Source organism: Phascolarctos cinereus, unplaced genomic scaffold, assembly GCF_003287225.1.
Source record: "Phascolarctos cinereus isolate Bilbo 61053 unplaced genomic scaffold, phaCin_HiC Scaffold_726;HRSCAF=1367, whole genome shotgun sequence".
NCBI classification, from domain to species: domain Eukaryota; kingdom Metazoa; phylum Chordata; class Mammalia; order Diprotodontia; family Phascolarctidae; genus Phascolarctos; species Phascolarctos cinereus.
Genome location: NW_027556098.1, coordinates 336,913,213 through 337,057,391, shown reverse-complemented (window position 1 = coordinate 337,057,391; position 144,179 = coordinate 336,913,213). Strand labels below are relative to the sequence as shown.

Sequence of the window (144,179 nt, the reverse complement as noted above, 5' to 3'; positions counted from 1 at the left end):
TCTTAAGGAATCTAAGCATTTATATAGCTAATGCAAGTGGGCCGGATCTTAAGAATCTGAACTCCTGGCTAGACTCTTAAAGAATCTGAGCCCCTTAACGGAGACAAGATGAATCTTACATACCAAAAGACTGTAGGAGGAATCCTGGAGTGGCCAAGTAGTCTGGGGTGCCTGGAGGAGGGGTCTAAAGAGGGGATGGCAGTGGCTGGTAAGCTGGGGTGAGCAGAATGCCAGGGACCTGGACCATGTGGCCAAGGGAGAATAGAGTCTAGATAGGATTAAGGGTGGGAAGCGACCAGGGGCAATCAGGAGGTAACAACGAAACTGGGAGATTTGGTGTAGCCACAATGAAAGGCCAGTTGAATGGATTACAGCTCAGGCAAATGCCAGAGATTTGGGAAAAATCCAAGGATTTTCTTTTTTTTGGGTCCAGATCCCAAAGAGATGGTCTTTTCCTTTTAGGGGTTCAGATCCATCCCCATTATTCCCCCCTCAAATAAATGGGACCCAAATTATTTTGGGGTAAGAGGATGAAGGTCTTGGCTTCTGAAAACTGCTTCCTCCTGGCAATGGGCGTAGAGCTGTCCCTGCCTTGAGGGGGTCCCAAAGAGGAGGTTGACTGGAACCGAGCACAGGCTGTATCCAGGAGATGATGGGGGGACATTGGCTGGTACCTGCTGTTTGCTAGCAACTGTAGGTGAATAGCCCGTAGTCTGGAAGACACAAATCTGACAGAAAAGACTACAGGGCCCAGATATAGGGAGAAGTAAAAATGTAAGAGTCCCATTGAAATAATTTACCTTTGACCTACAGAGTTATCTGATCTTGTTGAATTATTATGCATAAGAAAGATATCTTTATTATGCATCTCAAATGTAGTTTCCAAGCTTCATTATTTACGGTATATACAAGTCTCTAAGTATATGATGAACAACTGTTTTTCTAGGCATGTAAATCTTGAATATCATGGAAAAACAACCCATACCCTCTTCCAGTCTTGGTAAGACTTCTCTTAAAGCATCTGTCTTGAACCACTTTCTGTTGCTTTACAGAACTCTCTCTGGTCAATCCAGAGTATGCTTCCCTAGACAAGCGTACTCACAAGTGCTCTTATTGTTCCTACAGCAGCTTTCTCCTCCTCTGAAATAAGTCTTCTCTACCAACTTGCTTCTAAAATACATCATCAAATAACTTTTTCTCCTTCTCCTTCCTGGGTCCTGTGTGGGACAGCGACCCCAACCCAAATTAAACTCAGAGACTTCTCAAGGTGGAAAGCAAAGGTTACCTTTATTGCAGTCTCACGAGATGGCTGTCTGCTCCTTCAATACACGTGGAGAGAGAGAGAGAGACAGAGTAACAGGGGCCACCTTATGAAAGAAAGCCTCCACCCACCACACAAACAAGTTTCCACCTACCACTATCCCTTACCCCCTTAACTGGGGGTGGGCTTACATTCTAAGCTAAAAGTTTCTTCCTATCCTCTTAACCAGGAGGTGAGGCTTACATTCCAGGCCGGAAATTCAAAGACAAGGAAAGAGGCTGGAAGCTCAGGTTGGGGGTGGGGCAGGACTTATTCTTTCTGTTAAGAGCTTAAAAACAGGGTCTATAGTGGGGGAGGATTTTGAAAGTAATAATCAAGAATTATTTGACCCTTTGAGGAGCCTTCACTTCTGAGAGTTCATTTCTCACACTACCTTCTGAACTCATTACCTTAATTACACTGAGAAGTCTTCACTGGGACATCCCATTCAGTCCCAAGCAATTGTTTTCAAGTTCTATGTGACATTTAAAAATCAAAACTATGGGGGACAAGATTGCAGTACAACTTACTGATAGTTCAAGGCCATAAAACTCTATATGAATGTAAGCTAATTCAGTTCAGAATAAAAGGTACAAATAACCCAAAGAACAATGGAAAGGCCAATGGTAAGCATAAGTAGCCTGAAGCATTACACCAATGATGACTGATAATTAAGAAATGCCTTAAAAGGCACCATCTAGACTATGTATAACTAAAAGAGAAAACAGGTCTTCCATGAACTGAGAATGAGAGATAATAGCTGGGCAGCCTGAGTGTTGCTTTGGTGCCCCCACAATAGTAAAAGAACTATACAGTAAAATTTTTAATTGACTTTAACTCAAGTCAAATCTGAAAGTATTTATTAAGGCCTTACTCACTATGTGCTGGGTACTGTTCTGGAGATTCATATAGCATAGTGCCTGGCACATAATAGGTCCTTAATAAATGTTTAATTGATTTGTTCATTGAAAATATAAGCAAAAAGAAAGATAGTCCCTGCCCTCAAGGAGCTTAGATTCTTAAAGGGGATAATAACATTTAAAAGGGAAGTTGAAAAGAAAGGGCAGGGGCAGCTAGGTGGAGCAGCAGATAGAGTACTGGCCCTGGAGTTCAAATCTGACCTCAGGCACATAATACTTACCAGCTGTGTGACTCTGGGCAAGTCACTTAACCCCACTGCCTAGCAAAAAAAAAAAAAGGGCATTGGGAAGTGAGAGGGGAAAGGAGACATCCCAGCAGGGTCATGGTGGCTAAGTCTGCAGAATGAGTGATAGCTTGTCTAAGAACTCTGGGAGAATGGGAGAAAGGGCCCATGGGAATGGCGGCAGGAGGAAGTTGAAGCATGATGGCTACTTTGTGAGTACTTCATGAGAAATTTATAGGAAAGCCTGGATCAGAATCACATAAGATAAGAAGGCTTGGAAGGCTTTAGATATGCATCTATTGAGAACACCCACAGCTCCATCAAAGTAAAAAGCATTTGGAGTGCTTGATTCCAATATAAAAATAACAGGGGGCAATGGACATTCTTTTAGATTTGTAATTAGAGCACTTGGGTTCAAATCCTGATTCTGCCACTTCCTGCCTGTGTCACCTTGGTGAAGTCACTAGACCTCTCTAGGCATCACTTTCCTCATCTGTACAGTCTTGGGCCAGATGACCTCTAAGGTCCCTTCCAGTTCTAAATCCATGATCCTATGACTTGGTCAGACCACATTTGGGATTTTATATTCCATTCTGGGCACCACACTTTAGGAAGGATGTTGACAAGCAAAAGAACACCTGAGAAAACAAGGATATTGAAGGGCATTAAATTCATCTATCTGAGGATCAGCTGAAGAAACTGGGCATGCTTATCCTAAAAGAACATGGAAGGAATACGGTGGCTGTTTTTAAGTACTTGAAATCTTATTACGTAGGAGGATTTGACTTGTTTTATTTGGTCCCAGAAACAGAAGGGGGAGCAAGCAGTAGATGGTATTAGAGGTGAAGTCAAGCTTAATGTCAAGAAAAATTTCTTAACAATTAAAGCTATTTCAAAATGCAATGGCCTGCCTCAGAAGATAATGGGTTGTTCCTTGCTGGAAGTCATCAATGGCTATTCATCGGGTATGCAATAGAAACTGGATATGTATTTTGGAGTTCAAAGCCTGACTCAGACACTTATTAACTGTGTGATCCTGGATGAGTTAGTTAATTTCTGTTAGCCTCAGTTTCTTCATATGTAAAAAGGAGATAATAATAGGGCCTACTTCACAGGGTTGTTGTGAGGACCAAATGAGACAATATATTTAAAGTGCTTTGCAGAGCTTAAAGCATCATATAAAAATTAGAAATCATTATCATCTTTTTCGTTGTAAGGAAAATTTTTTTCAGGTATGGGTTGGGCTACATATCCTCTGAGGTCTCTTTCAACTTTACAATTCAATGACTCTGTGAGTTTCCAATCATGTTCTAGAAGATAATTATATTGCAGTAAATTTTTGCATAATCTAGTTATATTTGTCCAGAAAGTTTTCTGCTTTGTCAATGTTCTAAGTCAAAGTTCTAAGGACTATGTGACATCATCACCAAACAGTCATTAACTAGACAATGGTACTTTTAAAAGGTGCCAGCAATTAGTGTAGTCTTGCTAGGCATGCCAAGTCATTAACTGGGGGAACCCTGGCAATCATCTGAGAAAGTCAGACTGCCAATTTATAGGCAGCAGTTCCATTCATTAAGGATTGTCCACGATAACAGCTCCTATAACTCATTCTATGGACAGTAAGGTTTTCTTCTAGTGTCCTGGGCTATGTGTGGCCTGCTTCTGGTAGTAGGTAGAGATATTGGTCCCCTTCTTGACTATTTTCTTCCCTTCACAGTCTCATGGTACCTAAATTTTCTCTCTGTCATGTAGAATATAAGCTTCTTGCAAGTAGGGATTGTTTTCTTCTTTGTTTTTGTAACCCCAATGCCTAGCACGATGCCCAGCACATAGCAAGTATTTAATAAATGCTTGATGATTGATGGATTGGGTCTCTGTGTCCTCTATAGGGACTTAAGCCTGTGGTCATGAATGTCTTCTCCCAAAGCAACAAGGCTCTTCAAAGAGAGTCACAGATGAGTACATCAAAGCAAAGTGGGGCTGGAATATGCCCAGTGCCATTATAGCGGGTTTGAGCTTTAAGAAGGACGAGAGTATCAGTCATTTCCCCATCAATTCACAGCACCCTGCTTCACTTCCATTCAGCCTTTTGTAGCTCAAACCGTCTCTTTGGTCTCAACTTCCATTTCATGCTGGATTTTTGATGTTCCCAAGAAACTCTGGTTCCTGATATTGTCTGCCTCTGGTCTACGCTTTAATTCAGGTTATGACTTAGATCCCATCCTTCTTTCCTTGTGAGGGTGGGGTTATTTGTTTTTGTTTTGCACAAGCCAAGTGATTGCTTCGATCAAAGGCATTTCTTGGCTTCCTGCAAGGGAGTTAGTATTTATAAGTATAGAATACTTAAGTACAGAATTCTTTTAGTATTAAGAGTAAGTATAGAATTATTAGGGTTCCCTAGGCTAGTGGCTTTCCCTGCAGGGGTCCCATTTGTCTGTCACTATTGAGAGTAAGTCAATCTACAATAGATTGTAAGTCAATCTACACGGAAACGTTGATGGGACTAATTAGCAAATGCTACCCTCTCTCTACAGGCTTGTGCTTGAAACAGTTGTTTCTAATTGGACATGACACTCGTACTGAGGTTAAAGAAAGGTTCATTAATACTTATCATAGCTCAACATAGGTAGCTAAGCCCATATTTTCCCAAGATGGCACACAAAAGCTTTGTGTAAGTGGTTCACTGTCTTCATTGCTCTCCCAGCTATACTCCTTTGGATTTCTCCATCCTGACCTCAGGAACCTCATCATCCTACAAGATTACATTAGACTTGGTACTCAAGTCTTATCAGTACCCTCTGCTATGGGACCCTTCTGATTGTAAGTCAGAGCAAAGAGCTCCTCCCCAAGCTTCCCTTTAATGAAGGCATCCAGGCCAGCCATCTCTTCATTTCCTGTCCAGCTGCACTCATTTGAACTTCTCTTTCCTGTCCCTCTGCTAGCTCCCCTCCCCACCTAGCTTTTCAGCCTCCTTTGTGGATTGTCTTCCCCCATTAGACTGTAAGGTCCTTGAAGGCAGGGACTGTCTTTTTAGTATTTGCATCCCAAGTACTTAGCAGAGTGCCTGGCATATAGCAGGTGCTTAATAAATGTTTATTGATTGACTGACAGAGAGAAAGATGGATAAACAACAGATCTAGGAATCCAGCTTGCAGCAGTGGGCCCATGCAAATGCAAAGACTGTAGTCCTATCTCCTATACCTGCCTCACTGATTGTTTCCTATGGAGCCCTCAACTATCACTTTGGCTATATTTTTCAGTTTTATTATAAGATAGCACAGGAATTCTTTGAGCAGTGTGAGTTGGCTTTTGACATTTAGAACCATACATTTGTGACAGACCAGGCTTTAGAAATGTATATAATTCTTTTTCTCAGTGATTTAGCATTAAATTAATCTATCATTCAATGTCAGGGTTCCTAAGCTGGGATCCATGAATTTAAAAAAATATATGTATATATTTTTAACTGTATTTCAAGATAATTGATTTCCTTTGTTAACCTACGTATTTTATTTTATGCATTTAAAAGCATTGCTCTGAGAAGTGGCCCACAGGATTCACCAGACTGCTAAAGGGATCCATGACACATGCAAAAAGGTTAAGAACCCCTGCTTTAATGGGATCATAGATTTAGAGGCTGAAGGACCTTAGAGGCTTTCTAGTGAAATGCCCTTGTTTTACAGATGAGGAAACTGAGGTATGAGGATGTTGTGACCTGCCCAAGGCCACTTAGGTAGTAAGTGGCAGAGCCAGTATTTGAACTCAGGTCGTCTGTCTCTAAAGCTGTCACTTTTTTCACCATATCACAATACTTCCAGAGGAAGCAGATTGTATCTTATAAATGCAGGCTATTATTGTTAGCTTCTTACAGAGTTTAGAGCAGAGCTCCTTGCCATGTCCTATGACCCATACTGGTAGGAAGATTCAGCGGTTAGGTTGGATCTCTTTCCATAGGAACATCCAATATTGAACTGTATTTTTGAATTCTTGGAGATTCACTTGGTTGTGGACTAGGGTAAGAGCAAGACCTATTCAAGGTCATTGGGAAAGCTTAAGTGAGGAGCTCTAAGACTTCTGAGCTGATGACCTCATTCTGTAAGGAGATTGGGATGTTAAGGGCCTAGAACAGGGGTGGGAAACCTGCGGCCCCGGCCCTCTAGGTCCTCAAGTGTGGCCCTTTGACTGAATCCAAATTAGACTGAATCCAGAATTCTGTGAAGTTTGGATTCAGTCAAAGGGCCAGACTTGAGGACTTAGAGGGCCACAGGTTCCCCACCCCTGGCCTAAAAGGAAGATATGCTTTCAGGCACGGTTATTTCTATCCTTGAAGAAGAGTGGTGGGTTGAGGGAAGCCTCAGTCACCTATAGAGTTAGAACAGCGAAATCATGGATGGGGTTCTCCCATCTCCTAGGTAGGCAGCACCTAGGACAGCAGTAAAAGTAACTATATCTGATGACAGTGAGAGTCATGGCTTGGCAAGAGAGCCTAGTGAACCTACCAGTCTTCTCCATACTGTCTGAGTCACAAGAGCCAAAGACCATATCTTTACCTATTTTTTTCCTCAGAGAAAGTGGGAGGGAACTATAACTTTCCTACAACAGCAGCAACCCATCCATAGTACTCAGTCCAATCTTTTTTTTTTTTTTTTGAGGCTGGGCCTCCCTATATCACTCAGGCTGGAAATTCAATAGCAACTCATGGACCCAACTCCACTGCAGATTGTTGTGGAAGCTTTGACCTGCTCCATTTCTGATCTGAGCTGAAGTATCCCTCTTTAGGCAAGTTGGTAGCCTCCTGCTCTTGAGGGGCTCACCATGCTGGTGCTGGATTTAGTGTGGATACCTGATCAGCTTAAATGAATTGAAACTCAGAACTCCTTAACTCAAGCAATTCACTAGCCTCATCTTCTCCTAGTAGCAGGAATTATAGGTTTGCATCACCTGGATGGGCTTTTTTTTTCTTTCTTTCTTTTTAATACATTTTAATTAATATCTTTTGTTTTTATATCAACTACATTTCCCGCTATTCATTTGGAATTTCCTCAGAATCCTTTCTCCCACAGAATCATCCTTTATAACAAAGAATAAAAAAAGGGAGAAAAACAGTTCTGTAAAACTAACCAACATATCAACAAAGCCTGACATATCTAGTGGTATACACCCATAGCTCCCCACCTCTGCAAGGAAGTAGGATGAGTTGCCTTCTCATAGTTCTTCTTGGGTAGTGTAGTGGTTAGCACACTGGACTTGGTGCCAGAAGACCTGAATCTAAATCCTGCCTCAGACATACACTAGCTGCATAACCCTGGGCAGGTCATAACCTCTCTCAGCCTCAGGCTCATCAGCTAAAAAATAGGGATAATAATAGTGTCTGCATGATAGGGTTGTTGTGAGGATCAAATGAGCTAATATATGTCATGCATTTTGCAATCTTTTTTTGGGGGGGGCTAGGCAATGGGGTTAATTGACTTGCCCAGGGTCACGCAGCTAGTAAGTGTTATGTGTCTGAGGCCGGATTTGAACTCAGGTCCTCCTGAATCCAGGGTCAGTGCTCTATCCCCTATGCCACCTAGCTGCCCCCATTTTGGCATCTTTAAACCACTTTATAAATGCCAGCTATTATAATTTTGCAGCTTTCAGTTTCGATTGTTTTGCTGTTCTTTCCATTTGCTTTGTTGTGGTCATTATGTATGTCAGTTTCCTGATTCTGCTCATCTGCTCATCACTTCATAATAATAATAGCAGCTGACATTTATATAGCATTTACATACCAGGCACCATGCTAAGCGCTTCACAATTATCATCTCATTTGATCTTCACAACAACTCTGGGAGATAGACACTATTATTACTGCATTTTACAGATAAGGAAACTGAGGCTCAGAGAGGTTAAGTAATAATGGCTAACAATTATATAGCACCTACTATATGCCAACATTGTGCCAGGTGCTTTACAAATATTATTTCATTTGATCCTCACAACAATCCTGGGGCATAGATGCTATTTTATCTCCATTTTACAGATGAGAAAACTGAGGCAAACAGAGTTCAAGTGACGTGTGTGTGGGGGTGTCACACTCTAGTCAGTGTCTGAGGCCACATTTGAACTCAGGCCTTCCTGACCCCAGGTCCGGCGCTCTGTGCACTATGGTGCCACCTAGCTCCCATTTCATTTAAGTCTTCTGCTTCTCTGTATTTGTTACAGTCATAATTTCTCACGGCACAGTAATTTTCCATTACATTCATATACCACATTTTTTTCAGTTACTCACCAATTAGTAGGCCCACATATTTTCAATTGACCAGGCATAAATTTCCTTCATGATTAGGAAACTGGAAGGGGCTGTATTGTATAATTTCCTTGATGAAAGAGTATACAATTTATCTTATACGCAGTGAACATTTTGAGTTAGAGCTCCATTCCAGTTGGATACCTACCCAAAGCACTGGATACCACAGCTTCAATGTTGAGTATTAAGCCGGGTGAGAGAACCTGGCTTTGTTAGCTGAATGACTGTTGCACCAGAAAAGGGGCAGAGCACTGAGCCAAAGGGCCTGAGGGGTTGGGTCACTGATGGCCAAGCATGGAGGCCACAAATGTAGGTCTGGGAGTGGGATGTGGTTGCCACCGTTTGCAGCCTGGAGGGCTCTCACCACTCTGGGAATAGATGTGGATGGAAATAACAGAACAGTTCTGATGAGCCATGGCCTTAGGAAGTATATTTCTGCTGTCGCTCTAGGTGAGATCAACCTTGGTGTATAAAGATTAGAGTTTTGATATTGCTTTAGTGAGGACTGCAGATCTTTCCCTTCCCAGGATGTTATAGTGCCAAGCTACTTATTACATGCCCATACTTCTCCTTGTTCAGAGGCTTTTACCTTTTTTTTTTTTTTAATGTCATGGACCCCATGGTTAGTCTGGTGATGCCTATCGACCCTTTCTCAGAATGTTCTTTGTCTATATTCATAACTGAAGAAAATACTAAATTTCAATTAGAGGTTAGTGAAAATAAAGATGCATTTTTTTTCCTCATCCAACTTCATGGATCCCCTGAAATCTGGTCCTTGGAGCTTTAAGTTAAGAGCCTCTGATCTAGAATGTTTGGAAAAGAAGCCCCAGGCAATTTAAATAATTCTGCTCATCTATCCCAAGAGCAATCAAAGGATTGAGAGATAATTAGGAAGAGATCAGAGTGGTCTCCCAACCCTTTAGAGAGCAGGGGAAGTGCTGGCATTGGGTGGGAGGTGCACTGACCAGGCACCAAGGAGATCAATGTCAAATGTCAAATGTCCTAAGTCAACATGATCCAGCAAAAAACTAGTGAGAGAGGGCCACTTGTAAGGTACAAGTGGAGGCTGTTCCTCTAAATCCTTGGGAAAATTCATATGTGAAGCTGGGGGTCATGGAAACTGTAGTACAAGAGAAGGCTGTTACAAAAAAAAGGCACCCCAGAATTTGTTTTTAGCTGTGACACAGATGCACCAGGGAGTCTAAGAAACAAAGAGCTGGTCTCCTGGGAAAGGGAATGAGTTTTATCCACTGGGATCTGAGGAGAAGTACTAGAAGCAGAGGCAGTATATGACATAAGATTGCAAAAGGACTTGAGAAACAGCAACCAGCAAAGTCTGCTGAGACCTAGAGGAGGTGAGGACTGTAAACTGGGCAGTCCAAGGTGACCTAAAGGATCAATGACCAGTGATCTCTGAGAGAACTTCAGGAGGTGTGAGCTCCTGGAGGAACAAAGCTGGGCAGACAGTTGGAGGAGACATAGATGAGGAGGACCAACTCCTGGCCATTCCCTGATGGAAACCTATGGGGCAGCATTGTTGCCACCTCTGGGGGAATCATTCCCTAGTGGGGATTGTCATTTTCTATATATTCTAATAGGAACCCTAATTGTTTAAACAAACCTATTCATGCTTTGAGCCTTGTAGGTCAATATGTTTAGAGGAAAGTGGTGATATCCTAGGATGGAGGGCAGGGAAAATGAAGTTTCCCTATCTAGATGGAGCCAACAAGCCACCTTAGCATAGTGGAAAAAAGACTGTTTTTGTTTTGTTTTTAATTAGCGGGCCTCAGGTCAGATTCTGCCACTTACTGAAGCAAGAGTTTTAGAACAGATGATCTCTAAGATAGCTTCAGTTCCTTTGTTTTTTACCTATAATATTGAGCAAGTGCCTTAATCTCTCTGGACCTCAGTTTCCTCATCTTCAAAATGAGAGAATTGGGCTAAATAATTCCTAATGTTTTCCCCTGTTCTAAATTCTACGTACTAGTCAGAGAAGTTAGTGGTCACCCAAGATATACCTGGGTCCTTTGTGTCAGAGGAATCCAAATATCATTGATTTGGAGCTAGAAGGGACCTCAGAGGCCATCCTGGGAGTCATACACCAGGTTCACATTGGTGTGTCTAGAGCGGCTGTTGATACTGGTGTGGAAAGGACAGGTGTTGACAGGGACTTGGGTGTAAGTCTGGAGACGTGATATAAAAGAAACACTATGTTAATTAATGGGTATAAGATCAAGTGAGTGATGGGAGGAGTGGCCAGGAGGTGTGTTGGTGGTGTTTGGACGATGTTTACTCTGGGGCTTCCCCTTTATCACCATTGTGATGTGTGGGAAATGTTTATGGGCTTTGGTCCTAGTCAGGTTCCATGACTTTGCTCCTTTAGTATCCAAACACAGCACTTACCTATGTGGGAGTAGTACTGATAAGTCCCGCAGTTGTGGTCCTTTGCCAACTGTTACAGCATAAATTATTCTGTGAGGTAGAGAAGTATCCACTTCTGCAGGCCTCTCTGTCTTTCTTGGAGTTTATCCTGAGCGCACAAGGACAGAAAGAGGAATCTGAGCTACCGGCATTCCAACATTTCCTGGAAACAACAAAATGTTGCTGATAATTGATCTCATTGTATTAGTGCCTTGTTGATGCTTTTGTTTTTGCGTCAAAAATATACCCCTCCCACCCAGCGAGCACCTCCCCTGCAACAAGGAAAAACTATTTGGTAAACCAACTGACCCAGTTATTGTGTATGACAGCTTGCGCAACATTCTGCCTTCTCAGTGCATCAATTCTCCTTACCGCCTCTTCTCCAGGGGCAAGACTGATCTTTGTGATCACGCAGCTCCTTTTCACTCGCATGATGGTGAATCATTGCTGCACATCATTCTGGCTCTGCTCACTTTACTCAGCATCAGTTTTTTATTTTGTTTTGTTTTGATTTTTTTTCGGTATTCATTTTAAAAAGTCTTCCCATGTTTCTTAAGTCTCCATAATCATGTTTTCTTATCTCACAATATGGAATGGAGATAGGGATGAGGACTAGATCTTCAATTTTGTGGAATTGAGAACTTCCAATGTGAAGAAATTCTATCAGTGCAGGCCATTATCTTTTCTGCAACTGAATAGTCTGAGAGAATTGTCTAACTTACTGAAGGTTAGTTAAACGACTTGCCTAGGGTCATGTAGCTGGTATGAGTCAGGGCTAGAACTTGAATCAGGTCCTCCTGGCTTCAAGGCCAGATTCCTGATAAATGGTGTAGTAGTTAGAGCACTGGGCCTGGAGTCAGTTCAAATCCAGCCTTAGAAACTGACTAGCTGTGTGACTCCAGGCAATTCACTTAACCTCTGTTTACCTCAGTTTCCTCAACTGTAAAATGGGGATAAGAACAGCATCTACCTCCCAGGGTGGTTGTGAGGCTCAAATGAAACATTTGTAAAAGTGCTTAGCAGAATGCCTGGCCCACTGTGATTACTAAATCTTAATGAATTAATGAATCATTTTGTTCCTTTCCCTTTTCCTTCTATGTACTACTACATCATATTGCTTCTCATCTCACTATATTATTCTATTACAACAACAACAAATTTTTACCCACAATTTATCCTATTGTATTCTAAATTAATAGAGCCTCTCACCTGGTTGCTAAAGGGCAGAAGAGGAGGAGAGGAAAAGTTGAGGAATTTGCAATCAGAGGCTCTGGCTTTGAATCCTGGCACTGCTACTTGCTGCATGTGTAACCTTGGGGGCAAGTTACATTCCCTGTCACTGCCTCAGTTTTCCTATCTGTAAAAGGAGGAAATTGGATTGTGTGATCTATAAGATTCCTTCCAGTTCTAAATCCTATGACAAACGATCCTCTTTCAAACGGCCCAGTTTCTGAATTCACCTCCTTGGATTTCTACTACCTTAACAGAACCTCAGATCGACACTGCTCAGGGATGGTCTGAGTCAAATGAGATTGGAGCTACTGCTCATCTCAGGCTGCTTGTTACAGTGACCTGAAATCTGGTCACTATAAGTTCCTGGATTACTTCTCCTACTTACAGATCACCAGAACAAACAGGACTAGTACCAGGTCCCTTGCTCTTCTGGAACACAGACAGATGGAATAAAGCCACATTTACCAAATGGCTTCCTCCCTGGAATCATCAGTCTTACATGTAAGACCAAACAGGGATAGAAATCAAAGATGACCGTGTGGGCAGAGATTCCTCTTATTCCATGACTCTGACTCATTTGGCTACGGAGATAACCCATCTTCCTGGGGCTCATTTTGGATTCTGCAGAACTAAGATGGCTGGTCTCAATAGCACTAGTATCTTAGTCTTAGAAAAATTGGCCCTCACTCTCTGGTTCCAGGAAGAATTAGAAGAGTTGATCCTCAGTAAGCAGCTGAATACCTTCTATACCTGTATGCTTGCTGCATTGCTCTCCATTCCTTTTCCTTATTGAGTCAGCCCAGTAGCAGGGTTGTAGGACACATGGGCTCTGCTGCTGAATTTAGCGCATGGAGATAAAGCTGCTTTCTTTGAGCCCATTTCACTCAGCAACAACACCTTCCATGACCATGGCATGATTCTTTTAACCTGTCACCCCATCTCTGCCAGGAAGCATCCCCCTCCATACTCTGCTTTAGAGTCTGTTACTATCCATTTGATCAGGCTTACAACTGAGAAGTATCTCTGCCTGTGCTGCACCAGATGCAATCCCAGGAACTCTGTGGCTGCTACTCTTCCAGAGCCGCAGACACAAGCGTGTGAGGACTAGCCTTTTCCCGGATCCAAACACCCGCCTTCTAGTTGCAAGGGAGACAGAGAGAGGTGCTGTGATTGTCTCTCACGCAATTACAAGGGCTATCATTAGACCCACAGGCACTAAATCTCCAAAAGCTACCAAGCATATGATTTCTAACAACTGGAAATAGCAAGAGAAATAAATTATACAGTGAGAGACTTGGACCTATTAGCAGTAATGGTGGTTCTAGAAATTTGGAACCACTTTCTAGAGAAGTTCTTGTGACCTATACTGACCATCAAAAACTGTTTCCAAGAAAAGCAGGTTTATTGGACTACCATGCTTATTGGGCCCTCTTTGCTTCTGGCTTTGAGGTACATTATATACTTTATCTTAGTATAGATAGATCTGGGGACTTCAGAAACCATCTAGTCCAACCTCACCCCTTTTACAAATAGGGAAATTGAGGCCCAAGGAGGTTAAGAGACTTGCCCAAGGCCACCTAGGCAGTAAGCATCAGAGTGGGATTTGACCCCAGTTTCTCTCACTCCAGGAATAATGCTTTTCCCCACTGTAGCCCTCCCATTCTAGTTCTAAAACACATTGTTGTATGCTCTGCCACTGCTTAGAACTAATGATGCCAAAGCCCTCTTTGCCCGTCAATTTCCACCATTTTCCAGTGGGGTTTTTCCCTTTGGAGAAAATGACAAGTGGTGCTTCCTTCCTCAGTTCATAAAGAAAGCCTTAAGGCACTGTTGGTTGGACATCTTGGCTTCTGAGGTTTGAAGATGCTCATTTGGCATCCCTACTGGCAGCAGATGACGTGCCAATCTGCCAAAGAATCCATCACTAGCCTTGGGAGCCATTTCTGTTACTCCCTGTTTCAAGCTAGGCCTAGACTTTGCAAAAATGTTCCTCTTTTCTGAAGGTTTGTGGTCATTATATTATTATCCTCTAAGTTTACAGTAATAGGGATAGGAGAAAAGGACTAGATCTGTGATTCTACTGGCAAAGGGAACTTCCAGGTGAGGAAACTCCAGGGTCTTCCCTGCAATCTAAGATTTGGCGTCAAGCTCTGAATAGGCAGCAAGTTGTCATGATGGATAAAGCACTGGGCTTGGAATCAGGAAGACCTGACACTTACTAGCTGCGTGACCCTGGGCAAGTCACTTAGCCTCTATTTGCCTCAGTGTCTCATCTATAAAATGAAGACACACTGGAAAAGGAAATAGCAAACTACTCTGGCATCTTTACCAAGAAAAATCTGTAAATAAAAAGTCCATGCGGTTACATAGAATCGGACATGACTAAATGACTGAACAACAAAGAGCTCTGAGATGTTGGTTAAGTGACTTGTCCAGGGTCATACAGTTAGCACATATCAGAGGCAAGACTTGAATCTAGGTCTTCCTGCTCTGGCCATTGGGCTAGAGCTGCCTCTCCATTATGGGAACAGTGGGTCATTTATCCAGTTGTGTTCTTTGGGCCAGTGCCTTCAGTTGATATCAGCTCTGTCATTATTTCCTCAATGAGGTAGTTGAGTTACATGGGCTTTCAGCCCAGATTGTTTTTGATTTAGGACCTACTGTTGATTGGATTTTGGCACAGGCTGCATCTGTTACTAGGCAACCCGTTACTGTTGACCATGCCACACTTTCCACAGGTGAATGTGTAAGTAGAGTAGATCAATCAAGATTGTAGGCTCTTACATAGGATTAAGAGCTGAGAGGGACCTTCGAGATGATGTCATCCAATTCTCTCATTTTGTAGTTCTGTTGTTTCAGTCGTGTCCAACTCTTCGTGACCCCATTTGGGGTGTTCTTGGCAAAGATACTGGAGTGGTTTGCCATTTCCTTTTCCAGCTCGTTTTACAGATGAAGAACTGAGGGCAAACAGGGTCAAGTGACTTGCTCAGGGTCACATAGCTAGTACGTGTCTGAGGCTGGATTTGAACTCAGGTCTTCCTGATTCTAAGCCCAGTGCTTTATCCACTGTGCCACCTAGCTGCCCTCTCATTTTACAGATATGGAAACTGAGGCCCAGAAAGAGATGTGACCAAAGTCACACAGATAATAAATAAGCAGGACCAGGACTTGAACCCTCCATGCACCAGGACTTGAATCTTTCCTTTACACACACTGTCTACATTCCTAAACATCTCACCTGCAACAAGACTGAACTCTCTATTTGCCCATGGCAGAATTTGCTAAGCATGCTCGTATCTACTCAAGTAGGTCCACCTTTTCAGGAGGCTTGCAGCTACAGCCTATGGCCATACACAAGGGACACACTGGATTTTCACCATTCACCTGCATTCACTACCTGGAACAAACACCTTTGTTCTGTGTTTAGCAAGATCAAATGGAACCTTAACCATGCCAGTGAGAGAGTACGTGGCATCAGGTTAACAATTGGTGTATAACAGTGTCCCCATTTAAAATATGATACATCTCCTCCATATGGTAAATTCATTGAGAACAGGGGCTGTGTCTAATTTCCATCTTTGTGTCTCTAGCACCGGTATAAAACCTGACAAATCCTTAATGAATGCAGATTGAAGTGAATTATTGAAGACCATGTATGACTACTAGACCCTAGTCACCTAATAAGACAGTAATTGTTCCACCTCCAACATAGTTACTTGGGCACAGGAGCAGGATGGGACCATTTTACCTTGAACAGAATTTCATAATCACCCAGTATGGGTACTAGAAGGGTCCTTAGATACCATCTATTTCAACTTTCTCATTTTTCAAATGAAAAAGCTAAAGCCCGTGGGTTCATAGAGATTATCATGTCTATGCAGATGACTCTCAGATCTACATATCTAGCCCTGGTCTTTCTGATGAACTCAAGTCCTACAACATCCCTTGCTAATCGGGTGTTTCCAATTTGATGTGGGTATCTCAAACTCAAAATGTCCCTAAAACTCACACCTTTGGTCACAGAAAAATAGGTATACTAATGTGCTGTGGTGCAGTTGTGAACTTGTTCCAAACATGCTGGAGAACAATTTGAACTATGCCCAAAGAGCTATAAAACTGTGCATACCCTTTGATCCAGGAATACCACTTCTAGGTCTGTATACCAAAGAGATCAAAGAAAAAAGAAAAGGACCTATTTGTACAAAAATAGTTCTAGTAGCTCTTTTTGTGGTTGCTAAGAACTGGAAATTGAGGGGATGCCCATCAATTAGGGAATGGCTGAACAATTTGTAGTATGTGATTGTGATGGAATACTCTTGTGCTGTAAGAAATGTCGAAGGGTATGACTTCAGAAAAATCTGGAAGACTTATATAAACTGATGAAGAATGAAGTGAACAGAACCTAGAGATCATTGTGTACAGTAACAGAAATATTGTAACAATGATCTACTATGAAAGACTTAGCTACACTGATCAATACAATGATCTAAGACAATGCTGAAAGATTCATGATGAAAAATACTATCCACCTCCAGAGAAAGAACTGACGAACTCTGAGTGTAAATTGAATTATACTTTTTAAACTTTCTTTATTTTTCTTGCTTTTATTTATTTATTTGCAGCATGGCTTATATGGAAATATGTTTTGCATGACTTCATATGTATAATTGATATCATATTGCTTTCTTTCTCAATGGGTAGAAGAGGGATAGGATCGAGAGAGAGAATTTGGAACTCAAAATTTTTAAAAATTTTGACTACTATGGAAGTGTTTTGCATGACTACGCATGTATAACCTGTATCGAGTTGCTTGCTTTCTCACTGAGGGAAAGAGAAAGGGAGAGAATGAGGAACCCAAGGTTTTAAAAACAAATGTTAAACATTGTTTCTATGTGCAACTGGGAAATAAGATATACAGGCAACGGGGTATAGAAATCTATACTGCCCTACAGGAAAATAGAAGGGGAAGGGGATAATAGAAGGGGGGTGATAAAAGGGAGGGCAGATTAGGGGTAAGGGTATTCAGAATGCACACGGTCTTGGAGTGGGAGGAGGGGTGAGATGGAGAGAAAATTTGGAACTCAAAATCTTGTGGAAGTGAATGTTGAAAACTAAAGATATATAAATTAATTTTAAAAAATTGAATGTTAAAAATAAATAAATGAAAATTGATTACAACTTACACCTCTTATGAACTTCCCCTTTTGCTGTTGAGAGCACCATCATCCTTCTAGGCACCCAGTTCCTACAACTCTATTTAGACTCGATTCCCCACTATCCCTCACCCCATATAACCAAATCAGTTGTCAAAGCTTTTTGACTCTACCTCCATGATATTTCTGTCTCTCTCCCTTAGCCACCACCCTAGCACAGGCCCTTATCACCTCTCATCAGAACTTTGTAATAGCTGCCTGACTGGTCTCTCTGCCTCAAAGTTTTTCCCCTCTCCAATTCATATTCAACACAGCTGCCAAAGGATTATATTAAAAGTACAGGTCCAACTGTGTCAATCCCCGTTCAATAAATTCCAACAGCTCCCTATTAACTTTAGGATCAAATTCAAACTTTTCTGTTTGGCATCTAAAGCCCTTCATAACCTGATTCCAACCTACCTTTCCAATCTTATTATGCATTGTGTGTGTGCCTGTGTGTACTTGCTGGCCAGTAGGAGAGGGGTAGGTGAGTTTATCCTTAATCAATTGTTTCCTCTCCAGTCCAGTTGATGAAATTATTGAATATAAAAGGCAGATGACAGAAACAGCACGATATTGAGGTCTTAAAGTGCAGAGAAGTTTTTAGATTAGAGATTCTTAACCTTTTGTAACCTGGACCCCTTTGGCAGTCTGATGAAGCCTATGGACCCTTTCTCAGAATCAGGCTTTAAATGTATAAAGTACATGGGATTACAAAGGAAAAGTTGGAATATAGTTATATAGTTTGTTATATATAGGAATATAGTTATATAGTTTATAGACCCAGGTTAAAAAAAACTCTGGTCTATATTTCATTACCCCTTTACAAGGTAAGAAGAAATTTTTCAGTCAGGCTTGATGGAATTGAAAGGTAGCAAGCCCATTGACTCTGGTAGAAGGATTGACTGCTTTCTTGGTTCCCCTTTAAAAAGCAGGATATACTCTCTGGGGCAGCGGTTCTCACGCTTTTTTATACCATGGACACCTTTGACAATCTGGTGAAACTTACAGGCCTCTTCTTAAGAATAATGTTTGTCAATACAAAAATAAAATACATAGAATTGCAAAGAAAACTAATTATATATGTGTTTGTTTTTTAAAACATTTGTGATCTCCAGGTTAAGAATTCCTGAGTTAAGGACTGAGTGAGCAAGAGCTGTCTCTGAGGGATAGAATAACCTTTTTGAGTAGGGAAGAGAAGCAGCCCTGGTATCAGAGTTGTGCTACAAAGAAAGAATACCGGAAGTCCAGCTGGGTGAGCTGCCCAGCAGAGTAGGAGCCGCATGAGGATTTCACCAGAATGGAAAGACATCAGGACCTTGCAGGGCCTGAGGTTTGAGTTGCCTTGACCACATATATTCCCTAAATGTGCCTCTTTACTCTAAGTTTGTACTCACTCTTCCCACTGGCACTGTGTGATTGTGGGATGGTCTCAAAGCTATGGGAACAATGTTTCATTAATATTGTTCTAATGATGCTATCTCAGCGGTAGCATTTGTGTTCTGGCCTTCTTTCCCAGAACCACAATATAACATATTCCCTTCACAGCTCTACAGTTCCCAGAGAGCTGGAGCGTGTGTTTTCTTTCTATTGCTATCAGCTTCAGACTCCACCAGTGATGTTTTCCTCCTCCCTTTGTTATGGCCTGTGCATAACATCCCAGTTCCATTTAACCACTTAACATAAATTAGCTTTTACAAAGGAATCTCTACTTCAAAGATATAGCAAGAATAAGAAATGATGATCAGGATGCTCTCAGAAAAACCTGGAAAGACTTACACGAACCGATGCAAAGTGAAATGAGAAGAACCAGGAGAACACTGTACACAGTAACAGCAATATTGTATGATGATCTACTGTGAATGACTTAGCTATTCTCAGCAATACAACGATCCAAGACAATTCTGAAGGACTTATAATTAATGTCCATCTCCAGAGAAAGAACTGGTGGAGCCTAAATGCAGATTGAAGACACTTTTTCTTTATTTTCTTTATCTTCATTGGGGCTTTTTGGTCTGTGTTTTCTTTCACAGCATGACTTACATGGAGATGTGTTTTGCATGACTACACATGTATAACCAATGTCAAATTGCTTACCTTCTTAATGGGAGTGGGAGTAGAGAAAAGGAGAGAATTTGGAACTCAAAATTTGAAAAAAGAAAGTTAAAATTGTCTTTATGTGTAATTGGGAAAAATAAAATAAATAAAAAGATATAACAAGAACAAAAGATATACATTTCCCACATATATTTGGGGGAGGGGGAAGGACAGGGAGGTGTGATACTCTCTTCTATACCACCCTAGTCTCAATGAAAAGAAGAGGAGGCTGAAAATTGAGCTCAGTCCGCACATAGCATTGATCCCACCACATTCACTTCCAGATGTAGCAGGACTACTGGATGAACGTGCATCTTAGCTGCTGCTGGCCTGGGTCTCAAGAGTCTGACCAGAACATCTCTCCTTGCTTCTTGGAGCATCAATGCTGCAAAACCCATGGACTCTGAGGGTTGCCAAGGCATGTGCCACACCTTTTGAAACAAACAAGATCTTAGAAGTTCTACTCTCTTCACCTAGAATAGAAAATAACAAAGATTGAAGCCGAGGGCTGAGGCCCCTTTCATGTAGCTGCAAGTGGCAGTATGGAGAGCAGGAAGAAAAAGGGAACACGCATTTATTAAGCACTAGCATGTTCTAGGCGCTGCACTAAATGCCTTTCACAAATATTATCTCATTTGATCTTCACAACAACCCTGAGAGGTAGCTGCTATTGTGACCCTAATTTTATAGGAGGAAATTCAGGCAGACAGAGGCTAGTAAATGTATGAAGATGGATTTGAACTCAGGTCTTCCTGACTTCAGCCCCAATGCTCTATCTATCCACTGCGTCACTAAGACACCTCACAGGGCCATGTGGCCTCAGAGGGGAGAAAGCTTCGCATCATTTCCCTCACTGTCTCATACCAGATGCCACGAGTGAAAAAGTGCCCAAAGGAGGCTATTGGATATCTGAAGGTGACAGGACTTTTTGAATGCCACTACAGCCAGTCAATGAACCTCCTATTCAATAGGTGATGAACCAACCAGAGCTAGTTATCCAATGTCCATGCATGCTCCACAGTCTCAGGCAGTTTTCCCATACACAAGCTCCCAGCTTCTCCACATGGAGAATTGCATCAACTAAACAAATTGATGGGGGTCTATGCATGTGCCAGGTCCCAGTTACATTAGTGAATGCCTTTCTGTCTGTGTTGCAATAGCAATAATACAGTCATTTCAGTCATGTCTAACCTTTTGTGTTCCCATTTAGGGTTTTCTTGGTAAAGATACTGGAGCGGTTTACCATTTCCTTCTCCAGCTCATTTTACAGATGAGGAAACTGAGGCAAACAGGGTGAAGTAACTTGCCCAGGATCATACAGCTAGTAAGTGTCTCAAGCTGATTTGAACTCAGGAAGATGAGTCTTCCTCATTCCAGGCCAGCACTCTATCCACTGCACCATCTAGTTGTCCCCCAAATTTTGTCTACTGCTAACTATTAAAAAATAAGCACACTGATAATCATTAGATTATGGGCAGCTAGATGGTGCAGTGGATAGAGCACTAAGCTTGGAATCAGAAGACTCATCTTCCTGAATTCAAATCCAGTCTGACAGACTTACTATCTGCATGACCCTGGGCAAGTCACTTAACCTTCAGTTCCTCATCTGTAACATGAATTGGAGAAGGAAATGGCAAACCACTCCCATATCTTTACCAAGAAAATCCCAAATGGGGTCACAAAAAATCGGACATGACTGAAATGATTCAACAACAACAATAATCATTAGACCATGCCCCTTGAGGGCAAGCACTGTCTTTTGCCTCTTTTTGTATTCTTAGCACAATGCCTGGCACATAGTAGGTGCTTAATACATGTTTATTGATTGATTGATTGATTGATAAGGGTTTGCAAGATAAATATTTTAGGAGTAGAAACTCATAGAATGCCTTATACTCATAGCTGTCCTACTGTAAGGAACTCAACCTGAGTTAGGGGGTATTCAAGAGGTGGTGCTATATACATCATTCTTCTTCACATACTCTATGGTTCCAGCCAAAATGACCTTCTTACTCTTCCTCAGACATTACACTCTAGCTCCCATGCCTTCAAAACTCAACTCAAATACCCTCTAGGCAACAAAGTGGTGCAGTGAATACAGCACTGAGCCTCAGGAAGACCCGACTTCAAATCTAGACTCACACACTTGCTAGCTTTGTGATTCTAGGCAAGTCTCTTAACCTCTGTCTGCCTCAATTTCCTCATCTGTAAAATGGAAATACTAATAACACCTACTTCCCTCAGTGTGAGGATAAAATATTTGTAATATGCTTTGCTATGCTTAAAGTACTATATAAAAACTAGCTATAATAATAATTATTCTCTCCTACATGTGGCATTTCCTGAGCCCCCCCAGTTACTAGTGCTTCCCCTTGCCCCAGATTACCTTGTATCTACCTTGCATTTGTGAACATGTTCTTTCTCCAGTCATAGCATAAATTTCTTGAAAGCAAGGGCTGTTTCATTTTTTTCTTTGTGTCATCAGCGCCTAGCACAAACCACTCAGCACATATTAGCCACCTAATAAATGCTTGTTGGTTTACTGATAGTGTCAGAGACAAGACTAGACCACAAGTCTCTTGATTTCCAGTTTAATATTTGCCTACTGCAGTATCTTGCTCTTTGCATGATAAATTCTTTCCTGTCACATTTTTTTCTATAGTTTAAGACAATGATCAGCATCCATCCTTCTATACAACCCTACTAAAGGTGGCCTCACCCTTAGATGAGGCAATAAAGTGTTTCTCTGCTGCCTGCCTCCCTCCCTTTCTTGCCCTCTGCCTTCTCAGTAGATGGAGGATAGTGGAGTACTAGGTTAGGGATACTTTGGATTTGCCAAATGAACAGGTGACAGTACTAATCCTTGACCTGGAATAGCTACAGACCCTCAGACAAATGCTGAGAAGGAATCTGATAAATGCCCCTGCTTCGTTGCCTAATTCGACCAGCATTATCCAGACAGAACGTCTGACTCATATGGAATAGGGGGAGAAGTCAGAAGAAGAGGGTAACTGCTGATGCTCCAAGAATGACATTACCTCCTGGTGCTTGTTCTGGGCTTCTATAATCTCTCTCTCTCTCTCTCTCTTTTTTTTTTTTTGGTTAAGGCAATTGGGGTTAAGTGACTTGCCCAGGGTCACACAGCTAGCATCAAGTGTTTGGTCTGAGGCCGCATTTGAACTCAGGTCTTCCTGATTTCAGGGCCAGTGCTCTAGCCACTGTGCCGCCTAGCTGCCCCCCCTGTGCTTCTATGATCTTGTACAGATGATAGGCAGCTGAGTGGTACAGTGGGGAGAATGCTGGACGTGGAGTCAGGATTGTTGTTGTTGCTCGGTAGCGTTTGACTCTGCTCGCCTCCCTTTGGGTTTTTCTTGGCAAAGATGTGGGAGTGGCTTGCTATTTCCTTCTCCAGCTCATTTTACAGATGAAGAAATGGAGGCAAACAGGGTTAAGTGACTTGCCCAGAGTCACACAGTTAGGAAATGCTCTAGGAAGCCCAGTGCTTTATATACTTCACTACCTAGCCGCCCCAGAGTTAGGATTACTTGAGTTCAAATCCGGTTTCAGACACCTGCTAGTGGTGTGACCCTGAGCAAGTTACTTAACCTCTGTAGGGCTTAGTTTCCTCATCTGCAAAATGGAAATAATGATAGTATCTCCCTCCCAGGGTTGTTGTAAGGATAAAATGAGATAATAGTTGTGAAACACTTTGAAAACCCTAAATCTCTATAAATTCTAGTTGTTGTTATTATTATTATTATTATTATTATTATTATAGAGACAGCTGGTGGCACAGTGTTTAAACCTTTGGGTCTGGAATCAGGAAGACCTGAGTTCAAATCCAGCCTCAGAAACTTACTAGTTGAGAGTCCCTGGGAAGTCACTTAACCTTGGTTTGCCTCAGTTTCCTCAATTGTAAAATGGGGATGATAATAGCACCTCTCTTGTAGGGTTATTGTAAGAATAAAATGAGATAATGTTTGTAATAAGCACTTAACTTAGTATCCAACACATAGTATAAGCATTTACATAGCACCTACTATGTAATAGTAAATGCTTATTCTCTCCCTCCCCTAAAACTGTCAGTCATCTAAGTAGATCCAAGAGGAAGCTGCTAGCCCATGGTTGAAATTCTGTAAAGACTACCAGCAAGGTCCTGACTCTCCCACAGAAAGGACAATGTGTGCAAAAATGTCAAATACACAGTGTCTTTGGCCACTTCGCATGTTCAGACCCCTTCTGTCCCACTTGGACATATCATTTAGGTCTGCCTTCCCTAAGCTCTAGGTTAGAGTAGGGGTGTCAAACTCAAGGAAAAGAAAAGAGAAAAATGAAAAAAAGAAAAAGAAAAAACTTAAGGAAAAATGAGGGCCACTAATCTGTGCATATTGATTTAGTCAGAAAATTTAATGTTGTCCATGTTTTATTTATTTTGTTAAGAATTTCCCAATTACTTTTTAATACTATTAGGGGAGAAGGGATGTTTAGGAGTGTTGTGGATTTGGAACAATGCCCAAAGGGCTACAAAAATGTGCATACCTTTTGATCCAGCAATAGCACTTCTAGGGCTATATCCCAAAGAGATCAAACAAATGGGAAAAGGACCCACATGTACAAAAATATTTATAGCAGCTCTTTTTGTGGTGGCAAAGAATTGGAAGTTGAGAGGATGCCCATCAACTGGGGAATGGCTGAGCAAGTTGTGGTATATGAATGTAATGGAATACTATTGTGCTGTAAGAAATGATGAACAGGCTGACTTCAGAAAAACCTGGGAAGACTTATATGGTCTGATGCTGAGTGAAGTGAGCAGAACCAAGAGGACTTTGTACACAATAACAGCCATGTTATGCGATGACTAATATTGTTAAACTGAGCCCTTCTCAGCATTACAAGGATCTAACATATCTCCAGAGGCCTCGGGATGGAAAATGCTGTCCACATCCAAAGAAAGAACTATGGAAGTCGAATCGCTATCACTTATTTTTACCTTCTGTTGAGTTTTGTTTCATCTTTCTGATGGTTCCTCCTATTGGTTTTAATTTTTACTTACAACTTCACTAATGTGAAAATATGTTTAATGGGAATGTAAATGTAAAGCCTATATCAGATTATGCACCGTTTTGGGGAGGGTGGTGGGGAGGAAGGGGGGAGAAAAATTTTCAACTCTAAAGCATATGGAAGTGATTGTTGATAAATCAAAATAAATTAATAAAATTTTTTTTAAAAAGTGTTGAGGGCCTCTATGCCCCCTGCTGGCCAGTCCCAGCTTTGACACCTCTGGCCAGACCCTTCCTATCCCATCAAAGCTCGCCAAAACTTTGACCCTTCTTTCAGTTCTGGCTTTTGAAACTAGTTAATATGATAAGTGAATTATATTAAGGTGGTAATGATTTAGCTAATGTGTTACTCTCCCCAGGTAATAACATTTGCATTAGAACAGGTGTGTCCCAGAAACTTAATGCCTTAACTCAAAGCATTTGTTCTAAATCTGTAATCTTCAGGTACCTTGACAAGGCAGTGTATGGTGGAGGAGAGAATCATGTTGGGGGTGAGAGTGGGCGGGGGGGGGGGGGGGGGGGGGAGGAAGTGGTATGCATCACATCACATATAGGCCTGGTCCTGAATGCTAGGAACCATCAGACTCATAAGATCATAAATGAATAGGTGGAAGACACATCAGGGGACACCTGCTCAAATTCCACTATCTTACAAATGAAAAAACTGAGGCCCAGAGAAATTGTGGCTTGCCCAAGGTCAAAAGGGTGAATTTGAACCCTTGCCTTCTGACTCTAGGGTTCTCTTAACTGTATCAGGTTGCTAGTACTATTTAATTCTGCCTCTAGCATCAAACTGACTCAAGGTTATTTTCCCTGGTTAAAGTGTAAACCTGCTCCCTCTGTGACACAGAAAATCATTCTGACCTTGAAACACTGGCCTAATATAGCCTTTTATTTGCATGACCCAATCAATTAATTAGCAAGCATTTTTGGGCTTTTACTACTTTCCAGGTACTGTACAAAGACAAAAGTGAAATTGACCCTGCCCTCAAGAAGCTTACATTCTAATTAGAAAGCAATGCGTACTCCCCCATACTCAAGTATTTGTAGCATATATCCTATACAAAATGAATTCAAGGTAGTTTGGGGAGGGTGCAGTAGCACCTAGGGAGACCAAGAAAGAATTCATGAAGAAAGTGGTTCTTGAGTTGGGCTTTAAGGGAAAATAAGTCCAGAGGCAGAGGTTAGGAGGCAGTGCGTCACTGGCAGGGATACAACAAAGTGCAGAAGTGTGGAGATAGGAGATGGAGTGTCTTCATCAATCAGTGGGCAGGAGCAGTGAGTAAACCAGTAGGGCTGGATCACAGAGTGTGAGGAGGTAAATAAAGTATAAGAAGATTGCAAAGGTAGGAAGGGGCCAGTTTGTAAGGAGATTTAAAAGTCACGCAGAGGAGTCTCTTTAGACTGCCACCATGCTTTGCCTACCTTCTAACTCCTTGCTTAGGGAGCCCCTACTCCAATTGCTGGGTTCCTTTGGAAGCCTCTGCTTTGAAAAAAGGCCCACTTCAATTACACGTCAGGGTTCCTGCCTGCCTCCCCCTACCACCCACTTTTCAGCTCTTTTTCATGTGTTCTTGTCCCCCATTAGAAGGTAAGCTCCTTGAGGTCAGGCATAGTCTTTATTGCTTGTATTTGTATCCCCAGTGCTTAGCACAGTACCTGGCAAAAAGGAACTATCAAATAAATGTTTGTTGACTATATTTGATCCTTGAGGCAATGCAACCATTGGAGGTGTTGAGTAGTTGAGTTGATCAGACCTTGCCTTTAAGAAAATCATATTGGCAGCTATGTGAAGGATGGATCAGAGCAGGGAGAGGCCTGAGGCAGGGAGAACGGTGATTTTTTTTCCCTAATATTAGATATCTGGTGACACTACGGAAAAGAATATGAATACAAATAAGGAAATTGAAAAAAAAAGCCCTTGATATTTAATTCGGTGTGTTAACCAATACCACAGAATGCAAGAGACCTAAAGAAAACAGGATTTTGTGAAGATTTGGGTACGTTTCTGTCAGAGTGGCAACTTGCCAAAGGAATCCTTTCAATTTCATTAAACCAGCATTTACTAGGTACCTACTCTGAGAAAGATACTATGCTAGGTGTTAGTATTCCTAAACTCCAAGATGTGGCATCTAAATTCAACACTCAAAGTCCTGCTACCATGTGGCATCTAAGAGATCTGGAGAGCCACCAGTATCTTTAAAATCTAGTGATTAAAATGCAATTGGAGCTGCTACTGCTTTGTTGAGAAGCATCAAGGAGGTTCTGCCAGGCCTTCCTTAAGAAATGCATTTGGGATTCTTTACACAGTACATTACCCTGGTAGGCCTATTCCGCACAAGCTGAATCCTGGAAATTGGTCTGCTTGGTAGTCTAGCAAATAAGGCATTACACATTTGTCTGGTTGAGAAGAGATAAAAGCATGAATCAGCCAGGGTGAAATGTGACCAGTTTGGCAAGGGATTTCCAATAAAAATAAAAGGCCTTACATAGCTGAGCAAGCAGCTTGCAGCACTACGGGGAGACAAGTACACTTGGGGATTTGGAATGAAGAAATGTAATGACGGGTGCCAAGTCTCCAAAATGGCCGTTCATCTTACAGGAAACCTAACAGCTTAAGATATTCAGACTCATTTTGGCCACTGGTGTCTTTCATTTGCACAAAGGGAATAACTCATGAATAGGCTTGAAGACCAGACCTGGATGAAACCCAACGTGTCTGAGAATAACATGTTACCCAAGAAGAGGCAAAGACCAGGGTTCCATGTAGAATCTGCAAAGACAGAGAATCTATTGTTTTGTGCTGACAAGTGCCAAGAAACCTCTTTTAACCCCGTTGCAAATGCTCATCCCCCAAATGTGAAGTAAGGAACTTCATCAAATGATTTCATTGGTGAAACCTCCAGTCCAGGGCCAGATCTAGGCAACCTGAATCAGAAAATATTTGAAAATTTAAATGGCAAAAAAGGGAGAAATGAAAAGATAGAGGCTATTCTCAAGAATCTAGAGGAATTAAGAAGTGGAAAGTTGAGACAATGTCTCTTCTTCTGGGGCTTCTTTACTAATCTCTCTCACTTCAGACACAATTAATCCTGTGTATATACCTTGTGTTCATGGAATCTGCTCTGGATTTCAACCAACATCCTGAAATGAGGCTGAATCCCGAGGAGGCAGGTTTTTCTAAACTGTTCTGTGTTGTTTGTCCCAATGCATTTTCATTTTCTTCTCAAGCAGAGGAATCCTCTCCACTCCAGGTGCCATCTAAATCCAAGGTATTAGCCTTCTTGATGTCTTGGACCTCTATAGTGGCCACTTGAATCTGGCTCCATGCCAAAATGTATCTCCGCCAGAATGGTCTAGTAGGACAGCAGCACCTGATGATCTCAGTCTCATCACCATAGTTATCATCAACAAACCAGGCTTGCAATGATCATTAAGGGGAAGCATGGTGTGTAAATAGAGTGCTGCTGGGCATGAAGTCAGGAAGGCCTGGGTTGAAACCCCTCCTCCTCTGCTCATAAATCTATGGGACCACTGGCAAGTCACAACCTCTCTGAACTTCAGTTTCCTTACCGGTAAAATGGGCACAATAATAACACCTGTACCAGCAACCGCACAAGGTTATTTCGAGGTACAAATAGGATATGTAAAGCATCTAGAAATCTGAAAGTTAGATATATATGTAAATGGAAGTTATTGTTATGACTAATCTAGGTCCTGGGATAGTAAGATGTGGTATACCCTAATGGAGATCACAATTTCATTCTGAAAAAAATGGATAGAACAAAAAGATAATACAATCTAGTAACCAGATTACTAGTAACTAATAACAAATCCTCTTAATAAAAGGCTTTCTTCTGTGAAGTTTGGATTCAGTCAAAGGGCCACACTTGAGGACCTAGAGGACCACATGTGGCCTCAAGGCTACAGGTTCCCCACCCCTGAGTCTATGTTAACTGCCAACTTAAGGGACAGAGATGGTAAGCATTACAGGAATTTAGAGTAGTGAAAATGATCATTAAAGGCTAAGGCAGTGAGAGAAGGCTTTGAGTGAGAGGTGAGTCTTGAAGAAAGGACAGGATTTAGACTAGGAAGATGTGGGAACATATTTCTGGTAAAGGAAACTAAGAATGGATCGGGCATGTTTAGGAAACAGTGAATAGAGAAGTTTATCTGAAGCCAAAACTTAGCACTCATTTAGGTTAAAAAAGCAAACAAATAAACACTAAAAACCATAAGAATGCACCTTTCTTTAATATAAGCAGTAGTTACTTAAAATCGAGAGTTAACATTATTTGTAATGGAAAAATCCAGAAATAGAAAAGGCCAGCCCAACATATACTAGCTCAAAAGTTATGCTTCTCAGAACTTTTATCTTCTGCACATGAGCAGACCCTCCTTGAGACAGAAATTATTTATGATATAATATATTTCTTAATATATTTTTATATATTCATATAGATGATATATTATATATCTATGTAGATAATACATGCCTGTCTTATTACATATATTATATTTTTTAAGAAATACATAAGAATAGATATAATCCTGTCCCAGCCTGTGAGAGAAATCTAGATCTGCCCTGTTAACAGCGTGGTGGTATAGTGCAGAGAGGGCTGGGCTTTGAGTAAGCACCTGCCTCCCAGGGTTGGGTGAGGATTGAATGAGATACTACTTGTAAAGCACTTAGCACAGTACCTGGCACACAGCAGGCACTTACTAAGTGTTTATTGTCTTTCCCTTCCCCTTCTCCTTCTGTAGGAACCTTGGTGTACTCTACTCATTAGATGCCAATCTCTTAGTTGCCTATAGATCTCCTTTTCTATTTTCAGTCATGGTTATTTATGGCTCCCAATGACATTTTCCTTTGATGTCTCACCATGCTGTGGAGGGCACCCTGGGCCGACAAGACCTCTGACAGATCCAACTAAGGTGGAAGGATTTGAAATACATAAATATATGTGTGTATGTATGTGTACATATGTACGTGTGAATATACATGCATATGTATGTACTATGCACTTCTGTGTATGACTTTATTAAGAAATATATATAATCTCTGTCTCAAGGGGGGGTCTGCTTATGTGTAGAAGATAAAAGCTCTGAGAAGCATAACTTCTGAGCTAGTATATGTTGGGCTGGCCTTTTCTATTTCTGGATTTTTCCCATTACAAATAATGTTAACTCTTGATGTTAAATAACTATTGCTTGTATTAAAGAAAAGTACATTCTTATGGTTTTTAGTGTTTGCTTTTTTAACCTAACTGAGTGCTAAGTTCTGGCTTCAGCTAAACTTCTTAACATACATATATATGACATATATATATATTCTTATACTATCTATTTATCTATTTCTTAATATATTCTTAATTATATATGTGTATATATACATTACATACATGCACGCACACACACACACACACACACACACACACACATAATCCTTAGCACTACTGCTTGGTCTTTCTCTCTGGAAGACATGTAGACTAAACACATGTAGATTAGAACTATCCTTTGGGGAACTAGATAGTATTCTGTCTTCCAGTGTAAGTACCCCTCAGACTTAGCTGAAGCTTACTTTTCATACCTCCACTTACTATCTGCATAACCTTAAATACTTTAATTCTCTCAGCCTCCGTTACTTCATCTGCCAAATGGGAGGGTTGGATGAGATAATCTCTACACTCCCGTTCAGCTCTAACATTCTATGTAAGAATTTATGACCTTCCATGTAATTCCTGTTTCCAGAACTTTCTGGTTTTTAGTTCATTAGTAGAGCTAATATAATACTTTCCAGAGGGATGCTCTCAGCAAACCTCAGGCTCCTTCACAATTTCTCTAAAGAATGGCTTTCTAGACTCTAGGTGCCACAATAGTAAAAGGAGTATGCGGCCCACTAAGTGAAAATATCTCAAATGATTTCTCCCAACAAAAGTAGGGATGAAGCACAGTGGGAGCCCTTGGCAACCAGAGAGCTGCATTAGGGACCTGAACATTGTAGGAGAAGTAAAGTTGGAAAAAAGTCATTAAGTTGCAGGATGACTCTGAAGATAAACTTTGTCTACTTCACAATTTTATCTACAGCAAATCTGTGAGTACAAATGAGAGAAGCATAATGTTCCAATGTAGGAGGCAAAAATCTCACTCTACTGTGCTTGGTGAGAACACACCCTGGAGCATTGCATTTAGTTCTGGGCGTAACATTTTAAGAAGGACATTGAGGAAATGGAAAGAGGCCAGATGGGGCCAATGAGGATCAAAAGAACCTCAAGATCATGACACACAAGGAGTTACAGGGAGGGAACTGGGGATGTTTAGCCTGGAGAAAAGAAGTCTTAAGTGGGCCATGACAGTAATCTTCAATTATTATTGTTATTAGAAGGGCTGCCACTTGGAAGGCTAGTTTTTGCATAGCCTCAGAAATTAGAATGAGGGGGCAGCTAGGTGGTGCAGTGGATAAAGAACTGGCGCTGGAGTCAGGAGGACTTGAGTTCAAATCCTTCCTCAGACACTTGACACTTACTAGCTGTGTGACCCTGGGCAAGTCACTTAACCCCATCACCTAGCAAAAACAAAAAACAAACAAACTAACAAACAAAAGAAATTAGAATGAGAAGCAATGGACAGAAGATATAAAATTAGGGCTATCTGAAAAATGGAATGGGCTACCTCAAAAGGTAATGGGTACTCCCAGACCTGAAGTCTTTAAGTGAAGGCTGGATGGGTGCTTGTTGGGACGTTGTAGGACGGATTTTCTGAAATTGGACTAGACAACTTTTGAGGTCCCATCCAACTCTCAGATTAGGTGGTTCATCTGGGAATGAATACCTGGAACCTTCTCACAATTGCTTGAAGTCAGGATCCTGCAATATCCATGCATCTGACATGGAGGCTGATGTATTCATGGATCCCATTTAAAAGGAATAGGATAAAATCACAGAAACAATCAAAATTTCATTAAAGAGAAAGATGAGAATGAAACAATACACCCAAATTTGTGAGATGCAGCCAAAGTGGTAATCAGGAGGAAACATATATCTCTAAACACTTACATCAATAAAATAGAGAAAGAGTAGATCAATGAACTGAGCAGCAATGAAAAAAAAAGAACAAATTAAAAATCCCCAATTAAGCACCAATTGGGAAATCCTGAGAATCAAAGGAGAGATTAATAAAATTGAAAGTAAGAAAACCATTGAACTTTTAAATAAAATTGGGAGCTGGCTTTATGAAAAAACCAATAAAATGGATAAACCATTGGTTAATTTGATTTCACAAAAGGAAGAAGAAAATCAAATTACTATTATCAAGAATGAAAAGGGTGAATTCACCACCAAAGGAAAGGAAATAAAAGCAACTATTAGGAGCTATTTTGCCCAATTATATGCCAATAAATCTGACAATTTAAGTGAAATGTATGAATATTTACAAAAGATATAAGTTGCCCAGATTAACAGATGAGGAAATAGAAATATCTTCATCTTAGAAAAAGAAATTGAATAAGCCATCAATGAACTCCCTAAGAAAAAATCCCCAGGGCCAGATGGATTCACAAGTTAATTCTACCAAATATTTAATGAACAATTAATTCCATTACTATATAAACTATTTGGAAAAACAGACAAAGAAAAGGAGTCCTATCAAATTTCTTTTACAACACAAAAGCAATAGAATGTCCATAGGTTTATTGTGACCAAAGAATTCTCCACCTTTTGGCCGACTTCTGGCTGTTGAGCCTCTCCATTTATAGTTGGGTTGGCCACTAGACAATAGGTTTATTCTGTTGCCTGGACAATACCTGAAAGACTTTGAGTATAGCAGTAGTAGTAGGAGGAGTTTGAGATCTGGAATAGTTAGGCCTCCTTCCTTTCTGATTTTTGCTATTATTTATCTTGAGATCCTCAGCATTTCTGTTCTATATAAAGCCTTCCCTGATCCTTGCTTCTCAAATTACCTTGTAATTACTTTATATTTATATTTTCTCTTTATATTTATTCTGTACATATATATCTTCATGCCTGTGTAGCTGTATCACTCTATTATATGTACATATATTAATAAATTCTGTGCAACTGCATCACTCTATTATACATATTAACAAATTCCTTGCAAGTAGGGAGTTTCATTCTTTGCACTCACATCCTCAAAGCCTTCTACAATGCCTGTCAAAGTAAGTGCTTAACAAATGTTTGTTGAATGATTGATGGGTCATTAATTCACCCTTGATTAATTCAATGAATTCAGAATTTTAGAGTTGAAAATTACTTCAGAGGCCTGAATGAGAATTCTCTCTCCTCCGCCTGACAAATAGTCATTCAGCTTTTGCTTGGAGACTTCCAGTGAGTGAGTCCCCCACTACCTTCTGATTCTATTACTGGATAGCTCTTATTGTTAGGACGTTTTTCCTTACATCAAATCTAATTTTGCCTCTTTCCAACTCCTACCTATTACTCCAATTTTGCCCTCTGTGACCAAATAGAACAAATATAATCTCTCACATTACAGCTTTTCAACTACTTAAAGTCAGTGATCACGTCATCCTTTCCCCCTACTCTACATCGCCCCCCTCCTTAACACTCTCTGCTTATTGACATCCTTCCTAAAATGTGGTACCCAGAACTAAATCCATTACTATGTGTGTGGTCTGACCAAAGCAGAGTATTCTTGGATACAGTGCCTCTCTTAATGTAGTCTGAGGCTGCCTTAGCTTTTTTGGCTACCATACCCTGTTATTGACTCATTGAATTTGTACTCCATGTTCACCCACAACAATTTGATTTCTCTCCTGAAGGTGAGGGGGTGACTTCCAGTCAACACTAGATGCTTTATCCCTATTGGGACCCCTAAATGAAACCAGATCTTCTCTCTGAGACAGAAAATTTTATTTTCTTTTTCCCTTTTCTCTATTGGGTTGAGGTTGGCCTTTGCAAGCACCAAGACCACCACTAACCTATAAGAATTATGTAGAATCAGGCCTATCTGTTAAATTGCACAATGAATTTGTGGGTAAGTAATCCCCAGACCCATAAGCTAAGGTAATCATGGAGATTCATAAAAGAATATTAATTTCCACATTGTTTAAGAACTTGTGGACTTTAATGAGACTATATAGTTACAAGGAATTGGGGAAGAAACTCATGGGGACAATGCTTGAGCCTCATCAAGTCACTAGAAAATGATGTAGAATTGGAACTATGGACTATATTCCACTTATATAGCACTTACTGTGTGCCAGGCACTGCGCTAAGTACGTTAAAACTTATCGCATTTGATCTTTACAACAGTCTTAGGTGATAGTACTATTATTATCCCCATTTTGTGGATGAGGAAACTGAGGCAAACAGAGATTAAGTGACTTGCCCAAGGGTCACACAGGTAGGCAATGTCTGAGGCCACTTTGAATTCATAGCTTCCTAATTTCAGGCCCAGTCTTCTGTGCCCTATGGTGCCACCTAGCTGCCCTTCGGAGTAAGTCTGAATTAGTAAGGTTTTATCATAGTTCTTTCTAGCACTTACCCTAAGCCTCAGTTTCTCTTCTTGTCAAATGAGGCTAATGCTGTCAACTATCTTTCTTATGGTTTGAGGGTTTGTGAGTTTTTAATGGTGCTTAGAGAATTTCAGGTACAAAATGAGGTTTTTATTTCAGAAGGCGTGGTTATTTATACAGGTAGCTCTTTTCCACATTACAGAAATTTGAAGAGCATAAGGGGTTCAATCTAACCTGATTTGTGAAAAAATCACTTATTAAAGACTGAGAGTGTAGGGAGTCCAGGTCAAGTGCTTCACTTATACAATGGAGCTAATGACTTTAATTAACATTAAGTGATCCTGTATGGTGTTTTTTTTGCACACAGGGAGATAGAACTCTGATGGAGGGTCTCACAATCTAATTAGGACAGATGGATGAGTGAGATGAGAAAACTCATTAGCTTGTGAAACTTCCACTATAAAACAGCCTCAACTGGATTTAAATGACATAATTGGATTTGAAAAATTAAAAGCTGCCAAAATTAACTTGTTCGGGGGCTTTATGATCAATTTGAAAGTTAGGGCTGGTTCCCTAAGGGTCTATAAGCAATTTGCCAGGGACAAAGCAGTTAGTTGAAGGTATAGCGGCTAGTCCCTAGTTTTGGGCTTAACACTATGTGGTCACCGAACCCAGTGTTAGCTTTCCTTGGATTTTGTGGGGTTTTATGAGGGATATACTCTGTAAGGTCTAAGGCCTGTATTTCCTAAAGAAGAAAGGAAATAAATAAAAATTGCCATTTGGGCAGTTTGGGGGGGGGGCAGGAGAGAAGAGTGAGGAGTGAGGAGTGAAAGGCAGCATCTTTCTAGGTTCCAAAGCACCAAATCAACTATTGAATTAGAAGAGGCTACTCTGTTTTCCTTCCTATCATCTGCCATTGGAAAGCTGATACTAGTTTCCATTATCCCTCTGTCCTGCCTTAGATTTATTTTTTAAATAAGACAGGAGACAAAACTTCAAGAAATGAAGAAGCTTAAAGGCGTTTTGTGGACTAATGTTTTTTTAAATTCATGATGAATGCTAAAGAGTTCCAGTGGAAAGGGGCAGCTGTGGGGTAGGAAAAAGCATACTTTCTTTGGATTTGGAGGCTAACCTGTTCTGTCACTTGCCAGGTGGGACTATGAACAATTCATTCCACCTCTAAGGGCCTCAGTTTTTCCATCTGTGATAAGTCCCGTCTGCCTCACTGGGTTGTTGGGGATCAAATGAAATCACATGAATAAAACACCACATAAGTATAAGCTATTATTTTTTTCTGTTTATTTTTTTTTATTCTGAACTCAACAAACACCAAATGAATTAAGCATTTCCCTGTACCATGTGGAATAGAGGAATGCACACAAATCACTTGCTTTTCTTTTTTACATGTATAAATAATTCAACATGTAACTTTCAAAGTTGTCCTGTTTGCCTGTGGTTCCTTATGGCATTCCCTCTGTTCTCTTCTCATTTGGTGAGGAAGGAGTTGGAATCCTATGCCTAGACTCTCTCCCTCCCCCTCCTCTCCCCTCCCCACCCCACCTGCTAAAGAAAGAAGAGCAAAACTCTTGTAACAGATATAATAATCAAGCCAAACAAATTCCTAAGAATGCCTGTCTCATTCCGCATCTTAAATCTGGGATTCACATATTGGGAGTTGGGTAGAAAGCTTCTTCAATGGTCCTCTGGACTTGTTGACCTTTGCCATGCTCAAGTTCTTAAGTCTTTCAAAGTCCTTGTTTGCCTTTACAATGTATATTTTATTAGTTGTTCTGCTTCTGCTCACTACACTCTGTATCAGTTCATGCAACCCATCCCAAGTTTTTCCAAAACCATCCCAATTCATTCTTTCTCATGGCACAATAATATTCTAGTACATCCATACAACATAATTCGTGCCATAATTAGGGAACTGCAGAGTTCAGAATTCCAGATACATTGTTAGTGAAACAAAAACTCTAGCAGGCCCTAGAAAAAAATGGCACCAGTGATCATTCTTGAGGCTCTTTTATCCCTCTTTATTCCGACTTAGTTTCCCAAAAGGGAGGGCATGTGGTTGGCATCTATTCTTGTTAGTAGTTCCTTAGCCTTTTACAGTTTGCTCATGAAATCTGGTACAGTGAAAATGATTCTAGATTTGAAGTCAGAAGACTTGGGTTCAGGTCCCCTCCTCCAACACTTACTATCCACATGGCTTTGGACAGGTCACTTATCTCTCTGACCATCAGGTTTCTCAACTGTATAATGAAAGGTTGAACTAGATGATGCCTAAGGTTCTTTCTAGCTCTCAGCCTATGGGACCCTCCTCTCCTGAGGGCCCTGCTGGAACGAGGCTAGCTTATCTCATAAAATGATGTGTTAAGATGTTAAAAAGTAATGATGGCTAAAAGTTAGCCTTCCTCCCTGCTATGGTTTTTCTTGCAGATCTATCCCAGACACTTCTGGAAGTCAATCTTATCAGGTTTTTTTTGTTGGTTTGTTTACTTTCATGCTTTATTAAAAGTATGACAGTGGACTAAAGACAAGTATCTGTAAGCAGGTCTATAAAGAATTACATCTGAGGACAGATCAGAACTTTGTTCATCTACTGCAATATAAATCCTTTATGAACAAATGCCAGTGGTGTGAAATTTGAGTAAGGAAATCAAATTGGATTTCATTCCCTTCCCAGTATGTAATCATATTGTTACTGCCACTACACTTATTCAGCCCTAATCTGAGCCCCACTCTTTGCCCCAAACTCCCCTACCCACTTAAATGTAAAGTGGGAACATTTCCTTGAAGTCTGATGTCCTTCAGTGAAATCTGCTTTATTTGACATAAGGCATTTGGGACAGTCATTTTTTTTTTCATGGATTCCTGCCTTTTGGAAGGCAAGCAACTATTTATTCTTAAATTCACTTTTGCAATAATGCCCTAAAATATCAAACTCCTCCTGGGCACTTAGGCAGTCAGCAATTTTCTAGGTTATTAATGTCCAAGAAGATCAGTCCCTTTAAATGCATCTTCAGGTACACATACTTGCATGACATCATCCATTGCTGCATAACATGCTCAAAGACCCCCAGTGGCTCATGATTGCCTACTGGCTAAATTCAAGGTCCAGCACTGTCTGATCTTAACCTAAGTTTCTAACCTCATTTCTTAGTACTCCCCAACACAAATTTTCTGCTTCTTCCAGCCTTGTCTATTCAATGAGTGCACTGCTGCCATGTTTTTTGCTTCCTTGTTCCATCCCTCCTCTCTGCTTATAGCAAGGCTTAGGGAGGAAGGTGTCTCTGTCTTCAAGTATTTGAAACATTTATAGGATCACAGCTCTAGAGTCAGAAGGGATCTTAGAGGTCATTTAATCTACACCTCTCATTTTGCAGATGAGGAAGACAAAGTCCAGAGATGTTAAGCAATTTACCCAAAGTCACAGAGGGAATGACTGGCAGAGCTGGGATTTTAATCCAGTTACAAAATTAATGATTTTCCCTCCACTGTATTTTGCTGGTCATTATAAGCAAGATATTTATTCTGCTTGACTTTAAATACCAGAAGTGAGAACAATGGGTGGAAAAGAGACAGATTTTGGCTCAGCATGAGGGTGACAATACTGGCCCATGAAAGCCCAGTCCTAGGGGCACGTGCAAATGTTGGAGTCTGTTAAGTCTTTCCCTGGAAGTTTGTCCCTATGTGGAATGGAGAGGCCTGGCTGTCTACTTCAGAGAAGAACAAAACAATCTTAGAGGGACAGCTCAAATTCTATCTTTACTCCCTGGCTACATTCAAGTGACTATAACTGCTGTAAGCCACCAGGTGAGGAAAGTGCTAGGGAAAACCTGTTCTCCCAACCAGGGTCAAAATGAAATCATGAATGTGTGATCTTAACTGTTGCTTCTCTCTCTCTTGTCTTTATTCTTTCCTGGATGTGGCTTCAAAACACAGGGACTGGGGGGCAGCTAGGTGGAACAGTGGATAGAGCACTGGCCCTAGAGTCAGGAGGACTGAGTTCAAATCCGGCCTCAGACACATAAACACTTACTAGCTGTGTGACCCTGGGCAAGTCACTTAACTCCAATTGCCTCATTTAAAAACAAAACAAAACAAACAAACAGAAAAAACCAACAACAACTAGGAACTGAGCCACCAGAGGTCCAGGAATTTAAGTCCATGCCAGAGTTTTCCAACAGCAGAATCAAGTGAGCCAGCAAGGGCATGAGAAGTGACCTGCTTGACCCATCCCAGAAGCAAGCTGACTGAGACTGTGCCCTAGGAACTGGGATCACAGAGAAGAGAGTGAGCCCCATCCTACTTCTCCCACTTTGTACTTTTGTTCTTGGTAAATTCGTGGTTTATTAAATCCAACTGATGTTAAGTTGGTAAAATGACACCAGGATGTTATTCAATAGTATCAAGGATATTGATGAGAGATTAACTGGCGTGATGATACTGAAAAGACTCACCTTCCTGAGTTCAAATCCAGCCTCAGACACTTACTAGTTGTGTGACCCTGGGCAAGTCACTTAACCCTGTCTGCCTTAGTTTCCTCATCTGTAAAACAAGCTGGAGAAGGAAATGGCAAATCACTCCAGTGCCTTTGTCAAGAAAACCCCAAATGGGGTCACAAAGAATTAGACACAACTGAAAAAGACTAAACAACAAAACTGATATTGGGACACAGCAGAATGGGAGCTCTAATGAACAACATTAGAGAAAACCCTCACAACCCTTCAGGAGATACCCTTAGAACCCTGAGAGGTAATTAGCTTTGCAAGGCTAGCATAATTCATCACTAGGGGTGGGAGTTGAGATAAAGACCTCTCAGAGTTTATAAAGACTACATAAGGAAAAATTTCTAAATAATTATAATGGTCTAACACTACAATAAATTGCCCTAGTAGGCACTGAGTTCTCAGCTCCCTCAGCTGATCTGCAACTGACTATAGGCTCTTCAAGGGGAGCCTGGGCCACCAATTGTCAGCCCCATTATTGAGCATGTTTCAGGTAGGGGTTGGACTAGATGATCTCTAACATCCTTCCAAATCCTTCCTAAATGAAACCTTATTAACATGCTAATACAGTAATCTCTTCCTCCTCTGAAATCTTAGAATCTGTGGCATTTTTTAGCACTTAATCATAAGCTGTTGTGCATTGTTACTTAACTTTCCATGTGTATTTATCTTGTCTCCCCACATATACTTTAAGCTCCCAAAGGTAGGGATTTAGTCTTAAGCTCTGTATAGTCCCACAGAACCTAGCACAATTCTTGCACAGAGGTGTTCAATAAATACGTCAGATGAATTTGTTTAATTTGATGAACCAATGGAGTACATTTGCACTTTAACAAGGCCTTTAATGTCTCAGTAACCATAATAATAGATGATTTTTTTGTAGCTTCTAAGTCAACCCAAAGTTGGGAAGTAATGAAAATTTAAAGCACTGAGCAGTCAGGTGGGAGAGATATATTTGGGCAGATATCCCTAAAGATAGCCATTTTCATTTGTGCCTATTCTGCATACTTATAGGATCAGTCCTGGCTGGCTCCCCAAAGAATCACAGAATTTTAGAGTCAGAGTTGGAGAGGACCCCAGCAGCCATCTAATCTAATCTAACCTAAAAAGAAATCCTCACTATAACACATCCAACAAGCTTCTTTTTGAAGACTTCCAAGGAAGATAATTTACTAGACCCAAGGCAGTTCATTTCACTTTGGGTAGAATTATTAGGAATTGGGAAATTTTTCCTGATATTAAGCATAGATCTGCTTGTTTGTTTGTTTGTTTTTAACATCTCCCCATTATTTCTAAGTCTTCCAAAGAATACAAACCTGCTTTCTTTTTCATAGCAGCCCTTCAAATACTTGACATACTTTCCCTCCCATGTTCTTTTCTCCAGACTGAACATCTTCAGTTCCTTCAAATGATCTTCAAATGACATAAACTCTAGACTCCAGTCCATCTTGGTTGCCGGCCTCTGGACATTCCCCAGCTTAGTACTTTCCGGCTTAAACTATGGTACCCAGAATTGAAACTAATACTCTACATATGGTCTTACCAACTAGATTACAGAGTAACCTCTTTATTTCAGGAAACTGTGCCTACTTTAATATTTGTTGTTGTTTAGTTGTATCTGATTCTTTGTGACCCCATTATCTTTTTGGGGTTTGCATATAACTCTGCTAACTCATATTAAGTTTACAATCCACTAAACCCATGCTTTTTTTTTTTTCAAAGCGCTGTTAAACCATTCTTCCCCTCTCCCATACTTGTGAAGTTGATTTTTTGAGCCCAGGTAATTAATTTCTCACAATGCCCCAGAAAGCTCTTCATCCCAAAAGATCACTCCAGCCCTGAAATTTACATCTCAGAAGTGTCCTCCACATAAGGATATGCTGGTAAATGTTTAACAATCCCCTCTCAAAAGAAATGCAGAAGACACACTTTTAAATTTAATCCAAATTGTTAACGTTCTCCATCACTTTCTTAATCTTAGACAATCAACAAAACAGTCAACCAAGACCTAATTTGTTGCATTTGCCAATTTCCAAGGTGTAAATGCTCACAATGAAAATTTAACAATTGACTTTCAGTTGTTAAGAGCTGGCTCCAACACATCCCTGCCTCTGTCCCTGAAGCATCTTCCTCTGAGGGGATAGTCTTCTCAGAGCTCCATTTAAGAAGGGCATGACCTCTCTGGACAGGCTGACTAGCTATATGCTTTATTTCTCACTAGGCTGCACTCTGTTCTTCTCAACCGTATCTTTGGGACTGATGCTTTCATTCCTCTGTCTCTCCCCTTCCTTAAGTCTTTTTCTGTTAGAATGTAAGCTCTTTGAGGGTAGAGATTGTCTTTCATTTTGTTTGTACTTGCATTTCCAGGATGTACCTTGGTGCCTGGCACACAACAGGCAGTTAACAAAGCTTTCAAATATTTTAAAAAATATTTTACTTTTTCCAATTACATATAAAAATGATTTTAGCGTTCTTTTTTTTTTAAATTTTGAGTCTCAAATTTTCTCTTTCCCTCCCTATCCTCTAGTTCTTCTGGTTCAGCTCGTTTTCCTTTTCATCACTTCATGTAAGTCTTTCCAGGTTTTTCTGAAAGCATTCTGCTCATCATTTCTGATAGCATAATAGTATTCCATCACAATCATATCACAACTTGTTCAGCCATTCCCTAATTGATGGGCATCCCCTCAATTCCCAATTCTTTGCCACCACAAAAAGAGCTGCTGTAAATATTTTTGCACACAAAAGTCTTTTTTCCTTTTTCTTTGATCTCTCTGAGGTACAGACCTAGTAGTTCTATTGCTGGGTCTAAGGGTATGCACAGTTTTATTGCCCTTTGGGCATAGTTCCAAATTGTTCTCCAGAATGGTTGGATCAGTTCACAACCCTGCCAATACAGCATTAGCGTCCCAGTTTTCCCAGATCTCCTCATTTGTCATTTTCCTTGTCTGTCATATTAGCCCACCTGGTAGTGAAGTGGTACCTCAGAGTTGTTTTCATTTGCATTTCTTTAATCAATAGTGATTTAGAGCATTTTTTCACATGACTATAGATAGCTTTGATTTCTTCATCTGAAAACTGCCTTTTCATGGCCTTTGAACATTTATCAATTGGGGAATGACTTGTATTCTTATAAATTTGACTTAGTTCTCTATATATGTGAGAAATGAGGCCTCTACCAGAGAAATTTGCTGTAAATTTTTTCCTTAGTTTTCTGTCTTCCTTCTAATCTTGGGAGAATTGGTATTGTTTGTGTAAAATCTTTTTTAATTTAACATAATCAAAATTATCCATTTTATATACCATAATGCTGTCTATCTCTTGTTTGGTCATAAATTCTTCTCTTATCTATAGATCCAACAAGTAAACTATTACATGTTCCCTTAATTTGCTTATGGTATCATTTTTTTCTTAATGCTTTGCTTTTTTTTTTTGTTTAGTATTTTATTTTTCTTCAATTACAGGTAAAGCCAACTTTTAGGGACAGCTAGGTGGTGCAGTGGATAGAGCACCGTCCCTGGAGTCAGGAGGACCTGAGTTCAAATCCGGCCTCAGACACATGATACTTCCTAGCTGTGTGACTCTGGGCAAGTCACTTAACCCCAATTGCCTCACTAAAAAAAAAAAAAAAGACAACTTTTAACATTTGTTTTTAAAACTGAGTTCCAAATTCTCTCCCTTCCTCCTCCTCCCCGACATTGAGCAATAGTATTTCATCACAATCACATAGCACAATTTGTTTAGCCATTCCCTAATTGTCATCCCCTCATTTTCCAATTCTTTGACACCAGAAAAGAGCAGCTATAATTTTTTTGTACATATAAGTCCTTTTCCTTTTTGTTTTTTATCTCTTTTTGGATACAGACCTAGTAGTGGTATTGCTAGGTCAAAGGGTATGCATAGTTTTATAGCCCTTTGGGCATAGTTCCAAATTGCTCTAAAGAATGGTTGAATCAGTTCATAACTCCACCAACAATTCATTAATGTCTCATTTTTCCACATGGCCTCCAACATTTGTCATTTTCCTTTTCTATCCCATTAGCCTAATAGGTATCAGGTACTATTTCAGAATTGTTTTAATTTGCATCTCTCCAATCAATAGCGATTTAGAGTATTTTTTTCATATGCTATAGATAGCTTTGATTATTTCACCTGAAAACTGTCATATCTCTTGATCATTTATCAAGTGGGGAATGGTTCTTTTTTTTCTTTTTAGAAATTTGACTCAGTTCTCTATATATTTGATAAATGAAGCCTTTAATCAGAGACTTGCTTCGAGATTTTTTTCAAGTTACAATTGCTGAATGCATTTCCCTTCATTCTATTCCCCTACACTGTTTATTCTATTCTCTCTCTCCTTTCACCCTGTCCTTCCTCAAAAGCATTTTGCTTCTGACTACCCCCTCCCCTACTTTGCCTTCCCCTTACATCACCTCCCCCCACCTTCTCTTATTCCCTTCCCCTCCTGCTTTCCTGTAGGGTAAGATAGAATTCTATAGCCAATTGAGTGTATATGTTATTTTCTCTTTGAGTCAATTCTGATGAGAGTAAGGTTCACTCACTCCCCTCCACCTCTCCCAACTTCCCCTCCACTGTAAAAGCTTTTTTTTTGCCTCTTTTATGTGAGATAATTTACCCCATTTTATCCTTTCCTTTCCCTTTTCCCCAGTGGATTCCTCTTTCTCACCCCTTTAATTGTATTTTTTTAAGATATCATCCCTTCATATTCAACTCCCTACCTATGCCCTCTGCCTAACTCTTTGTAACTGCCCTAATAATGAGAAAATTTTTATGAGTTACAAATATCATCTTCCCATGTAGGAATGTAAACAGTTTAACCTTACTAAGTCCCTTATGATTTTCCTTTCCTATTTGTCTTTTTATGCTTCTCTTGATTCTTGTATTTGCAAATCAAATTTTCTATTTAGCTCTGGTCTTTTCATCAAGAATGCTTGAAGGTCCCCTATCTCATTGAATTTCCATTTTTCTTCTGAAGGATTATACTCAGTTTTGCTGAGTAAGTGATTCGTGGTTGTAATCCTAGCTCCTTTGCCCTCTGGAATATCATATTCTAAGCCTTCTGCTCTTTTAACATAGAAGCTGCTAAATCTGGTGTCATCCTGACCGTGGCTCCATGATACTTGAATTGTTTCTTTCTGGATGCTTGCAATATTCTCTCCTTAATCTGGGAGCTCTGGAATTTGGCTATAATATTCCTGGGAGTTTTCATTTGGGGGTATCTTTCAGGAGGTTATCAATGGATTCTTTCAATTTCTATTTTATCCTACGGTTCTAGACTATCAGGGTAGTTTTTCTTGATAATTTCTTTTTTTTCCTTGTGAGGCAATTAGGGTTAAGTGACTTGCCCAGGGTCACATAGCTAGTAAGTGTCAACTGTCTGGTCTGAGACTGGATTTGAACTCAGGACCTCCTGACTCTGGGCTGGTGCTCTATCCACTTTGCTACCTAGCTGCCCCTTCTTAATCACTTCTTTTTTTTTTTAAATTTTATTAATTTATTTTGATTTATCAACAATCATTTCCATATGCTTTTGAGCTTAAAATTTTTCTCCCCCTTCCTCCCCACCACCCTCCCCAAGATGGTGCACAATCTGATATAGGCTATACATTTACATTCCTATTAAACATATTTTCACATTAGTGAACTTGTAAGTGAAAATTAAAACCAGTAGGAGAAACCATCAGAAAGAGGAAACAAAACTCAACAGAAGAGAGGAAAAAAAAAAGATAGCGATCCAACTTTCACAGTTATGATTACTATCTGTGTTTTTTCTCCATCCTTTCCCCCCCTGTTTATGCTTTTCTTTCTCCTTTCTCCTTTTCTCTCCTCACTAGGGTTTTGCTCTTGACCACTGCCTCCTTCAGTCTCTCGTCCCTTCTATTATCATTTTCCCTTTTTCCCCCCTTTGCCCTTACTGCTTCTTCCCTCCCTTCTATCCCCCTTCTCTTTTCCTTCCCTCCTTCCCTCCCACTGCCTATAAGGCAAGTTAGATTTCTATACCCAACTGACTATGTTATTCCCTTCTTGAGCTAAATCTGATGAGAGTAAGGTTCAAACAATGCTCACCCCCCTCCCTTATTTCCCTCTGCTGCAATAGGATTTTCTGTCTTTTCCTGTAATGTAATTTACCCTTGTCTGCCTCCTCCGTTCTCAATATATTTTCTAAGATCAGACTAATCCACTTACTTGGATCCATTTAATCTACTTGATTAGATTTTTTTTATCATTACATCAAAATCAACTAATATCCACCCCCTTTATGTATACTCCTTTAACGTGGTGTAATAACAATACAGTTCTCAGGGGTTGCAAGTGTCATATTCCCTTGTAGGGGTTTAAACAGCCTCCCCCCCCTTATTAACAACATTTTGTATCTTTCTGTCCCATTTACCTTTTTATGTCTTTCTTGAATCTTGTACTTGAAGATCAAATTTTTTTGTGAGTTCTGGTCTTTTTATCAGGAAGGTTTGGAAGTCCCCTATTTTGCTGAATATCCATCTCCTTCCTTGAAAAATCATACTCATTTTTGCAGGGTAGTTGATCCTTGGCTGCAATCCAAGCTCCTTTGCCTCATGGAATATCATGCTCCATGCCCTGAGGTCTTTTAACGTAGAAGCTGCAAGGTCCTGTGTAATCCTGACTGTGGTTCCATGATATTTCAATTGTTTGTTTCTGGCTGCTTGCAGTACCTTCTCTTTCATCTGGTAATTTTGGAATTTTGCTATTATATTCCTTGGCTTTGGGATCTCTTTCAGGTGGTGAGAAGTGTATTCTTTTTATCGTTACCTTACCTTCTGGTTGTAGGACTTCTGGGCAGTTTTCCTTTATGATTTCCTGAAAGATACTGTCCAGGCTCTTTTTTTCATCATGATTTTCAGATAGTCCAGTGATTTTTAAATTATCTCTCCTGGACTGATTTTCCAGGTTGGTTGTTTTACCAATGAGGTACTTTATGTTTTCATCTATTTTTTCATTTCTTTGTTTCTGTTTGACTGATTCTTGCTCTCTCATAGAGTCATTAGTTTCCATTTGTCCAATTCTAGTTTTTAACAGATTGTTTTCTTCTGTTAGTTTTTGTACTTACTTCTTCAGTTGGCCAATTGTATTTTTAAGGGATTTGTTTTCTTCAGTGTATTTTTTTTTCGAATTGGCCAATTGTATTTTTAAAGGACTCTTCTACCTCTCTCATTAGACTTTTAAAATCCTTCTTGAGCTCTTCTAAGAAGGCTTTTTGGGCTTCCGACCAATTCATATTCCCTTTTGATGTTGCAGATGTGGGTTTGTTGACAATGTTGTCCTCTTCAGAATTTCTGTCTTGATCTTCACTCCTCTCATAATATGAATCTATGGCACATTTCTTTTTACCCATGGTTTCTTTATTCCCTGGCCTTTAAAGAGATTGAGTTCTCCTGCTGGGAAACAGAGGGCACTGACCCACGCTTCTTGTGTTGGGATCCTAGGTCTTGGTCACTGGCTTTGTGTGCTGGGGCCTCTTATGTTGGCAATTGGAGGCTGTAGGGTTTTGGCAGCTTACTTCATGTTGAGCTGGAATCAGAAAGGCTGGAACTTTCAGGCAATTCTAGGTTGACTGCTTTTCCTTTCCTTTAGCTTTCTTCAGCTCCTTTTAGCTGCAGGGTGTTTATCTGCCTGGGGCCCCTTGCAATGCTGCCTTCCTCATTTTTGCTAATGCACTGCACAGATTCCTTTGCAGTAGAGGGCCAAGGCAGCTGGTGGTTTTCTGAACTGGTTTCCACCAGTTCCCCCCCCATCACTGAGGCACTTGGAGGTCCAGGTGTTGGTGTTTGCCTGCTCTGCCACCGGGGCTTCAGGATCTCTTCCTAGTTGACAGTTGGAGGCTGTAGGGTTCTGACAGCTTACCTGGTGTTGGGTTGGAATCAGCAAGGCTGGGACTTTAGGAAGACTCTAGGTTGCTTTCTTCAGCTTCTTTCAGATGAATGCTGCAGTGTGCTTATCTTCCTGAGGACCTTTGTAGTGCTGCTTCCCTTATTTTTGCTGAGGCACTGGGAGACCTCTTTGCTGGGCTGTTGAACTGCTGTAACCCATCTTTCTTCTGGTTCAGCTGTTCCAGGGTTTCTTTGTTTTTTTTCTGGGGTGATATTTTCTGGGTTTTCAGAGGTTGATAGAGGAGCCACCATCTTGGCTTCCAGAAGCAGAAGTCTCTTCCTTAATCATTTCTTGAAAGATGACGTCTAGTCTCTTTTTTTGATCGTGGCTATCAGGCAGTTCAATAATTTTAAAATTAACCTCTCCTGGATCTATTTTCAAGGTCAGTTGTTTTCTCCAATGAATTATGTTACATTGCCTTCTATTTTTTCATTCTTTTGGTTTTATTCCATTGTTTCTTGATTTCTCATAAAGTCATTAACTTCCATTTGCTCAATTCTAATTTTTAAGGAATTCTTTTCTTCAGTGAGCTTTTGTACATCTTTTTCCATTTTGCCAATTCTGGTTTTTAAGGAGTTTTTTTCTTCAGTGAATTTTTGTGCCTTTTTTTCCATTTGGCCAATTCTGCTTTTCGAGGCATTCTTCTCCTCATTTGCTTTTTGTACCTCTTTTACTATTTGCCCTAGTCTGTTTTTTTAAATATAAATTTATTTATTTTTAGTTTTTAATATTTACTTCCACAAGATTTTGAGTTCCAAATTTTCACCCATTTCCCCCCACCCCAAGATGGCATGCATTCTGAATATCCCTTCTCCTAGTCTGTCCTTTCTTCTATCTCTCCCCCCTTCTCTTATCCCTCTCCCCTTCTATTTTCCTGTAGGGCAGGATAGACTTCTGCACCCCATTTCCTGTATTTCTTATTTCCCAGTAGCATGTGAAAACATTTTTTTAAAAACATATGTTTTTAAAACTTTAGGTTTCAAATTTTCTCCCTCCTTCCCTTCCTCCCCACCCACTCTCATTGAAAAGGCAAGCAACTCAATATAGGTTGTACATGTGCAGTTATGCAAAACACCTCCATAGCAGACATGTTGTGAAAAACTAACTCTATTTCCCTTAATCTATCCTGCCCTCTCATTTATTCTATTCTTTCTTTTCATCCTGTCCCTCCTCAGAAGTATTTGCTTCTGATTACCCCCTTTCCCAATCTGCCCTCCTCTCTATCATCCCCCTGTTCTCTTGTCCCCTTCTCCCCCTATTTTCCCATAGGGTAAGACAGATTTCCACACCTAATTGAATGTGTATGTTATTCCCTCCTTAAGCCAAATCCTATGAGAATAAGATTCACTCATTCCCTCTCACCTTCCCCTGTTTCCCCTCCACTTTAAGAGCCTTTTCTTTTCTGTTTTTTTTGTGAGATAATTTATCCCATTCTACCTCTCCCTTTCTTCTTCTCTGAGCATAATCCTCTCTCATCCCTTAATTTTATTCTCCAGATATGACCCCTTAATCTTCAACTCACCCTGTGCCCTCTATCTATCTATCTATCTATCTATCTATCTATCTATCTATCTATCAATACATACATACAATTTTTTTTCCTCCAACTACCCTAATACTGACAAAGGTCTCATGAGGTATAAATATTATCTTTCCATGCAGGAATGTAAACAGTTCAATCTTAATAAGTCTCTTATGATTTCTCTTTCTTGTTTACCTCTTCATGTTCCACTTGAGTCCTGTATTTGAAAGCCAAATTTTCTATTCAGCTCTGATCTTTTCATCAAGAATGCTTGAAAGTCCTCTATTTCACTGAATGACCACTTTTTTCCCCCTGAAGGATTATACTCAGTTTTGCTGGGCAGGTGATTCTTGGTTGTAATCCTATCTCCTTTGCTCTCTGGAATATTATATTCCATGACCTGTGGTCCTTTAATGAAGAAGCTGCTAAATCTTGTGTCATCCTGATTGTATTTCCACAGTATTTGAATTGTTTCCTTCTGGCAGCTTGTAATATTTTCTCCTTGACCTGGGAACTCTGAAATTTGGCTATAATATTCCTAGGAGTTGTCCTTTGGGGATCTCTTTCAGGAAGAGATCTGTGGATTCTTTCCATTTCTATTTTGCTCTCTGGTTCTACTATATCAGGCCAGTTTTCCTTGATAATTTCCTGAAAGATGATGTCTAGGCTCTTTTTTTTGATCATGGCTTTCAGATAGTCCAATACTTTTTAAATTCTCTCTCCTGGATCTATTTTCCAGGTCAGTTGTTTTTCCAATGAGATATTTCACATTATCTTCTATTTTTTCATTCTTTTGGATTTGTTGTATAGTGTCTTGATTTCTCATAAAGTCACTAGCTTCCAGTTGCTCTATTCTAATTTTTAAGGAAGTATTTTCCTCAGTAAGCTTTTGGACTTCCTTTTCCATTTGGCCAATTTTTCTTTTTAGGGCATTTTCCTCCTCATTGGCTTTTTGGACCTCTTTTGCCATTTGGTTAGGCTATTTTTTAAGATGTTATTTTCTTCAATATTTTTTTAGGTCTCCTTTAGCAAGCTGTTGACTTGTTTGTCATGATTTTCTTGCATCACTCTCATTTCTCTTCCCAGTTTTTCCCCTCTACTTCCCTTACTTGCTTCTCAAAATCCCTTTTGAACCCTTCCAAGGCCTGAGACTGATTCATATTTTTCTTGGAGGCTTTGGATGTAGGAGCTGTGACTTTGTTGTCTTCTTCTGGTTGTATATTTTGATCTTCTTTTCCACCAAAGTAAGATAATATAGTCTGACTCTTTTTGAGCTGCTTGCTCATGATCCTGGCCAATTACTTGAGTTTTAAACTCTTTGTCAAGGTACGAATCTGCTTCCAATGTGGAGAATGTACTGTCCCAAGCTTCAGGGGTTTGTATAGCTATTTTCAGAGATATTTGTAGGGACCTGTAAATTTTCAGTTCTTCCAAGGTGGTATGATAAGGGGTGAGGTGTTTACTCCTTTCCTGGCCTGTGACCACAAGTACTCCTTTCTGTCCTGTAACTGTGAGGAGGGGTTCCTCTCTATAGCCACTACAAGCTCCACCACACCAGCGCTCCTCCTCATCCCAGGACCGCTGCCCAGAACTGTGACCCAGATCCAAACACGGGCAAAGCAAGAGATCCCTGCAATCCCTCTCTGATCAGCCACTGAATTCCGCCTCAGTCTATGGGCTGGAAGCTTGGGAAGCAGCTGCCCCCCCATGGCCACACTCTTGGGGAATGGAGCTGAGACCCCACCTTCCTGTCTCGGCACCGCAGAAAACAGACTTTTCCCACTGACCTTCTAAGTTGTCTTTGGCATTGGTGGATTGAGGAGTCTGGAGACCTCCACAGCTGCCGGAGATTCGGTCCTCTGAGGCCTGCTGCAGGTTCACTGAGGCCTGCGCACTCATGCCACGCTGAGCTTCCAGCCCGGAGTGATACACCTTTCTGATCAACCATCCAGGTTGTCTTGGGGTGGAAATTTGTTTCACTCTGTCTTTTTGTGGGTTCCACTGCTTTAGAATTTGTTTAGAGCCATTTTTTATGAGTAATTGATGGGGTTTGGGGGAGAGCTCAAGCAAGTCACTGCTTTCACTCCACCATCTTGGCTCCGCCCCCAGGGCTCTGCTTCTCAGAATGGAAGACACATTGTCCCAAGCTACCAGGGTTTTGTGCAGTTGTTTTCAAAGATACTTCTAGGAACCTGTGAGTTTTCAGTTTTTCCAAGGTGGTATGATCTAAGGAGAGGTGTTTACCTGTTTATCTAACCAGGTTCTGACCTGGAACTGTTACGAGGGTCCCTGCTCTACTGTGGCCACAAGTTCTGGTGTGCTAGAGCTCTTCCTCACCCTGGGACTACCACTCAGGACTCTGACCCAGATCTGAGTATGGGCAAAGCAACAGAGTCCTGCCCCCAGTGCCAGCAGAGACCCCTATAACCTCGTTCTGATCAGTTGTTTGACACCCCTCCATCCCTTTTATAGTCTATGGGCTGAGAGCTCTGGAAGCAGCTGCTGCCACTGATGACTCAGTTCCAAAGGCCTGCTCCTGGTTTGCTGGGTCCTAGTCTGGGCTGGCACAACTTATGCTGGACTACACTCCATTCTCACTCTGGTGTGACAGACCTTTCCTGTCAGCCTTCTAAGTTGTCTTTGGCTAGAAAATGATTTCGTCTCATCCTTTTGTGGTTCTGCCACTCCAGGAATTGTTTTATGACATTATTTAAAGGTGTTTAAATGAGTTTTGGGTAGGGCTCAGGCAAGTTGCTGCCTTTTCTCTGCCATATTAGTTCTGCCCCCGGTATCATTGTACCCATTTTGACTTTATCTTGGTATATGGTGTGAAATGTTGGTCTATGCTTTGTTTCTGCCAAACTACCTACCAGCTTTCCCAGCAGTTTTTGTCAAATAGTGATTTCTTGTCCCAAAAGCTGGAACCTTTGGATTTATCAAACACTAAATCACTATGGTCATTATCTACTGTGTATTGTGTACTTAATCTATTCCACTGATCCACCACTCTATTTCTTAGGCAGTACCAGATCATTTTGATATTTACTGCTTTGTAATACTGTTTGACATCTGGTAAGGCTGAGCCACCTTCCTTCACATTTTTTTCATTGATCCCCTTGATATTCATGATCTTTCATTCTTCCAGATGAATTTTATTATGAATTTTTCTAGTTCTAAAAAATAATTTGATTGGTATGGTACTGAATAAGTAAATTAATTTAGGTAGAAGTATCATTTTTATTATATTGACTTGGCCTGCCCATAAGCAAATTATATTTCTCCAATAGCTTAGATCTGACTTTATCTGTGTAAAAAATGTTTTGTAATTGTGTTCATATAGTTTCTGGGTTTGTCTCATTTTCCTTTGTTTAGGGATAATTTTAGAGTCAGACCCAGATTCATTTCCCTTTCCAGACTACTCTTTTATTTCACAATTTTTCCTCCTTACTAATTTATTTTACCAATTTGTTTAACTTATTCAATATCACCTACCATTCCTTACTTATCTTGCTTTTTAAACTTCCTCCTTCTTGAGTTTTTCTCTTTAATCTGTGGCTTCAGGTCCTTATTTATTAATTTCCCTATCGATCCTCATTGATCCTGCTCCTTTTCCTTCAACCTTCTTTACTACATTCCTGAAGTAGGAGCTGGATCTAGAGATTGTTCCCCTTCAAATTTTTTCTCAACTTCCCCCAATTTTTCCTCCCAAAATTCACAGGCTGAAACTCCTCCAAATCACCAATACCAATTTCCTTCTTATCTAAGTCATTAAGGCACTGACGTCAAAATGGAAAATGGTTTATACTTATGATCATAAGATATTAGACCTAGAGGCAGAAGGAACCTTAGATGTCGTTTAATCCAATCCTCCATTTTACAGATAAGGAAAACTGAGGTGTAGTGAGATTTAGTAACTTGCCAAAGGTCAAGCTGCTAAGTAGCAGAGTAGGGATTCTAATGCATGTTTCTGACTACAAATCTATCATCCTTTCTATTGAACCATGAAAACACTCAGCTACCCAAGTGAGAATGTAGATTCTTAATGACCACTACCATTTTTAAGGCACGGTTAACAACAATTTTTGGCTAATAATTAAAAATAGTCTGTTATACAAACTTGGTCCTGAAGAAAGGCTGAGAAAATGCATTTTCCTCCTTTTTTGTAGAGAAGGGAGAACTATGAATATGAAATATCCCAGTTGATGTGTTGGTTGGTTTTGCCAAACTTTTTTCCCCTTTCTCTTAAAAAGAATACATGGGGGGGGGCAGTTAGGTGGCACAGTGGATAGAGCACTGGCCCTGGATTCATGAGGACCTGAGTTCAAATCCGACCTCAGACACATAACACTGACTAGCTGTGTGACCCTGGGCAAGTCACTTAACCCCATTGCCTAGAAAAAGAAAAAAAAAAGAATTCGTGGATTATTACAATAGCCTCCTTACTGGTTTCCTTGCCTCAATTATTTTCTCTCTCCAATCTATCTGACTACAGATGCCAATGTGACTTCCTAAAGTACAGATGTAAATATGTAATTTCCCTACTCAATAAACTCCAGTGGCCCCTAGGGATCTCTAGGATAAAATAGAAACTCCTTATTTGGTTTTTGTTGTTGAGTTATTTCAGTTGTACCTGACTCTCTGTGACCCCATTTGGGGGTTTTCTTGGTAAAGATACTCTTGGCAAAGATACTGCCATTTCCTTCCCCAACTCATTTTACAGGTGAGGAACTGTCACACAGCTAGCAAATGTCTGAGGCTGGATTTGAATGTTGATGAGTCTTCCTGATTCCAAAGTCATTGCTCTATCCACTTAGCTACCTGTTTGACTTTTAAAGACCTTCATAACCTGGTCTCCAAATACTTTTCCAACCTTATTATATATTCCTCCCCTTCTTGCACTCTATGATTCAGTCAAACTGGCCTTCTTACTGCTCTTCACACACAGTACTCCATCTCCGGTCTTTGTTCTTTTGTCCTGGTAGTCCCTCCTTCTGCCTTGAATATACCCCCTTTTCACCTCTCCCACTTAGACCATGGCACCTCCCTCCCTTCACTCCCCCCCTCCACCTCAATAAACTCCAGTGGTTGCCTTTGGTTTCCCAAGATCAAATACAAAATCCTCTGTCATTCACAACCTAGTCCCTTCCTACTTTTCTAGTTTTCATAGACCTTACTTACTGACAGGTACTTTTCAATCCAGTATCATTGACCTCCTGGCTGTTCTTCAAACTTCATCTCTAGGCTCTGGTTATTTTCTCTGGCTGTCCTCCATACCTGGAATGCTCTCCCTCCTCAACTACACCTACTGATTTTCCTGGCTTCCTTTAAGCCTCAACTAATCCCATCTTTTTTTTTTATTCTATTTTAAAAATTAATTTAAAAACTTAAATACAAAATGAGAAAAGAAAAAAAAAGAACATTCCCATAGACATAGCAGAACACAGAGGATTCAATATAAAACAATAAATTTATATTTCAAACCACTTACACTTTTTTGAAAACCTATGTAATAAACATTACACATTGTTTTCAAAGCTACCCAGCTTTTCTGTGCCTCCTTCTAACTTTTCTTTCGTTCTCTGCTGTGCACTTTCTATTTTTTTTCTCTCTCCCTCCCCACCCTGGCCTAGAGAAGGCTACAATTAAACATTAATATATACACATATACATACATACACATATATATGTCTGTGTATGTATCTATACACACACACACACATATATCTATGTACATACCTATATATATAATACACACATATACAATATATGTAAAACCATGCTATACATATTTCTATGTCACTTCTTTCTCTGGAGGTAGATAGCATCTTCCTTCATGGGTCAAAGTCTTTCCAAGTTTTTCTAAAATCAACCGGCTCATCATTTCTTATATCACAGTGATATTCCATCACAATCCTCTACCTCAACTTGTTTAGTCATTCCCCAATTGAAGGGCATCTATCATCTTAGCTAATATAGTAGATGTAAGGTGATATCTCAAAGTTGTTTTAATTTGCATTTCTCTAATCAATAATGATTCAGAGAATTTTTTTTCCATATGACTATAGTTTTGATGGTGGAATGACTTGTAGTCTTATAAATTTGATAGAGTTCTTTATATATTTGAGAAATGAGACCTTTATCTGAGAGATTGTCTATGAAAGTTTTCCCTCAATATTCTGGTTTCCTTCTAATTTTGACTACGTTGATAATTGAAATTACCCATTTTACACCTCAAATTCTCTCTCTCTCTTGTTTCTTCATATACTATTCTCCTATCCATGGGTCTGATAGGTAACATCTTCCATGTTCTAATTTTCTTGTGATAGCTCCCTTTATATCTAGGTTATCTATCCATTTTGATCTTATCTTGGTACACAGTTTAAGATACTGGTCTATGCTCAATTTCTCCCAGATTTCTTTCCAACTCTCCCAATAATCTTTACCACATAATGAATTCTTATCCCCAAAACTTAAATCTTTACATTTGTCAAACACAACCTGTGAATTGTACGTCTACTCTTAGCCAATACCAGATAATTTTGATATCTACTGCCTTATAATATAGTTTAAGGTCTGTTACTATTGAATCTATTTTCCTTTACATTTTTCATTAGTTTCTTTGAAATTCTTGACCTTTTATTCTTCCAAATAAATTTTGTTATTATTTTTTCTAAGTAAAATATTTTTAGTAAATTAATTGGGATGGCATTGAATAAATAGACTAATTAGGTAAAATTGTCATTTTTTAAAATTATATTGGCTTTGCCTACCAATGAACAATTACTATTTCTCCAATTATTTAAATGTGACTTTATTTGTCTAAAGTGTTTTATAATTATGTTCGTGTAGCTCCTCTGTTTTGATAGGTATACTATCAAGTATTTTATACTGTCTACAGTTGTTTTAAATGGTCTAAAACAATATTAAACAACACTGGTGACAATTAGCTCCATTTCTCTGTTTTTCTTTTCTTTTTTCTTTTTGGCTAGGCAATGGGGTTAAGTGACTTGCCCAGGATCACAAAGCTAGTCAGGTCCTCCTGACTCCAGGGCCAGTGCTCTATCTACTGCGCCACTTAGCTGCCCCCCTGTTTTTCTTTTCATTAAATCTATTTTAGCTTTAATTTTGCTTGCAATCATGATTGCTACCCCTGCTTTTTTAACATCAGCTGAAGCATAATAAATTCTACTCCAGCCCTTTATTTTAACTATGTGTGTATCTCTCATTCTTATTATGTTTCTCATAAGTAACATATTGTCAAATTCACTTTTTAATACATTCTGTTATCCACTTTATGGGTAAATTCACACTCAAAGTTATAATTACTCCTTGTTTATTTCCCTTCATCCTATTTTTCCTCACTATCCTTCTCATCCTATTTACCCTGTCCCTCCTCATGCATCTAATTTACTTCTACCCACTACCTTGTCCTCCTATTCTTAATCTATTTACTCCTCTAAGAGTCCCTCCCTTATCTTCTCACCCACCTCTTACTTTTTAATCTATACACCCTTTTCCTCCCTTATCCTATCCTATCACCCTCTTATTTTTTTCTTAATTTGGAAGACTTTTATACCCTGCTGGATGTATATGTTCTTCCCTCTTTAACCTATTTCAGATGAGAGTGAGGTTCAAGCACTACCAGCCCTCCCCTCCCCCCTTGCTTCTTCTGTATCATTTCTTCCTTTGACACCTCATTTGTATGAGATAAGTGCTCCTTTTTACCTCTCTCTACCCAGTTTTATTTTTTAGAATCATCCCTCAGTTCAATCCAAGTCTTTCTTTCAAACCACTCAAGTAACGATGACAGTCATAAGAGTACTGACAACATTTTCACACAAAAGAAGTAAACAGTTTAACCTTACTGAGGCCCTTATAATTGGTCTTTAATATTTACTTTATATTTCCTTGGGATCTTATATGTCGAACTTTCCATAAAGTTCTGGTCTTTTAGTCACAAATACCTGAAAGTCTTTCTGGGATCTCTCTCCAATGGTGATGGATGGATTTTTTTCTATTTAGCAATTTTCCTTAATAATTTCTTGTAATAATGTATTCTTTTTTTTAATCGTAAGTTTCAGATAGATCAACAATCCTTATATTGTCTCTCCTCAATCTGATCTCCAGATCAGTTGTTTTTCTCATGAGATATTTCATATTCTCTTCTATGTTTTCATTCTTTTGATTATATTACTTCTTGATGTCTTATAGTGTTATTTGCTTCCCCTTGTTTTCATTTTTATAAATTTGACACACTTCTCTATATGTCTGAGAAATGAGGCTTTTATCACAGAAACTCACTTCAAAATTTTTTTCACAGTTACTATTGCTAACTGTATTTCCTTCCATCCTATTCCTCCACTGCTAGTTTTCAAAGAGTTGTTTTCTTAAGTTTTTGGATCTCATTTTCCAGTTGGTTGACTTTCTTTTCATTATTTTCTTGGATTGCTCTTATTTTTTCTCCTAATTTTTCCTCAATCTCTTTTTTGATTTTTGAAGTCCATTTTAAATTCTTCCAAGAACTCTTTTTGGGCTTGTGACCATTGGGTGTTTCTCTTTCAAAAAGGAGTGGTTTCTTAAATTTCACTATCTTACTCTGAATATGAACCCAGATCTTCTTTATCTCCAAAGTAGGTGTGGTTGAGTTCTTTTTCCTTTGCTTATTCATTTTTATTTTTATTTTATTTTTAGCAGCTTATTATTATAATCAGGTTCTAGTCCCAAGATGTGGGGAATGGTGAACTAGGTGTCAGGTCCTTCTTACTGTTATTTTCTGAGCTCCGTTCAGGGCCCAAACTAGGGCATTCCTCTTTACTCCTAAGCCATGGCTAGGTGCCCCCAGCCACGCTGACCAGTAAACGCTCTTGCTACCTGCAGTCCTTCCCAGTGGCCGCAAACTTCAGCTCTCTTTTCTGCCCTGGAACAGAAACCAGGGACTGTTCCCCAGCAAGTGCCATAGCCAGTAGGGTCCTCTGCTACCGGACATGTGCTTGCTCCCTCTTGCCCGCAGCGGCAGCCCAGGAACAATGTCTGATCAGCACAGCTGGGCCTCGCGTCCAGCAACAGCAGAGGGTCTTTTAATCTTACCCTACTTCCGACCCCCAAGCTGAGCGTGAGGTGAAAGCTTCTGAGGCCTGAGCCGGCTACGCCCTAGGGTTTGCGGTTTGGTGATTCCCTGGAGTCGGCCTGGAGGTGCTCACGCTTCACTTTCCTAAAGTCTTCTCCAGTTATCTTAGGAGGACAGCTGTTTTACACCAACTTTTATTTCTGCTGCACTATGGTCACTTTGAGGTAATGTTCTGTTATGTGGGGTTGTTTTTTTTTCTTTGGAGGAAATTTGTGGAGCCTGGAGTTTTCTGACCTACTCTGCCATCTTCCCAGAATCCTCTGATAAAAAAAATCCCACCTTTTACAGGAAGCCTTCCTCAACGAGTCTTCCTTCTAATGCTTTCTCTGTTAATTCTTTCCTATTAATTCTCCATATAGCCTGTTTATGTGTTTGTTTGTCAGCTTCCCCATCAGATGTGACTATCTTTCGGACAGTGCCTGGCATACAGTATGCACTTAACCTTTATTGACTGATTAGAATCCCTTGTTGCCTTTCTGCCTCTTACCTGAAGCCTCTCCTGAACACACCTAGCTTCTAGCATCCTCCCCTAAAACACTCGGTCGGTGTATTTTAATGCTTATATATGGCATTGTCTCCCCAACAGAGTATCAGTTTCTTGAGAACAAGAACTAGTTTCACGTCTATCTTTTCATCTTTTCTCACACGGAGACTGTCATAATCTGTGTGCTTTAGGCCAAGTATTCATATTGAGGTAGTATGGCATGGTGGGTAGAAAGCTGACCGAGGGGGCAGCTAGGTGGCGCAGTGGATAGGCCTGAAGTCTGGAAGACCTGAGTTCAAATGTGGCCCGAACACTTGACACTTACTAGCTGTGTGACCCTGGGCAAGTCACTTAACCCCAATTGCCTTAAAAAAACAAAAACAAAAACAAAAACAAAGAAAGCTGACCAAGAAAGCCAGGAAGATCTTGGTTCACAGTCCTAACTCTGACACATACTGGGCGGGTGACCCTGGGCAAGTCACTTTATCTCAAAGTGCTCTAGGCAACGAGGACTGTAAATTGCCTGGAAGGTGCAGGTTGGGGAGACTGAATTTAAAATGCTCACAATAGACCGCCCAAATACTGTATTCACTAGGCAAAGCTGGGCCACACTCTGTTGTCTCATTACACATTACCAATTCAAAATCACTACTTACTAAGCAAGAGTAGAAAGCTACCCCCGACTATTCTGTTTCAGTCAAATAGCAGGCAGGACGGTGTAGTGATTACGATATGCTGATTCTGTCTGTCACACAGAAGCTGTGTGACCCTGGACAGAACACTCGCCCTCACCCTCCTCATCTGTAAAATCGGAGGAGTGGACTGGAGGGCCTCTAAGGTCCCTTTCAACCCCAGACTTATGACCCTGTGATTTACATCAGTGGAGGGGAGTTTCCACACTGGGAGTGGTTTCCATGCCACGGAAGTCATAGGCCTACATTTAAAAAAAAAAAGATTGACTCGGTTAGTAAAGACTTTGTGACGCACCAGGAAAACACAGTATTTGCGCTCTTTTTCCGTTCCCGTTTTCCTCCAATGTCTCCCTTTTCAGATTAGATTTAAGGCTCCTGCACGAGAAAATGCAAGTCCCCGCTTCCCCAGGAGGTGGCACAGGCGTAGGCGCCGGCGCCTGCAGTGGCTCCTCCGCACCGCCAGCGGCCGCTGTCGGCGCGGCGGGTGCTCCCCTCTCCCTTAACTGCGCACTAGATCTTGTCGCACTGCTGCGGTTGACGCATTCATCTGCCTGCAGGCAGTGGGAAGGCGTGCGCTGTCTGCTCTCTCGCCCTCAACGATGGCTGCGTCCTCGTCTGCGGAGAAGGAAAAGGAGCGACCGGGATCGGTCAGCATCGCCAACGTGCCCGGCAACAGCACGCGGGAGAAGCTGCTGTCTGTGCTGGAGGACCTGGAGGTGCTGTCGAGGTACGGCTGCCGCGGGGCCTGGCCGCGATGGGGCAGAGCCGGGCGGGCTGGGACACTGGAGGCACCGCGGGGGACGCCCCCGGCTCTCTCTCCTCCCGGGGCTCGGAGTCCGCCGGCGGGCAGGCGGATCCCCGACTCCCGGCGCGCTCTGGGGCCCCTCCGCGCTGCGGCTGCGGCTCCCGGCCCCCGGGACGGTTAGGGGTGATGGGCCGAGGATCGGCCGGCGGGGAAGGAAGGCTGCGCAGCTGTCCGTGTCTAGCCGCCGCCTGCCTGGGGGAGCCCCACTCTGAGCCTCAGTTTCCTTCTCTGTAAAATGAGGGCATTGGGCTAGATGACGTCTGATGTTTTCTTCCGGCGCTTGCTGTTTGCTGGCAGCTGCGTAGTAGCGGCTGCGTGTTTGGTAATTGAATAAAAATGACCTCGTTGTCAATTTATTTAAGCAAAACTTGTTCTGGGGGGCAGGGTGGTGCCCCTGGAAAAGAGTGCGTACTTGAAGGCAGGAGTGGGTGAAGTTTTGGACCTGTACTCAGGAAGAACTGAGTTCGAATCCAGCCTCACCCATTTAAACTGTGTCATTTAAACAAGGCATTTATACTGCTTCAGTTTCCTCATCTGTAAAAATGGGGATAGTAACACCTTTCTCCCCAGGTATTATTATGAACCAAATGATTAAGAATAATCAAATGAAAACCAAATGAGATAACAGCCCAGGCTACAGGTGAGGAAAGCCTGAACCTGGGCTGGGGGTTTTATGGATGGAGAGGAGAACAGTATGAAAGATGTCAGTCAGTGGAGGTGGAATTAACTAGAATTAGAATCTGATTGGATGGTTGGGGAGGCGGGGGAGGTTCAGGAAGAGTGAAGAGTTTAACATCTACCCTGGACTGCGCACTTAAATAATTGGAAGGATGATGGAATCCTTGATAGAAATAAAAAAAAATTTAAGAGGGCTGGTGGGCTTAAGGAATAACATAATGAGGCCTCTTTTGGATTAATCAGGTTTAAGGTGCCTATATGAAGTGCAGGTGGAGCAGTCTAGCAGACGATTGTGATGCTGGATTAGAGCTCAGGAGGGAAATGAGAGCTACATATGTAAATTTAGGCTTCATCTGCCTAGAGATGATAGTTGAACTCTTGGGAATTGATGAGAGACAGAATTAAAGATGAGAGATTATTACTGAGAGAACATAAGAGGGCCCAGGACAAAGCCCTGGGGTACAAGGGTTATGACATGATGAAGATGGGCTTGCAATCCATGTCTAAAAAACCGGAGCGGGGAGCCTCTAGGGGAAAGGGGATATGGTGATCAGTGTCAAAAGCTGCAAAGGGTTCAAGGAACTATCTGAGCAAGGGCCATTTTAGAATTTAGGAATTTAGAACACTGATGAACTTGGAGAAAGCAGTTTTCAGTGAAGTGGGGGCATTGGAAATCAGATTGCAAGGCATTGAGACAGTGGAATCTTAACCAAACAATGCATAGAAATCATAATATATAAAATAAAATATTTCTGATTATATAAAACTTAAAATCTTTTGCATAAACAAAACTGTAATTAAAATAAAGGAGATATTACAGAGTGAAGAAAATCTTTGCCTCAAACATAGCTGTGCTTAAACTCTGAATTACAAGGTAATATGATAAACTGACAAACACCTATGGTCAAAAACCATTTTGCATTGGCTCACTAGGCAAAGGATACAAATGGCTTCCCAATTTTTCTGTTTTTAGATCCTCTCGTTGGTTTATCAGATTGTGCCATGGGGATTTTGTTCAGGCTTTCACTCTTGATCTTTTGGTCTTTCAGTTTTTCTTGTGTCCCTCATCCAGTCACCATTGGGAATTCTGACTGCTGAGTTCCTCCCCCTTGCTTTGCTTTGGGGACCTGTAGGCTAAACTGCTTTTTGCTGGTCTTCCTGCTGTGAGGTATATGAAGGGCAGGCCAATTCTGTCTTGAGTACATCTGAGTAGAGGGAAGAGCACCTACCCCCAGATGGTTTTCTAGTCCTTTTCTGTAAGGGGGAAGCGCTTTTCTCTCATGTATCTCTGATGTAGCCTGTATGCTGACTTCTGTGCTTCTGTATTCTTCTGTCCCTCCTTCATTCGAGTGATTGAGCAGAATAGGTGTCTACCCCTTTTTGTGGAGAGGGGGACACTTGGGCAGAGTCACTGCTAGGGGAAATCCATAAAGCTGGACCCTGGGTCACAAGCTAATTTAATTTGAGGGTGCGGACACTGGTGTAGAATAAGAGTTCTAAGTTAAAATCCTCTGGTATTGTGGGAGAAGGGATGCGGTCTTATAGATTCCATGTAATTACCCAATGTGCCTCCCTAATTCCTTTTATCTGAGGTTTTGGTGTTAGAGAAGTTTGTAGAAAGCAACTATTTGGCCATCTTGCTGGTCCCTCATGCATATTTTTTTAATGAAATTTTCACAGAAAGAAATGCAAACTCTCAGTAATCATATGGAAAGATGCTCCAAATCACTAATAAAAGAAAGGCAAATTAAGGCAACTGAGGTTTCATATCATGCCCATCAAATTGGTAAAGCTGGAAATAGTTAATGTTGAAAAGGTGGTAAGCTATTTTAAAAATAAGTTCACTGAACCCAGGTTAAGAGCACCATCTGGGAATCTAATAATATGAAATTTATTAGGGCTAAGTATAAAATTTTGCCCTTAGATACAAAAAAAAATTAGCTTCCCAAGTATAAGATGAGGGAAGGCATATTTAGACAGTAGTCATTCTGGGAAAAATGTGGAGGTTTTAGTGGACTGCAAGCTCACTTTTAGTCAGTATTGTGATGTAGCAGCCAAAAAGATGATGTGATCTTGGGCTGCTTGAAGAATCAGTCAGTCAGTTAAAGATTTATTAAGCACCGACTATATGCTAGGCACTCTGTTAAGTGCTGGGAATGCAAAGAAAGTCCCTGCCCTCAAGGAGTTAATAAACCTAGTGGGGGACACAACATGCAAACAGCTGTATACAAGCAATATGTGTGTGTGTGTATCTATATCTACATGTTCTGTTCTAAATTGGGGATACTCCCAGAAGGCACTAAGATTCAGGAGGTCTGAGAAAGACTTCTTGAAGAAGGTAGGACTATAGTCAAGACTTGAAGGAAATTAGGGAAACCAGGAAGTGTAGATGAAGAAGGAGAGCATCCTAGGCATGTGGGACAGGTAGTGAAAATGCTTGTGTCTTCAGACTGTTGGATACCCTTTCTCAAGTACTACCTTGGCCTTCACCTGCCCAAGAGGATATTCAGGCTTCATTCCATTTGGGCAAATTCAGTGTTTTTTTCATGAGACCACTGTGATGACAAGAAAGACCCCGCAGTGATCATTAGCCTGGTGGTAGAACTAATCCCCCTGCACAGGCCTGAGAATGTGACTCTCATCCTGGAGGGTAAAACCAGCAAGGCCCTCACTACTGCTCTGAAGGGGCTGCTGACTGTGGAGAGGGAAATGGCTCATGGATTATGTCTTAACAGTCTCCTGTATTACAAAGATTGGAAGCTGCCCCTATGAGAATATATAGGAGATAAATGACTTCTTCATCTTACCTGGCCTGCCCTGCCTCTGCCCCTTTCGCAAGAGTACCTACTCCCTGCTCAAGATTCCACCTTTGAAATACCTCCTGTGAAGCTGTCCTCTTTACCCAGCAATTATAACTAACATTCCCAGATCCTACTGAGCAGTCAAACTACCAACAGATTATTTTATAGAGCTAGAAAAAATGACAGGATTCATTTGGAAGAACAAAAGGTTCAAGGGAACTAATGAAAAGAAATGCAGGGGAAGATGGCCTAGCCATACCAGATCCTAAATTGTAAATTAAAAAAATTACAAATTATAAAGCAGCAATAAATTATAAAGCAGCAATCATCAAAACTACTTGGTACTGGCTAAGAAATGGAGTGGTGGATCAGTGGTTAGGTAGGCAAGACACAGTAGTCAGTGACTATAGTAATCTACTATTTGATAAACCCAAAGACCCCAGCTTCTGGGATAAGAACTCACTCTTTGAAAAAAACTGCTGGGAAAACTGGAAAATAGTATGGCAGAAACTAGGCATGGACCAAAATTTTATACCATATACCAAAATAAAGTCAAAATGGGTTCATGATTTAGATATAAAGGCTGATACTATAAGCAAACTGGGAGAGCAAGGAATAGTTCATCTGTCAGATTTATGGAGAACAGAAGAATTTATGACCGAACAAGAGATAGAGAACATCATGAAATGCAAAATGGATAATTTTGATTGTATTAATTTGAAAAGTTTTTGCACAAACAAAGCCAATGCAACCAAGATTAGGAGGGAAACAGAAAACTGGGAAAGAATTTTTACAACCAGTCTCTCTCATAAGGGCCTCATTTCTAAAATATATAGAGAACTAAGTCAAATTTATAAGAATACAGGTCATTCCCCAATTGATAAATGGTCAAAGGATATAACCAGGCAGTTTTCAGATGAAGAAATTAAAGCCATCTATAGTCATGAAAAAATGCTCTAAAATCACTATTTTTTTTTATTAATTGGTTTTGATTTATCAACAATCACTTCCATAAGCTTTTGAGTTTTGAATTTTTGTCCCCCTTCTTCCCCTCCTCCCTCCCCAAGAGGGTGCACAATCTGATTATGCACACTATACATATGCATTCCTCTTAAACATGTTTCACATTAGTCATGTTATAAGTCATGTTATAAGGAAGAATTAGAACCAATAGGAGGAACCACAAGAAAGAGGAAACAAAAAAAAGAAGGAAAAAAAAGAGCAAATAGTACGCTTCGATGTGCATTTGGATGCCATAGTTCCTTCTTTGGATGTGGATAGCACTTTCCATTGTGAGACTTTTGGAGATGTCTTAGATCCTTATATTGCTGAGAAGAGCCTATCAAAGTTAGTCATCGCACAACGTGGCTGTTACGGTGTACAACATTCTCCTGGTTCTGCACACTTCACTCGGTATCAGTCCATACAGGTCTTTCCAGGTCTAAATCACTATTGATTAGAGAAATGCAAATCAAAACAACTCTGAGGTACCACATCACCACCTATCAGATTGGCCAATGTGACAAAACAGGAAAATGATAAATGCTGGAGAAGATGTGGGAAAATGCACTAATGTATTGTTGGTGGAGTTGTAAAATGATCCAGCCATTTTGGAGAGCAATTTGGAACTATGCCCAAAGGGGCAGCTAGGTGGTGCAGTGGATAGAGCACCAGCCCTAGATTCAGGAGGACCTGAGTTCAAATTTGGCCTCAGACACATAACACTTACTAGCTGTGTGACCTTGGGCAAGTCACTTAACCCCATTGCCTAGCCAAAAAAAAAATTGTGCATACCCTGGGACTGAGCAATAGCACTTCTAGGGCTGTATCTCAAAGAGATCATAAAAATGGGAAAAGGACCCACATGTACAAAAATATTTATAGCAACTCTTTTGTGGTGGCAAAGAATTGGAAATTGAGGGGAAGCTTATCAATTAGGAAATGGCTGAACAAGTTGTGGTATATGAATGTAATAGAATACTATTGTGCTATAAGAAATGATGAGCAGGCAGACTTCAGAAAAACCTGGAAAGACTTGTATGGTCTGATGCTGAGTGAAATGAGCAGAACCAGGAGAACATTGTACACAGTAACAGCCACATTGTGTGATGACTGACTTTGATAGACTTAGCTCTTCTCAGCAATGCAAGGATTTAAGACAAGTCTGAAAGACTCACAATGCTATCTACATCCAGAGAAAGAACTTTAGCGTTTGAATGCAGATCAAAGCATACTATTTGCTCTTTTTTTCTTCTGTTTTGTTTCGTTTCCTTTTTCTTGTGGTTCCTCCTATTGGTTCTAATTCTTCCTTACAACATGACTAATGTGAAAATGTGTTTAATAGGAATGTATATGTAGAGCCTGTATCAGATTGCATGCTGTCTTGGGGAGGGAGGGGGAGACAAATTTAAAACTCAGAAGATTATGGAAATGATTGTTGGAAACTAAAAATAAATTAATAAAAAAAAATTTTAAAAAGAGTATACAAAGTTTTATGGCCCTTTTGGCATAATTCCAAATTGTTCTCCAGAGTGGTTAGATCAGTTCACAACTCCATCAGCATTACATTAGTGTCCCAATTCTCCCACGTCTCCTCCAACATTTGTCATTTTCCTTTTCTGTAATATTAGCCAATGTGCCATTTTTTCATTAATTCCCTTGATATTTGACCTTTTGTTCTTCCGAATGAATTTTGTTATTATTTTTCTACCTCTGTAAAATATTTTTTTGGTAGTTTAATTGGTATGTGCTATAGTAGGAAGATCGGTAAAACTGGGAGAACAACTGTCAGGCTATTGCAGTAGTCCAGGTGAGGAGTGATGAGGGCCTGGACCAGAGTGCTGACAGTGTTGGAGGAGAGTAGAGATTAGGAAGGAGAGAGGTTTCAAAAATAGAAACAACAGGACTTGATGACTGATTGGATGTGGGGGGTAAGAGTGACAAGTCAAGGATGACACCCAAGTTGTAAGCCTGGGTGAATTAAGAGGAGGATGGTACTTCCTTTATAGTAATAAGAAAGTTAGGAAGAGGGAAGGATTTGGGGAAAAGACAGTTCCATTTTGGACATGTTGAGTTTAAGATGGCTTTTGGGACATTCATTTCTAGATGTCCAATAGGAAGCTGGGAATGTGAGACTGGAGATTAGGGCTGGACAAATAGATCTGGAAATCAGATATCTGAATAGAGATAATAATTGAATCCATGAAAGCTGATGAGATTACCAAAAGAAATAGTATACTGGGAGTAGAGAAGAAGGCCTAGAACAGAGCCTTAAGGGATACCTACCGGGCATGATTAGTTTGGTTATATGTTTACTAACCATGACACAGTTAGTTTGCTGAATGAAGATATAGCAAGAGACAGAGAAGGAGCCTTTGGACAGGTAAGAAGAAAACTAGGAGAAAGCAGTGTCACAAAAACCTAGAGAGAAGAGCAAATTAAGGAGAATGATCAACAGATAAAAGATTGAAGGGGTCAAGAAGGATGAGAATTAATAAAAGGCTATTAGATTCATCAACTGAAAGATCATTAGTAACTTTGGAAAGAGCGGTTTCAGTTGAATGATGAAGTCAGAAGCTAGTTTATATGATAATAACTGTCTTGCAGAGTTTTATTGTGATCAAATAAGATAATCTATGTGACCCACTCTGCAGTCAGGATCCAGTTTGGAGTGTAGAAAAAGTTTAGTTAATAAGGTTGAATATATTGTGAAGAGTAAGTTAGAAAATCTGGATTCAGAGTTCTGGCTTTGCTAATTTACTATCCTATATGTATGAGGAAGTAGAAATGGCACTGAAGATGATGAGATTGAAATCAGGAAGAGTGGCTATTCCAGACATGTAGCCAGACATGTACCCCCAGCCACCTGTGCTGGGGGTAATACAAATTTGAGAATAATTCAAATTCAAAAAACATAAATAAAACATTTTTTAAAAAAGACACAGAAATTAAATAGATTTGCATATGTTTAATACACTGGTGAAACTGTATTTGAGTCTAATACAGCTTGGCGGCAAATGGGGCAAGTATTATTTTCAGCCAGCCAGCGATCAATACAGTGGATATGAAACTCATGTGTGCAAGGCAGTTGTCTTAGTTTGTCTCCCTGTGTGTAGGTGTTTACACAAATATTGCAGGCTTTATTTATCTCTCCATTTATGCTGCTTTTGTAGCTTTTGGTAGAAAATTTATCCATTTCTTCATTGGTTAATCCCCCAGAGCAATACCAGCTATCATCACTTAGTAAAAAAGTACGAGCAAGACGGAGAGTTGGTATTATGATATTTTCAATCAAATTACTCACATCGTTGTTCTGCCTGGCATGACTTTCCCTGGTGTAGCAAATTGGAGTTTCATTTAGTTCTCTTTGAGCTCTTACTCTGTTCAGCTCAGAATTGATGTCCCATAAGTGCTGATTGTCTCTCTCTGTTTCTAAATAGGCCCGAGTTTCATTTGAAAAGTTTTGAGTGCTCAGTCCAGCTAGGACCTGCTGGAGAAGCATCTGTAGAATCCTTGGCTGGCGAAACTCAGGCTCTGAAATACCGTGAAGGGGTAGCCATGTTGTTCTGAAACAGATTTGTGAGCCATTATTTTCAGAACGGGAAATGACTAGTTGAAATATACCTCTGTTACTCCTATTTGCTCCTCTGGGTCTTTGAAATCTAGATCGAGTTCTGCTTGAAATATTCTCATGGGGTATTTCTTCTTCAGGGAGAACTTTTACCGTAAGGTTTAACCTTAGGGTTGGTTGACATCTTGCAGTTGTGCAAAGAATTCTTGAAAGTGCTGATGAATGTGAAAATTGTGGAGTGCCTTCTATTTCTTGTTCGTTTTGAACTATATGATGCTGATGACACTGCATCAACTTTTTGTTGATTTGTTTTCTTCTTGAAATGATGTCAGTTGGTCTTTGCAACCTTGAATGACTACTGCTATTCTGAGTAGGTCTTAATCTTAGCGTTTCAATTTTTTCTCTTAGATCACTCAGTGGACTGTTGTTTCTTACTCTGTGCCTCTGGTACATTGTAGATTCGTTTCCTTCATGAGCTTCTCTTAGGATAACAGCATTGACATGTCTAGTGAACTGAATAGGTCTGGCACTAGAGTGACAATCTGTGAACCTTTCTCTGAATTCCTGGGCTCCACTTCTGAGCCTGCCCATCATCCAGGAAGAAGGCTCTTCTATTGTGTGCTGCCTTCTAGAATCTCTCATGACTCCCAACATTGCAGCATTCATATTTGAGGTCTTGCTTCTATTTCGTCTGTCTATTGGGCTGTTGGATGGCTGAGATCTATTTATTTGTTGGTGTTGGCATCCACTGGTATTCAAATATGGCATATTTATGTATCCTTCCCTTGGGATACCAACATTTTGGAATTCATCGTATGTGTTAATTTTAAGTCTAAATTGGAATTCTCCTGTATCCGAACCTCTCTGACTTAAAGCTCTCCAAATTTGGTTTCTATTTTGCCCATTGAGTATGGCGATTCCTGTGTGACAAAATGTATTTATCCACTGAAGCATTGATTCTTCACTTAAATTTTCCCCAGGAACTTCAGTGGAGCTGCTTTCTTCTTCAGCTCCTAAATTATATACATTTGATTGGGCTGCTAGATTTTCCTTTGCTTGTTCTAAGAGAAGCTGTAGTTCTTCCATTGTCTTTTCTCCAGGAGTGCCAAGAAGATTTTTGTTTCTTATTAGTCTGTAGTCGTCTTCACTGAGCCCACTAACAAATTTGTGATAGGCCTCTTCCTTCTCGAGGCGTTCTGCTGCCTGTACCATAATCCATTGTCTTGTGAGATTTTTTTTCTTTTTCTTTGTTTTCATGATTCATAGACCATTTCATATATTCAGAAATCTCACATCTGATAGAACTGTCAAAACTCTGAATTATGCTTTGCTAAGAGACTGAATGAAAAACAGATTTTAAAATGGTTGCTCATGTAAAGTCTTGGTGGTGGTGATTCTGGTGATAAAACTTTCTGGTTTCCTATGCAAGCTTCATTGGCTCTTATGCCTTTTACCAGTATTACATTGCTGCAGTATGATTGGCTTTTTAAGAAAAACCTATTATGTGCTCATCTAGTAAGACTGGTTACCTAGGCATGATCTGTAAACTATCAGTTTTCATTGAAGTTTGTATACAGTCACAATTTTCTCCTAGAAAATGACCAACAAAAACTAGAAAATGACCTTGTTTGTGGAACAAACAAGGCTTTATTGTGATTATCAGTCAAATAATACTCACTTCTCACAGCTGCATATCTGGGAAATTAGGATAGAATTCCTAAGCAGTAGTGGACTCTGGTTATGCATATGTTATTTTTTTTTCCTCTTTTTGCGTGAGGCAGTTGGGGTTAAGTGACCTGCCCAGAGTCACATAGCTAGTAAGTGTTTTGCGTCTGAAACTGGATTTGAACTCAGGTCCTCCTGACTCCAGGGCCATATCCACTGGGCCACCTAGCTGCCCCTGTATGCTGTTGTTAAATCCATGGTACTACATATGTCATGGATATGTTGCAGGTTGGCTTTAGTGGGATCAAAATCAGGGTTTGGGGAGGAATCTGAATGCTATATTTAGCACTCATTTTGGGTTATATAGTCCTAAGAAATTGAGGAAAAGGGGTTTGGGACAAAATTATACAGCTTTCCAAATGACAAAAGGACAAGTAAGCCTGCGCAAGTCAGGGAGACAAAGTTGTTCATGTCTGGGAGATAGAGTCATATTTCTTAAAAGGCAACTTGATATTTTGGAAACCCAAAGATCTTCTTTGGGTGTCTTGGTCAGTAACTTTGGGTGTCTCAGAAAACCATAGCTTCCTTCAGCATAAAATAGGTCAAACAGGCCATTTAACATTTCTGATGCAGGAAACGTCTTTATGCATTTTTAGGTTATGATACAGAACGTTAACATAAAATGAGAAAATGGGTAAGACAGATTTTAGGTATAGGTAAAAAATTCTTTTTCCACTATGAGTTCTTGTGCCACATTTTTAAACTTTAGTACCAGTAGATTGGGGGGTGTGTGTGTGTGTGTGTGTGTATGTGTGTGTGATTTATGATTTATTTTTAACATTCTTTTCTTTTTAAATTTTGAATTCCAGATTCCAGGTTTTTTCCCACCACTCACCCATCTGCTACAAAGGCAAGCAAAATTATTTCAGTTATATATGTGAAATCATGCAAAATATGTTTCCAGATTAGCCATATTGAAAGAAAAATTAAGCGAGAAAATTATGCTTCAATTTGTACTCAGAGTTCATCAGTTATCTCTCTGGAGGTGGATAGCATTTTTAATTTTTTCATCATGAATCCTTTGGAATTGTCTTAGATCATTGTATTGATCAGAGTAGCCAAGTCCTTCACAGTTGGTCACCACTATAACATTGCTGTTACTGTGCACAATGATCTCCTGGCCCTTCTCACTTCACTTTGCATCAGTTTATATAGGTCTTGCCATTTTCTTCTGACATCATCTCCCTCCTCATTTCTTACAGCACAATAGTATTCCATCATAATCATATACCCAAACTTATTCACTCATTCTGCAATTTATGAGCATTCCTTCAATTTCCAATTCTTTGCCACCACAAAGAGCTGCTATAAATATTTTTGTACATATTAGTCCTTTTCTTTAAAAAAAACCTTTGGGATATACACCTAGTAGTGGTATTGCTGATTTCAAAGGGTATGCACAGTTTTGCAGTCCTTGGGCCTAGTTCCAAGTTTTTCGCCAGAATGGTTGGACCTGTTCACAATTCCAGGAATAGTTTATTAGTGTACTGATTTTTCCCTCATTTCCTCCAGTATTTATCATTTCTGACAGATGTGAGGTAGTACCTCAGAGTCGTTTTAATTTTCATGTCTTTAATCAATAGTGATTTAGAGCATTTTTTCATGTGACTAGAGATGGCTTTGGTTCCTTCTGCAAACTGCCTAATATTCTTTGCCCATTTATCAATTGGGGAATGGCTCTTATTTTTATGAATTTAACTCAGTTCCCTAGATATTTGAGAAATAAGACCTTTATCAGAGAAACTTGCCGTAAATTTTTGATACTACTTCATTGTCTGTAGTACTTTTTAGCAAAATGTAGCTTCCCTGATTCTCTTTTAATTAGCTCTGTTTTTACTTTTGCTTTGTCTGAGATCATGATTGCTACCTCTGCCTTTTTTTTTCACTGTAGCTGAAGCATAATAGATTCTGCTGTAGCCCTTTATTTTAACTCTCTGTATGTGTTTCTGTTTCAAGTGTGTCTCTTGTTACCTAACAAATTGTTAGATTTTGGTTGCTAATCCAATGCTATCTGCTTCTGTTTTATGGGTGAGCTCATCCCATTCACATTCATAGTTATGATTAGTAACTGTGTATTTCTTTCCATCCTGTTTTCTTCTGTGTATCTTCTTGTCTGTCTTTTTACCCTGTCCCTCCTGAAAAGCCTGTTTAGCTTCTGGACATGGACTCCCTTAATCTACACTTTTTTTTTTTTAACCATTCTTCCCCCTCCTCCCACTCCAATCCATCTCTTACTCCTTCCCTTCCTGTTTCTCTATTGGGTAAGATAGACTTCCATAACCAATTGAGTGCGTATAGTTAAGCAATCTTCAACATTTGCTGGTGTAATATTCCTAAAAATGGCACAAAAGTAAGAAAACTGAAATGTCTGTACATTGAACCTCTGGGAAATAAGGGGTTAATTTCCCCCAGCCACCAAAAAGTATAATCTTTCCCTAGAGATTGCTGAACATATACTTTTCTGCATACAATTCTTTTTTTTTGGGGGGGGGCCTAGGCAGCTAGTAAGTGTTATATGCCTGAGTCCAGATTTGAACTTAGGTCCTCCTGACTCTAGGACTGGTGCTCTCTCCACTGTGCCACCTAGCTGCCCCCTGCATACAGTTCTTCATAATAAAACATTCATTCTGATAATATGCCCTTTTTCCAACACAGTAACTGTGAAATAACCCGTAAAATGCAGGGAAGAGGAGAGACAACACTAGATGAGACAGGGAGGGGCAGGAACAGGGGCTGGCATGTCAGAAAAGCCTCGAGGTGAAAAAGGGAAAGGAACAACCTGCAGTCTCTAACCTTCTTTTCCTCTCTTTGGTTGAACTGTTCCTGGATGCAGCTAGGTGGCGCAGTGGGTAGAGCACTGGCCCTGGAGTCAGGAGGGCCTGAGTTCAAATCCAGTCTCAGACAAGACACTTGACAACTAGCTGTGTGACCCTGGGCAAGTCACTTAACCCCAATTGCCTCACCTAAATAAATAAATGAATGAATGAATGAATGAATGAATGAATGAAAAGATGGATAAATAAATAAATAAAAATAGAAAAGCCATGCCTCTAAGAGTTACTTCATTGAAGTTCGGGGCTCTCTGCCTGCCCAGCCAGGCAGAAAGGAAGAGAGGGAAGCTTGTGGCAAGAGGGCAGAGGTGACCACTGTCTCATTTACCAACAAACTTAGCCACTTTTCTATTTTTTTTCAATTCCTTCATTGGGCATTTGAGAGGTTTCTTTAGTACTTTCTGGAGCAGAATCATAGAAGCTATGACAAATATTTTCCTCCTTTTTGCAGATATAACAACTAGCCTCTGACAGTGGCTATAGACATTTCTGGAATGAAGTTTATCTAAGATCTTTATTTTCTCACTAAGTGGCATCACTGACTTTAAACTCTTGGGTTTAGAGCCCAAAAGACTTGCACTATGCTTAGGGGGCATAATTCAACACAAAACTTGAGTTTTAAAGACAAAGAATGAAAATATGCAATGAAGGCCAGTAAAGCGCCGAGTAGGGTACTCTGTTGCTCCACAAACTTAAGCGCATTCTGCATCTCATTTTTTTCTTTACTGTATAGCCTTGAATATGCATAGTTGCCAACACAAAAGTGAAAATGAGGTTACTAATAAAATCACAGGCATGATTGAAGTCACAAAAGTTAAATGCATAAATGTTGAAGATTTCTGAACCAATTTTTTCACCCTTTTGAACCAATTCCTATGAGATAGAGGTTCAAGCATTGCCTGCCACCCTCCCCATTTTCCCCTACACTATTAAAGCTCTTCCTTTTTGCACCTCTTTTATATGAGGAAAATTTCCACATTCTTTTTATCCCTTCTTCTTTCTCCCAGTTCCTCCTTCTTCCTCACCCCTCCCTTTTGTGTGTGTGTGTGTGATCATCCCAACATAATTGACATACAGTCATGCCCTGTGTATGTACCTTCTAACTACCCTAATAATGATAGTTCTTAGGAGTTACCTGTATCAGACAGTTTAACTTTATTGAGTCCCTTATGATTACTCTTTCATATTTATCTTTTTATGCTTCTTTTGAGTCTTATATTTGAAGGTCAGATTTCTATTTGGCTCTGGTCTTTTCATCAGGAATGCCTGGAAGTCTTTTTTCATTAAATGTCCATTTTTCCCCGTGAAGAATTATACTCAGTTTTGCTGGGTAGGTTGTAGTCATTTTTAATCCTAGCTCCTTTATCTTCCAAAATACTGTATTCCAAGCCCTCTGCTCTTTTAACTTGGAGGCTGCTAAATCTTATTTGATCCTGACTGTGGCTCTATGGTATTTGAATTGTTTCTTTCTGGCTGCTTGCAGTATTTTCTCCATGACCTGGGAACTCTGGAATTTGGCTATAATATTCTTGGGAATTTTCATCTTGGGATTTGTTTCAAGAGGTCATGGGTGGTGAATTTTTTCAATTTCTATTTTACCCTTGGATTCTAGGATAGGCAGTTTTCCTTGACAATTTCTTGAAATACGATGTCTAGACTCTTTTCTTTTGGTCATGGCTTTCATGTACTCTAATAATTCTTAAAATATCTCTCCTTGATATATTTTCCAGGTCATTTGTTTTTCCAATGAGATGTTTCACATTTTCTTCTATTTTTTTTCATTCTTTTTACTTTACTTTATTATTTGTGTGTGTGTGTGTGTGTGTGTGTGGCAATTGGGCTTAAGTGACTTGCCTGCTTTATTCTGATTTTTAAGGAATTATTTTCTTCAGTGAGCTTTTGTACCTCTTTTTCCATTTGGTTTATTCTACTTTTTAAAGAGTTCTTTTCTTCAGTGAATTTTTGTGCCTCTTTTACTATTAAGTCAATTCTGTTGTTTTTTCTTTTTTTTTTTAAGGTATTTTTTGTGCCTCTTTTTGCCAAGTTGTTAATTTTCTTTTCATAATTTTCTTGTGTCTCCTTCATTTCTTTTCCCAATTTTTCCTCTACCACTCTTATCTCTTTCTTTAACTCTTATTGGGCTTGGTCCAAGTAGCATTTTTCTTTGAGGCTTTGTAGATATTTTCAGATTGTTTTCTTCTTCTGAGTTTATATTTTGTCTTCCCTGCCACCATGGTAGTTTTTTATGGTCAAGTTCTTTTTTGTTGTTGTTTACTCATTTTACTTTTTTACTTGACTGCTAGCCATTCTCTTTATTTTGTCCAGTCTTTTCCTAATTTTGCCTATTATTTGTTGCCTGGAAATGGATTTCCCTTCCACTTAGCACTGTGCTAAGCACTGGGGATACAAAGAAATGTAAGGATAATCTCTGCTCTCTCAGGTGCCACCTCTTCATGATGCCTTCTTTGTAATGTCCCACCTGTTTTTGGGAGGATCACAATGTTAAAAGTTGCAGAAATGAAATCATGTATTTTCCAGTTGCCTTACATTCAGAGTGGCAAGAGAATGCGTCTTAGTTGAAGAGTAATGAAAACAGGATCATCTTTTACCCTAAACTGGAATCAGTTATCTTTAATTTACCCATTCTTTAAAAGAAAGATGCCACATATGTATAAAGTTACTAGACTATAGTAAAATCTGTTGGATGTGGGTTTTTTGCTGTTTTGTGCACAGCAGATCAGTGAATGGATTATACCCATGAAATGAAAATGAAAATAAAAATCATCTTATCCGAAAGAAACTGAGGCCTATAGACAAGTACTGGGATCACAAGAAAAATAGAACAAATTAGGCATTAGGGTATTAGAGGAGCACCTGGGGGCACACAATGACAGGCTCAGACGTTATGAATATATTAAACTCTAAGAAAGTGACTTTACTGCCTGAATTCGGGGTAGTTTTGAAACTATTGGCAATACATGGACTACATTTAATTGTTCTTCATAATTTCATTTAGGAAAATGTGACCTCTGTCGTTGTCCCTCCTAGAAAGGGGTTTTACTTTGTTAAGAAATTACTTTATTAAGAAATGTTGCTAGTGGTGTGCTTAAAGAGGTACTACAAATTAGTTTTGATGCTTCAGGTCTGAGTGTGGCTCTGGCTTTGAACACATACACTAATGTCATAATTACTTTTGTTTTTAGGGAACTTATAGAGAATCTGGCAATCTCAAGAAGCCAAAAGTTGCTACAACCTGGAGATGAAAAGCAGGTAAATAGTTTCTATTTGAAATTTAAAGGAAGTAAAAAAAAATTCCTTTAGCCTCCCATTTGTATAGTGTGTGCATGCATCATGTATCTGTGGTTTGCTCAAATCTCTTTCAACTGATAACTGATCACAATTTGCCTGTAACTTAGAGAAATCTTAGATAATTCTGGTATTTGTAGTTACACAGATATATAGGTATGTATACATATGTAGATATATATGTATGTGTACATGTTTTAGTGCAGACTCAGGATTGAAAAAGATATACACACACATACTTAGTGAGCGAAACAGCATCATGTATTGAAAAGAACAGTAGAGTTTAGACCAAGGTTCAGATAGATTCTTGCACTGTCCCATTTATTAGGCATTTTATCACACTGAGCCTTAGTTTACTCAGCTGTAAAGTGGAGATAATAACTTTTTTACTACCTACGAGGTGGTTGTGAGAAAAGTACTTTATAAACCTTAAAGTTCTATTTAAATATGTGACAATTTAAAAAGTGTAAATATTTGTCTAAAATAATCTTGTTAAATTATTGCTCTGGCTTTCCACTTTTATGCTTCTGTTATCTTTAACAGTTGTATTCATTTGTCTTTAGATTTCCCACCATGGTGGGTATTATTTAATAGCATCTTAACACATTTCTCAAGAATTTTGCCCCTGTCTTTGCTCTAGTCTCTTATTTTTAATGCCATTTCCAGGCCTAGCTCGAGTTTCATTTTGACTACAGCTCCCTTCTGTTGCGAGTGATCATGTATCGCTTTAAAACTACAGAGAGAGAGTAGGCATTCTGAGAAAATACCAGATAGTAGAGATGATGGTAGGTGATAAGTTCATTGCTTTTGCTGCTCCCCCCCTTTTCCCTCACTTTTTTCCATAATTTAAGGAACAGAAGGGCTATAAGGTTTGACTGTAAAATGGAATTGAGGAACCTTTTTCACCCCTCTGTTAAGGATTGTTTATCCAGAGGGAAAAAGTAGCTAAGAACTGCATACCAATTTAAAAATTACTTTTATGTAATTAATTTTGAGAAAGAAATAGAAAATACTTAACTTGCTTTTAAAATTAAAACCAGGGAATATGAAACTATGACTTTCAGTTTAACAAATAGTAAGCATCTACTGAGAGGTACTGTGACATAATGTATGGCCTCAAAGCCAAGAAGATCTGGGTTCGAGTCCTGCCTTTGAACCATATTTCCTCACGGTGCTCTAGGCAGCTCTGTATATAGACTAGAAGTTGTAGAGCAGATGCTGACCTACATTGGTACAACTTTGTTCACAAGGGAATTCCCTGTACCAAAGATATCATAGATCAGGGGTGGGGAACCTTAAGGCCTCAAGGCCACAAGTGGCCTCAGGGCTGCAGGTTCCCCACCCCTGTCATAGATCCTACCACTTTCTACCTAAGTACCTTCTTTGTCAGAGCCTTGTTTCAGGGGACAGGTAGATAAGATAATCCCTTGTTTCATAGAGCATAGGGTCTAGTAGGATAGTTTGATATAAAAATAACTATAATGCCAAAAAATATGGACGAAATGCAAACAAAGTTCTATGTCAGAGGGGCCAAGGGCACCTTGATTCCTTGAGGGGTGCTAAGGAAGGCTTCCTGAAGGAACAGATATTTGAATTTGTCTTTAAATGATGGGTAGAAATTCAGCGGCAGCTAGGTGGCACAGTAGATAGAGGGCCAGGTGTGGAGTAAGGAAGACTCATCTTCCTGAATTCAAATCTGGCTCTGTGTGTGTGTGTGTGTGTGTGTGTGTGTGTGTGTGTGTGTGTGTGTGTGTGTGTGTGTGTGTGTGTAAGCAGCTAGGGGCACAGTGGATATAGAGTGCTGATGCTGCAGTTAGGAGGACCTGAATTCAAATCCATTCTCAGACACTTTCTAGCTGTGTGACCCTGGGCAAGTCACTTAACCCTGTTTGCCTCAGTTTCCTCATCTGTAAAATGAGCTAGAGAAGGAAATGACAAACTACTTCAGTATCTTTGCCAAGAAAGCCCCACATGGGGTCATGAAGAGTTGGACACAACTGAAACAACTGAACGGCAACAACAGAAATTCAACAGGTAAAGATGGGGAAAATACATTTTCTGATGTACTGCTTAAAATTGCGTATCTGGTGGTCACATAGGCTGTGACCAACTGAAAGAGGGAATGAATAGACTAGAAGTCAGAGAATTTATCCACCATTGCTCTTGGTGGACAGCTTATAAAAATTTATTTTTAGTTACCAAGCCATTCCTTCTGCAACTTTTGTCCCATCGTGTAACCTTTGTACTCTTGTTATAATTCTCTTTGAATTTCGTTTCCCTTTTCTTTCTACAAGTTAACTAGAGTCTAGAGTTAAGTTTATGATTATGAAGTAAAAATTAAGTTAAAAAAATGAGGGAGAAGGAGGAAAAAAAATGAAAAATGCATGGCAGAGAACTAAAGAAAACCAACAAGGAAGCAAAGAAAAACTGGGTAGCTTTGGAAGCAATGTGTAGTAATTTATTATATAGGTTTTCATGAAATGGACATTTGTTTATATTGAATCCTCTCTTATGTTCTGCTGTATACATGGAAATGGTTTTTTTTCTCATTTTGTATTTATGTTTAAAGTGAATAAAAATTTTACCAAAAAAACCCGAAGAGAGCAGGGAGATGAGAGCCACTGTTTCTTCCTAGCTCACCTCTTTTTCCCTATCCTCACTGAGATGAGGATAATCATTAGAAAGTGTTGAAATTTTTAGTTATTTGAACAGTTGCATTTGCTGTGGCAAGTATGACTAGATCTAGAAAGTTTGCCTTGGCAGTATGAAATTAAACTGAGGATAAGGAATTTTCCATCCTTGCTACAGACTCTGTGTAAAGTATTATCAGTGTTTTGCAGGAAGATTTTTGAAAAATTTTCACAACAATAATAACTTCACCTTATGTGGTACTTTTTTCCTCTGATGGTAAAGCATTTTAAGGTACATGTGATTCTTATTTTCTCTTATAACCTTAAAGAATCAGAGTAGATAGCAGAACTGGAAAGTCATATTTCTTGATTCCTGGCTAATGATATGACTAGATGGCATTAGACATAAATTATAATAGAATTTTTACATTAAAATATTTAATTTATATACAAAAAATTATTTTAAAAGAATCCTTTAAAACTATATAATGGTAGTTTCATTTTAAGGTGTGCTCAAGCTAAAATATGTCATCATGAGAAGGAAAATACCTACCCTCACCCTCCCCATGCTTCTCAAACAACAATTTTTAAAAATAATTTTGGATAAAAATATCATCATGGAACTATGACTTCTTGGTACATCATTTTTTGAGAACATATGTTCATGTAACATTTTAAGAACACTAAAATACAAAGACTTTTAATTTCATCAATATTTACTCCCTCCAGCAGTCTAGAATACAACCCCTTCATAGTTTTTCAGCTATGTTTTTGTGGCCAAAAAAATTCATTACCCTGTGACTGGCTATGAGTGGATGGAGCACCAGGCTTAGAGTCAGGAAGGCCTGAGTTCATATCCAGCCTCAGACACTTGCCTAGGCAAGTTTCTCACCTTGGTGGAACACAAACCATAGGTGATCTTAAGTTTTAGGAAGTTGTCTTAGACACAGAAGGTAAGTGTCTTGTCCATGGAGCCCCAGTTCAGACTCTTAGTCCAGTATGCCATCTGCTGAGACACACTACCCTTCAGACCCCAGTACAGTCACATATTTGTACTGCCCTTTACTTAACATGCACATTTTATGGAAATGTGTTTCAAAATTAGAGAAGATATGACCTTTTGAAAACTTATTGACTATATACACACACACACATTCTTAAAGCCAGAAAGACCTTAGATATCATTTAACTCCCTTATTTTCTTTTTTTGGTTATTATTTTCTTTCTTACTATGAACTTAATTATCAACAAATACAAACATTTCAATATACCTAGAAGAATGAAAAAGAAGATTATTCAAGACTCTTTGTATTACAAATGAGGAAACTAAAGCACAGAAAGATACCTACAGTTGGACAATAGGTTAGTCAGAGTACCAATATTAGAGTAATTTGGTGCTCTTTACTGAACCCCAAACCTAATTTAGTCTGTCTTACCTTTCTTTAGAGGTGTACCAAATCCAGTAAAATTCACTGTGTAAAAGTTATGGAATAGACATGAAGCAGTAAGTACTGTCCAGTTGAAATAGAAACTGAATAGCTGGCAAGGGGGATAGAGTACTGGGCCTGGAGTCAAGAAGTCCTGAGTCCAAATCCAGCCTCAGATGCTAACTTGCTGTGACCTTGGACAAATATCACTTAACTTTTTTTTTCTGAAAGGGTTGAAATTCCTTATTCTAAGGGTTGGCTGTCTGTAATAATGACAAAGGGAAACAGGCAATGTAAAAACAGGAGATAACAATAAAATTAGTTTTAAAAGAAAATATCAAAAAAGGGGTTCTTAGTCATTTTGTGTCATCATTCCCTTTGACAGTCTGGTGAAACCTATAGCACTTAACTTTTTTACCTCAGTTACCTCAACTATAAAATAGGGATAATAAGTAATAGCACATACCTCTGAGTTGTTGTGAGGATCAAATGAGATAATATTTGCAAAACAATTAGCACAATACCTGGCACCTAGTAGGTACTATATAAATATTTCACTTTATTTTGTCAGTAATGACTTAAAATTATACTTCTAATAATTGAGGCCCAGATCTCTCCTAATTGGAAAGGGAATTGAAATGATGAATTTTGAAATGACATTTTGGAGTGTCACTACTCTTGATAGGAAGCAGTTTATCATTGCATGGTAAAAAATATATATATATGTATATATATATATATATAAAATATATACACACACACACATACACACACACACACATACATACATACATACATACATACATATGTACATACATACAAACATACATATAGAGATAATATGTATCTCATGTTTTAAACCCCAAGTTGCTCTGGAAAATGAGAAAAGTAGAGGAAAAAAATAGAGACCCCAGTGATCCATATTAAGCTTGTAGTTCCCACCCCACCCACACAGCTCCCATTTTAATTTGCACAAAACCTAAGTACAACCTATAATCATGTTCTTAGCACCAGAGATAAAAACTGGTTTAGATGAGGCCTTAGGAACTACAAAGAACTTCAGTACATATTTCTAACATTCATTTTTTTAAATTTGAATTCCAAATTCTCCCCCTCCCTGCTATCCATTGAGAAGGCAAGCATATGACCCTCATTATACATGTGAAGTCATGCAAAACATATTTCCATATTAGCTATGTTGCCTCCCCCCCCCCAAAAAAAGGCAAGAAAAATAAAGAAAACGAAGATAAACGCTTCAGTCTGCGCTTAGAGTTCGTCATGTCTCTTTGGAGGTGGACAGCATTCCTCATCGTGAAGTCTTTGGAATTGTTGCAGATCATTATATTCATCAGAATAACTGAGTCTTTATAGTTGATCATCGTTACAATATTGCTGTTACTATGTACAGTGTTCTCTCGAGGTCTGCTCAGTTCACTTTGCATCACGTCACATAAGTCTTCCCCGGTTTTTCTGAAATCATCCTCTTTGTCGTTTCTTAAAACATAATAATGTTCCATCACAATCATACACCACGACTTGTTCAGCCATTTCCCAATTGATGGGCATCCCTTTGATTTCCAGTTCTTTGTCACTACAAAAATTCCTGCTGTAAATATTTTTGTACATATGGGCCCTTTTCCTTTTTCTTTGATCTCTTTGAGATTTCAGTATACTTTTATAGCTTTTGTAAGAGTCACCCATTCTTCTCAATAAGTGACTGTGACTATCTTGTGGACTTTTAATTTTGAGAGAGACCTAGAGATGGCAGGTGACTTAGTTTGGTAAAAAATATTATTTAGCAGTTAATAAAATAACTATGTATTTGTAAAAACCTTTACTAACTATTTAATCTTTAAATGATAATAAATGCTTCAAGAAAAAACTTCAAAAGCAGAATTCAGTTTTTTTTTCTAAAAGGAAGCTGCCGCAAACAGAAAAAGGAAGGAAACTGTCTCAGATCTCATCTATTTGTTGGATTTTAACTGCAGTTAAAAGACATTATCTCATCAATCTCTTGCCTCTAGTTTTAAAAATGCTGCCTTTCAAAAGTAATAAAGTGTGATGACATTATGAAGTGACTAAAGAAGAGTAGTTAGGATTAAATGAATAAAACATTATTATTTGAATTGAATTTAAAGAGCATATATATAATATATGTTCACCAATATTGTATTATCATCTTTTAGCATATACCAATTTTGTTTTTCTTACATGGAGATTTCATTTTAGAGTCATTTGGTATAGCCTGTTGTCTATACCAATATTATGTCTGATCTTTAGTATCTACCTTTATTTAGCGCTTGTAGAAAAGAGACATTTTTTTTAATTTTAAGAGATACAAAATAATTTTAAAGTGCAGAGATTACAATATAGCAAAATTAGTAACACATGAAGATATTTGTTTGGGATATGGTTCTTGATAATATGATTAAACTAAATATTTTCTGACAGATTATAGAGTTGTTAATTCATAGAGATGGGGAGTTTCAAGAACTAATGAAATTGGCACTTGAACAAGGAAAAGTCCATCATGAAATGCAACTACTAGAAAAAGAAGTAGAGAAGAGAGATAGTGACATTCAACAATTACAGAAACAGCTGAAGGAAGCAGAGCAGATATTGGTAAGTGCTAGATGAAGAATCTTCATAGTAGAATGTAAAGTTGTATGACCCATGAAGCTTGGCCCAAAAATTCCAATTAATGAATAATGTGAAATAATCAGTTTTCTAAATCTTGAAAGAACAGATCTTAGCTGAGAGAAAAGACTAGACTAGACTAGGGATAAAGCAAAGGATAGAGAGAATTCTAATTAGGGAAAATTCCTAAGATAAACTTGCTTCCTCCAGTAATACCCCAAAAGTCAGACTTCCAGGTTCTTTAACCCTGAGGAACATAGCCATGAACCTTCTGAGGAGGCTTCTAAGTAGCAGAAATAGCTATTATAAATATCATTCATTAAAGCCAATTTGCTTTATGCTCCTTAAAAAAAAAATATGGTTTCTTAGCCCCACATCAGCTTGGAAGTACTAAAGTAGAAGGGAGGTGAGACATTTCTGCTATTAGACATGCTGAAATTAGTGACTAGTGACAGACAGCAGCCATTAAGGGTTGAAAAAAAACAAAACTAAAAAGATACAAATTTAGAAAAGCATAATATCCTGGGGCTGTATAATGTTGAATTAAACATACCTCAATAATATCTGATGGTATTATTAAATTACAGCACAAAATAATAATTACTGTTCATAATCATGATCCTAATTCATCAAGAAAAGGTTACATTTATTTAACATACTCAGAGAAGGCAAAGAAATATATACTATGTTTTAGAAATGTCTATTAAAAAGGGGACAAATTTTAATTGACACTTAAATAGGCATCACATATAGCTCCCTTTAATATGTAATACTTCATTCCTTCATGATATAAAATAAATGAGTTAGCATATTACAGGTACAAGGTCCAGTCTTATTCAGTATAGAAGATGTCTCTGCCTTAGGTTATTTTCTCCAGTCTCAATCTCTTTAGCTACTGTAACCTACCTTTGGGGCAAAGAGACTTGAAGAAGAGGACTCCCAGGTTCCCCTTTCCTTTTCTTTTGGAGAGCTGGAAAAGCAGGAAGAAGGGACTGGTGAGTAGAACATGAAATTGGGTAAACAGAGATAAACCATGACAGGTTATCCAAAGAGCTGGACTGATACTGCCCTGTGACAAAAGCAAGAGCCTCCATGCCAGGGACCCACAATTCTAGGCTGGTGAGAACTGGCCCAAGGAACAGATCAGAATCTCCTACTTTCTCTACTAGAGCTATGGGCAAGCTTGTCACTTTGTTAAACAACTAAGATCTATCATTTACTGGCTGAAAAAATCCTGTTAGCCTGTGAAAATGCTCAGCTCTGTGTAAGTGTGTTATTTAAGTCTTATAGAGAACAAATAAGGGAAGGAGCACTTTTTATTCCAGAGAGAGCAAAGGTTTGGTCAGCGGGAGATAATCTGTAGGCCAGAGCTGTTAGGACACTACTGTGGTTTATTTCTAGGAACATCTGAATCCTGATTATACATAGCAGTCTTGTACAGTTTAATAGAGCTAGCTATCCTCTCTCTTTGCCCTAAAGGCTTCAGTCCCCAAATCAGCCCCAGTTCTTCAAACTTTTTTTCTTTCTGGAATAAGGAACATTCTTATCTTAATCTTCGGTTTCTATCTGTTTGTAAGCCTAGAGTACACTGCTTAGCATGTTTTCTGGCCATTGGGGTTTTATTTTAGGTAAATGAGATCTGAAAGCAACAGATAAGGAATCAATAAGCTTGCCCACCTGAAAGCAACAGATAAGGAATCAATAAGCTCGCCCACCTGAAAGCAACAGATAAGGAATCAATAAGCTCGCCCACCTGGCTAACCTAAAGGGGGAAAGAAAGCTTTGCTAGAGGAAGTACGAGAGTGGCTGATCTGTTCCTTGAGCCTTCAAGCTTTAACTTCAGTCTCTTCTTCCTGCTTTTCTGGTTCTCCAAAATGAAGAGTAGGGTAAGCATGGTAGCCCCTGCTTTAAGTCTCTTTGGCCCGAAGGCCAGCTCCACTGCCTTTTGTTGCTACCCTTGGCTCCAGGCTAAAACAGTTTCTCTTAGCTTGCTTAGCCCTTGAAGAAGTAAGATCTTTCTTGGTTGGCACAGCTACTAATTTTAAAGCAAAACTTCCCTCCAAGTGATGTCTTGATGCTTTGCACTCTTTCTTTCTCCATGAACTCAACAAACAGAAATCTTCCTGAACTGAAATGTGTCTATTATCTTAACTTCCTAAATTTTCATCCTCCTGCATCTGTGTCAGCTAACTTAATCCTAGATTCCTTTCTTCCCTCTCTGACTCATTTTTCCCCTCATTGGAATTTCAGTCTCTATACTTCATTCCTTTCCAACTATTTACATCAACTCCATAATTTCTTTTACTTGCTTAGCTTTCTGAATAGCTAATGCTAACTCATCACAATAACATAGAGAAGTTCCATTAACATGTTAAAAGTGATTTATATGATAAACATTTAAAATTTGAAGGCAAAATCCATAAATACTATAGTAATTTCATTAGCTTTATACATCTTGTTTACCTTGGAGAAATATTTTTCTCATATGGACTACATAATTGTAGTTTTAAAACATCTATTTGTATAGACATAATCTTGTACATGAAAGAAACCTCTTGCTTTGGCCTGATTATCTATTTAAATATCTTGAACCCCGAAGAACAGGACTCTTTTTTGCATGTAGGTTATCAATATTATCTATTTGTGTGAACCTTTTCCATGTCATATAGTTAGTGTCAATGTTCTGGAATTTCAAAGTGAGTCCATTTTGCTCAGGCAGTAGTTTATTTATAGGAAGAGTTATAATCTAGAAATAGATTCCATAAACAAAAAAAATTAATTTCGATATTGGAAGTGCTAACAGAGAACACTTATTCTTGAAATTTTGTTTTTGTATTTTTCTGCAGGTTGGCTCTATATTTAGTTTGCCAGCTGATATTTTGTAAAAAGTTATGGGTATTTCTAAATATTCTACATTTATCTGATGGGATTAAAACTAACTAATATTTTTTTTGTATTGAGTCAAGAAGTAAAGCTAACATGGTTGTAAATAAGACATCTTTGTTTTTTCTTTATTTAAATTAGGCAACAGCTGTTTATCAAGCAAAAGAAAAACTCAAATCCATAGATAAAGCAAGAAAAGGTTTGTACAATGAGAAAACTGACCTAGCTGTGTATGTATTTTTATATGTACTTGTCTCCCTCATTAGAATGTAAGATCATCATGAGTAGTCTTTGTACTTGTATCCCTAGAACCCAGCACTCTATCTGGCACAGGGTAAGTGCTTAATAGATAAAATTGTTGGTTGATTGACAAGGAAATAATAGGGTAATGGTTATAATTTGATATTGTTAAAATGTGCTATAGATTCTGAGAATGCTTTTCAGTGTTTATAAAATGTTACCATGTAAATATTTAAGAACTTTTAAATCCTTTTTTGACCAGATTTCTTTTTGGTTAACACTTTGATCTCTCTCTACAATATTAAGTCCAGCTTACCTTACTTTCAGTTTAATGTAGTCTATTGAGTGTCTTTATATTTGATTGGTCCTACAATAGGCCCTGTGAAAGGTACAGAGGTAGCATAAGACATTGTTTCTCCTTTACAAGGAGAGGAAAGCTTAGTTACAGGGATATATTCAAATAGCAGTTAAATGATAGAACAAGATAGTATGTGACTAAATGCAAAAATGAATGGTACAAATGATAAGTAAACTATAAATTGAGAGAGGGGAAGAGTAATTTGGTCTTGAAAAGTGACTATTTGGACTAAACCTTAAATAAGCAGCAAGAGGAAGGGGGAGGGTTTTCCAGGCAGGAGAATAATATGAGCAAAAGCATAGAGGCCCGAATGAGTATGACTTGTTGATGAAACAGTGCTTGATAATTTAGAATTGGCCTTAGGTTTGTGCACCTCATTATTAGGTTGTATCTCTCTATCTGCTTTTCACAATGCCTCTAATTCAAGTATCAATATCAACTGTATGGAAGGCCCCGCATTAGACCTTGGGGATACAAGGAAAACCATCCCTGACCCTCAAGAAACTTTCATGATGCTAACATTCTATATCATAGTTTATTGGGCAGTTTTAAGAACATTTGCTCATTTTCAGCCAAGTTAATACAAAATACATGCAGATGCTGGAAATATTAAAGTATGGAGAAACTCAAGCATCATGGATTACCTTGCTTTTGATAGGTGGTAAAATTGAATACGTCCTCTTTATGTGTGATTAGGTTAAAATGTTTTCTCTTTCAGGTGCCATCTCTTCTGAAGAAATAATTAAGTATGCACATAGGATCAGTGCAAGTAATGCTGTGTGTGCCCCACTAACATGGGTCCCAGGTAAAAAAAAAATTCTTCTATACCAGATATTCGTATGTTGAACCTCTTTCATAAGACTTAGATAAAAATAGGAAAATAGATTAAAGTGCAATGTATAAAACACACTTATCCTAGGAAATAACTTTTTTCAACAATAGTTCTCATTTTAAGCTTCTTATATAACAGTCACATGGAAGGTGTGGTTTGCAAATTATAGGCCATTATAGGACACTGGTTTTTACTATAGTAAAAAGTAGTTATCTGAGGACCTTTGTCCTAGAATTCACACTCCTAGAGTAGCTTCATAACTGGAAGTAGTAGGAAGACTACCCCTTTTGGTAGCAAAAAGTGTTTCTTTATAGCACCCACCAAGGAACCCAGCATAGAAAAATGCCAGCAAAGAGAGCAGTAGACATCTAGCAGTACACATCTCTAGACCGTGAGCAGCAAACATGAGAATCACCCATTGACACCAGCCAAAAGCTAAGGGAATGTTGATCATAATCAGCCAGGGATAGCTATTTGTTCATTAGTAATTGTTCGTGGATGAGGAAGCAGGGTTAGGATCTCATATTTCTAAAAATCATTTTCTTAGCTGTAGATGTCACCTGGGTGATTTAAATGTGAAGTGTTATTACAGAGGCGATTTTATGAGAAAATTGATCTATCCTGTAAACACTTTGTAAAATTTTAGATCGTGTAACATTAAGGCTTTTTTTTTTTACTGCTGCATGTTCTTAAGTACTGTTTAAATTGGGGGGGGGGCAGGTAGAGTGGTGGTGCTTTTTAATCCTGTTTAAAGTTATACATTAAAGAGGGTTTGCTAAAATTTGACCTGGTGTCATGGATACAGAAGTATCATCCCGTGGTATGAAGTAATTCTGGGATTTGGAGCCAGTCCCATCCTTCCTGCCCCCTCAAATATAACTGTAATACGAAGGAGAGAGACATAGAGGTCTGGGTACACGCTGGCAAGAATTTGCTTGTGACCTACAAAGTTAGCAATGCAGCAGCCATCAGTAATGTGCTTAGTGGTTTTTTGCCAGTGAGAGAATAATAGCAGGGGTAATGGGATGACAGTTTTCTGCAGGGCGAGAAAGCATTTTGGAAGAAGATTGCCTTAGACTTTGATTCACTAAATCAAATTTTGTAGAAAAGTGTTTATGATGCTGCCCAAGCAATCATATACGTCACTCTGTCTTGAGGATAAGAAGAGAAGTTATCAAAAAGCAAGCTAACATCTTTCAAGAAAGCAAGTTTCAGGGGGCAGCTAGGTGGCGCAGTGGATAGAGCACCAGCCCTAAAGTCAGGAGGACCTGAGTTCAAATGTGGCCTCAGACACATAACACTAGCTGTGTGACCCTGGGTAAGTCACTTAACCCCATTGCCTAGCCAAAAGCAAGCAAACAAACAAACAAGTTTCAGGGCCACTCCTGGGGTTAGTATCTGTTTGGCCCTATGTATCTTACCTCTGTCTTCATCTTTAGTACTTCACAAGAATTGTATCCTAATACTGAAGCCATCATACAGCTATCCTAACATTAATTCTCTACACTTTAAAAATTTCTGTGTTCTATTTCTTTAAGGCATCATATCATGATATGATATACTGAATGAAATGATATTGTTTTCCATCCTCAGACAAGCTACACGTTTGGAAATTAATTCCCTCCATTGTTTATTAATTCCCTTTAGAAGTGTCTCCTAAAATAATGGAACCTTTTTTCCTTTGCTGTCTAGGGATGAGCATACTACTACATGCCAAACTTCTTTAGAGAAAAACTAGAGATAAATAGGAAGTTAGTAAAAATGACTTTTTATAGTTAAATTTAATTTACTCTTAAATATCATAAGATACTGATCTTTGCATGCCACCGAACAGATGAATTTTATATCACAGAATTTAAACTAGCATGAGTGCTTTTCTTTTTTGTTTTTTCCAATTTTTTAACATTTTTAATTTAAAGTTTTGAATTGCAAATTCTATCCCTCTCTCCCCTTCCTGAGAAGGTAATCAATCAGATATAGGTTATACATGTGCAATTATGTAAAACATTTCCATGTTAGTCATTTTGTACAAAAAGATTCAAATAAAAGAAAGAAAGTGAAAAATAACATGCTTCAATCTATATTCAGTCAATATCAGTTTTTTCTCTGGAGGTGGATAGTATGGCTCATTAGTCCTTTGGGATTGTCTTGGATCATTATATTGCTGAGAATAGCTAAGTCATTCACAGTTCTTCATTGAACAATATTACTGTTACTCTGTACAATGTTCTCTTGGTTCTGTTTACTCCACTATGCAAAAGTTCATGTAAGTCTTTCCAGGTTTTTCTAAAATCATCCTGCTTGTCATTTTTTTTTTCTTAATAGTATTTTATTTTGGGGCAGCTAGGTGGTGCAGTGGATAGAGTTCTGGCCTTGGAGTCAGGAGGATCTGAGTTCAAATCCGGCCTCAATTGACCCTTACTAGCTTTGTGACCCTGGGCAAGTCACTTAACCCTGATTGCCTCACCAAAAAAAAAAAAAGGGAAAAAATTGGGGGGGAAAATAGTATTTTATTTTCTTCCAATTACACGTAAAGATAGTTTTCAGCATTCATTTTTGTAAGACTTTGAGTTCCAAATTTTTCTCTCTCCCTTCCCCCTCCCCAAGACAGCAGGCAATCTAATATAGGTTATACATGTACAATCATGTTAAACATATTTCCATATTAGTCGTGTTGTGAAAGAAGAATCAGAACAAAAGGGGAAAACCACTTTTAGAAAGAAAAATAACAAAAGTGGAATTTTTCTGTGTTCTGCATTCAGACTCCATAGTTCTTTCTCTGGATGTGGTTAGCATTTTCCATCACGAGTCTTTTGGAATTGTCTTGGATCATTATGTATTGCTGAGAAGAGCTAAATCTGCCATAGTTGATCATCGCACAATGTTGCTGTTGCTGCACACAGTGTTCTCCTGGTTCTGCTCACTTCTCCCAGCATCAGTTCATGCAAGTCTTTCCAGGTTTTTCTGAAATCTGCCTGCTCATCATTTCTTATAGAACAATAGTATTCGATTACATCTATATACCATAACTTGTTCAGCCATTCCCCAATTGATGGGCATCCCTTCAATTTCCAATTCTTTGCCACCACAAAAAGAACTGCTATAAATATTTTTGTACAAATAAGTCCTTTTCCCTTTTTTTGGATGTCTTTGGGATATGCTGGATCAAAAGGTATGCACAGTTTCATAGTACTTTGGGCATAGTTCCAAATTGCTCCCCAGAAATGTTGGATCAGTTCATGTGAGTGCTTTTCTAAGTAAAACAAGGTATATGGTGTTTTTTTTTTTAACATTATTAAGATAAAAACTGTCTTTCATTTTAAGGGGACCCACGGCGACCATACCCAACTGATTTAGAAATGAGAAGCGGATTGTTGGGTCAGATGAATAATCCATCCACTAATGGCGTGAATGGCCATTTACCAGGGGATGCACTTGCAGCAGGCAGGTTGCCAGGTAATATTCATTGTTGATATTTTTCCCCCAATTTTTTAACATCTTTATTTAAAGTTTTGTGTTCCAAATTCTATGCTCTCCCTAAGGCGGTAAACAATCAGAAATAGGTTATATATGTGCAATTATGTAAAACATTTTTATAGTAATCATTTTTTATAAGAAGACTCAAGAAAATGAAAGAAAAAGTGAAAAATAGCATGCTTCAGTCTATATTCAATCAATATCAGTTCTTTCTCTGGAGGTGGATAGTATGTTTTATCATTAGTTCTTTGTGATTGTCTTGGATCATTGTATTACTGAGAATAGCTAAGTCATTCAGAGTTCTTCATTGAACAATATTGCTGTTACTGGGTACAACATACTCATAACTCTGTTCACTTCACTATGCTCTTCATTATGTTTATATAAGTTTTTCCAGGTTTTTCTAAAATCATCCTGCTTGTCATTTCTTATAGCACAATAATATTCCATTACAATCATATACCACATCTTGGTAAGCCATTCCCCAATTGATGGGCATCCCTTTGATTTCCAATTCTTAGCCACCACAAAAAGAGCTGCTATAACATTTTTTGTACAAGTAAGTTCTTTTCCCTTTTTTTGAATGTCTTTGGGATATAGACCTAGGAGTGGTATTGCTGGATCAAAGGGTATGCACAGTTTTTAATAGCCCTTTGGGTATAGTTCCAAATTGCTCTCCAGAATGGTTGGATTCTCTTACAAATCTACCAGCAGTGCATTAGTGTCCTAGTTTTCCCACATTCCCACCAACATCCAACATTTCCCTGTTTTTGTCATATTAGTCACTCTGATAGGTGTGAGGTGGTACCTCAGAGTTGCTTAATTTGCATTTCTCTGATCAGTAGTGAATATAGAGCATTTTTCCATATGATTATAGATAGTTTTGATTTCTTTGTCTAAAAAAGCCTGTTCATAGTCTTTGATGATTTATCAATTGGAGAATGACTTGTATTTTTATAAATTAGATTCAGTCTCTATATATTTGAGAAATGAGGCCTTTGTCAGAGATAACTTGTTGCAAAATTTTCCCCATTTTCTACTTTCCTTATAATTTTGGTTGCATTGGTTTTATTTGTGCAAAAACTTTTTATATAATCAAAATTATCTATTTTATAATGCTTTCTATATCTTCTTTGGTCCTAAATTCTTCCTTATCCATAAATCTGACAGATAGACTATTCCATGCTCTTTTAAATTGCTTATGTGTAAGTCATGTAGCTATTTTGACCTTATCTTGTTATACGGTGTGAGATTTTGGTCTATACCTATACTATTTTTCCACTTTCCCCAGCAGTTTTTGTTAAATAATAATATTTGTTCCAAAAGCTTGGATCTTTGGGTTTATCTTATAGTAGATTACTATGGTCATTTACTATAATGTACCTAATCTGTTCCACTGATCCACCATTCTTTTTCTTAGCCAGTTCCAGATTGTTTTGATAATTACTGCTTTATAATACAGTTTGAGATCTGGGATGTTTTGACTACCTTCCTTCACTCTTTTTTTTTCATTGATTCCCTTGATATCTTTGAGCTTTTGTTCTTCCAGATGAATTTTTTTTATTATTTTTTCTAGCTTTATAAAAGGATTTTTGATAGTTTGAATGGTATGGCACTGAATAAATAGGTTAATTTAGATAGAATTGGCATTTTTATTATATTGGCTTAGCCTGCCTGTGAGCAATTAATGTTTTTCCAGTTGTGCAGATCTGACTTTATTTGTGTGAAAAGTATTTTATAGTTGTGTTCATATAGTTCCTGGGTTTGTCTTGGCAGGTAGACTCCAAGTATTTATATTGTCTACAATTATTTTAGATGTAATTTCTCTTTCTTGCTGCTGGATTCTATTAGTAATATATAAAAATGCTGATGATTTATGTGGGTTTAATTTATATCCTGCAACTCCGCTAAAGTTGTTAATAATTTCAAGTAGTTTTTTAGTTGATTCTCTAGGATTTTCTAAGTATAACATCATATCAGCTGCAAAGAGTAATAGTTGTTTCCTCATTGCCTATTCCAATTCCTTTCATTTCTTTTTCTTCTTGTACTGCTACAGCTAACATTTCTAATACAGTATTAAATAATAGAGGTGATAATGGGCATCCTTGCTTCGCCCCTGATTGTATTAGGAAGGCTTCTGGCTTATTCCCATTACAGATAATGCTTGCTGATGGTTTTAGGTAAATATTACTTATCATTTTGAGGTAGCTCCATTTATTCCTGTGCTCTCTAATGTTTTTCATAGCAATGGGTGCTGTATTTTGTCAAAGGCTTTTTCTGCATTTCTTCAGATAATCATATGATTTCTGTGGGTTTTGTTATCGATATGGTCATTTATGCTGATAGTTTTCCTTATTTGAACCAGCCCTGAATTCCTGGTATGAATCCCACTTGGTCATAGTGCATGACCCTTGTGAAATGTTGTTGTAATTATTTTATTTAAAATTTTTGCATCGATATTCATTAGGGAAAGTGGTCTATAATTTTCTTTCTCTGTTTTGGCTTCTCCTGGTTTGGGTGTCAGCACCATATTTGTGTCATAAAAGGAATTTGGTAGAACTCCTTCACTCATTTTTCTGAATACTTTATATAGTACTGGGATTAATTGTTTAAATGTTTGGTAGAATTTGCTTGTGAATCTATCTGGTCCTGGGGATTTTTTTTAGGAAGTACATTGATGGCTTGTTCAATTTCTTTTTCTAACATTGGGTTATTTAATTATTTTATTTCTTTTTCTGTTAATCTGGGTAATTTAGGTTTTTATAGATATTCATCCATTTCATTTAGATTGTCAAATTTATTGGCCTATAATTGGGAAAACTAACTCCTAATTGTCTTAATTTCCTCTTCATTGGTGGTGAATTCATTCATTTCATTTTTGATACTAGTAATTTGGTTTTCTTCTTTTATTAATCAAATTAACCAATGGTTTATCTGTTTTATTGTTTTTACCCCCATAAAACCAGTTTCTAGTTTTATTTATTAGTCAATGGTTTTCTTAACTTCAGTCTTATTAATCTTTCCTTTGATTTTCAGAATTTCTGATTTGGTATTTAATTGGGGATTTTAAATTTCTTTTTCTAGTTTTTTAGTTGCATGCCCAATTCATTGATCTGCTTTTTTTCCTGGTTATTGATGTAAGCAATTAGAGATATAAATTTTCCCATAAGTACTGCTTTGGCTGCATCCCATAAATTCTGGTATGTTGCTCATTGTTGTCATTTTCTTTAATGAAATTATCAATTGTTTCTGTGATTTATTCTTTAACCCACTTGTTTTTTAGTATTAGATCATTTAATTTCCAATTAATTTTTAATCTTTCTTTCCATTGTCCATTATTGAATGTAATTTTTATTGCATTATGATCTGAAAAGGATGTGTTTGCTCTTTCTGCTTTTCTGCATTTGGTTGTAAGGTTTTTATGTCCTAATATATGATCAGTTTTTGTGTAAGTGCCATGTACTGTTGAGAAAAGGGTATATTCCTTTCTGTTCCCATTCGGTTTCTCCAGGGGTCTATCATATCTCACTTTTCCAGAATTTTATTTGCTTCGTTATGAGAGGGGAAAGTTGAGGTCCCCCACTGTAGTATAGTTTTATTATCTATTTCCTCCTGTAACTTATTCAACTTCTTCAAAAATGTAGATGCTATACCATTTGGTGCATAGTATGTTTTGTACTGATATGACTTCATTGTTTCAACAAGATATAGTTTCCTTCTTTATCTCTTTTCATTAGATCTATTTTTGCCTTTGCTTTGTCTGAGATAAGATTGCTATCCCTGCTTTTTTTACTTTAGCTGAAGCATAATAGATTCTGCTCCAGTTCCTTACCTTTACCATATGTGTGTCTCTCTGCTTCAGATGTGTTTCTTGTAAACAACATATTATAACCCATTCTGTTATCTGCTTTGATTTTATGGGAGAGTTCATCTCATTCACATTTGTAGTTGTAACTCTGTGTTATCCTCTGTGCTATTTTTCACTTGTTTATTCCCACCCCTCTCTCTTACACCCCCCCCTTTCCTTTCTCACAAGTGTTTTACTTCTGATCACTGCCTTCCCCAAAATACTCTCCCTTTTGTCAGTTCCCTCCCCCCCTTCTATTATTTCCATCCCTTTTTACTTCCTTGTAGGGTACAATAGATTTCTATATCCACCTGAGTGTGTATATTATTGACTCTTTGAGCCAATTTAGATGAGAGTAAGGTTTAAGCTTTGCCCACTCACGCCCCTCCATTATAACAGCTCTTTCATGCCTCTTTTATGTGGAATAATTTATCCCATTCAATTTCCCCCTCTTTCTTCTAGTGCCATTTTGTAACACCATTATTACACATCTATCTCTCTACTAAACCTTAGTTATTTTCAACCCATCTTTGACATATACTTCCTGTTTTTAATCTCAGCTTGGAGAGCTACAGTTGGTTTCTTGACGTCTATCTCTTCCTTTTGTGCCTCATTAAGTTAACAATCATAATCATAGATTAATTTTTAAACTCTCCCATCCTTTCTGAGTCACATTCCCTTGTAGATTATCTAACTATAAGAATAAGCCTCTTCAACTCCAAGGTGATTTGATCACTTTCTTCCAAGGTTCAATGCCACCTCCATGTTGCCAATTGATTCTTTCTTGTTGATCAGAGAAGTATTTCCAGAAGAGCAGCTCCCCTCATTGCCACTTCTACTTTCTAAATAATTATAGTGACCAACCCTATTTTTGACACTTTATCATATTAGAAACACTTGATTTATATTTAAACATTTGGAACTTATTCAAAAATTCTTTATTTTAGCTGAATGCCAAGCATTATATTTTCATAGAAGTGTGGTTTTATGACATGAATTGTTTTATCTGGCACATCTCTTTGGATGGCATTTTATGTTGTTGTTTAGTGATTACAATCATGTCTGACTTTTCACGACCCCATTTTTTTTTCTTGGCAAAGATACTGGAGTGGTTTACCCTTTCCTTCTCCAGCTCATTTTATATATGAGGAACTGAAGCAAACAGGGTTAAGTGACTTGCCTAGAGTCACACAGCAAGTATCTGAGGCTGGATTTGAACTCAGAAAGATGAGTCTTCCTGACTCCAGGCCTGGCACTCTATCCACTGTGCCACCTAGCTGCTTGGACAACCTACTCCCAGCTGATAAAATAGAACTGTTACCTTATAAATATTAGATTTTGGTTATTTCTGTCAGGTTTTTCAGTTTGTTTGTTTTTAGTTACAAATAGTTTTCCCTGTTAAAAAGAAGATAGACAAATTAGATTAAAATGATCTTTTTTTTCCAGATGTTCTTGCTCCACAATACCCATGGCAGTCAAGTGATATGTCAGTTAACATGTTGCCTCCAAATCACAGCAATGACTTTATGTTGGAGCCACCTGGGCACAATAAGGAAAACGAAGATGATGTGGAAGTCATGTCGACAGACTCCTCAAGTAGCAGCAGTGACTCTGATTAAGAGCCATGCCAGAGAAAAATGTACTACTCTGATCACAGAAATACTGAAACAAGCATGCAGAACCAAAAACCTGTAACAGTTGTCTATTGTGTAAATGTTCAGCCTGTTCAGTACCTCCGTGGACTTTGTTTTCATAATCAAAATCATGATTTCAGATCCACCCCATCAGTACAAAGTATTTATTAAAGTGGTTGGTGTGACTTTCATTATTGGAGTAAATTTTTCAGTTTTCTGGAGGATATGCCTTAAGAGCTGTCTTTTCCAGGCCTGTTCCAGTTACATTGGACTAATGTAACTGGATAGGAGGCTGTAGAAAAATGAATGACACTTAGGTGTTTTGCTAACAGCTCTACTGTCTCATAGATCTGTGAACTTATTACATGTTTTAAAGACATAACCAAACATCTCATTTGAAAGCAAAGTTTACTTACTGTCTTTTGCTTGAAAATTGTATTTCATTACTATCTCAAGGGTACAGTAATGAAGTGAGAGTTTCATGTGTAATTAACGTAAATGTTTTTGTAAATAAACTCACCATTACATTTAAAAGTATAAACAGTACTTTTAATGGAAGATGGAAAATTATTTCTGGTGGAATATATCTTACTCTGAATATTGATCATAATTTTGTACCAAGAAGGGAGTACTGGTGCATTCTAGGCATGGACAGGTTAAGAGGAGGAATAAATAGCTTGTGAAAAAGTATAGAAACAGGAGATCAAATGTAAGAGAAATATCTCCTAGGGCCCTGATCCATCCAAGTGAGACTAGTTTTTCCTTAAAAGTATTGAAAAACCATACTCGGGATTTCAATACATAGACAAGACACTTGGTGGCCTACATAAAACAGTCAGCATACTGGGAGTCAGGAGCTTCTTTCTCAGGTTTCTGACTTAAAGACCACCATGACTGAGCCAAAACAGGGAAGCTGCAGTCAACTGAATTAACGGCATATTGCTTGCTGAGTATTCTTTCCATGCTATGGCTAACTAAACTTCCTTTGGTTAATTGTTAGATGGTCTAGAAAATGTCTCATTTTGTTCCAGTCCCAAACCTGAACCACCAGATTAGCCTGTCAGACCTGCCCTACAATATGAGGAAAATTAATATTTTGCTGTATTATTTAACAATATTACTCTGTAATCCATCCTTTCCTTCATTTTGTCACACCCCACTTCTAAAAGCAGTTTACCCTGAAAGGAGGGATTGAGCTAGGCCCTCTCCAGCGGATAAATCTCTTATCCTTGCTTTCTAATCAAAGTTAGGGGTGACTTGGTCTACATGGGGGACACCAAACCAAAGAATGAACTTGATTGAGATGGTTTTTGTTTTTCTGGCCAAGATTGCTGGAGGCAACTCGGTCTCATAAAGTAACCAGCGTTAGATGTTAGGGAGGGGCCACATCTGAAGGCTAGCCCACTTTCCTATCACCTGAAGATTAGTCCTGCCTTCCAGTGACGAATAAGGAGGAGCTGAGAACACAACCCACCTCCTCATAAAAATGCCTGCTAATCTGGATAGCCTTGCATTTGCCAGGGGAGATCCCAGTGATGATTTGCCAGGCAAATCAGAAGGAAGACACATTAGGTTTAAAAGGCGTTGTTGGCCTTCACTCTGGAGGCCAACAAATGGAGGCAGGCCATGGACCCCTTTATTACCAGGTTGCATACCCCTATTAATAAATGATATCTTGCTTGGATAATTGTTTTAGTTTATCTTTTTGTTAAATTTCACTCGAGACAAACAGTTGCCATAGTCATTAGGATTGGATTGGATGAGCTTGTGGCAGAAGTGTGATTCCCCAGGTAGCTTCCATGATTCTGGCAGTGTTGCATACTTTGAGGCATCCCTGACTGACCCTAGGAGGATTAAGGGGCATTTTGTTGGATATTCAGCAACTAGACAGATGTGAATATGCCCAGCACCTTTAAGAACGACATCCCAGTGAATGCTGTAAACTCATTTGTAGAATTTTCACAGTTTTTGTACTTTAAAGTAGTAGTGATCTCCTAACCCACTGGCTATGGTAGTTGGGTTTGTTTACTTCTCAGACTTGAATTTTGGGATCGTCTAAAAACTACTAAATGAACTGCTTGTGATTTTTTCATATGGCACTTGGGGGGGCGGCGCAATTGTGAATTGTGCCATATGGACTTTATTGGAATTCTTTGATGTAAGACTCTAGAGGAGACACTTAAATGTAGAAGAAAAACTCATTACTTGTTTGGCACAAATCAATCAAAAATATTAATTAAATAAGTCTAAGCATCTCTTGTTGTGTTGATTTAGTTGCGTCCGACTCTTTAAGATACCATTTGGGGTGTTCTTGGCAAAGATGCGATAGTGGTTTGCCATTTCCTTTTCCAGCTCATTTTACAGATGAAAACAGAGGGAAATGGCATTAAATGATTTGCCCAGGGTCACACAACCAGTTAAGTGTTCGAGGCCAGGTTTGAACTCAGGAAGATGAGTCTTCCTTACTTCAGACTTGGCCCCCTATCTACTGCATCACCTACCTGCCCAATCCCAAGCATCTCTGCTTAGGGAGAAATACAAAGAGCAGTTTCCCCTGCTAGCTGTAAATCCTTCTGACCCAAATCATTTTCTATTTACAATATTTACAGGCTTGGGTACAGTTTGCATTAGAATTTTTTAGTGATTTCATAGGATCTTTGGTTTCAAAGCTGGAAGTAAAATCCCAGAGGCCATCTAGGCCAAACTCCTCATTTCAGAGTTGAGGAAATAGGCACAAGAAGAGACTTACTCAAGGTCACAGGTAGTGAGCATCAGAAATGGGATTTGAATATAGAACAATTGCAATTTAGGCATACCCTAGAGGATCATTTTCCTAAATGCATTCATTCTGTTCAAGGGTAGAGAAAGAGGTACTGCTCTTAATTGATTAAAAGGAGGTCCCTTGTGTTTTATCTGGTTGCCACTAATTCTGTTTTTGGGGAGACCACTGTTCCTCCCAGGACTTTGACTTGTTTCCAAAAATTGATTTGAGCTTTTGATTAAAATATTAAAAGGTTTCCAGACTAGAATACCGAAATGATAACATCCTAATATTTTATAACATACCTGAGGCCGAGGTAAGTGTACTTCCACAAAAAAATAATGCTTTATTACTCCCAAGGACCTACAGACTTTTCTGAAATCAGAGCTGAAGAAATGTGCCAAATGCACTCATGTTGAGTAGCCCAGTACAGGGTAAGGTTACATCAGTTTTAAAAGTGTAAAACAGTTTCAACTTCAATTTCTCTGAGGTGTAACCTCTCTGGGGCTTCCAGTGAAGTGTGGGAGAGGGCCCCTAAAGAGGGGATCCCAGTGGATCCCCAGCTTAAGATAGGGTGACAGGACTGTCTGTGGCAGTGAACTGACCTATCTCCACCAGTGGCCAAACATCCCTTGCTTGGGATGCCATAGTGGGCAGAGGTGTGGGGGAGTAGCACAGGGCCCAGGGAAAGTAACAGTGCTACAGGTTTCAAGGATGGAATTGGGCAACAGCAAAGTCAAGTCTAATATAAACCTTTTTGTTTACCGTAGCCTGGAACTGATGTACCCACACTGTGCCAGGATAGTATCCCGTAATAACTGGGATTCCCAGTATGGCTTGGATATAATTGGAAGAGTCCCTTGCTTTCTAAGTTACCCCTAAGAAAAATGAGAACCATCACTGAGCAGAGGTCAAAGCCATGGTACTCCCAAGGAAGGGCAGGTCCTGGCTGATACCTGGTGACAGATATGATGACGATTGGCAAGTCAGCTGGAGACTATCTTCTTTGTGGATCTGATCTGATGTTCCTGGTATGTTACTCCAACTCAAAATCACCCTTTACTTTGGGAGACCCACTGTGAACCACAGAGATTGACAAAATTGTCAAGATAAGAAGCACTTTCTGAAAGGCGGAAACGAAATTTGGGATTTCTGGTCTTTGTTCTCTCCCATATTACCTCCATTAAGCTTTTCCAATGCTAGCTAACCAGATTTCTCACACCCCTTAGACGAAGGCTGTACATCAGCAGCCCTAAAGCCTTTAAGTGGTCCTTTAGAAAACATTTAAGACCTTGCCTTGCCAAGACTGGGGCATAGGAGGACAGTATCTCCAGGCTTGCTAGTTTTTTTTTTTAAAGGTATTGACCTCAAGGCCAACCGAGAAGCAGGGAAGTCGCACTGAACTGAATCAGTACTGTTTCCTCATTGATTCTTCTTTCCATGTTATATGACTAAATAAGCTTCCTTTTTAAAATATTTGATAGTTTACAAATATCTCATTTTTTTCTAATCCCAAACTTAAACCACCATACTAGTCTGAGTCAGGTCTGACTTACAACAGGGAGGTTTTCTAAGTAGGCCAGTTTGGTTGGAATGTAGAGTGCCAGGAGAATAACATGAACTACCTCAGAAAGTTAGGCTGCAGCCAGGTCACACCTTGGAGGTCTCCAAGCCTGGAGGAAAGCTTTTGTTAAAGGATGGAGAAGAAGAGGTTGTGTCCTATATGAGACCAAATAACTTAAGCTAATTTAAACTAATAAATATGTCTGTTCATACTAACTTTATTATAAATCTAATATTGGGTGAGAAAGATGGAATTGTTTGCTACAGTGTTTTATGATTAGGACAACACTAAACACAAGATTTCACATAAAATACTTCACATTTCTTTATTTTCCATTCAACTGGGATTATTCCACAATACTTTCACTTACAAATTTTGAATTCTGCTTTCTAAGTGCAACGATATTTTGCAAGAATCAAGGAACTTGAAATAAAATTACATTGGAGAAGGCAGCATTGTAAAATCACATAATATTGAGTGACAGGGACCTCAGAGGGCCTCTAGTCCAGTTCCCTCACTTCACAGATGAAGAAACTGAGAACCAGGGAAGTCAAGTGACTCTCTCCAAGGTTCAACACAGGGGACTAAGGTTTGCCACTGGGCTTCCTGTTTGTATTTCATCTCCTTTTGGAATGCCGTCTCCTTACTAGCTTTGTGGAGGTGTGTTTCATGTCAGAGTTCAGAGGACCACAGACTTAGAGCTGCAAGGGACTTCAGAAAGCATCTAGTCCAATCCCCTCCTTTTACAGATGAATAAACTAAGGCCCAGAGGAGGTGACATGACATGGCTAGGGTCAGATATATAGTAACAGCTAGGATTTGAAGTGAGTTCCACTGATTGCAAATTTAACACTTTTCCCCCTGCACCACAGCTAAGTTTTGCTTACTTTTTTTGCCTTCTTATATTTTCAATTATCGTGATTTTACTTAATTACCAAAAATGGAAATTGATATGAAAATAAATCTACTTAAAAAAAACACTAAAGATAATAAACAGGCATTAATAGTTTTTCATGAACTACTGATATACTATTAGGCATATTCAGTGATCGATTCTATTCCAATAAAAACCTAACACTTTAGTACCATAATTTATTTCAACCAAATACTATGGTTATCCACAATGACTAAATGCACATTTTATGAGAAACTGTCACAGCAAAACAGATGTACTGGCCGGGCCCGTCTGTCCATCATTGTAATTTGTTTGTCTTTGCAGAGCACCAAGGCTTCACGGAACAAACATTGAAAAACACATGATCAAGGGAAAGTGACATGTTGGAGGGGATGTGAAAAATCAAGACACTAATTCATTGTTGGTGGAACTATGAACTGATGGAACCATTTAAGGAAAACAATCTGGAATTATGCCCAAAGAGTTATTAAACTGCCTATAACCTCAAATCCATCAATACCACTAGTAGGTCTATTTCCAAAGATGATTAGGGAAAAAGGAAAAGGACTTATATGCTCTAAAATATTTATAGTAGCTTTCTTTGGTGGCAAAGAACTAGAAATTTTGGGGATGCCAGTCAACTGGGGAATGGCTGAATAAATTGTAGTAGATGATCATGATGGAATACTACTGTGCTATAAGAAATGATGAATTTGATGATCTTAGAAAAACGTGGCTAGGCTTGCATGAAATAATGAAGAAAGAAATGAGCAGAACCAAGAGAACACTGCATACAGTAACAGCAACATTGTTTTAAGCACAACTTTGAGCAACTAAGTCATTTTGACTTAGAAATTAACTACAAAGGACGTATGAAAGAAGATGCTATTTCTATCCAGAGAAAGAACTGATAAATAGAAGTATATACGCACACAGACACACATTTGTATCTAATGGTTACCTTCTCTAGGTTGGAAGGGAGAGGAAAGAAAAAAAGAAATTTATATAATAATTGTATTCTATATTTAAAAAGAATAGCAAATTGTATACAATAGACTTGCAGTTTCATGTGCAATCACGTTTTGTCATGTTATGTTTTATTCCATAAGTTAAAAATAAAATAAAAATGAAAAAAAAAAAAGAAAAACACAAGCTCACTGGTTTTTTGCTAGTTCATCCCTAGTTTAAGACTAAAATCCCATTTGAGAAATAAAGTCCCTTTTTGTCTGTGCCTCAGGCCCCTGTCTCATGGAGGAACTGCTACCCTTACAATCACAAAATCTCGACTTGCTGGCATTTTAAAACTGCAGAAGCAGTCTCCTGAGACAGGAGGGACTGTTTTCCATGAATAAGATCACAAGACCATAGATGGAGCTGAAATGGACCATAAAGTTATCTAATCCAATCCTCTTATTTTAGAGATTGTGACCTGGGTTCAAATGCAGTCTCCGTTAACAAACGCTTCCTGGCTGTGGACCCTCTCATAGCTTTGGCAACTTTCTAAAACTACAGTAACAGAGAAGGTGCTGACCTGCCTTGTTGAGGGGTAGGGTGTGGGAGGGTTACCTCATGGGAGTTCCAGTCTCACTTCCAGTCTGTTATATACTATGTTGTATACTCTGAGGTGGCAAACAGCCCCTAACTTGAAAATGGCTGAGCCCAAGTCTTCCCCCCTCTGAAGCCAACTCTCTACTTTTACGTAGCCTCACTTAATTTGCTACCAGAATACATAAGCTACTAATCTTCTGTTGGAAGCTTCACTGTTTTCTAGAACACTTGAGGTTTTCTGGTATACTCTATAACTTTCCTTGCTGAAATGAACTGATTGATGTGCAGGTGCTCTATTGATGACTTCCTCTGTAGCCCACTAGATGATTCAATTCTTCCTTAAAAGGATTGTAGCCTTGCTCCTTTAAACATCGCAAAGCCCAGAAAAGTTGATCTAGTGGAGGGAAATCTTCCCATGGAACCCATTCCCAACCTGGAAAACAGAAAATAAATAAAAAATAAAATTAGGTGGGAGGGAAAAGATGTTTATGGTGGTAAGTTTACATGTTTTTGGAAGGAAAATTCAAAAATGCCTAAATAAAATGAAATGGTGATACCATAATTTCACTTAAAGGAATAAAGATGATTTCTGATTTACATGAATATCTTAAGGAAATAATTTTTAAAGCAAACTGGTTCAATATGTGATTTATTTAGTTAACTTTACTGGGGCCATCTTATTGTAAAAAATAAAATATGACTAAATACATTTAATATTTTACAGTATCAATTCAAATAATGGCAAAGCAAAATTCCAGAAAGTTTTTTTTGGAATTATAGGTCTTTATTTTCATTAAAATCTCAGTTTCTGGGGCAGCTAGGTGGTGCAGTGGATAGAGCTTCTGCCCTGGATTCAGGAGGACCTGAGTTCAAATCCGGCCTCAGACACATGACACTTATTAGCTGTGTGACCCTGGGCAAGTCACTTAACCCCACTGCCTAGCCAAAAAAAAAAAATTTGGGGAAATACAAGAAATTATGACGATATGATAATAAAGGAGCTGTCTAAAGAGACCAATTATCAGATTGTTTAAAAGACTTTAACAGAAGATAGATATAAGAGTAAGTAAATGAGGATGAATACAAAAAGATAGCATAACTCACTAAGAATTCTATTGAGAGCCAAAATCTAGAATGTGCTAAAGCTGGTGATGAATGCTAAGCACAGCAAAGCTTTTTTTGTGTCCCTACTCCCACGCCCACTCGCCCCAGCTCTGCTGGAGGCAATGTAGAAGATCAAATAGGAGGAGGAATGCTGCTTAGGATAAATGACAGAATGATAACTGAGGATGCTGAGAAGACCGAGCTACTGAAGTCTCAGTTACTCCTGTCTTCTTTCCAGAGGACAGAATACAAAAGGGTAGAAATCAGTGTCAAGGCAAGATAGGGAAGAGAATTATTAACTTAGCTGACCTCAATGAGTTCAAGTCACCAGGTCCAGATAAACTGCATGCCAAAGGACTGAGAGAACTGGCGCCTGTCGAGCTGCTGCTGACAATCCCTGGAAGATCTTAGAGAATGAAAGAGGTTCCAAAGAACCAAAGAAAGGACTAACAACTGTCTCAACTTTCAAAAAAGACAATGAAATCTGCAAACTCGAAGCTGATGAGCTTGTCTCCTCTTCCCGGCAAAATTTTAGGACACATTCATAACGAAGTAATGATTGCTAAAAACTGTCATGTCTTCATCAAGAAATGGGTCTTGCCTGCCAGGATAATGAGACTAGTAGAATCCAGGAGAATCCACAGACATAGTATACTTAGTTCCAAGAAAATATGTAATAATCTCTCATGCTATGTTTATGCTGAAGATGGGAGGATGAGGGCTAAATGATAGTACACTTAGAACATACAGAACACAGACAGTACATTTAGGTAGCATTTAGAACTAATGAATTGACCAGTCTTGAGAGTAGTCATTAATTGGGTCAATAACAACATGGAAGAAGATCTCTTGGGGAGAGAATGGGGGATCTGTCCTTGGTCCCAAACGGTTCCATATTTTTTTTAATGATTTAGATTAAAACATATATACTACATTAACCAAACTGCAGATTACACAAAGCTTGCAAGGATATCTACTATAAATGACAGAGAAAGGCTCCAAGATGATGTCAACAGACAAGAACAATGCACTGAATTGAATAAAATGAATTTCATAGGAAAAACATAGTTATGTACTTGTATTCTAAAAATCAATTTCACAAATAAAGGACAAGGAAGGTTTTGCTCAATCCAATTCCTATGAGAAAGGCTTGGAGAAGCAGGGTTTGGGGAAAGGAAGATAGTAGCCTGTAAACCTCAAGAAGTGTCATTAACCTGAAATGGCAGCCAAAAAGACTAATGCTACACTAGGCCTCATTAAAAGGGGCAGAGCCTCCAAATGAGGTAGAAGATAGTCGTGCTGTCTCTGACCTGGTTAAACCACATCTGGAGATTTGTATTCGGTTCTGGGCATCACATTTTCAGAAACAGAGAAGCTAAAAGGTTTCCAGGAAAAGGCAATTAGGCTGGTGAGTAGATTAAAGAATGTGCCCAGCTAAAGACTGGAGATGTTTGAACTGGAGGAGAGAATTTTAAAGGGGGCAATCAGAGCTGTCCAAGTATTTGAAGGGCTGTCAAATAGAAAATATGGGTAGTTTTGTTTTGGGACTACCTTAGGAGACTGTGAGTTCCTCCTTACTCAAAGTCTTTAAGCAGAGGCTGAAAAAACCACTTGTTGGGAATATTGTAGGAAGGATTCTTGGTTACCTATGCACTGAGCAGATGGCTTGAATTCCCTTCTAGTTTTCAGATTCTATGAATTCTATTAACTGAGGGGAGGTGATTGCTTAAAACTAACCCCATTTTTAGCTGATTCTGAGACCCAGGGCTAGCTAATATAATTTTCCTTCTTTTTCATATTTCCCTCCTTGACTTTTTTTTTCTTTTTGGGAGACAGAAGATTAGAAGATGGAGGTTAAAAGGCAGGATAACAATGTCTAGAATAATAAGTTAAATGTCTTACTAGTATCTATACCATACTGACAATCCCTAGCCTGCCTGCCTGAAGATGACACATTAGCTTCTGAATGATCTAGAGTTCTTGTTAGTTTACCCACTGATATCCCAGAGGGTGAGGAAGCTTTGTTTCTGAAGACTTTTGTTCCTCCCTTCCAAAATTAGAAAAAAACTTCGGTTTTGAAGATTATTTTGTGAGTGATACAACTATGAAAGATACCATGTATGTTTCATATTCCTACATGGCCTTCATGCCTACAAGTTATTTCTTAAAAACATGCAACAGGAAGATTTTTATGTAAAACTATCATATCAGCTTATTTCAATTACACATGGTAAGGATAAGCACTATAGTATAACTGTCAAATGCAAGAGCAAATAGCATTTCTGCCTCCAGATGGCACTGCCATTTTCACAAAAGAGAAGATTCAAGATATCCTCTGCTCATCTGACAGGCAGTCAGAGGGATTTATTAAGCTCTGTGTGCCAAGAACTACGCTAATACTAGAGATACAAAGAAATGCAAAAACACCATGCCACCTTCAAGATGCATATATTCAAATGGAGGAGACAGCTTGTAAATAACAAAGTCTATAGCACAGATAGATTAGGAAAGTCCTTCTGCAGAAGGTGGGTTTTGAGCTGAGCCCTGAAGGAAGCCAGGGAAACTAAAAAGGCAGAGGTGAGGGGACATTCTAAAACATGGGACAAAGGCACCGAAATGGCAGATGGACTGTTGTGCTTGAGACACTGAGGTAGGCCAGGGAAGTTAGATTATATGTGTGGAAGGGATTCAGGTGAAAGAAGGCTGGAAACGTAGGAAGGGGTCAGGTTGTGAAGGACTTTAAATGAGAAACAGAGGACCTTATGTTACCTAACAGTAACAGAGAACTACTGGAAGTTCATGAAGTAAAGGCTGTGCCATGGTGAGATGTTCCATTTAGAAAAATCACCCTGGCAGCTGAGTGGAGAATAAATGGGAGTGGGGAGGGGCTTGAGGCAGGGAGACCAGTTAGAAGGCTCTGATGGTGGTCTAAGCTGGCTAAGCTGTTAAGTGAAGGCCTATTCCATAGCATCCATTTATTCCCATAGACATTAGAAACAAGGAGCTCATTACCCTGTTAATTCTAAGAATGAGGTTTATGTTTCTAGAGTCGGAAGGAATTTGGAACTTGACTCTTCTTGCCACATGATTTCAAGATCCACAAAGGGATTATAAATATATAATTACAAATTAAATTATAGATAAAGTATACAACTTTATCAAAAGGTAATAAATTTGAATATACTTGAATTGAATTCAAATTATTCAACTATGATTTAGCAGCATTAACATTTTCATACTTTAAATAAATCATAATTTAATTCTGCTTAAGCTAATGCTTGTGTTAATGCCTGTCTGTTAAGCATCTGTACAGAAAAGTCTTCCTTCCTTAAAGAGTTCAGGACATGTCACTGTTCATTTTAGGAGAAGGCAGATGAAACATGACCCCTACTTGTTGCTCTGACTATGGCTCCTTCAGAACAATAAAGTGCTAAATGAGTAGAAGCTCTCTTGATAAGTACTGCTATACTTATTTGATTTTGGGATTTAAATGAATGGCTTTGACTAATGTGAAAATATGTTTAATATGAATGTATATGTAGAGCCTATGTCAGACTGCACGCTGTCTTGGGTAAGGAGGAGGGGAAAGAGGGGGAGAAAATTTAGAACTCAAAATCTTATAGAAATAAATGTTCAAAATGAAAAATAAATACAGATAAATGAATGAATGAATAAGCAAATTAATTAATTGAAAAAGAAATGACTGGCTTACAGTCATGGCAGTGTCTAAAACAGTGGCAAAAGCCAACAAGATAAGTAAGTAATCTAATGAGTAAGACTATACTCTACCCACAATTTCATATTCTTCCCCCAAAGAATAAAGATCACTGCAAATCCAACTTACCTTCATTTTTTTCAGGTTCTGTGTTCTTTGGCTCTGAATCATAAGCCATGTCCACTTCTCCTTTCATCAATATAGTGACATAATGGTAATTATCCTTCTCACTGACAGAATTGACAACAGAAGCAAAGCGAACATTTTTCAGGTGAAGAGCGGCTTCTTCCAAGGTTTCCCTCTCAGCACACTCTTCCCAGCTTTCACTGGAAAGACAATAGAAGTATACTATAGTGTTCACCTTGATTTATAAAACTTTTAATAAATAAAAACTTCAGAGTACAGCAAGAATCATTATAATTGGTTCAAAAACCTCAAAATGATACATTCAGAAGGAAACCCACCATGCTCCTGCCATTCTAGAGTGTAATAAAACAAAGAAAAGCAGGATTTGGAAGTCAAAAAATCAGGGTTCAAAAGCTGGGCTTGACACTTACTAGCTGTATTTATCTTGGGCAAATTATTATCCCTCTCTTTTTCTTCAGTTTTCCCATGTGTAAACTACTGCCCTACCATCCACCCCATCTCTACCTACTTTGGCTATTTGGGCATTACTATCCATCCTGTAGCTGAACTCTCTTTTATGTGATATCTCATCCAATTAGTGTGAACGTCTTGAAAGCAGGAATGATCTTTTTTTTCTCTACCTGTAACTCTAGCACTTAATATAATGCTTAGCATATAAAAAGCACTTAATAAATGATTTTTCACTTAATTCATTCCATTCAATTGGTCTCCCTGCCTCAAGTCTCCCTCCATTCCCAATCCATCCTCCACAAAGCTACCCAAAGTGACTCTCATAAAGTCACACCCCCTACTCAGTAAACCCCAATGACTACCAATTACTTCTAGAATTAAATATAAACTCCTCAGTTTTCCCCTTCCTACCTTTCTCCCCTTTACACACCCTACAATCCAGGCAAACTGGCTTTCCTCCTTTGTCAGACATATGGCCCTTCACCTCTTGTCATACCTGGCCACCAGCTCCCACCCATGCCTGAAATGTACCCTCTCACCCTTTTAGAATACTTATCTTTTTTCAAGATTCAGCTCAAATGCCACATACTTCATGAAGCCTTTTCTCATCTCCCTGCCCCTGTCAGCTGCTAGTGAAAATTACCTTGTATTTTGTGTATACCTCTCTATATAAATATTGTCTTACCTAACTAGACTATATACTCCTTTAGAGAAGGGTCTTTTTCACTTCTGTCCTTGTATCTGGAGTGATTAGCACACGATAGGCACTAAATAAAAGCATGCTGATCTACAGGTATATTTACTCATACTTCATTTTGTTCCTATAGCTATTTTTAAAATGCTCTTTGTTGTGCTAAGAGTTTACTATGAAGTAAACCAAATACATTATTAATCTGATGAGGCAAGTAGTAATCACTAAAGGACATTAGCTGATTAATGGCCATTATGCCAGTATACACACACATACATATATATGTATGTGTATATATGCATATATACATACACACAAGTATATAGGTATATACACACACAAACACCTGTATATGTGTATATACACACATATACATACACATATATATCTTGAATTCTGAGGACAATTCATCTGTATTTCTAGTCTCTAACAGTTAAGGAAGGTATTGCTTCTGGTAAAAAGGTCTATATTAATATATCTTCACTATTAATGTTATACATCTTTAGAGCTCATCTAATTAACTTCTAGATTCAATCTCTGGGGAGGAAGTGATAAATTATTACAGCTTTCCATATTAAAGTAAATAGCTGAATTTTTTTTAAAAAATCAATTTTAAAAAATCATCAATCTTATGATATCCACTGAAGTCAACACCCAGAAACAATTTATTCAGCAAGTCACCTTCACCTTTCTAATCTTACAACTGTCTACCACACAGTTAAAGTTAATGATTCCTGGGGCAACCCAATTAAGTCTACAGAGATTAGGCTTAATTCTTTTTTAAGTGTGATTAAATAATTTTAGTTCATCAGTCAGAGATAAACAGACCTGGAAGGAAAGTGAAATTTCATCTAGGCCAAACCTTTCATTTTATAGATTAAAAAGCTATAGCCCAAAGTTCAGTATTCAATCAATCAACATTTATTAAGTACCTACTATGTGTCAGGTTCAGTGCTAAGTGCTGGGGATACAAAGAGGCAAAAGACAGCTCCTGCCCTCAAGGAAGGACTCTAAAGGGAGCCAACATACAAACAAATAGATACAAAGCAAGCCATATACAGGATAAATAGGTGATAATTAGCAGAGAGTAGGCACTGGAATTTAGAGGGGTTGGGGAAGGCTTCTTGTAGTAGGTGGGATTTTAATTGGGACTTAAAGGAAGCCATCCAGGTCAGTAATCAGAATTCCTGGAGGAATCAGAATTCAGAATCAGAATCTGGGAGGAAGAACATTCTAGATACATGAGATATCTAGACAAAATGCCTGGAGCTGAGAGATGGAGTGCTTTTTTGTGGAACAGCCAGAAGGCCAGTGTCACTGGATCACAGGGTATGTGGAGGAGGAAGGTGTAAGAAGACTGGAAAGGCAGGAAGGGGGGCTAAGTTATGAAGGTATTTAACTTCCTAGTTTGGATTCAGAAGGCAGAGCTAGGAGCAATTACTAGAAGATACAGAGAGGCAAATTTAGGCTTAACTAAAGGAAAAACCTCTTCCCAATGACAGTTGTCCCAAAGTGGAATGGGCTGCCTCTGGAGGTAGTGGTTCCTGTCTGACCACTGGAGGTCTTCAAGCAAAAGCTAGTTGACCACTTGTAACCTGAAGACCCCAGGCCTTGCCATCTCCTTGGCCCTTTATGCTCTTGAGGCTTCCAGGCCCTTCTATCTACCCTGCAACTGTCCTTTTTCATGTTATCTCCTTCAATTAGAGTGTGAACTCCTTGACAGCAGGGACTGTCTCAATCTATTTCTACCTCCAAAAGTTAGCACACTGCTTAGCATATAGTAAGAGCTTAACAAAGGCTCTTTTCATTCATTCATCCTGTTCTGCAAAATGGATGGAAAGCCTGGTAAGAAAAGCTTCAAAGGTCAAAGATTAACTTTCCCAAAGGAAAGTACATTCAGACATCTTCCTCATGAGTTGGCTACCTTCTGTGCCTTCCAGCAGGAAAAGTTTAAAATCCTTTGTTAGGCATTCAAGGCTCTCTACAATCTTAACCCTCCTTCCCCATGTTTATCTTGTAGTATTCTCTTCTGGAGTGGTACTAGTAATTGGCTAAAGTGACTGCTGTCCTACATACCTGCCCCACACCTTCTTCCTTCTGCTCCCCTACCTATACCTCAAATGTTCTTCAGACGTCTTCAGATCATGAAGGATCATTACGTGGGTCATAGTTCTTGCAGCTTTCAAAGTTGTTTCTCAGTTGCTGCCATTGTATAAATTGTGTCCCTGGTTCTGCTCATGTCATTCTTGAAAGTTCTTCCTTTGCTCCTACCTCTGAGCCTCTCAAACACTTGGCTCCCATCTGGATTCATTCATCTGGCAACATTTAAGAACAGGGATGGGCTATTTGTATCTCTAGAGCTTGGCACACTGCTTCCAACATAGGGCTGAAATGCTTTATTCCGTCCATTTCATTCAACATTGAGAAGCAGGTTTATTTGAATAGAGTAACACACCTAACAGTAGGTGCCTCAGTGGATAGAACACTGAGCCCAGAGTTGGAAAGACTTGAGTTCAAATCGGGCCTCAGACGCTTTCTAGCTGTGAGACCCTGGGCAAGTCACTTAACCTGTTTGGCTTAATCTATCGGAAATGGAAATGGCATCATAAAGAGTCCAACACGACTGCACAACAAGATGAGAGGCACTCCGCTAAGCCTTCTAAAATCATTAATAATACTCACAGAGCACTCAATATTGTGCTTATCACTTTACAATTAAGAATAATAGCTAACATATGGTGCTTAGTACGTGCCAGGCAATTAATAATAATAATGATGATAACAGCTCACATTTATATAGCTTGTACCATACTCTCGACTGGCGGCGCAGTAGATGGAGTGTCGGGACTAGAATCAGAAAAACCTGGGTTCATCAGACCTCAGACCTGAGCTGTGTGACCCCAGGCAAGTAACTTAACCTTGCTTGCCTCAGTTTCCTCATGTGTAAAATGAGCTTAAGAAGGAAATGGCAAACCACTCCAATATCTCTGCCAGAAAACCTCAAATAGGGTCACGAAGAGCTAGGACACGACTAAAACGACCGAACAAAATACGATAAATTATTCTAGCCCAGTGGAAATTTGCAGTGGGAATTCGAGTAATGCGACCAAGTTGGGGAGAATACCTCTTTATATTAATTGAGATCCAGCAGTGGTTAGCGAATTAAAACCCAACTCCCTTGAACTTGAAAGTTCCCCCAACAGCTATCAGCCTAACCCCGCCCAGCCCCTCCTCCTCCGGAACGCGAGGCGCTGACGTCAGAATGACGCCAGAAGCAGCGCGCCGGAAGGAACTCACCCGAATTCCAAGTGACCCCCGGGAAGCTGGAAAGTGCCGGCTCCAACGGACCCTTTCCTTTTCCCCAGCAGAACGCATTGAGGGTGCCTGGAGCTCGTAATCACCACCCCGACGCCAACCCCCGGCCGTCCCCGCAGCCGGCCTGACTCCTTGCTGGTGGCCGGATCCATGCCTACGGCGCCGCTGGAGGCAGCACTTCCGGAAGTGACGTTTCTAAGGCTCGCCAATCGCCTTACCTGGTGACTCGCGCGGACGTCGTGCCCTCGGCTGGCGCGCCTGTAGGTCCCGGATCTCGCAGCCTGCTGTTGCCGCCCTCGCCGGAGGTGGGTCAAGTTTGTGGTCTGAGGAGGGGTATTGACTTCAGAGGACTTGTGGCGGCCTTTCCTTGTAGCTTTGTGCTTCCCTCGCTCATCCTTGGGTGTGGACCTTGAGTTCTAGGAGTGCTTCAGTTCCTTAAAGATGAGGAAACTGAGGCCTAGAGACATTAAGTGACTTTTCCAAGGTCATACAGCCAGTTAATGCTAGAACAGGCGTTAAGGTCTATCCTGAACTTCAAATTATTCTGTCATTATCCCCCAAATATCCTGTCTCTCCACCCCGACCTTCCCTATCACTGTAAAGGACCGCACCATCCTCCTCAGGCGTACAATGCAGGAGTCATCCTGGATTTCTCATTATCTCTCTTCCTCCTCTCCCCCATATCCATGCTGTTGGCAAGGCCTGTAAGTTTCACCTTTGCAACATCTCTCCAGTATACATACACCTCCTTGTCTCTGACACTGCCACCGTTCTAGTGCTGGCCCTCATCATGTCACAACTGGACTGTTGCAGTATCCTGCTGGTGGGTCATCCTGCCTCAGGTCTCTCCCCATTCCAAATCCATTCTCCAGATCCCAAAGTGATTTTCCTGAAACCCAGCTCCAGTCATGTCATCCCATTCATATTTAACTCCAGTGGCTTCCTGTTGCCTCTAGGAGCAAATAGAAAATTCTGTGTTTGGCAAGTCCTTCATAACCTAGCCCCTCCTACCTTTCCAGTCTTCATGCTGTGGCCTTTTTGGTGTTCCACAAACAAAAGTCTTGGCCCTGACGATTTTCTCTAGCTGCTGTTCCTCCATACCTGGGCTAACCATTCTCTGATCTGCCTACTGACCTCCCTAGCTTCCTTTAGTCCCAGCTGAAATAACTTCTTTTACTAGAAGTCTTCATCAACCTCTCTTAATTCTAGTGCCTTCCCTCTTAATTATGACCTATTTATCCTGTATATGGCTTGCTTAGTATATATTTGTTTGCAAGTTGTCTTCTCTATTAGATTGTAAGTTCCTTGAGGCCAGACTCTGTTTTGCCTCTTTTTGACTCCCCAGTGCTTAGCACCTGGTACTTAGTAATTGCTTCATAAATGTTTAATGACTGATTGATTAATAGACACTGTTCATTCTGTTGGAGGCAGAGTAGAAAGAATAGAAAAAAGAAAGTTGAGGGGAATTCTCCTAAACTTGATAGTGCATAATTATGTTACTACTCAGCTCATAGAATTACAATAATGACTAATGTTTATTTAGAGCTTTAAGATTTGCAAAGCCCTTTATGCCTAATTTGTTCCTCACCACAACCCCATAAAATAGGTGTCTTTATCTCTTATCTTTTATCTTATCTCTTACAGAGGAGGAAGCTGGTCTAATCTCATTTTAAGAGACTTAGGGAACTGAGACCCTGAGAGCCAAAATAACTTGCCCAGGATCATAGCAAGCAATCAGTCAATGGACCGGGCCTGGTGGTCTCCTGATGCTGTTGGAGCTAAGGAGGTAAAGGCGGATTGAATCTCCAGTGGTGCCAGAACTCCAAGGATTTCTTGGCACCTTTTGCTGTGAGCAGAAGGTGGCCCCAGCCTATGACTCACACCCCAACCAGTAATCCACCAGGAAACCCAGTCCTACCTGAGCATCTTGCTATCTGCTTCCCTTTTCTCCACCTTGAATAGCACCCTCCAGACTCAAAAGATTGTGTCTCAGGTCACTGAGGGAGTTGATCTACTTAGTTTTGGAATTCTGCTCTGGGACATTGCTGTCTAGATAAGTGAGGAGAAATGAGTGGTGGATTAGCACCAAGTAAAAGCACTGTATATGTATCCAACTTGCCTTTTTCTCTAACAAACAATGACTTATACAGGATATTTTCAAAATATGGAAAAGTTGTAAAGGTTACTATTATGAAAGACAAAGATACCAGGAAGAGTAAAGGTGTTGCATTCATTTTGTTTTTGGATAAAGAATCAGCACAAAACTGTTCGAGGGCACTAAACAAGAAGCAGTTATTTGGGAGAGTGATAAAAGCAAGCATTGCTATTGACAATGGAAGAGCTGCTGAGTTCATCCGAAGGCGCAACTACTTTGATAAATCTAGGTGTTATGAATGTGGAGAAACAGGTCACCTAAGTTATGCTTGTCCTAAAAATGTGCTTGGAGAACGTGAACCACCAAAAAAGAAAGAAAAGAAAAAAAGAAAGAAAATTATTGAACTGGAAGAAGAAATTGAAGAAGTGGAAGAAAGTGAGGATGAAGGAGAAGACCCTGCTCTTGATAGCCTCAGCCAAGCCATAGCTTTCCAGCAAGCCAAAATTGAAGAAGACCAACAAAGGTGGAAGCCCAGTGCAGGGGAACCCTCAACATCAGATGATTCGAGACGCCCAAGGATAAAGAAAAGTGCATATTTCAGTGATGAGGAAGAACTTAGTGATTGAAATTGATTTATTATGTACATATCACCAAAATATAAAAATATTAAAGCAGACCAAAAAAATCAGTCAATAAACATTTTAAAAGCACCTACTATTTGTTTAAGACACAAAGAACATTGGGCCTGGAGTTGGGAAGACCTTAGTTAAAATCTGGCCTCAGACACATTTGAACTGTGTGACCCTGGGCAAGCCCCTTAACCTCTATTTGCCTTAATCTACTGGAGAAGGAAGTGGCATCAGGAAGAATCAGACCTGACTGAACAACAACAGGCACTGTGCTAAGCCTTTTAAAATCATTAACAATGATATTTGTATAGCGTAGGCAAAATACTGGCCCTGTCTTCAAGGAGCTTATAATCTAGTGGGGGAGACAACATGCAAACAATTACATAACAACAAGCTATATCCAGTATAAATAGGAAAGAATCAACAGAAGCAAAGTGCTGGAATTAGGAGGGATCTGGAAATGTTCTCTGTAGAAGGTCAGGTATTTATCTGAGATTTGAAGGAAACAGGGAAGGTGTAGAGGAAAAGAGAGAGCATTCCTATTGTGAATCTTGCCTCAGTGATAATGATAATAGACCTGGGAGGAAAGGTAGAGTCACTCAGCTTTTGTTTTTTTCTCTTGGGGAATGAGCTTTGAACCTGAAAGGTTAGAACAAATATAGCTTATCATTATTCAATTGCCTAGGTGAGTAGGGAAATAGTAATAAGGCTTCAAACTGTCTTTGATGAGTTCGTGTTACCAGTCACAGATGAAATACATCCCAAGATAATTAAAGACCCTGCTGATGTTGATGCAGTTTGAGAGGTTCAAGGACTCTTAAGGACTGAGGTACAGGAACAGGGTTGTCTTTAATGGATTCACAGACTCAAGCATTCTTTAAGTCAAGTTGGCAAAGGCTTATTATAACACCAATATGGTGCACAGAGCTCCCTAGGGAACTTGCAGTGGTGGACAGAGCTCCTTAAGGTATTCTGCAACCTAACAGGAATGATGCTAAAGCTTATATAGGAAAAGTAGTAGATTATATAGTAGGAAAGTAGTGCTAAGTGTGCTGATTAGGTGATAACCTACAACATTAGTCACAGGCATTATTTACTACTGGAAACAGTGGGAGGAAGGTTCCTAAGGGGTGTATTTTTGGTCTGTTACATCTGTAACAAGATAGCTTTGGGAGTTGATGTCTATAACTTGACCTCTGGATAGTCTACAATAACTGTGGGAATCAGTGCATGATAGTGTTGTTGATACAAGATAGTCTCATTCATATGAGGGCAGTTCTACAGAGGTCAGCTTGTTCTTATAACAGGGAGAGAGAGTGGGATAGTTTGCCTCACGGGGCCCACTCCTGAGTTATTGTCAGAGATACGGTCTTTGGGCAGGGGAGAAGACTGTCAAGGATAGTGTTTTGAGGCTAAGGAGAAAATATGATCTTGGAATTGGGGTCTGAGTACAGGTGCTCAAGAACCCCGTCAGTGTGAATGCCAAAACACTTTAGATTATATTAAAAAGGTTACAAAAGGGGCCCTAGGACTGAAGGGCAGATACTTTCCTGTTTTCCAAAAGTAGAAACAGTATACTTTGAACTATAGGCCAAGTTTTACTAGGTTATCAACCATATTCTTCCCCCTAACTGTGGATGTATCTCAAGGGTCTTTCCTGTGCACTCTTTTCTCTAAACATTCTCTATTATAGTGACCTTACACAATGTCTAGTACATAGTAGAATACTTAATAAATGCTAGAATTGACATTAAAAAGATCTCAACAAGCTGGATTGATGGGCCAAATCTAATAATTTAAGAGGCTTAACTAGTAAGGGCTACACTTTGGGTTAAAATAATCAATTCTACAAGTATAGGATGTGGGAGATGGGGCTATACAACAGTTCATGTGAAAAAGATCTTGATGGAGTATATGTTAGGGGCAGGACTTGAACCCATCTTCCTGACTCAGGCCTCTTTCTTATCCACTATTGCCTCACTGCTTTTTGGTGAGGCAGTTGGGGTTAAGTAACTTGCCTAGGGTCACACAGCTAGTAAGTGTCAAGTGTCTGAGGTTGGATTTGAACTCAGGTCCTCCTGACTCCAAGGCCAGAGCTCTATCCATTGTGCCACCTAACTGCCCTGACCTCACTGCTTTTCTTGTATATATAGTAAGAGTTTAAAAATGTTTTTGAATTAAATTGTTGGTTTCCCCTCCAAAAAAAAAAGTTTTTCCTAGGGTTTAGTGAGTCAGAACTTATTATAGGCTTTATTCTTAGAAGCATTGTCTCCAGAGCAAGTAAAGTGATAGTTCTACTCTACTGTGTTCCATCCTGGTTGAACCACATTGAAGTATTGTTTGGTTCTGTGTGCCACATTTTAGTAAGGATGTTGACAAGCTGGAGTGTATGCAGAGAAGGGTCATTAAGACAGCTAGAGTGTTTGGGAAAAATCTAGGGAAGAAATGATAACTTTTTTTTTTGGAGGGCAGTCAAGATAAAGAAGAATTGTACTTGTTTTACTTACCTCCAGAGGGTAGGGCTAGGACCAGTGAATGAGTGGAAGGTCTGAAGAAACAGATCTTGGCTTTACCTAAGGAGAGCCTTCCTAAGAATCAGAATTATCTATAAAGAGAATGGGGTTGCTCCAGAAGATAGTGGGATCCTGACCCACTAGGAGGGGTGGAGGGCTGGATGACCACTTTGCAGGGGTAATATAAAGGCAGTTCCTGATCAAATATATGATCTCTAGTGTAATTCAATAAATATGCAATTAAATTCAAAAAAACATTTCAACTATAACGTTCTCAGATTTCTTGATGACTTACTGAATTTGGGGGGGGGCCTGTTGGGGAGGACTAGAGTAGATGACAGCTATATCGAAATGCCTGGAGAATGATGGTAACCTCAGGTATTCTTTTAGATTTGGTCTTAAAAAGGAAAAAAAGAGGTGGTTCTACAAAATCAACAGACATCTGTGTCTTACAATAGATGTATTGGCATACATCATGTCATATTTCCCTACTTCAGTGAATGGAGGGAGATAAAATTTCTTAACTCTTCTCTGGAGTCAAGCTTGGTATTTATAATTACTGTGTTCAGTTTTATTTTATTGTTCCTTTTTTAATTGTTATAATCTGTGAACCCCAAGCCCCATGAACCTCATGAACCCCAATTTGAAACAGAGCCTGCTCTAAGAAAGAGACAAATGAAATTGGGGTACATGTGTCTATGGTTTAGTTTCTCTCAAGCTGGCTTGACATACATTGCATGGGAATTCAGTCCAAAACTGGGCTCGGGGCCAGTTCACTGACTCAGGTTGGGATTTTGAGGTACATGTTTATATGCCCTTCAAAGAGTAGGTGTTCCCAAGGGGTGCCAGTCAACTGTGATTGGTTGACACTAGGAGATGGCTCATATTAAAATAATGTCCACAGGGGGCAATATTGCCAGCCATCAAAGAAAATACCACAGCCATTCTTGGGAGTCTGTCTCCACCCAAACCTGAGTAGGATAAAATCAATTCAGGCCTGGGGAAAGGGGGAGCTCTGAGTCTCCAAGACACAGATTACCGAGAGAAATTATTATTATTATTATTATTATTATTATTGTTATTTTTGTGAGGCAGTGGGGTTAAATGACTTGCCCAAGGTCATACAGCTAGTGAGTGTTATGTGTCTGAGGCCAGATTTGAACTCAAGTCCTCCTGACTTCAGGGCTGGTGCTCTATTCACTGTGCCACCTAGCTGCCCTAAGAAATTATTTGTGTTTTGGGTTTTTTTTAGGCAATTGGGGTTAAGTGACTTGCCCAGGGTCACACAGCTAGTAAGTGTCAAGTGTTTGGTCTGAGGCCGGATTTGAACTCAGGTCCTCCTGACTTCAGGGCTGGTGCTGTATCTACTGCGCCACATAGCTGCCCCCCTAAGAAATTATTTTTAAAAAATCATTGGTATGTTGCTTTCTTGGTTCTACTTCATTGTGTATCAGTTCATACAAATCTCGAGCTAATCTAGATTCTTCTTGCTTGTCATTTCTTGTGCATTGCTATTCCATTATTTTTATGTTCCAAAATTTGGTTAGCCATTCCCCAATCCATGGGCATCTGTGTTATTTCCAGTTCTTTGCTATTACTGAGGGAGGGTTCTATGAACATTTTGGTGCATGTGGAACTTTTCTTTCTCTCTCCTTGTAAGCTGTGGTAATTTGAAAAACTGCCCAGTTGACCCCAGAGGGACTGTTCAGTCCAAGTGGTAGAGGGAAAAGGGGAAAGACTGTGGATCCCTGATCTAGTGTTAGTGGTGGAGAACTGTTAAAAGATGATTAAAGCTTGATTATGTCCCTGATTCCTGGACAGTTCTTGAAGGCAAAGATTGATGATAATTGTGCAAGGGATACAGTGCAGAGCAGAGGCACGCTGTCCTCATTCATTTAGCTTCAAGGGTGACATGACATGCAGGACAACAAAACTCTGAAATTCCCTTCCACTTCTGTACTGAAATGAGCCACACAACAAAGAGGCCCTTCATCAGGGAAAAAGGACTAGAGATGTTATCTGCTGAAGGCCATGGAGAATTATGTGGCTGGAGAGCAGCTGGGTTAATAACCCAATGTTGTCTGTTGTTTGCTGTGGAGAACAGCAAGAGGAGGGATGAGCTTCACCTGAAAGCTGCAGAGAACATCTCGAGAGGAAGAGCACAACTCCTGGGGATAGCTTTGGGAAGCTGCAGTAAGGACTGAATCATGTGAACTACAGGAGTAGCACCTGCCACGAGCCCAGTTGAGTGCATGACTGTAGGTAGCTGAGGCTACTGAGGTCTTTTGGGAAGAATTGCCCACTGTTGGCTGTCCATATTTAACTTTATCCTTCTTTGAGCTTTGTTAACTGTTTATTTGCAAGGGGAAGTTGGTGACAACACTCTTGATGATGTCATACAGTGGAATTATAGGATTTTCTGGTTGGGAGCAATGAACCAGAAGTCTGAGATGCCCTCAGGATGTACAAGGGCCCCTTGTTTCATGTGAGAGCCTCTGACGTGAACATTGCAGTATTGCAAAGTGTGATTTATACTGTCAAGGGGAAAATGAAATCTGCTTACCTTAATGCACAGGTAGTTTGTCTTTACAGCATCACAATATAGGATAGCGGAATCTATAGGTAATGCTTGGGCTGTTATAACATGTAAATTTGAAAGGGAAAGCTCAGCTGGAATAAGAAAAAACAAACTTCCACAGTGGCTATTTCTATTTTTTGTCATCTCTGTGAGTTTGGTGGGTGAGGTAAAACCTCACAGTTGTTTTAATTTGTATTTTTTAAATTAGTGATTTGGAAAAATCTTTGATATGACTCTTCATAGTTTTTAGTTTGTATGAAATTCATTTGTTCCTAATCTTTGGCCACTTATTGGATGGTTGAAAGCCAGTTTTTGCAATGCCAGATACTGCAAGGGTCTCCTTTGTGAGGACCAACTGCTTTTCTTTTTTTTAAGACTTTAAGATCCTTGGGAGAAATGATAATGGAGTTCTAACAGTAAAATACAGTGGCTGTTGATTAGGTAATAACTGAACACATTATAGTAAATGGATATAATAGATTATTGTACCTTAAGAAACAACAAATGAGGAAATTGAATATGAGAAGATATATATAAAAACTGATACAAAGTGAAGCGTGAGCAGGAAAACAATATGCAGCATATTGACTGCAAAAATGTGAATTAAAACAATGCTAAAACAGTGTAATTATAATGACCAGTTTTGATGTGGGGAAGAGATGAGGAAATGCACCTGCCTTCTTGAGGTGTGGGGTGAGTATGCCAGTATGGGCATAGAATCTTGCAAGGGAAGGCCTATAGAAAGGAGTGGTGCATGAGTGTCATGGTGATGTGAAAGCAAAGTGCATCAGTAAAACTTTTTAGAAACTGTTTCTGCTAACAAGCAATGGAGAGCATAGGCTGCAATGACAGCCTCTCACTATTAACCCATTTTCCAAACTCTTCTATTCATATTATTGCCTAGGAAGCTTTTTTATTTGGAGGACATCTAGTCTTCTTAAAATTTAAAAAGCTCTCCCTGGCAATAAATAATTCCTTTGAAATCTGAAGCAATCCCTCCATTTCCCTTTATTGCCTAAGTAGTTCAGCAGTTTATCTTTGTTTACAAATTGTAGCCTTGAGTACCAGCACAGGGAACACCCAAGGAGTAATGAGCTTCTGAAGTGTTTCCACAAGAAGAGATTAGGGAGCTTGCAGCAAAAATTGGAACCTAGAGGTCAATTACTGATCCTAGACAGGAAAAGAGGATGTTTATCTTCTTTCATAATTGATGAGTTTAGTGGCTAAAATATACAAAGCCTGTACAACAACAACAACAACAACAATAACATTCCAGTCTGAGTTCCAAACCCTCCTTTGTTTGGGTATTTGCCAGGTAAGGCTTCAAGGCCTGCCTGTAATTCGAGATCCACTGGTTTGGAAGTCTGGCTGTAGGAGACTTTGTGTGGGGAGTCTGTATTTAAAGGAGTATTTAATTGGAAAAGTTTATTTTTCTATGCTGAGAGTCAAAACCACCTAGCATAGGGCCTCACTTTCCTGAACTCATTCCACTTATACTTAGAATCATAAATCTAGAGGAGGAATGGAGCTAAAGAGTTTAGTTTAGTAATGTCAAACTCAAATAGAAACAGGAACCACTAATGTATACATAAGGATCCCTGCAGGCTTCATATGGACTTGGAAAATCACATATTAACATTGTCTGTATTCTATTGCATTTTTATTTATTTTGTTAAATATTTCCCAATTAAATTTTATCTGGTTCTACCCACAGTGTAAAATGTAGACTTTTGGAGCCCCTTGTATTTAGGCACAGCTTTAGAACACCCATGTTGGGGACATGAGCCATGCTTGCTTTATATAGCCTGATCATGATCTACTTGGCTTTTATGTTTTGAGAATGAGAATTTATGGTATATTTAAATCTACATAATGATGTTTTATAGGCATCCTACAGTAGCCTAAGTCTTGTGCTTGTCTTTATTTTTAAAGCTTTTTACTGAAAGGATTTGTCTAGAAGTTTGTTTAGAGATATGGATAGTTAATGTTATTGTTAATGCTCAGCACCCGGTAGTGGGTTCAGATCCAAGTGTTAACCAAAAGACTGATTTTCTGAATTGCTGCTTCCATTTAGTGCCTTTGAAAACTCCACAGACTTTTGTATACCAATTCTCAAGGGCCAGCCAGACACAGCAGGTAAAAAAATTTTCATTTTGCTACTACCACGTGGCAAAGTGGGGCTGTGGTAAGGGTTGTTCTCTATAGCTTGATAGATAGATAGATAGATAGATAGAGAGAGAGAGAGAGAGAGAGAGAGAGAGAGAGAGAGAGAGAGATATCTATATCTCTCTATCTATATATATACACACACACACACACACACACACACACACACATATATATATGTATTTGTTTGCATGCTATCTCTCCTGTCTTTTGCCTCTTTTTGTATCCTCAGCACTTAGCACGGTGTCTGGCTCATAGTAGGTGCTTCATAAATGTTTATTGATTAATTGAAATGAGAAATTGATTGAAATTGACTTCTCTTGCACCAAGAGCTGTTCGCCTTTCCGGTCTACTGGATTTTCTGTTGTCTGTAGGTATACACACATTTTATCTGTGATGGGGAGTGGAATTGTCTTTGCAGATGTTTTTGTATATTTTTTTGTATTTCGACCACAGAGTGGGATTCTCGCCTGCCGTGGTAATGAGGCCAAGGCTGGGTAAGCAGACAATTTTTAGGGCACCTTTTCTAGTCCTTTCCTCACACCAGGAGGTGGCTGTTCCTCTTGTTTAGAATGTTTTCCCTCTTCACCTTCACCTCTTCATTTCTCTGGCTTCCTTTCAAGACTCAATTCAAATCCCACCTTCTGCAGGAAGACTTTCTTGGTTTCCTCAGCTGCTAGTGCTTTTCCTTTGGATATCTCTGTTAACCGTTTGCCTTGCATATTGCTAGTCATTTACAAGTTGTCTCCTTGAGGTCAGGGATTGTTTTTGCCTTTGTTCTTTCCTTCTTTTCACAATCCCTGGCATATGTTAAATCCTTAGTAAATGCTTGTTGAATGATTGACTGATTGACTGTCCTTGGGTTTGGCCTTTTGACTGAGTCCAAGTTTTGAGGAACAAATCCCTTTATTAAAGAGATTTGTTCTGTGAAGTTTGGATTCAATCAGAGGGCTACACTTGAGGACCTAGAGGGCCAAGTGTGGCCTCTAGGCCACAGGTTCCCCACACCTGGGTTAATCTATTACCTTAATCCCTTATTCATACTCTTTCTAAATATTTCCACCAATCCTACCTTTATTAGGGAATTGTAGTATGGAACTCGGAGGAATAAAGAGATAGAGGTATTCACTTTGACCTGGGAAGATTCCCATCATAGCTCACATAGCAGTTGTAATGGCTGATGAGGGGAGTGATTTCACTGTAGATTTTCAAGAGTAGGGTTTGGCAGAAACAGCAAAATAGACGTGTAAAAAGGGACTGCCCAATGAGGGTCCACTTTTTAGAGCATTCCCAGATTTGCCCTCCCAGTTAGCTATACAGAGAGAGTGTACAGATATTTTCCCATATTCTTTCCATTCCAACTGCTAGCAAAGGCTTGGTTAGCATACTTCTGGTCATAGGTGAATGAGTACTTGTGCTGTGTGGCAAAAAGGAGGCTTCTGATTATATGTAAACTCGGTTCCATCTTGGCTGTACCTGAGTCATTAGCTAGGGAGTGTGGTACATTGCAAAACTTAGTGGTTGTATCAAGTGTTTTATCTGATGTGAGTGTAGGACAGGAGCAGGAGAAACTAGAGGCTGGGAGGCATGGTTGTTAATGGCCTTGAATCTCCTTAGGCTTTTGCCAGTAGTGAGGTTGGGATCTGCACCTCAGAAAGGAAAAACCCTGGAATTTCCCACAAGGCCAAATCTCTGGCATTCACCTGAGGCTGTAATTCCATCAATTAGCCTTTCATTGTGGCTACACCCAATCTGTCAATTCTGTTACCCTTAACCTAGCCTAGTCCTCCCTATGGCCCCAGGCTATTTCCTACCCTTAATCCTCACTAGGCTCCATTCTGCTTTGGCCACAAGGTCCAGGTCCCTGGGGGTTCTGTTCACCCTAGTTTACTGGCCACTCCCTTTCAGATCTTCCTTAGATCCCTCCTCCAGTCTATTTGGCCACTCCTAGATCCCTCCCACAAGTCTTTCTGTATATAAGGTGCTTCTTGTCTCTGTTAAAGTGCTTAGATTCCTAAAATCTAGCCACTGCTAGGATTCTTAGGATCTAGCCAATACCTCACAGACTCTCAGATTCCTCAAGAGTCTGGCTAATATGGTGGATCTCTAATAAACCTTGTTTTTGGCTGAAAGAAGGCTTGGGTCGAATTCTTTTGGACAGATCCCGTGTGTTGTGATTTTGGGGTCCCAGTACCCCTAACCTCTAGACCTCATCCTCACCACTGCCTTTGGGCTTTGTCTAATTCAGAGTATAGGAAATAGCTCAATAAGGTGTTTTTATAGTTACAGCTTTAAGGAAAGTTCTTTACAAGGATATACAATATCAGGAAACAGCTAGATCAGTCCCTTGTTCATAGGACCAAAATTTCCCTGATGCTGAAATCCATGATGGACCATTAATCACTCAGCTGATTTGATCAATGTGTCCTCAGACAATAAGACAAGGGTAAGTGAACTACCTTTCTCTGAGGTAGAGGGGTTTTGCACAATGTAGCACAGGTGGAAGCAGACAGTTTTGATGAGGTTTGGAGGTGCTAGGACCCCAATATCACAACACACGGATCCTTCCCAAAAGAATTCTACCCAAGCCTTCTTTCAGCCAAAGACAAAGTTTATTAGAACATCCATCATATTGGGCAGACTCTTAAGGAGACTGAATGTTAGTGAGCTGTTGGCTAGATTATAAGAATCTGAGCATCTTAATGGAGACAATATGGACATTATATACAGAAAGACCGTGAGAGGGATCTAGGAGTGGCCAAGTAGTTTGGGGTGACTGGAAGAAGGGTCTAAATGATGTGGTTTAGGGGTCCATCATATTAAGCAGGCTCTTAAAGAGTGTGAACATGTAAGCTATTGGCTAGATTATAAGAATCTGAGCTTCTTAATGGAGACAAGATGGACCTTATATACAGAAAGCCTGTGGGAGGGATCTAGGAGTGGCCAAGTAGTCTATGAGATAATGGAATTCCAGGGAAATGGAGCCTAGATAGAACCAAGGGTGGAAAGTGGCCTGGGGCCACAGGGAGGCAAGATAATGGAGGGGAGATTGGGTGTAGCCACAATGAAAGGCCAGTTGATGGGATTATAGCCTCAGGCAAACACCAGAGATTTGGCCATGTGGGAAAGTACAGGGTTTCCTTTTTGAGGTCTCGATCCCAAGCCCTTCATAAGGAAGATCTGAATGGTAGTGGCCAGTAAGCTGGGGTGAACAGAACCTCCTAGGACCTGGTCCCTGTGGCCAAGGGAGAATGGAGTTTAGCTAGGATTAAGGGTAGGAAATGGCTTGGGGCCATAGGGAGGGCTAGGGTAGATCAAGAGTAACAGAATTGGGATATTGGGCATAGCCACAATGAAAGGCCACATGACAGGATTGTAGCTTCAGGCAAATGCCAGAGATTTGGCCTTGTGAGAAAGTCCAGGATTTTTCCTTTTTGGGGTCCAGATCCCATCATGGTTAGTTTGGCTGTTCTTGACTTGGGCTGCCACTTTCCCACCATCAATCTCTTTCCATCTGTTCAGCTCTCCCTCTTCCCCAGCAGTAGCAGAGAACAGTATTTCTCTTGTCCTTTCTTCCTTTGACAACTGGGAGGGGCACCTCGAATCAAAATGTATCCTCTCTCTTTTGGGAGCCTATGTACACTCTCCCATTGAATCCCAATTAAATTTACTAAGCACCTACATTGTGCTGCTTAAATGAACATTCAAATTACCCTAACTAGTTAATCATCTCTACTAGGAACATTCCATAAGGGAACAGCCTTCATATTGAAGAGGAAAGGCAAAAGGAAATGATCTTATCAGGTATTATGATGTGTGTTATGGAGTCTTCTCTTTAGCTCCCTGGTGCTTAAAACTTGAGGCGTAGAGTTTTAGGGATGATGGGACCCCAAAATAGTAACATGTGGGTCCTGCTCGAATGAATTTGACCCAAACCTTCTTTCAGCCGAAGACAAGGTTTATTAAAGATCTGCCATATTAGCTAGACTCTTGAGGAATCTGAGAGTCTGTGAGGTATTGGCTAGATCCTAAGAATCCTAGCAGTGGCTAGATTTTAGGAATCTGAGTGATGGCTAGATTTTTAAGAATCTAAGCACCTTAATAGAGACAAGAAGCACCTTAAGGAATCTGAACATTTGTGACACTCCTGTTGACAGTCAGGCTAGAGTGAATCTTAGCCACTAGCTAGATTTTAAGAATTTGAACACCTTAATGGAGACAAAATGGATCTTATATATAGAAAGACTGTGAGAGGGATCTAGGAGTGGCCAAGTAGTTTGGGGTGACTGAGGAGGGGTCTAGGGAGGATCTTGATGGGAATGGCCAGTAGGCTGGGGTGACTGGAGGTTGCCAGATAGGATCAAGTGTGGGAAGTAGCCAGGGGCCATCCCAAGGTAACAGACAATTGGGAGATTCTATGGGCATAGGCATATGGGCATGGGCCATAATGAAAGGCCAGTTGATAGGATTATAGCCTCAGGCAAACACCAGAGACTTTCTTGACCAAGTGGGAGAGTTCACCGAGAGTCCAAGGTAGGGTTTTCTAGGGCCCTTAGACAAATGGGACCCAAATTCTTTTAAGGGTAAGGGGCAAAGATATAAATGTTGAATTGAGGCAGCTAGGAGATAGAATGCTGACCCTGGAGTTATGAAGCCCTGGGTTCAAATCTTACCTTTGATACTTAATAGCTATGTGACCCTGGGTAAGTCACCTAATCTTTCTGAGCATATTTCCTCACATGTAAAATGTGTGGACTAGATGACTTCTAAGGTCCCTTTTAGCTCTATGGGGTTGCAGTAACTTCTGGTCATATGTCACCATTGATTGATTTAAAACAGTATGCTCTTAAGGAATAGTTTACCTGCGAGGCTTATGGAGAATGGAAGATTTTATGATCAAAAAAGAGATGGTGAACATAATGAAATGCAAAATGGATAATTTTGATTATGTTAAATTGAAAAGTTTTTGCACAAACAAAACCAGTACAACAAAGATTAGAAGGGAAGCAGAAAGCTAGGAAAATTTTTACAACCAGTGTTTCTGATAAAGGCCTCATTTCTAAAATATATAGAGAACTGAATCAAATTTTTAAGAATATAAGTCATTCTCTAATTGATAAATGGTCAAAGGATATGAACAGACAGTTTTCAAAGGAAGAAATTAAAGCTGTCTATAGTCATATGAAAAAATGCTCTAAATCACTACTAATTAGAGAAATGCAAATCAAAACAACTCTGAAGTACCACATCACACCTATCAGATTGGCTAACGTGACAAACAGGAAAATGATAAGTGTTGGAGAAGATGCGGAAAAATTGGAACACTAATGTATTGTTGGTGGAGTTGTGAAATGATCCAGCCATTTTGGAGAACAATTTGGAACTATGGAGCTATATCCAAAGGGATATAAAACGGTACATAACTTTGACCCAGCAATACCACTTCTAGGTCTGTATCCCAAATAAAGCATACAGATGGGAAAAGGACCCACAAGTACAAAAACATTTGTAGCAGCTCTCTTTATGGTGTACAAGATTGGAAATTGAGGGGACGCCCATCAATTGGGGAATGGCTGAACAAGTTGTGGTATATAAATGTAATGGAAAACTATTGTTCCATAAGAAATGATGAGCAATTGGACTTCAGAAAAACCTGGAAAGACTTACGTGAACTGATGCTAAGTGAAGTGAGCAGAACCAGGAACACATTGTACACAGTAACAGCAACATTGTTCTAGTACTAACTTTGATAGACTTAGCTCTTCTTAGCAATGCAAGGATCTAAGACAACTCCAAAAGACTCATCGTGGAAAATGCTGTCCACATTCAGAAAAAGTACTATTGAGTCTGAATGCATATCAAAGCATACTATTTGCTCTCTCTCTTTTTTTTTTTGGTTTCTTCTTTCTCATGGTTTCTCACATTGGTTCTAATTCTTCTTTACAACATGACTAATGTGAAAATGTGTTTAATATCAATGTATATGTATAACCTATATCAGATTGCATGCCATCTTGGGGAGGGGCAAAGGGATAGAGAGGGAGAAAATTTAGAACTCAAAATCTTATAGAAGTGAATGTTGAAAACTAAAAATAAATAAACAGTATGCTCTTTTCAGGCCAAACCATCCACATATAATTTCAGTTTATTGCAAGTATAATTAGTGTGGTCCAGTTACAAATAAGGATTTCATTAAGAATTAAGAAAGCAGTATTTTTATATATAGCCCATCAATGCCATTGATCAATTTAATCAATTTACTTAACTCCTCTGGGCTAACAGAGGGCAAAAGGAAAGTTAGGATAATCCCTAACATATGCTTTCTTGTTTTAACTTTATCAGGATGAAGTGAGGATAAATAAAACTGTAATTCTATATAAATTTTAGTAGCCATATTTACAATATGTAAAAGTGAGAGGCAGTGTGGCACAGTGGTTAGCTGGCTTTGGAGTCAGGATCACCTCTCAATGCCCCAGTTCTCTCTCTCAGGCTAAGTTACATTTCCATCTAAGTTTGATATCCATTAGTAGAAGGCATTTCCACATTGGAAATTCCCCATACAAATGAAATTACAAATCTAGACTCTTTTTCCTATACCCCCACCAAAAAAAAAAAAAAGGAACACACACATTAGAAGATATCTTAAGACTCTGTAAAAGAGATTTAAGCAAGATACTATGGGGCCATCTGTCAAGGATGTTATGGAAGGAATTCTTGTTTTGGATTAGAACTTGGTTCCTTAGACTTTGAAGATCCAGTGATTCTAATTGCCATAGACACTGAAATACTTTTAATTATTTCAAATATTGGGAGAACAGAGTACAATGAGTAATCCCAAAGCTATTTATGTCTAATTAATGAATGCATTTTTGGAATTAAATTTACCTCCCTAATTATGTTAAGCATTTAGAGGAAATATTAAAAATAACCTTACCTTCCCTTAGCATACATACACCAACTGATTAAAGTGAAAGATACAACTTCCAGTTGCTCTACTTGGCGGCCTAGACTCAAAAGTTCTTTGGATAATTCACACGAAGTGAATAATCTATGTATGACAAACTAAAGTTGATATGTAATATATACATAATATGTGTTTATATATCTGTGTATATAAACAATAAATGCATATATAGTTATATAATATATGTATACTTTTGATAGATTTATGATTTTTACCACTGTTGAGAACCCTCTTCACTAAGGCAAATCACTATCTCTTAAAATGAGACTATTCCCTGTGTGGTTCCTACATTTGGTAGCAAATGCCTTCCCAAGAGAGTGATCATAGAGTAACTCAGTTCTAGAGAGGGGAAAAAGGAGTAAGCCCCACCTAAGGCCCAATGTAGGCCTATTAATGCATATTCTTTACAGTCAAATGGAAATAGGAGTGGGATGCTGTGTTCCATCTAGTCTCTGGCATGGTAGCTTCAAATATGACTCCCTAATTTTCCCTTTTTGATCAGGAAAAGTTCAATCTCTGAAGTGTTATGGGTGTTTACTCCTATTCAGGGGTCCAAGGATAGTGATTGGAAGATGTGTTAATTACAGAATTTGAGAATTGGAAGGGATGTTAGCCACCTGCTTTAACCTGCACAATAAAGGAATTCCCATTATACTGCATTATCAGGAAGTCCAGCATTCATCAGCAGGAATATGTGCATGTAATGACTTGTTTATAATATGATACTATATGTTTACATGATGTAATGTTGCATTATCAAAATTTCAGTGCAGTAAATTTGAGATGCATCTTTAAAAAAAATTTTATATATTTTTTAAATGACACAAATTTGGAAAAAAAACCACCTACTAAAGGGTTAAAGAAAGTGGATTTCCAGGGGGGTGTTTAGTAAATTTTTTTGAAAAGGGGGCGGTAGGCCAAATAAGTTTGGGAACCTCCGCTCTAGATGAAGTCTGACAGCGGCAGAGTATAATGGGACTATCACCTCCCTATTCTTGGAAGCTCTGCCCTTGTTAATGCAACCCAAAATCAAATTATTATTATTATTATTTTTTGTATCTCCACTACCAGATAAATGCTTTGGGATCTTTGAGTGCAGTAAGTAGTTGAGGAGGGATAAGAATATGGGATTGGAATGTTTCACAAATGGCTCCAGGTTAGCTAACAAGGGATGTGGCAGTTTTTAGCTATTATTTCAGGTACTAAGGGACTAGTTGGGCCCAGATGGACACTTATCTATGAAGTTAAAATTGGAGAAACAGGGAGAGACTTTGGCTGGTTTCATGGGTGAAAGCACATGAAAGCAAGATGCAATTAAAGCTACATAGATTTATGAGATAGTAGCCAATTAATATGTATTAGCATTTTCCCAGGGAATTCTGCCTTTAAATTGCTTGGCCCTTGAATTATTTTCTCAGTAAGAATCAAAGGCTTCTGATGGAGATTTTAGAATCTTTTTTCCCTTGGGGTTTACATATGATTCTATAGCTGTAAGAAAGAATAAAATTAAAATGCACAAAATCCAAATAAGGAGAGTTTAATTATTAGTATGGCTAATAACAAATATGTATGTGCATATATACGCATTTTTCTAGCAAGTATAAGGCACTGTTCCTTTTATATGTAAACAATTTGGCTGATAAAAGGGCAGAAAAATAAATTTTGTATAAAAAAAAGAATGAAATAAACTTTTTTCATGTTGTGAAAAACCAACTATATTTCCCTTCATCCTATCCTGCCCCCCATTTATTCTATTCTTTCTTTTGACCCTCTGCCTCCTTAGAAGTGTTTGCTTCTGATTACCCCCTTCTCCTATCTGCCCTCCCCTCTATCCTCCCCCTGCTGTCTTATCCCCTTCCTCCCTATTTTCCTGTAGGGTAAGATAGATTTCCATACCCAATTGAATGTATATATTATTCACTCTTTAAGCCAAGTCCATTGAAAATAAGATTCACTCATTCCCTCTCACCTTCCCTCATTTCCCCTCCACTGTAAAAGCCTTTTCTTGTCTGTTTTATGTGAGATAATTTACCCCATTCTGCTTCTCCCTTTCTCCTCCCACTATAATCCTCTCTCACCATTTAATTTTATTCTCCAGGTATCACCCCCTCATCTTTAAGTTACCCTGTGCCCTCTACCTGTCTATCTATCTGTCTGTCTATCTATCTATCTATCTATCTATCTGTCTATCCATCCATATAATTTTTTTCCCTCCAACTACCCTAATACTGACAGGTCTCATGAGTTACAAATATCATCTTTCCATGCAGGAATGTAAATAGTTCAACCTTAATAAGTCCCTTTCTCTTTCCTGTTTACCTCTTTATGTTTCTCTTGAGTCTTGTATTTGAAAGTCAAATTTTATACTCATCTCTGGTCTTTTCATCAAGAATGATTGAAAGTCCTCTATTTCACTGAATATCCATTTTTCCCCCTGAAGAATTATATCCAGTTTTGCTGGGGAGGTGATTCTTTGTTGTAATCCTATCTCCTTTGACATCTGGAATATTGTATTCCAAGCCCTCCAGTTCCTTAATGTAGAAGCTGCTAAATCTTGTGTTATCCTGATTGTGTTTCCATAGTACTTGAATTGTTTCTTTCTGGCAGCTTGTAATATTTTCTCCTTGACCTGAGAACTCTGGAATTTGGCTACAATATTCCTAGGAGTTTTCCTTTGGGGATCCCTTTCAGGAGGTGATCCATGCATTCTTTTGATTTCTATTTTGCCCTCTGGTTCTAGAATATCAGGGCAGTTTTCCTTGATAATTTCTTGAAAGATGATGTCTAGGCTCTTTTTTTGATCATGGCTTTCAGATAGTCCAATGCTTTTTAAATTCTCTCTCCTGGATCTATTTTCCAGGTCAGTTGTTTTTCCAATGAGATATTTCACATTGCCTTCTATTTTTTCATTCTTTTGGTTTTGTTTTACAATGTCTTGATTTCTCATAAAGTCACTAGCTTCCATTTGCTGCATTCTAACTTTTAAGGAAGTATTTTCTTCAGTGAGTTTTTGGACTTCCTTTTCCATTTGGTCAGTTCTGCTTTTTAAGGCATTCTTCTCCTCATTGGCCTTTTGGACCTCTTTTGCCATTGGGGTTAGGCTATTTTTTAAGGTGTTATTTTCTTCAGTATTTTTTGGGTCTCCTTTAGCAAACTGTTGACTTGTTTTTCATGATTTTCTTGCATCACTCTCATTTCTCTTCCCAGTTTTTCCTCTACTTCTCTTACTTGTTTTTCAGAATCCTTTTTGAGCTCTTCCATGGCCTGGGAACCAATTCATATTTTTCTTGGAAGCTTTGGATGTAGGAGCTTTGATTTTGTTTTTTTCTTCTGGTTGTATGTTTTGATCTTCTTTGTCACCAAAGAAAGATTCTGTGGTCTGACTTTTTTGCACAATTTGCTCATGATCCCAGCCAATTATTTGAGTTACAAACTCTTTGTTAAGTACGGCTCAGCTTCCAATGTGGAGAATATACTGTCTCAAGCTTCAGGGGTTTTGTGCAGTTGTTTTCAGAGATACTTCTAGGGACCTGAAAATTTTCAGTTCTTCTAAGGTGATATCATCAAGGGCAAGGTGTTTACTCCTTTCCTGGCCTTGTCTCTGGTCTATGAATGACCATAAGCACTTTTTTCTGCCTTGGAACTGTGACAAGGATTCTCTTTTCACCACCACTACAAGCTCTACCATGCTAGTGCTCCTATGTGCCCCAGGACTGCCACCCAGAGCTGTGACCCAGATCTAAGCAAAGGCAAAGCAAGAGAATCCTGCCTCAGCACCAGCAAAGAGATCCCTGCATTCCCTCTCTGATCAGCTACTCAATTCCCCCTCTGTTTGTGAGCCCAGAGCTCTGGAAGCAACTGCCACCTCAGGGCAGCCCTGGGACTAGGGCTGGGACCAAGCTTCTCTCTCACTGTGGTCACAGACTTTTCCTACTGACCTTCTAAGTTGTCTTTGGTGTCTGTGGGTTGAAAAGTCACTAAATAAACTTGTAAAGAAACAGTTTCTCAGATAAGATGTTGAGAAAATGCAGACTTAAGAGAACTTAGATAAATTCTCCTCACATGAATGTACTAAGAGGATTTTTTTTTTTGGCATTTGGGGTTAAGTGACTTGCCCAGGGTTACACAGCTAGTAAGTATCAAGTGTTTGGTATGAGGTTGGATTTAAACTCAGGTCCTCCTGACTTCAAAGCCAGTGCTTTATCCACTGCATCACCTAGCTGTCCCTGAGAGGATGTTTTTGAAGGAAAAGAAATGACTGTGGTAATGCTAACTACAGGGCATTGTGATCCATCCCCTCATTTACTTTTTAGATTTTGAAAGGTTATAATTGATAAAAATTATATATCAAATACAGATTGTTTGGAGTCTATGAGAAGATTAAATAAGGAGTAAGTTTATATCTGAAAGAAAGATAGATTTTGTGAATTTTATTTCATAAGGTAAAGATAAATAGGAATTGGGTATAGTGGAAAAGCCACCCCGTAAAGGGGTCAGTAGGAGAATAAGCTGATAGGAAAGCTTCAACCTTAGAAGTGTAGCCATCCTACAGTAGTGTTACTCCTAGGATCTTGAGTCATAGCCAGGGGCTGGTGATCCCACTCTGGGAACTCTAATGTTGCCAGTGTGACTACATGTTAGGCTGAATAAGCCAGCCCAGAGCAGGAGATTAGAAATCCACTCCATGTCCCAATGCTGTACAAGTAATATCCATTCATTTGCATTCCCCAGAGAGAAGGATAACACAGTTACAAAATTCTAAGAAGCAAAGATAACTTTGGACACATCATCACAAACCGAACATTTTGGAATTAATCATGGCAGTTGTAGTTTACCAGTCCCTATCATATCCCTTTGCATTGAAGGTATCATTGAGAACATTATTTCCTTTTGAAAGCTCAAATTCTGAGTAAAACAGACTTAAACTTATCCCTCTTTTCCTTTTTAAAAAGTGAACTCAGCAAAGAAAAATGATGTTTTGGGAAGTCTGTCAGGAATGACCAGTGTAACTCAAGTTTCCAGGTAAGCCCAGGGCATTTTGCACTTAGGTATGGCTGCCGATTAGTGGAAAGAATGCTGATGCAAGGATGCTGCTTTCCTGAAAGCAGAGTTGGTGGGAGAGCTTTGAAAGAGAGAGACATTTTTTCTTCAAGAGAATCATGTATGGTGGCAGACTTTATTTGAGACCAATTCTAGACTTGTGGAGAGAGAGACAGACAGACAGAGAGAAAGGGTTCAGAAGCTGCAGACATGTAGCGGAGCTGGCTTCTCAGCATGTCCTGATTTCAGCCTGTCTCCTTGGAGACTTGGGCAAATTTCTTGCGTGCTATTGGGGCCACTCTTTTGATTGTACTGAGATCTTACCTAGTTGGGTAGCAAATTTTAAACAAGGAAATGACTAACCCACGTTCCCACTAGGGCACACCCTAGTCCCTAACATGAAGGTGACCTTGAGGGGCCTTTTGGAGGGTGTCCAGATTGCCTGAGATAGAGGCCTATGTATTCCCTATCTTGTAAGAAGAGATAGCCTCCTTTGATTAGCTGCCTTTTCTCTTCCGCTCTTCACTCTTATCTACTACATCTAGAAGTGAAGTGATGTACCACCGCAACATGGGTACCATGCATTGGACTGCTGAGAGGGGAAGGACTTCTTTTCCCCTGCTCTCCCTCTTTTACCTTGACTCAAAGAAATCGGCCTAGGGTCTCTATTTTTCTATTGTTTTTGTTCCTCAGTTTCAAGTGCCAGAGGTAATCCTCATGGAACCCAGGAGTTTCAGACATGATCCTAGAGCCAGGATTTTAGGCAGGATGGTGTAGCCAGCAGACCTGGCGTGAAAGCCCTAGAAGCCAGGGTGCCTGGAATTTGAGCCCAAGGGAGGTTTTGGATTTGGATTTGGATTTGCGCTCTATAGGAGCCAAGCTAAGCCATCAACCTAATCTTCCCTTCTCCAGAGTGAGGTAGAGTAAAGGTAGAGGAAGATTAAACCCTGTGTGTTGGGGGAGTAAATTTATGTGGATTATACCTATTGAAGTAAATACTACTTTATAAAAGCTAAGAGAAAAAAAAAGCTCATTCACTCTTATATACCTCCTATTAAGCTATGCCAGGTATTACGTAACTTCTCCAATTTTTGTTTGCTGTTTGCTAGGATAGATGGGTTTACTTGCTATTTGTTTTTAAGTCTTTCGTGTAACTAGTATTTTGTGTGAAAGAGTTAAGCCTGTAGTTGTAAGTTTGGGGGTAACTTTCCACTCCTTAAGAGTGATCAGAGAACTGGTATTTTGTTTTGAACCAAAATCGTGCCCTCTATACTAGTTTTATTTAGGGAGAATTCTAGTCCAGTATCCCTCTCAGAGACTGAAGAGCAGAGCAGTGAATCTCATGATCTTTCTCCTGCTTCTTTCTTTTTTTTTTTTTAGTATTTTATTTTCCCCCAGTTACACATAAAAACAATTTTTAACATTCGTTTTTAAAACTTTGAGTTCTTCTCCTTCTTCTTTCAAGGCAGGAATTGCAGTCTCCCTTCAAGAGGGGTAGGGAAGATTCCAGAGGTAGGTATTAATGCCTCCCATTAACATTAACATACCTGTGTGGCCAGCATACAGACACCTTATACTAGAGTCTTGATTTCCTTCGTTCTTTCTCTGTGTCATTTCCAAGGGCTTCAAAGGGAATTTTATGCATAGAAGAAATGTATCAAAATGCTAAACAAAGAAGAAAGAAAACCTGTCCTGCTAGTTTCATTTAATACTTACCTCTCAGAAGTTAGCTCCCTCCTCTTAAAATGCATGCTGGTTACCATTAGATTTTCTTTACTATTAATAATAGTTAGCATTCATATAGAGCTTTAACATTTGTAAAATGCTTTACAAATGTGTTTCATTTGATCCTCACCACTGGGAAGCAAGTTTTATTATTATCCCAATTTCAAAGATGAGGAAACTGAGGCAGAAAGGGTACAGGTAGTGACTTGCCCATGGTCACACAGCGAATAAATGTCTGAGACTAGATTTGAACTCAGGACTTCTTGACTCCAGTTCTAGCACTTTACCCAGTAAAGCAGTCATTTAATAAATGTTTGCAGGATTGTATTTATTGTATTGTTATTGTTAGTAAGAGACATTTCCACCCAAAATAAGAATGATTGTCCTCCTGCCTGAAGGTGAGAGGGTAAACAAACTAGAGGACTTTTCAGAGACCTGTCTACTTGTAAGATATTCTTTTACAGTAGAGAATGTGACTTTGTAGATAGTTCAGGTAAAGAAAGATTCTTTTTAAAAAAAATTTGTTGGTCTTCAGGTCAGGGATTCTTAACCACTTATTTGTGCCATTTACACCTTTGGCAGTCTGGTGGAGCTTATAAATTCCTAAGAATAATATCTCTAAATTTATAAAAGTAAGATATATTAGATTATAAAGGAAACCAAATTCTATTAAAATCAGTTATCACAACATATGTTCTTAAAAAGGATGTTAATGGTTCCCATGTTAAAAACCCTTGCTGTGTCTAGATGACACTCATTGGAGACTGACTTCAGTGGTTGCTTGTCTTTCAGAATGAAATGAACCCTAAACATCCTGAATAACTAAAAAATAAAGTTTTCCTTGGACCCTCTAAATGCTCTTTTGTTTTCTGTGGAAGATTCTAGGTGATGATTGTCCAAATTGTGCCCCTCCCTCCGAAATGACTAGTATTTTGTTCATTTTTAGCCTTCCTGATGAGTAGAGTTTTGCTAAATTTGCAATATATTAGTTCTTTTAAATAACTGCACCATGCCCATCAGTTGGAAAGTGGTTGTACAAATTATGGTGTATGAATGTGATGGAATACTACTATGCTGTAAGAAATAATGAAGGAAATGGTTTCAGAGAAACCTGGGAAGACTTGTATGAACTGATGTAAAGTAAGCAGAACCAAGAGAACAATTTATACAATTAACAACAGCATTGTAATGACAAACAACTTTGAAAAGCTTAGTACCTGTGATCAATTCAGTGAGCCATCACGATTCCAGAGGACTGATGATAAAGCATGTTACTCACCTCCAGACAGAAGTAGCAGACTAAGAGTATAGGTTGAGACTTATTATAAATGTTTGTAATGAGTTTTGTTTTTCTTGCTTTCTCAATGGTGGGGAGGGAAAGTGGGAGGGAGAGGATTTGGACCTGAAAATTAAATTGAATTTAAAAAAGTAACTGCAGCTCTGTAGAATGATTAATATTAATTCTGGCTAAAGTCTTATCATTTCTTTTTATTTTTACCTAATCTATCACTAATCCAATCTATCTACTGTATCCAGAGGGGGAAGATCACAGCATGGGTGTCATGAACTGAACTGATAAGAGGGGAAGGACTTCTTTTCCCCTGCTCTCCTTCTTTTACCTTGACTCAAAGAAATGGGCTTACAATCTTTATTTTGTGTTGTTTGTGTTCCTCAGTGTCAAAGGTGGTTCTTGTGGACTCTGGGATTCCAGACAGAATGACCTTGGAGCCAGAATCTCAGGCAGGATAGCCAGCAAACCTGGCATGAAAGCCATTCTGGTTTGTTTGAATGGTGGGTGTGTGTGGGTGAAAATGGAGTAATTTTTGAGAGAAACAAATATACAAAACATGGAACAAAGCCAAAACAATTAACATGGTTATGGTTTGAATTGACAGACACATGCTGCTTCCTGTCTTTCCCTCAGCCTTGCTATGAGAATTTGTGCCAAGTCTGGGCCCTTTCTTCTCCTACACTCATGGATGGCATGGCCAGGCTTCGTTTGTTTCTCACCTCAATTTCCTGGCCTTCTGACCCAGTTTGCACCTTCCTGGTATGTCTGTGCTCAAAGCAGTGGCGGTTTTTGGTCCCTGTTGGATTGCTCTTGGTTATTGCTCTGTGTTGTTAATGTCCCACTGGATCATCCTGGGGCCAGGGGCTATGGTCTTAAAGCCTCCCTGGAAGATTCTTTGACAGACACTATAGACTTTTTGCACATGCCCCAACCCCACCTCCACCCTTACCTTGGAGCTTCGTGGTCAGAGTGCTGTCAGCTCCTGTTTTTCCATGAGCAACCCCATCAGAGTGACAGAGGCTTCATGTGCCCTAGGAGCATTTCTGGTCATTGTATTGTCACTCTTCTGGCCAGTTCACCTGTGCTTGTGCTGGCTTCCCAGGTGGCATCCCTCTCTTACTGCCTAAAGGCTTATGTGTTTTTGTAGTGCTTTGTGCTCGGTAAAGACTCTTACTATTGTTTTTCTTTTAATTTTTCAATCATTATTTGATGTGGTACCTTTTTTAGATCTTTGCTGGAGTATATGTGTAGTTGGCCTCCTTGAGGACCTTTCACATTGCTGAATTAACCCGAAATACAGATCCTTTCTTCTTGAGCTTGCTTACTAGTCTTTGCCTTTTTTTTTTAAAGGTCTTTTCTGTAGGTTTGCCTGAGTTGATTTTACTGTACTTAGTACTCTTATTAAAAGCTCACTGCTGCTAGCCAGGCACCTCTCTATTTTGTAGTGGTATTTTCTAACAAAAATGTTAGAAATATTCCTTCACTTGATTCAACCTTCTCTTACACATTGTAAGGTTCTCTTGAACTTGGGAGTATCTTGCTAAAACCATAAGTTTTTAACAATAAAGCATCATGCCAGTTTACCCAATGATTTATACTCTCATGTCCTTCACTGTAAACAGGAATGTAAATTTATTAATTGTATACAATAAAAATACATAAACCATAGTTGAGAAATTTTAGCCCAAAGACAAGTCCATGAACTATCAAAAAACAGTAATTAGTGCAATCAGATTATGATGAGGTCTAGAAGTTTAGGGGTGCTGGGACCCCAAAATCATGACACGTGGGTCCTGCCAGAAAGAATTCTACCCAATCCTTTTTTCAGCCAAAGACCAGGTTGATTAGAACAATCATCTTGGGCAGACTCTTAAGGAATCTGAGCTGTGGCTAGGTTTTAAGAATCTGAGCACCTTAATGGAGACAAGATGGACCTTATATACAGAAGGACTGTGGGAGGGATCTAAGAAGGATTTTGATGGGCTGATGGGGAGGTCTAGAATGGGGTCTAGATAAGGTCAAGGGTGGGAAGTAGCCAGGGGCCACAGGGAGATAAGACAATGGAGGTCTAGGCTAGGCTAGGCTAGGTTGGACCTTAGTATTCTTGACCTCAAGTCCAACATAATACCACAATCAAGATGGTGTCAGAAATATTACCCAGAGTGCAACTCTTGCTTTTCTGCCTAGATCATGCCCCGTCTCATTGTGTAATAGTTAAATCTATAATAAAATGGTGAAATAAAAAAAAAACAAGTTTCTGTCCCTTATTATTTTCATATATATGATCTCTGACTATGATATTTTTATCTTCAGGTTCTAGTTAGCACTCATGTCATTGCCTAGCTAACTTTAATAAAACACAGTGTTAATGAGGTGAGAGAAATGATTATTAACAACCATTTGGGGGGATCCAGATTTCCCCTTTCTGTTTCCTCATTTAAAGACTAGATCAAGGCAGCCTTTGAATTTGAATAATTACTCTTTCTATTGATAAGGTAAACTTAAATCCAGTTGATTAACTGAAGCAAGTGTAGAAAGATAGTTTGTTTTAACTCAGAAAAGCAGCAGCTAGAGGGTATGTTTTCTTTCTGCTCTTAAGTCTAAACTTTTAATTTGAAAATTATCTTGAATGCTAACAGTTTGTAAATCCAGGTTTAATTGGATCCCAAAACTAAAGTTTGTAGATTACATTCAGTTTGAATCTGGGAAACTGCCTAGCTTCTTGGCCACCAAACAGTTTTAAACATTGACTTTTTCCTGGTCATTGAACAAGGGAAGCTTATTTAAGGCAGTGACTTGGAGATGTGTGAACAATATTATTGCTTTTGGAGAAGCATTTTTTTTTTGTTTCCCCAGAATGTGAGGTCCTAACCCCAGTTATCTGCATAACCCTATGTTAGTCTGAAGTTTGGAGACACATTGACGAGATACCAAAGCCTCTAAATGGTGAATGTTGTTGAGGCTTTAAGGGCAGCTTCAGCATCTTCCTGAATGATTCCCTAGGCAAGGCTTCAATGAATTGCTTTAAAAAAAAAAAAGAATACTCCTTTCTCCTCATGCCTAAATCTCCCTATGAACTATTGTGAACAAGATCTCCCAGGCAAACTTAGGGAACATTCCTTGCTCTCTAATGATATTCTGTTCCTTACAATTGTCCACCCAATATCTGACACCAGGGCACTGTGTTCAAAGCTGCAAAATAAGTTTTTTGTCTTTTAAGACACTTTGATCGACATTTCTTTATAATAATCTTAAAAGCCCTCAATTTAGAATGTCAGCCATTAATGTTTAAAATGTATGTTACTGTTGTAAGAACTATTTGTGTTGAGAAATGTTAAAATTTTTAAAAAAAATACAGCTTTCTTGATTTGGGAATTATAGAATATTAACTTTTTCCAGATTCAAAGAAGTAGAAAATATGTAAACAAATGAGAAAGAAGAGAGTAAGTACATTTTAATTTGTAAAAATGCTCGTGAATGATATAGCACACCTTAATTGTTAATTGAACAGTCTAGATTTTTGTAAGCTGTAAATAAAGCTGAGAGAACTCGGAACCCCTTCCCTGTGCCTCAACAGGGGTATCAGCCATTTCAGTTCCTCCTGCCTTGAAAGGTTATGGCCTAAAGATTTTTTTAATCACTAAGGATTTTTGAGGGTTTGTCCCACAGACTTCTTCATATACAAGGAATAGAACTAAGAATAGGCAGTGCAGGTTTCTATCCTCTTCTGGGAGAATGAGAGAGATTTGAGGTGCTTTAATCTCCTAGAGAATACCTAAGTTGTAATTAATCAAACAATATAATTTAGTTATTGCAGATAAATGAGTAGAAAATCACCTGGGTTGAAATTAACTATACAGCTTGGGAAAGTAAGATTTTTTTTGAAAGTAAGATTTTAGTAAGCCATTGGGTTTGTGTGACAATAATATGTGCTAAAATCATAAAGGAAATTATTCACTGCTGTGAATATGGTTTGGGATATGGTTGAAATATGAGGAATGTAGGACTTGAGCAAGTAAAGGAAAGTTAGAAGGATATGAAGGAAATAAGAAAGGTATGGTTTTCAAGACCATTATAGGGATAGATAGATGTATATGCATGTACACACACATACACACACACACACACACACACACACACAAAGAGTTAACCAAAAACAATATCACAAGTCCATGAGACATTGTGTTACAGCTAGATTTATTACAAGAGAAATTAACATGCATGTGGAGCCCAAAGAGTTCACAATCCGTACACAAAGATTTCATATTTACAACAGTAGGACAAAGGGAAGAGGGAGTACCAGAAATCTCTTCTTAAACCGTCCTGGAAGGGAGGAGCAAGACAATGTCAAAAGTAGAATGCTTTTCCCTTGGAAACTGCTAGACCTTCAAGACAGGAGGATCTGCTTATGTACAAGAGTCCCAGTGGCATGAGCAATTTCTCAACCTAGTGTAGACTGGCACCTGTCTTGGCTCCCAAGGACACACCAAGTCCAGCTTGGCGTGCAAACAACAAATCTTGTCAGCTCAGGGCTTCATTGCTGACACATTCAGGGCCTCCTGCATGCTCTGGGTCTAGTGTTTCTGGAAAATATGGCAACTCAAAAAGACAAGTTCAGGCGACCCTTTAACATTCCTTAACAGTATGTATATATGTATGCATGCATGCATGTATCTATCTATCTATCTATCTATCTATCTATCTATCTATCTATCTATCTATCTATCTATCTATCTATATCTAGGTTAAGGAAGAAAGTTTAGGCATGTTCAGAAAGGTTTGAGGAATTTTTCTGATTTCCCAGAAAGAAAAAAAGATATGGGGAACTGTATGTGATTATTCTTTATGCTATGCAGCTGAAGGTTCCCAAGTTCGCAAATATTAAAGTTCTTAGAGAAATTTTTGAGATTTTACATGTTGCCATGAGTAGCTATAAAGCCCAGATTTGATTTAGTTGAACTATATTCTGAAACTAAATGAGAATATGGGTTTAGGGATGCTCTTTTATTAGGAAAATTGTGGTAGATTAGAGCCTAAAAACAAAACAAAGCAAAACAAAACAAGGAGGAACTGTCATTTTAAGTCCCTAGCAATGGATTAGCTGAAAAATAGTAGGCCTTATAATATGAAGTTCTTGAAATAAATGAGCCTTATGAAGAATAATGCTAAATAACAGAAATTATTACTTAAGCAATCTGTATGATACCATTTGGGAATATAGATCCAGGTATAATTGAATAAATTCTAATTAATTTTAAGTGGAATAGTTATGATCAGTCAGATTTTACTATTTGACATTAAAGGCAAAGTGCTGGGAAAATGTATGGATCAGAAAATTTGTTAGCTGTCTGGTCTTAAGCCAAATTACCTCAGCTTACTAATTTGTTGGCTGTGTGAAAATAGTGCCTAACGTAAATGTGATAATTCATTGTATTTAGAAATTTTGTTAGGAAAAAATGAACTCTTCTTTGATTCTTTTGGGTTATAGATTTGATTGTTAAAAGACTGATGTAAATATGTCCAAAAAAACCCTCTTTAGAAATATAGAAGATTGCAGTATAGAAATCTGTCCTGCCCTATGGGAAAATAAAAGAGGAAGAAATGGGGGAGGGGGGTGTTGGGAGAGCAGATTAGGGGAAAGAGTATTCAGAACGCATGCCATCTTGGGGTGGGGGGAGGGGCGAGATGGGGAGAAAATTTGGAACTCAAAATCTTGTGGAAGTGAATGTTGAAAACGAAAAATAAATTAATAAATATTTAATCTAAAAAAATAAATATAGAAGATAGTAATACTAATTTTCTGTGAAGCTGTATAGCAGAGACCCCTTAAAATGTTTTTATCTGTGAAAATTGGAATGCTAAGATCTTACCAAACCTATTAACAGTTTAAAGTAATCAGGTTTGAAAAACAGTGCCAAGTGCTGGACCCTGGCAGCAGACTGACATTAGAGCAGAGTGTTGATGCTCAGGATAAAGAACAGTGATTTAATTTTAGTTGAGAACTAGAAATTATAAAGAGAAAAAATTTCATTCATAGCCCTACCCGTGGCGCCGCAGTGCCTAACCTCTCAGTTGACTACAAGGGAAGTTAGATAAGCATTGGTGGTCAAAACCACCTTTCAGGATGGGTTGTAAGGAGCTCTTGTTAGAGAGGGCTTAAGCACTGGGCCTTGCCCCATGCTTTACATCACGTGCTATGTCAGTGTCGGCTAGCGTGATCTTCAGTGCTCCATTCTGTTTAGTTAGGGCCATCAGATTATATCATAGCTGTTTTCTTGTATTGTGAAAATTAAGAATCTTCGCATTGACTCTCCATGTGAAAACTCTTAAAGGCTTTGATGGGCCGTGCTCTGCTGGCATCAGATTAAATTCCTGAGGACTTTTTGCCTGAGCCAAAAATCAACCCTCCATCTGGAATCTTAGAGTAAGGAATTTTAACAGCAATGGAGTATCATACTTAGCCCAACATACTTTAAGCTAACATAATAATAACAGTTGTGAAACAAAATTGGTAAAGCTTTATTTCTTATGTAGTAATATATATGTATTTCCTAGTAGTAGTGGTGAATGTAAAATTAAATACATGCTTATATTGTGAAACTTGGTTGCGCCAACATAGTTAGAAAAATGACTTCTCTTATAATTTGGAATATGTTAAGTCGTAAATTCAGCTATTAAAAAAGTGTTGAACTCAAAGTGTTAAAAACGAATGTTAAAAATTGTTTTTACATGCAACTGGAAAACAAGATACACAGGCAATGGGGTATTAGAAATCTATCTTACCCTACAAATAAATAGAAGGAGAAGGGGGGGTATTATAGAAGGGAGGGCAGATTTGGGGAAGGGGTAATCAGAATGCACACTGTCATGGTGTGGGGGGAGGGAAGAGATAGGGAGAAAATTTGGAACTCAAAATCTTGTGGAAATGAATGTTAAAAAGTAAAAATAGGGCAGCTAGGTGGCACAGTGGACAGAGCACTGGCTCTGGATTCAGGAGGACCTGAGTGTTCAAATCCGGCCTCAGACACATAACACTTACTAGCTGTGTGACCCTGGGCAAGTCACTTAACCCCATTGCCTAGCTAAAAAAAACAAAACAAAACAAAACAAAAAGTAAAAATAAATAAAAAGTGTTGAAAAGCTACTGACTATTTTATTAAGAGTATTTTATTTCATTAGGATTATATTAATGATGTTTTAAAAATTATCTGTTAAGATGTATGAGGCTCTCTATTTGAACGTGGTTATCAGTTTCTTTTAGCTTTGCTGGTGACATGATGTAGTTCTATAATGCTTAAATCTGAGAGCTACATGATTCAGAGATGGAATAGCTAGCTTCACACCAATTTAGTTCCACCTAAATTTGTTCAGTTGTATTAAAGCCACATGTGATAGTAGGAATGATTTTCTGTGTAAGGTAATTTGGAAAGGCAGTCAACTGAATTGAGGTCACCTGACTGGTAATGGGTTTTGTTTCATGTTTCAAATCCATAATATTGTTTATGATATTATGAAATTTGGTAAGCTACTATAGCAAATATGCTTTTAGGAAAGCAGCTTCTCTTTAATCTGGATGTCAGATTATGAACTGAACTTTTAAAAAAAGGGTGAAAAAAATTTTTTTTAAACTTTTATGTTATTTTATTAGCCTTGTTGATCATGTGTTATAATATTCTGAAGTACTATAAGAAACTGGAAACTTACAAGTTTGCCTACAGTAAAGAGGAAGTTTTATCTGAAATTATTTGGCTATCACTTATAAAAATCATGAAATTATTGGTTATTAAGGGTTTTTATAAGGTTAAAAGGGAGGAAT

The 144,179-nt window shown here is 39.1% G+C and overlaps 3 protein-coding genes across 4 annotated transcripts; 2 read left to right on the top strand and 1 right to left on the bottom strand.

The window, feature by feature from the left end:
• The first annotated feature begins 58,999 nt into the window (after nucleotides 1-58,999).
• Nucleotides 59,000-97,427, top strand: MED4 (mediator complex subunit 4). 2 transcript variants are annotated; one of them, XM_020993753.2, is made up of 8 exons: nucleotides 59,000-59,218; nucleotides 75,105-75,171; nucleotides 81,716-81,886; nucleotides 82,765-82,896; nucleotides 84,926-84,983; nucleotides 86,101-86,187; nucleotides 89,539-89,670; nucleotides 94,985-97,427. In XM_020993753.2, the coding sequence occupies exons 1-8, from the start codon at nucleotides 59,091-59,093 to the stop codon at nucleotides 95,155-95,157; spliced, it is 948 nt and encodes a 315-aa protein (XP_020849412.1). In that variant the 5' UTR covers nucleotides 59,000-59,090; the 3' UTR covers nucleotides 95,158-97,427. The 2 variants fall into 2 exon arrangements, with proteins under 2 accessions (XP_020849412.1, XP_020849413.1); XM_020993754.2 differs by lacking the exon at nucleotides 82,765-82,896 and having other exon boundaries at nucleotides 59,002-59,218.
• Nucleotides 97,428-99,796: 2,369 nt separating this feature from the next.
• Nucleotides 99,797-111,535, bottom strand: NUDT15 (nudix hydrolase 15). The gene is made up of 3 exons (XM_020993650.2): nucleotides 111,345-111,535; nucleotides 106,889-107,085; nucleotides 99,797-102,373 (listed from the first exon to the last, which is right to left on the bottom strand). The coding sequence occupies exons 1-3, from the start codon at nucleotides 111,512-111,514 to the stop codon at nucleotides 102,234-102,236; spliced, it is 507 nt and encodes a 168-aa protein (XP_020849309.1). The 5' UTR covers nucleotides 111,515-111,535; the 3' UTR covers nucleotides 99,797-102,233.
• LOC110213350 (zinc finger CCHC-type and RNA-binding motif-containing protein 1) lies at nucleotides 111,473-116,868 on the top strand. The gene is made up of 2 exons (XM_020993649.2): nucleotides 111,473-111,667; nucleotides 113,007-116,868. The coding sequence occupies exon 2, from the start codon at nucleotides 113,430-113,432 to the stop codon at nucleotides 114,081-114,083; it is 654 nt and encodes a 217-aa protein (XP_020849308.1). The 5' UTR covers nucleotides 111,473-111,667; nucleotides 113,007-113,429; the 3' UTR covers nucleotides 114,084-116,868.
• Nucleotides 116,869-144,179: the final 27,311 nt, after the last annotated feature.

What these genes read in the sequence shown, in the direction of transcription:
- MED4 (XM_020993753.2), top strand. Translation starts at nt 59,091, where the DNA reads ATGGCTGCGTCCTCGTCTGCGGAGAAGGAAAAGGAGCGACCGGGATCG. An exon ending in CATAGATAAAGCAAGAAAAG is followed by an intron (nt 84,984 to 86,100) that starts GTTTGTACAATG and finishes TTTCTCTTTCAG; the next exon opens with GTGCCATCTCTTCTGAAGAA. An exon ending in TGCAGCAGGCAGGTTGCCAG is followed by an intron (nt 89,671 to 94,984) that starts GTAATATTCATT and finishes TTTTTTTTCCAG; the next exon opens with ATGTTCTTGCTCCACAATAC.
- NUDT15 (XM_020993650.2), bottom strand. Translation starts at nt 111,514, where the DNA reads ATGGATCCGGCCACCAGCAAGGAGTCAGGCCGGCTGCGGGGACGGCCG. An exon ending in GGGGGTCACTTGGAATTCGG is followed by an intron (nt 107,086 to 111,344) that starts GTGAGTTCCTTC and finishes TTGTCTTTCCAG; the next exon opens with TGAAAGCTGGGAAGAGTGTG. An exon ending in AGAACCTGAAAAAAATGAAG is followed by an intron (nt 102,374 to 106,888) that starts GTAAGTTGGATT and finishes TCTGTTTTCCAG; the next exon opens with GTTGGGAATGGGTTCCATGG.
- LOC110213350 (XM_020993649.2), top strand. Translation starts at nt 113,430, where the DNA reads ATGAGTGGTGGATTAGCACCAAGTAAAAGCACTGTATATGTATCCAAC.